General features: G+C 36.5%; 10 protein-coding genes, 4 long non-coding RNA genes and 5 pseudogenes across 24 annotated transcripts; 7 read left to right on the top strand and 12 right to left on the bottom strand.

Annotated features, from left to right (window-relative positions):
- Nucleotides 1-29,772: 29,772 nt before the first annotated feature.
- LOC148294007 (uncharacterized) lies at nt 29,773-32,496 on the bottom strand. Its single transcript, XR_015836772.1, has 3 exons — nt 32,298-32,496; nt 30,102-30,928; nt 29,773-30,026 (listed from the first exon to the last, which is right to left on the bottom strand). It is a non-coding gene; the product is annotated as an uncharacterized LOC148294007 (long non-coding RNA).
- A 219-nt stretch (nt 32,497-32,715) lies between these two features.
- Nucleotides 32,716-37,105, top strand: LOC110772909 (phosphoglycerate/bisphosphoglycerate mutase family protein). The gene is made up of 9 exons (XM_088255171.1): nt 32,716-33,252; nt 34,068-34,173; nt 34,289-34,505; nt 34,591-34,709; nt 34,981-35,079; nt 35,569-35,622; nt 35,713-35,811; nt 35,917-36,024; nt 36,441-37,105. Exons 1-9 carry the CDS (start codon nt 32,867-32,869, stop codon nt 36,819-36,821), a joined length of 1,569 nt encoding a protein of 522 aa, XP_088111297.1. The 5' UTR covers nt 32,716-32,866; the 3' UTR covers nt 36,822-37,105.
- An 8,041-nt stretch (nt 37,106-45,146) lies between these two features.
- On the top strand, nt 45,147-46,498 carry LOC110772912 (PPR containing protein). The gene is made up of 3 exons (XM_021977403.2): nt 45,147-45,399; nt 45,496-45,596; nt 46,298-46,498. The coding sequence occupies exons 1-3, from the start codon at nt 45,260-45,262 to the stop codon at nt 46,327-46,329; spliced, it is 273 nt and encodes a 90-aa protein (XP_021833095.1). The 5' UTR covers nt 45,147-45,259; the 3' UTR covers nt 46,330-46,498.
- An 8,584-nt stretch (nt 46,499-55,082) lies between these two features.
- On the top strand, nt 55,083-56,669 carry LOC110772911 (DUF868 family protein (DUF868)). Its single transcript, XM_088254250.1, has one exon. It carries the CDS (start codon nt 55,595-55,597, stop codon nt 56,498-56,500), a length of 906 nt encoding a protein of 301 aa, XP_088110376.1. The 5' UTR covers nt 55,083-55,594; the 3' UTR covers nt 56,501-56,669.
- Nucleotides 56,670-67,070: 10,401 nt separating this feature from the next.
- LOC148294006 (uncharacterized) lies at nt 67,071-68,295 on the top strand. The gene is made up of 2 exons (XM_088254685.1): nt 67,071-68,139; nt 68,291-68,295. The coding sequence occupies exons 1-2, from the start codon at nt 67,071-67,073 to the stop codon at nt 68,293-68,295; spliced, it is 1,074 nt and encodes a 357-aa protein (XP_088110811.1).
- Nucleotides 68,296-74,659: 6,364 nt separating this feature from the next.
- LOC110746684 (fructose-bisphosphate aldolase 1, cytoplasmic-like) lies at nt 74,660-79,287 on the top strand. The gene is made up of 3 exons (XM_021946924.2): nt 74,660-74,879; nt 75,293-76,352; nt 77,922-79,287. The coding sequence occupies exons 1-2, from the start codon at nt 74,852-74,854 to the stop codon at nt 76,339-76,341; spliced, it is 1,077 nt and encodes a 358-aa protein (XP_021802616.2). The 5' UTR covers nt 74,660-74,851; the 3' UTR covers nt 76,342-76,352; nt 77,922-79,287.
- On the bottom strand, nt 76,637-77,924 carry LOC110774273 (uncharacterized). The gene is made up of 2 exons (XM_021978809.2): nt 77,051-77,924; nt 76,637-76,938 (listed from the first exon to the last, which is right to left on the bottom strand). Exons 1-2 carry the CDS (start codon nt 77,730-77,732, stop codon nt 76,835-76,837), a joined length of 786 nt encoding a protein of 261 aa, XP_021834501.1. The 5' UTR covers nt 77,733-77,924; the 3' UTR covers nt 76,637-76,834.
- On the bottom strand, nt 78,528-79,276 carry LOC110774277 (Stress responsive A/B Barrel Domain-containing protein). The gene is made up of 2 exons (XM_021978813.2): nt 79,141-79,276; nt 78,528-78,951 (listed from the first exon to the last, which is right to left on the bottom strand). Exons 1-2 carry the CDS (start codon nt 79,257-79,259, stop codon nt 78,711-78,713), a joined length of 360 nt encoding a protein of 119 aa, XP_021834505.1. The 5' UTR covers nt 79,260-79,276; the 3' UTR covers nt 78,528-78,710.
- A 10,083-nt stretch (nt 79,288-89,370) lies between the features above and the next one.
- Nucleotides 89,371-92,613, bottom strand: LOC110774275 (beta-amyrin 28-monooxygenase-like). The gene is made up of 3 exons (XM_021978811.2): nt 91,390-92,613; nt 90,321-90,508; nt 89,371-89,856 (listed from the first exon to the last, which is right to left on the bottom strand). The coding sequence occupies exons 1-3, from the start codon at nt 92,420-92,422 to the stop codon at nt 89,545-89,547; spliced, it is 1,533 nt and encodes a 510-aa protein (XP_021834503.2). The 5' UTR covers nt 92,423-92,613; the 3' UTR covers nt 89,371-89,544.
- A 2,867-nt stretch (nt 92,614-95,480) lies between these two features.
- Nucleotides 95,481-95,912, top strand: LOC148294005 (uncharacterized). Its single transcript, XR_015836418.1, has 3 exons — nt 95,481-95,568; nt 95,671-95,721; nt 95,811-95,912. It is a non-coding gene; the product is annotated as an uncharacterized LOC148294005 (long non-coding RNA).
- A 1,380-nt stretch (nt 95,913-97,292) lies between these two features.
- LOC148294004 (type I inositol polyphosphate 5-phosphatase 10 pseudogene) lies at nt 97,293-98,674 on the bottom strand (annotated as a pseudogene).
- A 134-nt stretch (nt 98,675-98,808) lies between these two features.
- LOC110744357 (type I inositol polyphosphate 5-phosphatase 10 pseudogene) lies at nt 98,809-99,702 on the bottom strand (annotated as a pseudogene).
- A 2,589-nt stretch (nt 99,703-102,291) lies between these two features.
- On the bottom strand, nt 102,292-106,047 carry LOC110773769 (type I inositol polyphosphate 5-phosphatase 10 pseudogene; annotated as a pseudogene).
- A 968-nt stretch (nt 106,048-107,015) lies between these two features.
- LOC110773768 (type I inositol polyphosphate 5-phosphatase 10 pseudogene) lies at nt 107,016-110,613 on the bottom strand (annotated as a pseudogene).
- A 1,514-nt stretch (nt 110,614-112,127) lies between these two features.
- LOC110773774 (MLO-like protein 1) lies at nt 112,128-122,676 on the bottom strand. Of its 10 annotated transcripts, none has more exons than XM_088254922.1 (22): nt 122,087-122,216; nt 121,909-121,966; nt 121,640-121,791; nt 120,698-120,814; nt 120,505-120,562; nt 120,265-120,351; nt 119,800-119,874; nt 119,430-119,470; nt 118,497-118,706; nt 117,121-117,178; nt 116,877-117,016; nt 115,858-115,974; nt 115,647-115,707; nt 115,461-115,540; nt 115,038-115,091; nt 114,813-114,901; nt 114,388-114,437; nt 113,930-113,970; nt 113,204-113,413; nt 113,036-113,103; nt 112,795-112,855; nt 112,128-112,690 (listed from the first exon to the last, which is right to left on the bottom strand). In XM_088254922.1, exons 3-22 carry the CDS (start codon nt 121,676-121,678, stop codon nt 112,412-112,414), a joined length of 1,935 nt encoding a protein of 644 aa, XP_088111048.1. In that variant the 5' UTR covers nt 121,679-121,791; nt 121,909-121,966; nt 122,087-122,216; the 3' UTR covers nt 112,128-112,411. The 10 variants fall into 10 exon arrangements, with proteins under 10 accessions (XP_088111048.1, XP_088111045.1, XP_088111046.1 ...); XM_088254919.1 differs by lacking the exon at nt 122,087-122,216 and adding an exon at nt 122,333-122,676 and having other exon boundaries at nt 112,129-112,690; nt 115,017-115,091; XM_088254920.1 differs by having other exon boundaries at nt 112,129-112,690; nt 115,017-115,091; nt 122,075-122,216.
- Nucleotides 122,677-122,810: 134 nt separating this feature from the next.
- Nucleotides 122,811-124,141, top strand: LOC110744361 (uncharacterized). Its single transcript, XR_002524626.2, has 2 exons — nt 122,811-122,950; nt 123,202-124,141. It is a non-coding gene; the product is annotated as an uncharacterized LOC110744361 (long non-coding RNA).
- A 1,046-nt stretch (nt 124,142-125,187) lies between these two features.
- Nucleotides 125,188-131,857, bottom strand: IPT2 (tRNAisopentenyltransferase 2). The gene is made up of 10 exons (XM_021978293.2): nt 131,570-131,857; nt 131,388-131,467; nt 130,297-130,365; nt 128,665-128,737; nt 128,382-128,503; nt 127,531-127,605; nt 126,608-127,027; nt 125,969-126,044; nt 125,660-125,823; nt 125,188-125,507 (listed from the first exon to the last, which is right to left on the bottom strand). Exons 1-10 carry the CDS (start codon nt 131,796-131,798, stop codon nt 125,382-125,384), a joined length of 1,434 nt encoding a protein of 477 aa, XP_021833985.2. The 5' UTR covers nt 131,799-131,857; the 3' UTR covers nt 125,188-125,381.
- Nucleotides 131,858-134,347: 2,490 nt separating this feature from the next.
- LOC148294003 (two-component response regulator ARR17-like) lies at nt 134,348-136,003 on the bottom strand (annotated as a pseudogene). The gene is made up of 5 exons (XR_015836704.1): nt 135,665-136,003; nt 135,138-135,214; nt 134,917-134,994; nt 134,673-134,743; nt 134,348-134,528 (listed from the first exon to the last, which is right to left on the bottom strand). The product of XR_015836704.1 is annotated as a two-component response regulator ARR17-like (transcript).
- A 2,769-nt stretch (nt 136,004-138,772) lies between these two features.
- LOC148294002 (uncharacterized) lies at nt 138,773-141,233 on the bottom strand. The gene is made up of 4 exons (XR_015836786.1): nt 140,764-141,233; nt 140,401-140,578; nt 139,293-139,453; nt 138,773-138,925 (listed from the first exon to the last, which is right to left on the bottom strand). It is a non-coding gene; the product is annotated as an uncharacterized LOC148294002 (long non-coding RNA).
- Between the last annotated feature and the right edge of the window lie 2,066 nt (nt 141,234-143,299).

Here is a 143,299-nt window from a genome sequence, read left to right as displayed (position 1 = left end):
CGAAAATTAGAAGGGAAAAAATGAGTCTCTCCATTTTTGGATAGCGAGTTTTTGCATTGAGAAGAGCTTTTGATGTGTAGAATACTGGATGTTATGCCCCCAGCTCTTCTCGGATGAGAGTTGAGTTGACTACTAAGTTGGACACCGCCAAGCAAATGAATAAATCTTCTCTTGGTATGGGTTTTGATAGCATAGAAGGTGAAGTGAGGTAGGTCATCAAGTTTTGGAAAGCTACTTCGCACTCTTCATCCCACTTGTCTCTTTGTCATTTCTTCAAGGCTTTGAAGAATGACATACACTTGTCAGTGGATTTTGAAAGGAATCGGTTGAGAGCTGTTACTCTGCATGTTAGACTTTATCTCCTTCGTTGTGGCAGGTGACTTCATGTTGAAGATGACCTTGATTTGATTGGGATGTGCTTCGATGCCCCTTTGGGTGACTAAGTATCCCAAAAATCGGCCAGGTGAGACTCCAAATGTGCACTTGCTCGGGTTCAACTTCATGTACTACTTTTGAAGCAGCTGAATGCTTCAGCAAGATTCTTGATGTGATTTGCTCGTCGAGGAGCTTTGACCTAGCACGTCTTCTATGTAAACCTCCATAGTATTACCGATCTGCTCCTTGAAAATCTTGTTCATGAGCCTCTGGTATGTTGCTCCGGCGTTCTTCAGCCCAAAGGGCATGACTTTGTAGTAATACGTGCCTCTTTTAATTATGAAAGAAGTCTTTGCTTTATCGTCCTCATGCATCATGGTTTGATTGTAGCTAGAGTAAGAGTCCATGAAGCTTAGCAATTGATTATCAAAAATTGAATCTACAAGTGTTGAGGCCTAAAAAATCCACAGTTGGGCCCGAATAAATTCATGGCCCAGTACAACACCTTATTAAGAAAATATCCGACTGGGAGCACGCAAAAATTCGTCACACGCACTCGCACGAGCCATAATCCACGTGCCATGCCAAATAAATGACCAGTCATGCTAAGAATCGAGATGAGCTTATAAAATACCCTAGCTCTACGACCCCATGCTAATTATCCTGTCAAGCATCATGTCTCTCTTCAAGGACGATAAAATTAAAGCATGCCAAGCGGGAAATTATTATTTCACACCCAACCACGCTACTAGCCTAAGTGGGCCCAAGCCACTCAAATGCTCGGGGCTTGCTTGAGTGGGTTGTGGTATGGATGGTAATAAGTTGTCATGAGGCCTATTGATGGACTGCGAACTGGAGGTTCCGGGTCAGTTGAGAGCCTCGGAACTCAGGCCCATTTCTTAGGCCCAAAAATATGGATAAACACAAGAGAGAAAATATCCCAACTAAAAAGCCCAACCCAAATGGCCCACTAAAATTAACCAATATAGCCCAAAACTTGAGGAGATTAGCCCATTTGTTTGGTAGGTTGACTTGTCATCTTAGAAAGCCCATACAATTAGAAGTAAGAAGCAACAAAGGCTTCAGCATTTGGTTAAAAGACAAAGCCACGGAAGAGCTTGGAAGACCACATGTGCAGAGCCACTGGGAAGCTCCAGCACATAGAAAAGGGAACAAGTTTCAAGCAAAGACACCTAAAAGACCCAAGGATCTTGACGTGCAGACTGCTAGGAGGGAAATCACCCTTCGAACTAGCATGTATACCAATTTCTTTTCTTCATCAGATCTGGCCATGAAAGAAGGGAGGAAAGAAAGAAAAGGGGATGGCTGAGAATAGAAGTCCTCCACTGTGGCAGCCGCAGGAAGAGCATTGAGCTCCCAAAAGCTTGGCCAAAAAAGATTTCAGGCACGTCTTGTTAAGGTCGGTGTAGTCCACACACACTCTCTACTTGCCTTGGTCTTTCTTTGCTACTAATGTAACATGCCGACCCAAAATTAAGACTTTTTCCCTAATTAATTTAATTTAATTTAATTAAATCTGAAATTTCAATTTTACCCTTGAGGGTAGGAGAAAAAGGGGTCATTTTTATACGGGAAGAGTTTGGGGCATCGATTAGTATTTTTAGGTAGATCGTACTGAGACGAGTCCGTAGACACGTAGTGGGCTCGATTTGGAGTTGAAACGAAGAAGATACGATCTAAAAACCCTAAGTGGCACAATCGTAAATAATTTGAAATTTATTTTTATTAAAATTAAAAAAAAAACTCTCATTTCTCTCTCTCTCTCTCTCTCTCTCTCTCTCTCTCTCTCCCTCCCCCTCTGTGCCCCGATACCTCCCTCCACCCTCTGCACAATGCAGCCACCACCTCCGGCAACTAGCAGCTCCGACACCGGCACCAAACCCCTCAGCCTAGCCTCGCCGTCTTCCCCCGAGCTTGCGATGCCCGGAAACAGCCACCGACCTTGACAGAACTTTGAGTCGCTCGTTCTCCCTCGTTTCTCCACCAAATTGGACGAGTGAGGTACGGATTTTTGTCTACTCTTCGTGCTCTAGCTGCCTGTTGGGTAGGATTTGAACGATTTTGAGCGTTGATAGTTCGATTTTTGAATTTAGGTTTGGCCGGACTTCGGGTTGAATTTCCGGCCACTTCCGGCCACTTTTTGGCCCTAACCCATGAACAAAAGTGACTCCAAATTAGGTGTATTAGCTAGGGTAGGAGTCTTGAGTCGTGATTTTGAGATTTTCCGGCGAAGCGATATTGCTTTGGACACCCACTTGCTGCCAGCTTGTGTGGCGGCGCATGGGCACTGCAACAGAGGTGCATTTTGTCCCAATGCGATCCCCTGGTTGTCACGAGAGCGTAGGATTTTACGGATCTCAATTCGGATAACGTTTGAACCCCGAATGAATTTTACATATCGTGCGTTAATCCGGGTTCGATATGTTAGAACCGTTGGATCGCTTCCAATTTTTATATGTTGTTCCTTGTATTCTTAGGATCGTGTAGGATTTCGCGGATCGTGAATCGGAGCCCCGGATGTTCCGATTCAATAACTTAAAGTTTCTGTTTTACGTTAATCGTCCGACCGTGAGGTACTTGACTGCCCGGTTGACCGAGCGTCTTCCAAGATTATCCCAGCACTTGAAACCCTTAGTTGGACCTTAGGAACGTTTTGTTCCTCGTGCTTACCTGAGTTTGATTTTAATATCGTGCTCATATTCTGAAATAGGTAATCCGATTCCGCATACACAGCAGGCGGGACCTTCTCGGGGTCAAGCAGCGTGGGACTACTTGTGAGTGGACTTTGTTTTCAAATAAATAGCATGATTTTTATGATGAAATTTCTATGCATAAGAATTTAAGGGTTTATGGAAATTCACCTTATACTTTAAAGTGAAACTATTATTTTGGTAAGTATTTGGGATATATATATGGGTTTTGACATTTTAAGTATCTTGAGTATATACAAATGATATTTGAGAAATTGCTACCTATCTTTGTGGGTTATGTGTAGGAAGTACGGGGTTGTTGTTATGAGATGTGGAAAGATGTGAGTTTAGATTGTCGGTTTGAAGTGCTATAAGCACTACCCCGTGTACCTCCCCTTAAATTGTAACTTGATTATGGAAATGTGAGATACTTGGAAATGTCGGAACTTGGGGCATCCTTGACGGGATGTTGCTATAGACCCTTAATTGGGTGGCCTGCGCGCGTAGGATTGTTTACAGGCGTACGGGTCTTGATTCTTCGTTCGTACGTGCTGGGCTGAGAGTTAGTCCCCCAGTTGGACGGCTCGTCCCTAGCCACATAGTTCATTTGAGGGCTGTTACGTGTGGACTAGTCAACAATCCCTTGTTGGATTGTTTCCCCGGTACAATTAGAAGTGTCGTATACTTATATTATATCTCTTATATTATATATATATATATATATATATATATATATAGCTATGCATTTGTTCTTGTTTCTGAGCGAGGATACTTCCCCGCTCGTCGTGCCTTTGGGCACGTATTTCAAGAGTTTGATTTGAGTTTTATAAGAAAAGGTTTGGATGGGTTGAATTGTAAGTTTCACTATGGTTTCAGATTTAGCTCTGGTTTTGAGCATACATTATATGATTATGAATATGTTGGTTTTTAATGCATGGTTTTCTAAACGGTGGGGTTATTTTACTTTGATTTAAATGGAACTAAACTTTGTTTCGTCCACTCACAATTTTATGTTTTTCGCCCCACAGCCAGTAGTTGACTGGAAAGAGCAGCAGAGCTGTGTTGTGTGCTCTTGAATCGTGAGCTTCAGTACACCGAGCCTTCGTAGAGTTTCTATACTCTGTAAATTTGTTAAACTCTTTTTTTTTTTTTGTTGGTTTGTTGAATTCTGTTAGACATGTTTTGTTATTGCCCTGTTAGGATTTGATTTATGAGGCCGGAGGCCATGGTTTGTAAACACTATGCTTTGTGTAATGCATGCTGGCTGTTGGGTTGTAAATAACTGTGTTTTTGACAGGTTTGAAATTTGGGATTTGTTCATTTTACAGGGGAGACTCTGCCAAAATTTTGGTAGAAAGTCTCGGTTCGTAGAAAGTCTCGATTCATAGTAAGAGGGCCCGGCATCTGTGGGATGTCGGAATTTCAGACGGGATCCGTCACGGTTTCCGAGGAAATCCAGGGCGGGTCCTGTCAACTAAAACAATATTGGCCAGCCACTATGAGTATAAAACTTCTTTAATGAAGCCGGCAGCTAGGAGCTTGTCAATCTCGGCTTTGATGATGGCAACTCGCTTGGGAGTGAAGTTACGTCTCTTCTGCGCTACTGGTCTGATAGCTGGGTTGACATGAAGGTGATGACATATGATCTGTAGATCTATGCCTGACATGTTAGATAGTGACTAAGCAAACACGTCTTTGTTGTTCTTGAGGAAGGCTGTAAGCTCCACATTCACTTATGGGCTTAGGCGCGAGGAAATCCATGTTTTTCTTTTTGGCTTATCAGGATCAAGGGGTATTACTTTGACGTCCTCCTCGGGCTTCCATCCTTTTTCGGGGGAGACCTCCGGGAGGATTCCTCTTTGGTCATGATTCTTTAATTCCTATTGGGGAATCGCTATTCCCTTTCTGTTTTGGTGTACTCGACCGTTATGAACAAGATCTGCTTTCTCCACTGCTTGTTATGCTCAATTCAGATATGCATGATTTACAAGGACGAACTGCACTTGCTTGCCTTTCTTCAGCCCCTGAGCTGAGCATTTTCTCGCCATCGCTTAATCGCTGTTGATCTGGCTGACACCGCCCCCAAGGATCGGGTAGTGGATTTTCTAGTGCCTGGTAGAGGTAATGGCTTTGATCTTGCCAATCCCTGGTCTGCCAAGGATGCCATTGTAGGGGGAGACTTCGTTAATGATCATGAACGTCTGAGCGCTGATCAGTGGTGGGGAGTAGACATCAAGCTCTACCATTCCTATAGTGATTATGGTTGCTCCATTGAAGTCGGTCAGCGACCTGGTTGACTAGTTGATCTTGGCCTGTATTCCTATCTACTGGACCATTGAAAATTGTAGGATATTGGCTGCGTTGCCCTTATCTACATGAACTTGGTCGATCATGGCTTGCACAATTTAGATGCTTATGATGAGGGCATCATTGTGCGGCATATCAAGCCTACTTAAATCTTTCTTTTGGAAGCCAATCACGGGACCGTCTTCAATTGTTGGGCAGCTAGTTAAGACTTGGGAGATAACAATGGCATGTTTAATCTTCCTATTTTTTTCCTTGCTGGTCAGTCCGAATTTCTTGGAGTGAGGTAGGATCATGTTAATCTTTATGACCTTCTGTGGGGGCTCCTTGATGGCATCCCGATCCTCGATCTGCTGGATGGCTTTCTTAACCATGAACTCCGTGCAGTGACCTTCTCTTATGATCTTTTTGAGGTGCATCTTCCAAGATCGGTAGTTGGCTATGTCATGCCCATGTGTTCCATGGAAGGCGTAATACTTGTTGGTACTTCTCTTGTTAGGATCTCCCTTCAAATGTGGTGATCTCCTCAACCAGGGCTTATCCTTCACTTGGGCCAAAATTTGATGTATTGGGATGGTGAACTTCATATAGCCTTCATCTGCTGGTGCACCACCTTGGGATGGTGCCTTGCACTTTCCTCCATGTTTCTTACTGCTAGGCTTATCGCCCTTCTAACCTGCCTCCTTAGGTGGTTATTCGGCTTGCTTAGTAGACTTCTTTATGGCGATTCGATAGTCGTTCCAGAGCACGTAGTGTTCCGTAGTAAGGAAGACCTCTGCCAGAGTCTGATTGGGAGAGATAGTCAACTCATGATATAAGTCGTGCTCTGCCAGTAGACCCTTCTTGAAGGCAGAGGATGCGATTCGGTCATCGCATCCCACAATGTTGGCTTTCTCCGCTTTGAATATTTTTATGTAGTCCCAGAGGGACTCATCATGCTTCTTGCGCAGGTTGAATATGTGGTCGGCTTGTTTTTTGATCGTCCGGTAGGCAGTGTACTCCTTGGTGAAGACGAAAGCTAGCTTCTTGAAGTTGCTAATCAACCTAAATAGCAGGGTATGGAACCAATCCAAGGCTGCTTTTTGCAAGGTCATTGCAAACACCTTGCACATCAGTGCATCTTCGGCATTGTAGAGAATCATAAGACTTTTGAAGTGCTTTAGATGGCTCTCAGAATTGGAATCCCCTTTGAAGTGTGTGAAAGAAGGCGTTAAGAATCCCCTTCGATCTCCCCTAATCTTCGAGTTTTGAAGTCAGTCATTCATGAGCTTCTCAACATTTTCTACCTGTATGTTCTACGGTTCATGTCGATGTCCTCCATGATGTGGGTATCGCTGGTTTACCTCCTCGTTGTCTCTACGGAGTAGATCTCTTCAACTGTCCAGCCAACGCAGCATGTTGGTAGACTAAGCCTGCAAGAGACCCTCTGTAGCTTGTCGTCGTGAGTTGGTTCCTTAGGACAGAGCATGTGGGCATCATTCTTCTCGTACTTCATGGGGATGATCGTGAGGTTGATCTCCTTGGGGGCCTAATCTATTGTGAATGCTTCTTTGCGCGCCCATGCAAGCGTGAACATCGGATCGTGGGCCCAACCTTTCATTCATGTTGATCCTTGGACTTAATCTCGATTGGAGACTCGATCTACTTTGAGTGGGGCTCGCGAATGCTTGTTACATGCCAACGGGCTGAGCAAGCTCTTGTCATTCTCCTTGTTAGGTTGCTCTTGCTCGACCTGCATGGGACCTCTCGAACTGCCTGTGGGTGCATTTGTCCATCATTCTCTCTTCGCCTTGCAATACAAGGCCAAGGTCTCAGACCATGTCAATATGGTTGAGGAGCTGTCCAACCAACTTGTTTTGGTCATCCACTTTTTGAGCTAGCTGGTCAACTCTAAGATTGTGTGGAGCCCAATTTCACATGGGCTAGGATTTCGTTGGAGGTGTACATGGGAGCGTACGTTGAGCGCAGAGGCAAATGAGGGAATGAATGAAGTTGTTCCACAATGGAGCTTAAGTTGGCAGTGACGCTAAGATGGTTGTGAGCGGAAATCTCGAGATGGAGAGTGACAACACCGTCTTGGTGGAGAGCATCAAATCCCGCCGTGAGGCCGAGTGGGTGGCGGCTACTAGATCAGGCAGATCGTGGTAGCTAGGGGACCGTGAGGAGGCTCAACGGAGCGCATCGGGCATGTGTTCTCCGTCGCTGGTCCGAGTGGAGGCTCTAGGAGACTGCCATGCCCACCTAAACTAAGGGTGCAGGTATTGACAGTCCACCAGAATTCAAGATACGATCCCGAATATGCATGCTCAAGGTGTATTATGAGCACATACGTTCAAAGTTGGATATGTGCCAATAAGACACAGAACATATCCAAAAATAAATAATAGAAAATACATGATGCATATGAAAGTAGTAGAAGAGATGTAGAGAGAATCAAATTCTACTTGCGTGTCAAATGTGGAGGAATATCCTTTTACGGACATCCAATCTCACTAAACAAAACATTATAGCATTGAATATAAAAATACAAACTGAAAATTAATATATTAACCCCACAATAAATAAAGAGGAATTTGGTCAAAAGAATTAAAATTTAATTAAAAATTGAAAACAACAAAATTTGGAAAAACTTTTTAAGACCAAGTCCCCTTCAAGGTTTTCAAAATTTTACAATAACAAAAGTTAGTCTAAATATACATATGGGTAACATAATATTATGCAATATGTGTAGGTGCCTTTGAGGATCCTGAGTTAACAAAGCATTGGACTAGGCACCTTTGACCAAAATACAACATATCCCATACATAATAAATCATTGAGACTTGGATAAGCGTAATAACCGAATTTATAGCCTTGGTATGATCTTGATTCTCATTTGAGTTACTAGGGAACAGCCCAAAAATTTACATGATCGTAGACAAATAGAAAAGACATGGAATAACACTCAGTTGATTACAGTGTAGCACTATGAGTTGACAAGGAGACTTCTTCTTTAATCTTACAAGAAATTCAAAGCAACTGATCGATCCTATCGATGGAAATATCAAACTCTACAAATTAATATATGCTAATAGTAAATCTCGTGTTTTCTAATGGGGTATGGCTCAGGTCATTGAGCTCTTCCACCTCCATCCATGTGGGTAGAGGTTCGAACCCCAGGCACCTAAAGAATATTTGCACAAACCCCTTTCCCCAATCGGTTGGACAACAAAAAATAAATAAAAATATCGTGTTATAAATACCACCAAGAGAAAATAGTTCAAAGATGCGTATTTGTACTCATATAATATACAATAAAAAAAACAAAATACTGCATTATTGGACATGTTCAAATGTTACATGTTGTCGAGATTAAACGAGATTTAGACCTACCAAAAGGTTGTAGCTTTGGTATTTTATCAGTTTAAAAGATTCATAAGAGAACGAGTTCGTTATATAGCACCAACAAAGAAATTTCCGATGCATAGAACATCTCACATGAAGTGTTCATAATCGAGAATGATAAATTTACCACATTCGTCAACAAAATCGCTGACTACTTTTCTCACAGAATTAGGGTTACTAGCATAAAATTGGTCCTTTGAAAATGTCACATATCTTGCTCAAATAGATTTATTCTTTTACCTTAAGATGTCTGAGTATGAGCAAGTAAATTTAGTTTAATGTTTGCATATGGTGACCTAAAAACAAAAACAAAAACTTCAATCAATTATTAAAAAAAAGATTGCCAACACGTTGAACTCTTTAGAAATTGATTAAATAATGTTGTCCTTTATCACAATATGGCTAGATGAAGATTAGTATTATAAATATATTTATGTAAAAGAATAGGCATCCCTCTATAATGTTTTAAGTGCCATTTCTTGGTGTGTCCCTTTCTTGGTTATATGTTGTGCTTCGGAAGACTCATTTTAATTTACGACCACCACCTCTGCACTCCTTCACATTCTCACAACCTCTATTATAAGAGTTGGATGGTGGAGTCATGCACCGTTGTCCCCTGCATCCAAATGGTGATCATATCTTATTGTCCCATAACCGATATATTTTGCATTCGTCGTTTCACTGCAAATCGAGCACACCATGAGAGCAACAATGCAAAGTGTAAATGTCTTGGACATGGCCATTTGATCTTTAAAACAAATTACAAATGGCTCTAGACTTGGATAATGAGGACTATGAGAGGGAGAGGATTTTGGAGGAGATGAATCTTACGAGATTGAGAAACCTTCTATTTAATGTGATGTTCTTTGCTAATTTTAGGCAATTTTGCTAGGGATTAAAACTGAATTGTTATTTTTTGTTATTGCTGGTAGTATAACTTTAATTGAACTTATGGTTTAGAAGAGCCAAATTTAGAAATTCCATTCAACTTTCTTAATTTGGTTCTTTGGTAACTAGAATGAAGAGGTTCTACCCAGCTGCTTGCTGATCTACCTAAGAAAAATTCTTACACTGATTAGAAAAGTTAAATAAAAATATTTGATTTATTAGTTGGTCAAATGACTCAACATCAACACTACAAACCTGTACACATGGGCTTAACCAAGTTGGCTAGAGCGGATGTGCTCCTTACTTTGCACCCAAATTCAATCCCCCTCATCGTAGTTTATATTAAATTAAAGTAGATTATCGCTTATATAAAAACAAAAAACACATGACAGACCACCGTTGTCTATGCATGCCATGGTTTTGGATTGTCTTCCATGTCCACCAAATGAAGATAGTTAATGAATGAAGTTTTCGACAGAAAAAAAACACCGACATGATTGTTTCAATATTCAATCTGCTTCTTTTCAGCACAATTGCATGTATTCCATTTTCACATTTCGTCTATTTCTCTAGTGAAGTCGTCTAAACATAACACAATATTAATTATCTCAAATAACTAAACATTAATTCCTATAGATGTTTTATTTATTATTAACCCATGATGGTTAGGGGGTGGTTTCCATTTTGGGGCATCTTCAAAGGGAAGAGAAGTACCACTAGACCAAGTACTCGTTGGGGCTGCTTCTTGTTTATTAAGTAGAGAGCATTTATGCTCACCACTTTAACCCAATGTGTATCCTCACCAACTTTTCAACATTTGACATGTGTCCACGAACATAACCATTGTTTCGTAAATACAAAGCTGAAACTAGAGGAATCTTGTGTTATTAGAAATTAGTTTTCCTTTCCGTAAAACTAAATGTAAAAATATTTACACTATAGACAATGAGTTTACAAATTGGAAAGCTTGACCAATGAAATATAAAACTAATGCAACAAATAATTAATAAATTAAATGTATAATAAATTACGAGTAAGAAAGCAAGCTTGGTATATGGCATCAATGACGTTGTCCTAAAGCCTGCATAGCCTCCCTATGTGCAGGCAGTGGTGGTCCTAAGATTTTGGAGGCCCTAGACGAACTACCAAAATGTGGCCTTCTACTCTCTATGTATTATGCAGTTTTTTTTCGATAAGTTAAAAAAAATTATATGAACTCAAAGTTAGAATTGTAAGCTAAATAGAAACAAACAAAATGTAATTCACACAACAACTTTATAAAATGCATCAAAACATCACTCTTCTTGCATTTTTCGATGCCAAAGTTTCAATTAACTTCGCATAATCAATTTGTTCTACCATGTATTTTTCAACATAAAATATAAGCAATAGTCTTGTGGGTTTTTACCTTCTTTTTCTTCCTCGAAGATCTTTTCCTCTTGCAGTAGATATTCAATAATAAACTGCCTGGTTTTTTTTTTCTTGTGTTGAGTAGAGCAGATTTTCCTATCTAATGTATATGCTACTAGGTTAAACCCATTTAACTTTAAAAAAATTGGTACCTTATTAAGTTTCCACCTTTTGGTTTTAGATTAAGTTTCTACCTTTTGGTTTTAGAGTAAATAATTGGGCTTTTAAAAAAAAATAGTACTTGGGCTTAATATAACATTAATATAGTATAAATTTTAAAGTAACATACATATGTATATATAGAGGTTTATAAAAATTGGCAGCTCTTCCAATTTGGAGACCCTAGGCGACCGCCTTGTCCGCCTATACTAAGGGTGGAAGTACTGACGGTCTACAAGACTCCAAGATATAATCCCAAATATACACGCTCAGGGTGTGTTATGAGCACATACATTCAAAGTCGGATATATGCCTCTAAGACACAGTATCTGTCCAAAAATAATAGTAGAAAATACAGAATGTATATGAAAGTAGTAGAAGAGAAGTAAAGAGAATCAAACTCTAGTTGTGTGTCAAATGTGAAGGAGGAATAGACTTTTACAGACATCCAATCCCATTAAACAGAAAATTATAGCATTGAATATAAAAATACAAGCTGAAAATTAAGATATTATAACCCCACAATAAATAAAGAGGAATTTGGTCAAAATAATTAAAGTTTAATTAAAAATTGAAAACAATAAAATTTTGAAAATCTTTTTAATACCAAGTCGTTTTCAAAATTTTACAATAACAAAAGTTAGTCTAAATATATATATGGGTAACATAATACTACGCAATATGTGTAGGTGCCTTCCGGACTTGAACCTGCACTTAGTGAAGATAGTATTCATTTGGGGTCCTAAGTTAACAAAGCATTGGACTCGGTACCTGTGACCAAAATTCAACATAACCCACACATTATAATTGGTTGAGACTTGGATAAGCGAAATAATGGTATTTATAGCCTTTGTATGATCTTGATTCTCATTGAAGTTACTAGGGAATAGCCCAAAAATTTACATGATCGTAGACAGATAGAGATGATATGGAATAATACTCATTTGATTACAGTGTAGCACTATGAGCTGACGAAGGAGACTTCTTCTTTAATCTTACAAGAAATTCAAAGCAACTGATCGATCCTACTGATGGAAATATCAAGCTCTACAAATTAATATATGCTAAATGTAAATCTCATGTTTTCTAGTGGGGTATAGCTCAGGTCATTGAGCTCTTCCACCTCCATCCATGTGGGTAGAGGTTCGAACCCCATGCACCTAAGGAATATTTGTGCAAACTCCTTTTCCCCAATCAGTTGGACTAAAAAATAAATAAATAAAAATATCGTGTTATAAATACCACCAAGAGACAATAGTTCAAAGATTCGTATTTGTACTCATATAATATACAATAAAAAAACAAAATACTGCCTTATTGGACATGTTCAAATGTTACATGTTCTCAAGATTAAACGAGATTTAGACCTACCAAAAGGTTGTAGCTTTGATATTTTATCAGTTTAAAAGATTCATAAGAGAACGAGTTCGTTCTATAGCACCAACAAAGAAATTTCCGATGCATAGAACATCTCACATGAAGTGTTCATAATCGAGAATGATAAATATTTACCACATTCGTCAACAAAATCGCTGACTACTTTTCTCACAGAAGTAAGAGTTACTTGCATAAAATTGGTCCTTTGAAAATGTCGCGTATCTTGCTCAAATAGATTTATTCTTTTACCTTAAGATGTCTGAGTATAAGTAAGTAAATGTAGTTTAATGTTTGCATATGGTGACCTAAAAACAAAAACAACAAGATTGCCAACACGTTGAACTCTTTAGAAATTGATTAAATAATGTTGTTCTTTATTACATCATGTTCACAATATGGCTAGATGAAGATTAGTAAATATATTTATGTAAAAGAATAGGCATCCCTCTTTAGTCTTTGAAGCGCCATTTCTTGGTGTGTCCCCTTCATGGTTATATGTTGTGCTTCGGAAGACTCATTTTAATTTACGACCACCACCTCTGCACTCCTTCACATTCTCACAACCTCTATTATAAGATTTGGATGGTGGAGTCATGCACCGTTGTCCCCTGCATCCAAATGGTTGATCACGTCTTATTGTCCCATAACCGATATATTTTGCATTCGCCGTTTCACTGCAAATCGAGCACACCAAGAGAGCAACAATGCAAAGTGTAAAGGTCTTGGACATGGCCATTTGATCTTCAAAACAAATTACAAATGGCTCTAGTCTTGGATAATGAGGACTATGAGAGGGAGAGGATTTTGGAGGAGATGAATCTTACGAGATTGAGAAACCTTCTATTTAATGTGATGTTCTTTGCTAATTTTAGGCAATTTTGCTGGGGATTAAAACTGAATTGTTATTTTTTGTTATTGATTATTGGTATGGCTCAAAGAGACACGCTGGTAGTATAACTTTCATTGGACTTATGGTTTAGAAGAGCCAAATTTAGAAATTCTATTCAACTTTCTCAATTTGGTTCTTTAATTGGTAACTAGATTGAAGAGGTTCTACCCAGTTGCTTGCTGATCTACCTAAGAAAAATTCTTACACTGACCAGAAAAGTTAAATAAAAATATGGGCTTCTTAGATCTAGGTCCACAACGATTAGCTATCATTGGGTTTAGTCCTCGCGGTTTTAGTTTTAGATGCAGGTCCTTTTACATTTATTACTTTTTTGTTGTGTCAATTTTACCCTTTGAGGTAAATAAGGAAAACACATTGAAAATCTAAATTTAATACATTATTTCCTTGTAATTGAATTCCATAATTTAAATTTTGAATTCTTTCCTTCATAATATTCCTAATATATGGACAAAATACAATTTAATCAATACAAAGTAAAGACCCACAAATTATACCAATACAAGCACCCACATTAAATTATATACCTGACATACAAGTAAATAGTGTTATTATTAGTAACGAAAAATACTTAGTGATAAATCATGTTACCTATAAGTTAGGAACATAAATTAGAAAACTACCTATAAGTCAGATAAAAAAATAGAAAACTACCTATATGTCCGGTACATAAAAAAGATAAATGGTAAATCGTATGTTACCTATAACTTAGATTCATAAACAAAAAGGCAAAAAAGTGTGGTACCTATATCTCATGTATGTCAAAACACAAGTCAATTAATAACTTTTTTTTTCTTAAAGGAATATGTTACCTATAATTTAGATATATATATGAAGAAAAATATATCAAAAAATGTATTACGTACCTATGTCTCCGGTATACTATACATAAAAGAACAACTAAAAAGAACAAAATAACTGAACCTTATTAAAAGTTGAGCATATATTCAACATAGAATAATAATAATAAGATTACCTCATTAAGAGTTGTTGGATGAGGAAAGAAATATAATATTGGCTAATTATCTCATTAAGGTAAGTAATCTAAGATAATGGGCAAGGGTAAATTGGATAAGGAAAGAAATATAATATTGGCTAATTATCTCATTAAGGTAATCTAAGATAATGGGCAATATTGGAAAAAAAAAAAAAAAGATTTTAAATATATAAAATAAAAAGATTACATCAGACAATATTCAAAAAGGAATGTAATCCTATGTGGCACAAAAGTCAAAGGACTTGTATCAAAGTCACCAAATCCGAGGATTAAACCCAACTTCTAGATGAGAATTTGGATCTATATCAACTTTTCTATAAAAATATTTGATTTATTAGTTGGTCAAATGACTCAACATCAACACTACAAACCTGTACACATGGGCTTAACCAAGTTGGCTAGAGCGGATGTGCTCCCTACTTTGCACCCAAATTCAAATCCCCCTCCTCGTAGTTTTTATTAAATTAAAGTAGATTATCGCTTATATAAAAACAAAAAACACACGACAGACCACCGTTGACTATGCATGGCATGGTTTTGGATGGTCTTCCATGTCCACCAAATGAAGATATAGTTAATAAATGAAGTTTTCGACAAAAAAAAAAAAAAACGACGTGATTGTTTCAATATTCAATATGCTTCTTTTCAGCACAATTGCTTGTATTCCATTTTCACATTTTGTCTATTTCTCTAGTGAAGTCATCTAAACGTAACACAATATTAATTATCTCAAATAACTTAACATTAATTCTTGTTGATATTTTCTTTATTATTAACCCATGAGGGTTAGGGGGTGGTTTCGATTTTGGGGCATCTTCCAAGGGAAAAGAAGTGCCACTAGACCAAGTGCTCGTTGGGGTTGCCTCTTGTTTATTAAATAGGGAGCATTTATGCTCACCACTTTAACCCAATGTGTACACTCACCAACCTTCTCAACATTTGACACATGTCCACGAACATAACCTTTGTTCCATAAATACAAAGTTGAAACTAGAGGAATCTTGTGTTATTAGAAATTCGTTTTCCTTTCCATAAAACTAAATGTAAAAATATTTACACTATAGACAATAAATTTACAAATTGGAAAGCTTGACCAATGAAATATAAACTAATGCAACAAATAACTAATAAATTAAAGGCTTATTTATGTACACGCCCCCGTGCTTTTAAAGTTGTCTCAAATTACTATATGTGCTTTGAAACGTCTCAAAATACCCCCTGAACTTTTAAAAGCTGTCTCATGATCACATTACCCGTTCCGTAAAAAATAAAAGACGTTCTGTTACTTCATTTGGGCCCCACTTCTTTTCAATCAATTAACATTGGAGAATTAGGGTTATTCAAAATTTGGGTGAGATGGGGAAATTGGGACAAGGGGCTAGGGTTTATGAAAATCTGAGGTGGAGTTTGTCTCTATACAGGTTCCAATATCATTGTCTAACATGTGTTTGTTGTTTCAGCTTGGATCTACCTTTTTCAGGCAGCTGGGATGGTCCCCTTGTGGCTTCAAAGATGGGTGGGAAAGAGAAAGAACCACAACCTTAAAATGTCATTGCAATTGGGAGTCAGGATGGAACCATAACTGTCTGGACAACTGCAAGTCCCCGCCTCTCTTTGTAGTAGAGCAGTTCTTTACTCAAAGTGTTGTGGGTTTATGCTGGTATGGTTGCCATTTCCAGAAAAAATGATTTACGATTAGGTTGTCTGCATATTCTTTTTCATTTCGATATAGCTTTTTTTTTTGGTTTTTTTGTTGTTGGTGTTATTCTGTTCTCTAATGTTATTTTTCTTCTTATAGAAACAGGAGCCCTGATGGTTATTCACTTTTTGCATGTTCTTTGGATGGGTCAGTGGCTACTTTCCATTTTGAGGTGAAAGAGCTTGGCAATAGGTTAACTGATGCTGAACTGGATGAATTGAAGAGAAATCGTTATGGTGATGTTAGAGGTTGACAAGCAAATTTAGCAGAAAGCCCAACACAGTTATTGCTTGAAGCAGCCTCTGCTAAGCAAGCCCCAAGCAAAAAAGTGGTTCTAGATCAGCAAAACTAGATAGTTGTAAAACCTTTTGTTGATGCAAGGGTTGCAACAAAAACTTCTGTTGATGGTTTAAATAAGGCTTCATTGTCTACTAGAATTTCTAGTCCTGTGAAGCAGAGGGAATATAGACGGCCTGATCGTAGAAAGAGGATTATTCCAGAAGCTGTTGGGGTGCCTCTCCAGCAGGAAAATATATCTGTTGGGCCTCAGTCGCTCACACGCTCACCCAAATTCTGAATAACCCTAATTCTCCAATGTTAATTGATTGAAAAGAAGTGGGGCCCAAACAAAGTAACAGAACGTCTTTTATTTTTTACGGAACGGGTAATGTGAGAAACCTTTAAAAGTTCAGGGGGTATTTTGAGACGTTTCAAAGCACATGTGGTAATATGAGACAACTTTGAAAGCACAGGGGGCATGTACATAAATAAGCATAAATTAAATGTATAATAAATTACGAGTAAGAAAACAAGCTTGGTATATGGCGTCAATGACATTGTTATAAAGCCTGCGTAGCCTCCCTATGTGCAGGCAATGGAGGTCCTAAGGTTTTGGACGCCCTGGACGAACTACCAAAATGTGGCCTTCTACTCTGTATGTATATTTATGCGGTTTTTTTCAATTTGTTCTACCGTGTATTTTTCAACATAAAATATAAGCAATAGTCTTGTGGGTTTTTACCTTTGTTGAAGAAAAATATGTCCCTCCCAACATAATTTCACCACCACTAATTAAATAATGGGATTTTATTATTTTAGGTTCAACCCATTCGAGACGCAAGTCTCTTAATTACAACCCTTTGCTTCAAGGGAAAACCCTTTGATTTCATCATAAAGAAAACGAACGTGTGTGTTTGGTTTTGCGACTGCTCCCAAGTCCAACCTCAGGGTGCCTACGTATCCCTCGCGGGAATCAAGCCACTCATAGTTCAAAGAATTGCAATGAATGAATGACTCATTGCAAAGGAAAGATTTGTATGAATTTGATTGAGAAAGTGTTTGAGTGAATTTAGCTGAATAAACTAGGAATTCGATTTTGATGTGTGTTTGGGGTGAATTTGGTTAAAAAATGAACCTGGGATTCAATTGGATTTGAGATTTGGGCGGATGCATCTAGATTGAGGCTCTAGATTGCCTACGTACCCTTTCAAAAGAATCAAACCAACGTAGTTCGAACTTGATTTGGAAATTAATGGGTAAGTGTGGCCCACTAATTAAGAATTTGTGTCTTTGAGACAGTTTGGAGATTTTGAGATTTTCATAGGTAAATGTCCCATGAGAAAAATTGGAAATTAATGGGTAAGTGTGGCCCACTAATTGAGAATGTGTGTTTGTTGAGAATTGAAATTTGCATGGGTAGATGACCCATGGGAAAAGTTGGATGGCTTTGTACCATTTTTCTCATTGTCAATATCCAAGAAAAATAATGAGTAATTTTAATTATCCCATTGATTTTTCATAAAATTAACATTTGCACTTGGAAAAGTGTTTTGGCGAATTTGGTTAGAATAAACCAAGGACTCAAAATTGGTTGCGGTTGCGTTTATTGGTATGGTAGACTGCCTACATACCCTTGATGGGATCAAACCGGCGTAGTTTGAATTAATGGGTAAGTGTGGCCCATTAATTGAGAATTTGTGTCTTTGGGACAATTTGGAGATTTTCATAGGTAGATGACCTATGGGAAAAATTGGAAATTAATGGGTAAGTGTGGCCCAATAATTTAGAATTTGTGTCTTTGAGACAATTTGGGGATTTTCATAGGTAGATGACCTATGGGAAAAATTGGAAATTAATGGGTAAGTGTTGCCCCACTAATTGAGAATTTGTGTTTGAGATATTTGAATTTAATCTCATTGGAATTTTCATGGGTAGATGACCCATGAGAAATTTAGATGGTTTTGTACCATTTTTCTTGTTGTCAATGTCTAAGAAAAATAATTTTTCTTATTGTCAATGTCCAAGAAAAATAATGAGCAATTACGATTAACCCATTAATTTTCTAAAATTGACATTTGCGTTTGAACCTGACTATGGCTTTGAGGATTTTAAAATTGATCCATTAACCATATTATAGGCCATTTGGGCCTCTGTATGCTTAATGAGTGTTTATTTGATCACTCATTAAACACCTTGGGCTTTTGAGAAATAATGGGCAATTTTTGATAACCCAATAATCTGTTTCCAGGCCTTGACATTTTTCATCAGTTGGACCATGAGCAAAGAGTCCACATTAGAGAGACTTTGAAACCCAGCTGCCAGTTGAAGCCGGACTGATGTCTGTTTGCCCCAAAAGCTTTGAAAGACTGCAACTGGCTTCAGATAGAATTGGAGAAAGATCAAACAATAGGACCATGCGACGTGGCCCCACTACTTCCTTCCTTTTTTTTTTTCTTGACTTGCTGGCGGCAAGTGCCCATAGGGAGGCAATTCAATTGCCGTGAGACCCTTTTAGTTTTAAATACTTCATACAGAGGTCTTTACACGCCCTCCTTCTTTGATTTTGATTCCATGGTGGGTTCAGCACCATGTCCTCCTCAACAGATCTCCATGATTTGAGACATCCCCTGCATTTGGAAGCATTTATTCGGAGTTGCCTGTTGGAAATATGATGATTGAAATCATCATGGAAGACAATTCTTCCCCGTTGGTTGTGGACTGGATGTTTTGAAAACATCATTGGAATCATTTGAGCGGAGCCAAGCCTTGGAGAGATTCTTGACTTTGTTTATGATGATAGAAATCATCATAGCCAAGAATCTTTCTTTGGACTGATCAAAAGATGGGTGCAGATTGTGTACTTAGCAATACTTGAGCGTGAGCCATGCCTTGAGAGATCTCTGACTTTTTTTATGATGAAAGAAATCATCATAGCCAGGAGCATCGAAACTTGGAGATGTGAGCAAACAAGAAAACTAGGCCATGGAACTTAGATTTTACCTTGAGATGGCCCTTGTTTTCTCTAGTATACTTGCTGCCTTTCTTTTTCTTCCTGCGGCTGTTCTCCTTTCTCTTCCTTTCGTCCCTGCTTTCTTCGTCCCCTCTTTTAATCACCCGCATGAATCTTTTATAGGTCATGAGTTTTGAGGAGTTTGAGTTGAAGTGAATAGCCACTTCTCAGCTGGGATGCTTATCTTTCAGTGTTTGATACTTGGCAAACACTTACATTTTTTGATAAACTTGCAGGGAGGAATATTTCAATCCCATTCAAATACAAGTTTACGGCTGTCATTTTATTTTATTTTATTTTAAAAGGGTTGCCACCCCTTTTTTTTGTTGTGAAAAATTCACGCCCCACAGATGTAAAAATTATCGTTTCAACAACCTTCTTTTTCTTCGTCGAAGATCTTTTCCTCTTGCAGTAGATATTCAATAATAAACTGCTTTTTTATTTTTTTTTCCTTGTGTTGAGTTGAGCAGATTTTCCTATCTAACGTATATGCTACTAGGTTAACCTATTCAACTAGGTTAACTTATTAAACTAATTTAACTTTAAAAAAATTGGTCCCTTATTAAGTTTCGACCTTTTGATTTTAGAGTAAATAATTGGGCTTTAAAAAAAAATTGTACTTGGGCTTAATATAATATTAATATAGTATAATTTTTAAAGTAACATACATATGTATATATAGAGGTTTATAAAAATTGGCGGCCCTTCCAATTTGGAGGCCATAGGCAACCGCCTTGACCGCCTATACTGAAAGTTAGATATATGCCTCTGAGACGTAGAACTTGTCCAAAAATAGTAGTAGAGGAGATGTATATGAAATTAGTTGTTTTCTTATAAGTTAGTCTCCGGTTTTATTTCACATTTAAAAAATAAAAATAAAAAGGTAACATGGGACTGCATTAATTTTTTTTTTTAAAATCAACAATAAAAAAAAATGAATAAATGAATAAATATTAAAATAGACACACCACCCGCACACATCACACACTGCAATAAACCAAAGAGAACTGCATCAACTTCAAAGACAGAAATCACTTTTTCAAGACGCTTTCTGTTTCCACGGCAGGAGTGGCTGGCTTGGCACTTTGGACCTCCTCTCTTAGGTTTTCCCGCACTGCTTCTTGGGGCTCACCACTTGAGCTTCCAAAGATCACCCTCTTGGCTTTCGCAAAACTCAACTTGTGATCTCCTTTCTTGCGTTTACCTGGTCTCTCCAAGACTTCCAGCAGCTCTTACATGCAATGTTTCAATCCGGTTGCGCATCTCCTTAAACGCCTTTGCCTTCTCTTTCTTCAGTCTTCATATGACACTTAGACAATCTTCGACCAAACTTTGTTGTGTTTGCTATTGGGATCTTAGCACTTGCACTTCATGGGATTTCACAATTAGGCAATGATTCACACTTGCGGCTGACGCCACACTTTGCATGCTCAATACCATGACATCACTCACTACCTCGTTATCTTCTCTTGTTCCCAGCACACGCACATCCCATGGAGTCACTAACTCCTCGCAACTCTAATGGCAACATTGTTGTCTAGGAGTATTGAGTCGTTTATAGTAATCGGCCCTCTTGACGAACCAAAGTAGGGCATCCACATTATGCAACCTCTTGCCCCCATGTCTGAGTTGGCGGAGCTAGGTTCAGATCTAGAGAAAATGGGAAGGAAAATCCCACTCATCCAACCGCCAATCACATTTTGTCTTAAAATAAAAAAATTACAATAAAAAATAAAAAAATTCAATAAAAAAAAATAAAATGTGTGGGCTTCATTTAGGTTGGGCCTCATTGTGGTTTAGGCTTCAAATTGCGTAAATCAGTGTGGTTTTATCTTCAGTGGTTTACTGTTTTAGTGTGAGCGTTTGTTTGGTTTTTATAAATTTTTAATATTTTTGAAACTTTATTGTCTTTTTAATTATTGTACTTTGTGATATTTATTTGCTTTAGTACCTTTCATTTGCTTGTTTTTCTGTTTTATTTGAGTCTTGCTTTTCTTTTCTTTTTCCTTTTTAAGTCACTTTTCTGAACACATATGATGAGATTGTGATAAATGTTTACATGACCTTAATGAAAATTTGATTTAAGAAAAAAAAGAATTCACTTAATGGCATCGTTCTAGCCTAATATGTTTGAAACGTTCCATGGACTTGCCATGTGTTTCATAATTCTCCAATTGAAGGAAATGCATGACCCAAACAAATTGTATCAAGCATAAATTGGACTTGTGTAACCATATAAAGTGAGCTTTTGAGCCTTGTGCTTTAATTCATGAGTGTTATACACATACTCTTATTTTCTTGTCATCTTAGTTGTTGTTTGATCTCATTATTCATTGATTTGGTTGAGCACTTAAAAGTCATTCATTCTTATGCAATTTGATTACATGACATTTAAGAAATGATAAGGCCCTCTTTAGATTGTTTGTGCCTTTCAAGCTAACCTTATGCATGCTTAAGCATGATTTTCCATTGTTAACCCATTTGAGCCTACATGTAAGCCTTTTCTTTCATTTAACCAATTATATTTCCTCACCTTAGACTGAAAAATAAGTATTTACCTTTCCAGGGAACTCATGGGCTTTAATTTGGATGTGTTTTTCATCCTAAGTTTGGGAAGGGATGTTACATGAAAAAAAAAATTGAAGAAAAAAAGTTTGGGTTTGGTGTTATGTGGATTGTGAATTCTGTTAAATTTGCATAATTTGGTTTGCATTGCTATACATCATGGTGTATTCCGTATTTATATTGATAGTATCGCTACGTATTGTCCTTTTATTGCCTTATGGTTGCCATTATATTGTACTTTTATTGTAGTCATATTGCTATTGCAATGTAATTATGTATGTACGAAATGAAAGGGCCTAGAATGGTAACTCAAAATGGATCCCCAACATAAAAGTCCTTCCAATACAATTATTAGGCAGTTACCGTGATACTCCTACTACACCTTCTTTTGTGATTACAAATTTAGACGATGCATGGGGTAAATGTGGGGCAAATACAAGGTAAAGTGTCCTATGTGTTTGACTGGATATAGTTGTTGAAAGAGCATTAGGACTGCTAACCCCAACAGATTCCTCATATCATGACAAAAACACTCTTGAATTGATGCAATATGCCTAAGCCAGTCCAAAGCTAGACTCACGCGTCTGCCTGATCTATGCAAGCACTCTAAGTTTCCCAATCTCACCTTATTGATTCCATCATTTGGCCCAATAAAATCCACCACCTGGTTAGTAAGAACCGCCGCCACTCGAAACTTATTTGCTAAAGCCTTCAATGTCCCTAATATCTTGAAAAATATTTCAGACCGGTGTTTCAAATATGCGGGTGTTCTGACATACTGTGACCAGAACAATGCAGCAATGAAATCAATGACAATGAGCTTCACAGGTAACATGGTGTGATCAATGGCAATAAATGCTTGTATGTATTGAAGGACATGGATCAATTGTTATGCATCATGAACGCCATGAACATATACGTATTCCAATGGGTCTAGCCCTATTAAGTTGGGGTGTGATGCCTGATTTGCAATCGACCAAATGAGAAGCTGAATTATGTGAATATGTAGAGGGAGGAGCCCCTTAGTCTGCCATGTGAGGGTGGGAGCTGAGCTCGTACTGTTAGTTGGAGACAAATTTGCGTCTTCCCGGAACTGCTATCCCCTACCAATTCTGTTATGGAGTTGCAGGGTATCCCACAGCCCAAGCAGCCATCTAGTATTGGGCATTCGATGGATAATTTAGGGGTTGAAAGAGGAAGGAGCGTGAGGTTTTGTGGTGTTATTTTTTGTAATTTAAGGGGGAATGTGATGGTGCAAGGGATTACTTGTATATATAAAGTTCATATTGAAAGTGTGTAATGTAGGCCATATGTCCTTTAAAGGATGTATACGTCAATCAAATGGCAGGGTTTGATGTAGTACGTACTGCAATAGGATCCTATTGCTACTATATTGTGCTCTTATTGGTGTCATATTGCCATTATACACATGTGTATTGTGGGGTTATTGCAGCTATAATCGTTTGAATTGGACATGGGCAAAGGAAATTGTATACTCAAAAATACAAAAAGAGGCATCATAATTCCATCAAGTCCAATTTGGAAACTTACATAATACAAAAAGAGGCCACTATGATGTTTTCCTAGTTTCCTTCTGCATCCACTGTTTTTGCAAACTTGCGAAATAGTTTGAATCCAGTTTCCACTTGTTTTTGCTTCAACTGGGCAATTTCGTGAGATTCCTTGAATACCATAACTACAGTGGCAAGGACATTTATAATTTTTGCTTTCACACTCTTTATATGTAGGAGATGGATCTGGGTAGATAACGAGAGTGAATTGTGTGCTTTTTTATGACACCCCACCTAGCTTGGCCCTCCCAAATTTGTGAAATTATGTATGCATGGAGATTTTTCCAAAATATGGTATTGGCTCGACATTGCTACAGGCCATGGACCAAGTCTGCAATCAGTGAATTTGCTGACTTGGCTGGTGTTTCAATCTCCCCTCCTTCAATAATTGAAAGTGTTGGGTTTGGTGTGGGGTTAGGGTCCATGGGTTGGGTATTTATTGTGGGTTGGTGTCAGACTTAATTGGGGAAAACTGGGAGTCAATGTGATGTGAGTGAAATGAGTGGGGAAGGTAATGGCTGCAAGCAAGAGTTAATGTGATGGAATTTTCTACTTAATGCAGCTAGGTTGAAGTTAAATATAGGGAGCTATTAATGAGCAGGAGTAAATGAGATTGAGTAATTGCCGGGAGTGATTGGCGAGAGTTATTCGATGGTAGTTATTACATGTTGTTTGTGTAATTGCCTATACGACTATTTTCCTACTTTTGTAATTTGGAATTTCCCAATTTCCCAGTTTTCCCATTTTTTTAAATTTTAAAAATTTGCCCAATTTGGCAAAATTACCAATTTTTCCAATTTTTCAGTACAGTAATTTTCCTATTTACCAATTTTGCCATTTCAATTGATTTCCAATTTTTCTATTTGCCTAATTTCCTTTTTCCTATGTTCCAATTTCCTATTTGTCAATTTTTGTATTTTCCTAGTTTTTCAATTTTATTTGCAATGATTTGTATATGTTTTCCGGGCATATTGCGTTTTTATTGCATTACATATTGCTCCACTATTCATTTTATATTGTACTATTCTTGCTTTTGTATATGACTATTTTGTTGTTTTCCTTTTTCATCATTTGGAATTTCCCTATTTTCGTCCTTTTTCAAATTTTGTCATTTTCAATCTTTGTCTAATTTGCTTAAATTTGGAATTTGGCAATTTCCTAGTAAGGTATTTTTCAAATTTTGCAATTTTGCAATTTCGTTTTTTTTTTTTTTTTCAAATTTCCAAATTCCTTAGTTCCCTACTCCATTTTTTGCCATATCTATTGTGTGTTTATTGGCCTTACATTCGGCTGTTATATCCATGATTATTAATGTATTACAGTTGAAGATGTTTTCCTTTGATCCTATATAGTGAGTATCTATTGCGTTTATATTGCTGTTCGCCAACGTCTTTATTGTGTCTGTATTGTCGGTTTGTCTCGTTTGTAATGCCTGGATCTAGCTTTTTATTGCGTCATTAGTGCCTTTTTATTATGTACATCACTATTTTGTTATTATATGGCCGTTTGTTTGCGTCTTTATTGTGTATGTATTGTGGGTATGTCTCGTTTATATTGCCTTCATCTCGCTTTCTATTGCCTCTTTAGTGCCTTTCTATTACGTACATCACTATTTTGTTATTTTCGTTTTTCGACATTTGGAATTTCCCTATTTTCGTATGTTTAGAATTTGGCAATTTTCTAGTTAGGTTTTTCGAAATTTGCCTCAATTCCACAATTTCCAATTTCCCAGTAAGGGTTTTTTTAATTTTATTTTATTTTATCCCAATTTTATTGCCTTTATTCTAATGCTCTAGTTTACACCAAAGGAGTAATTGGTGTACAATGCAATCCCACCAAATTAATACCCCAACTACATACCCAATTTCCATTAGTATAGAGCTCTAACTAACTCCTTGAATAAAATATAAAATAGATAAGTTGCTATATATAAGAGAAACATAGGCACCTTGTTAACATCAGGTTTGGGAAAGCTAATCATTCTCAACTTACTCAAAGGCAAACATTCTCTAGTAAACCTGACCATGTTGTTGTTTACCGGTTTTGAGAAGTCAAAACTGCACCCTGAAACTAACGTTTTATTTTTTGCCGACTGGAGTTGTGAATTGTACCCACCAATAGTTGAAGATGTTAGACGTACGCCCTCCAAACGACCATGTAAGTTACCCGGGAGACCAGCCGTGGCATGTGCCGTTCCCATCTCCACCTCTGACTCCAAATCATGATCCCACTTCATATGAAAGTGAGGCTGAGAGCAATGATCCGCTTGACAGAATCTCAGAAGTGAAGCACGGGCTCCAATATTTGTCTAAGGCAATGGATTGGTGGGAGAGCAAATGTGATATTCATGGCCAAGTTATGGGAAACTTGGCCAACAAGTTGAACAAGAAATAAGTCAGAGCGCAGAGTTAGAGTTCCTTAAGTTAAATTGAAAGAGAAAAAGAAATATGTTGTCCAACAATTCACAAAATCTGAAGAATTTTACAATGAAATGGTTGAATGTTTCAACAACGGCTTCGAGATGTTCCAAGATTATACTTCGGTCGTCTCACCAGACTACAATTGGAGTAAAATTGATGTAGCTGGTGTCTGGCAAGAGCTGAATATTGGTGGAAAGGGAATGCCTCATAATAGCCTCGTGCATGCAGGAAAGAAGAAGATCAACGACATGGATCTTTTGATGGACCTCTAATAATTTGCATTTGGTAGGGTTTGTGCAGCTGGGTGAGGGTAAGTGCTGGTTCACTTCATTTTGTCGTGGGTGATGCCATGTGAATGTGCTGCCTTTGTTTTCCCTTCATGGTATTATTAGGGTTGGGTGGCAATTTCTTTGCAATGTATAAATTGAAGGTACTTTGAACTGGATGTGTGCGTATTGTATGTTTATTGGGCTCATATTGCCACCCTATAGTACGTATTTTGTGTCTGTATTGATGGTTTATTGTTATATGATATGCTGCTATTTAGAATTGCGTCAATTGTTTGTTTATTGTGCGATTGTAAACCTATATTGCCTATATATTGCATAACAACGACGGGCCACTTTTATACCTCCATAAAGAGAAACTATAGATCTATTTATATATCGAGCTCTATGAAATAGCTCAAGTAAACAATCTAAACAATAAGTATGCTAACGACGACGACAACTCCAAAAAAAAGCACAATTTCAAAACTAAATCAAAAGTACATCCCTAGTGGCATGGATTAGACGTACCGGAGAATTTCGTTATACAAATTTAAAATTGATGCATATTCCTACTACAAAATGAGTACAATTTATCTGATATGTCTACAAAATCGATACAATTTATCAACCATGTCTACAAAATTGATATAATTTATGTGCCATGTAAGGCAATTAGCCAATGCTACCTAATGTATGATATTACCTATCACCATGTACAACATGCCCATAAGTTGCTACACAAAACGACTAAAGCAAATAGCTCTATGAACCTGGATGGATCACCGTATAAAGCAGCTCCACTAGAGCTTCCATGTATGCATATTCATATAAAGAGAAAATTGTACATCCAAAATTTAAAATCTTAATTTAAGGAATTAATTGTATTAACCAATCATAATTAACATGAATACAGTTTGGGATGCTAGACACTCACAGTTCACAAAAACTGAAATAATTAAATTGACATTGAATTCCCAAGTGAGTAGTTAAGATTGAATTCAATTGAGAAACATTATCACATTTACCTCATACATACGCCTCCCCCCGCAAAGCCTTTATTGCAAGCTTCAATCGATAATAGGCAAACTTGGATGGGTCAATTATATCCAAAGAAATGCCGACACTGAGATACTCGATGAATTTGACTGTCATAATTCCGCATGAGGTATTATCCAGCCAATAAGTTGAGAAATTAGAATTGCACTTATTTACAACATCGATAAACTCCATTAAATTAACACAGCTTACTCATCACATTGTTGAGAAACATCTCCAATGCTGCAAATTATGAATGACTTAAATTTGGACATCTTAATCCCATTTTGCTTCACTTCTTCAGCCTCATAAATCTCATAAAAGCGCATTTGTAAAGCACCCGTGCAAGTGTATTACTAATAAGCTTAAGATATTTGACCAACTTGGCATTTGAGGTAAAAGCAATATAGGAGTCATACACAATCACAGTATGTCTCAGGAAGTCGATTTCTATTGCCAACCAATGGCACCCTTGAAGATTATACGGGACGTACACCTTTCGGACATTGGTCCATGGTTGCACATACCCATGTTGCCATGAACCGTGCACAAAGTGATGTGTCTTTCGTAGATAGATAGGTGGAAGGTCAATGATACGTTTCTTTGCAGGCCGTCTTACCGGCTCTAAAAATTGTTTGCAACAATTTTGAAGGCACATTACATAATTAGAAACTAATGGACCGAACATAAGCAACCACAATACTCCCACCAATGCAACCTGAGCAATGAATTTAACATGTACACATTCTTACCTGCAAACAATAATCTGCAGTTATCTAGTTGGTTCCAAACACCAAAGGATGAGAAAGTTGTCTTTTTCGTATTAAAAACGTTGCCATGTCATGGTGCTGAAAGTACAGGTAAATAATACCACCTCAATTTAATACAAATGTAGACAAAGTGAAGGTGAGAAAAGAATTGAATTATCCTAATAAAGTAGGGTGAAATTGTTACCTTGGAGCTAATCCATTATGTATCATCTATAAGTTTGTAAAAGAGTCTGGGCCAACTGAAGATGCTTCGAGTTGCACCTCCGCACTAAAATAGGCAAACTTCCAAGGGTTAATTTTGTAATCATTCAACAATTGAAACATTGTATAATATGATAAAGATAATACAAACACACACATGTATATTAAAGATAGCTATATATTCTTATTCTAGATGACTGCATACTACAAAAACATGTATATTGGTTTTCTAAGGTTAAAAATCAAAACCTTATATCGGTTTTCCAAGTGGTGCAAAACTCTATTAGTGCCTTGGCATCATCAATGGGCATGGGTTTTGTTGGATCAAAACATGGTGGGGTTGCGCCGGCATCCAAAACAATAATTTTCCTCTTTTTCCTCGGGGGATCGGTAAATTGACTCAACAATGTAGTTGCCAGCCGCTTATTTCTGCACCTTTTACCTTCCCCATCTTATATTTCAATTGTGGCTCTACCTTCCTTATTCACTTCATCACCAGCCATAGTAACATTGGTTATGATGGGAGGCTTCATCTGACCTCCTAACGCCGTAATGTTGCCCTTTTTCCAATCTTCTAACAAAGATAATAATTTTTTGCAAATACTCTGCACCCGTCGACATCTTCAGGAGTAGAAAGCTTCTCAGCTTCTTGCTGCAATTGTTTGTTAGGAATTGAAGTGTCCATTTCTGCCCCTTGGACTTGCATGGTTGCGAAGGCTTCGACTCCATCACGAGGGACTTGTGCTTCCATTTTAGCCAGTTATGTAGTCGGAGTAATATATTCATGTAAGGGCAACATGTTATTCTCGCCTCTTTCATTGATATGAAGACTACACACTTCTTCATGTCCTTCAACATGTTCATTCAACACACCATATCATTTTTTCAACTCTTCTATCTCCAGCTTAAAAGTGTTCCACTGAAGCAAGGGTCTTGTTGAAATCCTCCACAGCCTTTTTATTTTTTTCACACTCCTTATGTTTCAAAAACTCATTCTCTACCATCCCTTCCAAGTCAAACACTCTCTTCCTAAGCACTCGATTTGAAGTAGCTACCTATGCCAACTCATCCTTTGTGCTTTTTAACTCACGCTTCAAACTATGCAACTCAGTCGAAGAGAGTTTATCTTGCATACAATTATAATGCAACTGTTACAAAGCTTAGAAAATATAACACGAATATTGCCATTTTATTGCTATCGTATTGTCTATGTATTGACTATATATTGATTATATATCAGCACTATTAAGTTTATTATTACCTATATATTACAAAAACATGCTCATCTTAGAAGACAAGGGAAGGGTAGTTATTTCCTCAATTTTGCTCATCTTTTTCTTCAATGGAAGTGCTGGTATTTTCTTGGGCCTCATCTGCAAACAATTCAATAATGTCTTCATTGTTTTCATCATAGTCACCCAAAGCCCAATAAGGTTGTTGCTTCTCAATTAGAGTGGGACGAACAAGTTTCACATCAAATTCCAATTTAAACACAAAAAATACATATGAGTAAACTTATTAATTTTTCATATGCATAACATAAACATTACAAACTTAACTAACCTCAAAGTTTTCGAATACTTGACTCATTAGCTCGTGAAAACAAAATGCAATGTAATATACGGGGGATGTGGGCATTGTCTTCGTGCACAACAAAAATGCAGCCAATGTCGGGAACGCTTCAAAAGACCAAATCTATTTTGAACAATAAAACATCAATCAATGTAAACAAATTAAATTGAACTTAAACATTTATGGATACTTGCTCACCTGAAGTGCGAAGCCAAACCCTTTTATGTGATACTCTCTTGGTCTACCACTTGCTGTTGTTGTGTTTGATTTCTTTTCAGATTTTTTAGTTTTTGTAGTTTTTTGGGGCACTTTAACTTGATGGTAATCTGCAAAAGCTGCCCCCAAAAGTGATGCATTTGTCTTCGCATATGAAGCAGTGCCCCATGGATACTTTTCAAACTCTTCAAGGTCTTCTGCCAACTTCAAATACTACATGTCAATGTTGACATATTTTTTAGTATGCAACAGTACAAAAACAGCAAAATATAGAAATCCAAGATTGACTACATCCTCCTTATCAGGGCAGTTGTTGAAGTCTTTTTCTAGTTACAAAAGAGTCACACCTTTATTATTGCAAAAGTATTTCTTCTTCAATGAGCAGTTTTTGTTGGTCACAATCGGAATGAAAGGGGGTTTCCGAACCTTAGCCCCGTGATGAGGCAAAACTGTTGTGCCATGAATTGTATCAGCTTATTATCAACAATGAATTTTATCCCATTGACTTGTGTAACTGTCTTCAGATAAGCCTTTCTCAACAACAACCCATGGACAATTTGTGAAGTCCACTTAGGTCCTCAATCAGTAATAGATGACCAAAACAACTCCCCTGTAACCTTTGTAACTGTTGTGGACTCAATTTCGCCTTAATTGTACTTATGGCGGTCTTTGTATGGAAAAGAGACAACGCTTTTCCTTGCAACTTTTGATCTTCATCAATCATTGGCTTTACTTTAGAAACCATATTTCCCTTCACACCAACATTATACATTTGGATCATTACATACCAAAATTTGATACCTACATTACTGAAACGAATAATTTCAAGCCATTGAAATATATGTATATACATAATAACAAAGCAATAAACACACAATGCAAAGGTAGATCAAGGCAATAGGCACGAGATATATCAGTGATAATAGTACAATGGAGGTGCAATAGACACCTGATATGCAATACTTAAGTTGTATATTCACCAATGTGTGCCATGACAGAAAAAAAAAAATACAAATTCCTTCTACCTACCAAAAATTGTTGATCCCATTTCCTTCTCTTATATTTTCTCTCCTTAAGGCTTGCTAAAAAATGCTAGGAATCCCATTTGATACATCACCTCCATTTATAATGCTAACTATCAGACAATGTTTGGTTTATTGGATTAAACTTTGTAATGAAATGGGCATTCCCATCAATTGTCAATCCCCCAAAATGTGAAATAATACAAATTGCACTCTTTACCAAATTTCAATTTCTTATCTACTCTTGAACTCTCTCCACACTCCATTCTTATCTACATTCCATCTAGAAACTGAACACCACCCAAGTGTCAAAGGGATTTCATGCACCAGGGATCAACTTGATACAGGGTTTGGGGAAAAAAGCTAAAAGAACTAGCCCAACTGCATCAATGCCTCCTAAAATCTACTCATCACCATACTGATATACATCTATGTAACAAAAAGAGAACATATGAAATAAATACAAATGGAACATCGATCAAAAGAAAAATTATGGACTATGCCTGTATAGCAGCATAAATGGCTATATGTGTACAAACTAGAGATATCAAAAAGCTACTGCATCTGCAAAGCAAACTATAAAGATTCACGTGGCTAATGTAGAGACTATAAATGAACACCTACAATTTCCCTTTTTTGGATGAAAGAAAACAGTAAAGAAACATAGAACCCAATTGTATAAATCGCCAAAACCATTCAAACCACAATAAAACGGGAATAAAATCACAATAAACAGGCAATACAACATCAATACAATGGCAATACAACAGCAAAAAAACAGTAATACAATAGCAATACAACATGAATAACAATAGCAAAACAACAACAGTAAACAAGCAAATCTCAAATCAAATGCAAGAATCAATTGACAAAGAACAAACCCATCCATTGTTTCAAACAAGGAATCATCATAATCAGACAATACAAATCTACTACATCAAATGAAAAATCCCAAATCTCAAGATTCACATATCCAAAGCAATCTAAACCCATTTGGTAAAAACCCAGATGGATTAGCATGAAGATTCAAAACACTTAATCCAGATCAATCAAAATAAAACCAATTTCAGAGAAACCTACAGAGATTAAGAAAATAACCATCAAGACTAAATGCAGGAAACCAAAGTAATCAACAATGAGAGACCTAGAAGACAACCTTTTGGAGGTCGGCGATGGAGTTGAGCTTCGAGGTTGCAAGCACCTGGGACCTTAGGAGATTCGGAAGACAGGCCTAGAAGATGGGGTCAAGGGGGGATTTCACGATTCAGAAAAGAGAGATGAGAGGATGAGATGGGTTTCGCGGAGCGACTGACAGAGAGCGCTAGGAGAGGAAGAGAGAGAGAGAGAGAGAGAGAGATAAAATTAAGGAACAATGTTATGTGGGAAATAAGTGAACAATAAGTATATATTTATAAGTTGTATTTGCAAAATGTATGGATAAAAGTGGTATTTGCATATTAAGTTTGGATTGCGCCCTTAATTTTATTTCATATTTTCAAAAAGTAAAATAAAAAATAGCTGGTTCATACAAAGATATATAATAATGCCACGCGTCATTATATTACCATCTCCCTCCTTCCGTGGCGATGACCCACAGAAACAACGGTAACCATACAAAACGGCCGTTCAACTGATTTTTCCGAAACTCTTAGCGCCAAACAACCAAAACACAAAAAAAGGATCAGAAAACACACACAACAAAAAAAGGCTTCAAAATTCCAACTTATGATTTCCCTCACTCCCACTGCCTCTCTCGTTCTCCACACAAACTCTACCGCCTTCTTCGTCTTCCCAATTCGAACTCGCACGACGCCGCCGAGCCCTAGCAGCCCCTCCAGGATCCGATGCTCTGCGGGTTCGGGCGTGCAGGAGGTCCGCAAGTCCTCGGAGGAGAGAGAGCTGAGCTCCGAGCTCCACGCGTCGGTGCCGTTCCCGGCGGTGAAGGCCGCGAAGAGGGTGGTGCTGGTTAGGCACGGGCAGAGCACGTGGAACGAGGAAGGTAGGATCCAGGGGAGCTCCAATTTCTCTGTGCTCACCAAGAAAGGCGAGGCTCAGGCCGAGACTTCCCGGCTCATGCTCGTTGATGATTCTTTCGAAGTCTGCTTCACCAGGTTCGCTTCTGCGATTTCCCTTGGTAAATTCTTAAGAATTTTGACTTTCAAGCTACTTACTTATCTGAGGTTTGTTTTAATTAAATTAACTAATTAACTAATTAATCATTAATTATCTTGATAATTACTAAATGTTATGATTGGGGTGTTAGGTGTCAAATGGGCAAAAGTCTATGAAGTTATAATAAGTGTGCATCAGTGTTGTGTGAAGTGGAATTTTCAGTATGAAATTAGGTAATAACTTTTTCCATGATCATGAACCCAAAATCCAATTGAAAGATAGCATTTCCTGGGGCCTTGGCATATAGGAGGACAGTGTATGCATCACTTCCTCTTGCAACTTCTCCTGATTAAGGCTTGCTCATGTCCGGCCTTAACGAAAATAGATATCATACTAAACTAGAGTTGTCAAGCCAAATAGGCTGTATTGTTCAAAGGGCTTATCCCAGTTGTTCTAGTTTAGTGTATAAAATAACTGTTTTCGCATTGTTTTGTTTTTGTTTTCGAATCCCTGAAACTGCAACCTTCCGATTTGTATTGAATTCTATATGTTGTGGTCTCTCGTGGTGTGAGAGGCAACACCACCACAAGGGAGGGTCAGTGTTGCTGATAAAAATACAAAGTTTAATGGCCCGACATTCTCAAGCATTCCCACTAATCCATGTTTTAGCTTATACCAAATATATCACTCTGCCTAGAAAAATTCATGAAAGCATTTGCAAATTCTATTAGTTTAGTTTAAAGTTATTAACTGTCACTTATTAAGACATGTTCTTTTGCATTTCATTCCTGCCAAAATGCAATGCATGTTGCAGTCCCCTGACACGGTCAAAGAGAACAGCTGAAATTATATGGGGCACTCGCAAAGAGGAAATGCTTATGGACTCTGATTTGAGGGAAATCGACTTGTATGCATTTCAAGTGAGTTCCATTTGCTATGTTCCTTCCACATTTAATTTTTGAATTTTATCAGCACGAGTTAGACACAAAATGAGGTGGAGATAGCCTTATGATTGCTATACTATTCTGATTTTAGGGGCTCTTAAAGCATGAGGGAAAAGCAAAGTTTGGTGCAGCTTTTCATCAATGGCAGGTAGATGCCGCAAACTTTAATATTGATGGTCATTATCCAGTGAGAGAGTTATGGGCACGCGCTAGGAGCTGCTGGACCAGAATACTTTTGCATGAAAGCAGGTCGGTTCTTGTGGTTGCTCATAATGCTGTTAATCAGGCTCTTGTTGCAACAGCCATTGGTACTTTCCCTTTCTCTCTATTCTAATTTTTGCAGATGTACCTGAAATGTCTTCTGAACATAATTTTTTCCCTTTGAAAAATCAGGACTGGGAACTGAGTATTTTAGGACTTTAGTTCAGAGCAATTGTGGTGTAAGTGTGCTGGACTTCATGCCACGAGCTGAGGGTGGATCACCATATATTTGCCTCAATCGCCTGAACCAGGTATAGGGAATCTTCACGGAAAAAAAGAAGAAGATTACTTTCTCTATTATGTTATTTACTAGGGAATATACTGCTGGTTTGAGCCAGAAGAATCGAGATAAAACATCTCAAAAAAAATATATATATATATATATATATATCTCTCTCTCTCTCTCTCTCTCACTCTCTGTGTTGTTTAAGTTTATTTATGTGGTTCATGAAGGTTTTGTTGTTATGTAGGTTGTGTAATTGGATATGCTGTCCTCTAAATGGTATTGCATTATTAATGCAGACCCCAAGTTCACCTGTTGCTGCTGGAAGTTCAGGAGGAAGGAAAGCAAGCAACCGGATCATACTTGTTTGTCATGGATCCACACAGAGCAATGCAGAGGTATGAGGAGATAATTTGAAAGTTCCTTGTGAAATTTTTGTTTATATTATTCTCACTTCTTTCATCAATGGTTTGTTTGAGTATAATTTGGTTGGATTGTCAAGGAAAACCGTCAAGCTATGCATTCCTTTGATTCTCTTTGCAATTTTTGGGGAATTATGAGCTCTTGTTTGAGTTGTCTTCACTCTGGCTGGACTGGTGAACAATGAGGAAATAATAAGATCTATAATGCTCCTGAGTACTAACTTCACACGTCTAAATTGACAATTTTTGATTTGAACTAGTGCAAAATCAATAGTTCAGAACCTATAAAGAAACATATAGTAGCTCATATATGGGGGTTTATCATTTTGAGATGCACCATACCGAAATTCATGACTCTAGAATTTTCCTAGTTCAGATAATCATACAAATTTGTGCATTCTGAACAGTATCTGGAAATAGTTACAGATATTGTGTTTCTAAATTATCACCTTCAATGGATAACAGACTGGTTTTCCTTCGGCTGGTGATCAACCAATGGACATGCTTGGGATTATAAAGGTACAGCATATACTTTTTTATCTTTTCACATTTCCATATAAAATTGTCATATGATCTGAATTTGATGTTCTCTCGGCGGATACATTACAGTCCCAGAAAACTGCAGAGCTACTGCTTGATTTGAAAGTGAGTTCTATAGTTAGCAGTCCAAAGAAAGCTTGTGTTGAAACAGCAACTGTCATCTCCAAAGTAAGCTCATCCTTGATGTTCTCAACTCAGTATGTCAAATTGGAGATTAAATCCTCTGTATAAAAGAGTTTTTGCTCCAGAGTTAAGTGCTTAACGCAATTGTAGGTGCAAGAAGCTGCAGATTGCTTGGGTGTTGACTGTGTGCCACGCTATGTGGAGATGAAACAGATGGAGAACCTTGATGTTGAAGACATTCTTCAGCAGTCATCTGAGGCAAGACATCTAAAACTTGGCATACTTGAATTTCTGTTTCTTGTTTAAATCCCAGGGGTGTTGTAGGAAATTTAAAAATATTTTGGCATCTTATCAGCCTTGGCCAATCTTAATATCTTTGTCCTCTCATCAGTTTTTGGGGAATGAGGTCAACTAAAACAATGATATGTTTTGTTATTCTTCAATTTTGGCTTCAGTTCTCCGCAGTAACCTAAACCGAGCTGAACTGACATGGACAATTGTATGATCAGAACCCAACAGAATAAAAGAATAGACCACATAGCATCAAACATGCCTGTTGCCAACTCTTTCTTATTTAGTGTAAGAAAGTCCATAAGGCTAGTTAAACATGCTAGTCGAATAATTTTGTTTTTCAGCGTGCATGGTTACCCGTACTTTCTCGTCTCTTTCTGCAGGGTAAAACGGAGATTCCACCTCTTCGGCCTGGTTGGCTGAATGAATTTGAGGATAAAGCCACGGGAGCTGTGTGGGAGCAATCTGAGAAGGCCTGGCAGTCTCTGCTAAATGAAGTAGCTGATGAAGCTAAGCCAGAAAAAGTTGTTGTTGCAGTTGGTCATCCGGCATTGCACATAGCTTTGATGGGGCACTGCCTGAATTTGACAAAGGAATGGCTGGGATCATTTCATCTTGATGCAGGAAGCATCACTGTCATTGATTTTCCTGATGGTCCTAATGGCAGAGGCGTTATTCGGTGCATAAACTATACTGCTCATTTGGGGAGATGGTCAATCCCGATCACCAGATCAACACTGGAGGATGAAGAGTTTTCAATGTGAACATACGTAATCATAAAAGGAATTGAACTTGAGTATAAATTAGTTTAGCTCAAGAACTCTTTAAGTAAAACTGTATAGGTATCTTGTCCATCAACCCTAGCTCAAGTGACATTTCGGTGGGTGGAAAAGGGTAGAACTTGGGTGTAAACTTTAAACCTTGTAAGCCAAAAGCTGTATAGGTGCTCATGAGTTTATAAGTTCAACTGCCATGGAACTGAGACCAACCTTCTCTGCAACAAAAAGAAGATTGAAAATTGATTATGTAGAAAATATATTTCCTTGTATTTGATAGATTACACAAAGTCCCTATTTATGCTAGTACAGGATATCTACTTAAGGTAGGAAATAATATAGACATGAATACAATTCAATTTACAGCAGGAAAGGCTAATTGCTATGAGGAGATTGTGAAGTTGACTTCTGTGAAGAGCTTTGGTGAACAAGTCCGCAAGTTGGTCGACAGAAGGAATAAAGCAAACTTGATGACTTCCAAGAGCAACCTTTTCACGGACATAGTGATAGTCCAACTCAATGTGACGTGTGCGAGCATGGAAAACTGGATTGGCAACCATGTACGTGGTGCTGAGATTGTCACAAAAGAGTTGGACTGGGAACCGAAGACGCACACCCAATTCATGAAGAAGGGAGCATATCCAAGTGGTTTCGGCACAAGCATGATAGAGGGCACGATATTCCGACTCTGTACTAGAGCGCGAGACTGTGGGCTGTTTCTTGGAACACCATGAGATGAGGTTAGTTCCAAGAGTAATCACATATCCAGTGGTTGACCGACGAGAATCAGGGCACCCAGCCCAATCCGCATAAGAGCAGGCAGAGAGGCGAGCGGCTGCAGTTTGAGGAGTGAAGGTGAGGCCAAGGTCAATAATGCCCTTGATGTACCTAAGGATCCGTTTGGCGGCAACAAGGTGAGAGGTGCGAGGGGCACTCATGAACTGGGCCATAGTGTTGACGGCAAAGGATATGTCAGGGCGAGTAAGTGTGAGATACTGTAAACTGCCAACAAGCTCGCGATACTCGGTTGGGTTGGAGATGAGAGCACCATCTGAGACAGAAAGGAGAACCTTGGCAACCAATGGAGTAGATGCTAGTTTAGAGTTGAGAAGATTGGCTTTCTGTAAAAGATCATGTGCATATTTGAGTTGATTGATGTGGAAAGTACCATCCTTACGAAGAACCTGTAAACCCAAGAAATAGCTAAGCGGACCAAGGTCTTTGATGTCAAAGTGGCCACCTAAAAGAGAGATGAATTGTTGGAGATGAGTGGAATCACTGCCAGTTACCACGATGTTGTCGACATATAGAAGAAGAAAGATGGTATGGGATGCCTGTTGAAAAATAAATAATGAAGTGTCAGCTTGGCTCCATGTAAAACCTATAGAGAGAAGGAAAGTATTGATGCGATGGAACCAACCACGAGGTGCTTGTTTGAGGCCATAGAGTGCCTTGTGGAGCTTGCAAACATAAGAAGGACGAGTGGGATCAATGAAACCAGGGGGTTGAGCCATGTAGACATCTTCTTGAAGAAACCCATGGAGAAAGGCATTTTTGACGTCAAGTTGACGAAGGGACCAACCACGAGAAACTGCAAGACTGAGAACAATGCGAATGGTGGCAGGCTTGACAACAGGACTGAAGGTTTCATCATAGTCTATGCCCGGACGTTGATGAAAACCCTTGGCAACTAGACGAGCTTTGTAGCGTTCAATGGAGCCGTCAGAGTGACGCTTAATTCGAAAAACCCACTTGCACACAACCAAGTTCTGAGACGAAGAGGAAGGAACCAAAGACCATGTGTGATTTTTGAGGAGTGCATTGATCTCTTCAGTCATGGCGTCACGCCATTCAGGATGCTTAGTGGCCTGTGAAAAACAAGTAGGTTCAGTATGCTCAACAACAGTTAATAAGGCAAGGGGAATGGGATATTTGACAGTGCCGTCAGTATGAAGCTTGGGCTTTTGAATGCCATCCTGAAGACGGGTACGCATGCGTGGAACAGGGGCAGGAGATTGCGAAGCTGCTGGAACTTGGGGGTATGGAGCTGCTGGAACCGGGGGGTTCGTAGCTGTTGGAACTGGGAGGTTCGGAGTTGCTAGAACAGGGGCAGGCGCAAGCGGAGAAAGCTGTATGCGAGGGCGTCGGGAATAAGTTTGGAGCAATGGCTGGGATAAATCAGAAGAAGTGTCGTTGAGTGGACCATGACTTATGACTGCAGCAGCGGGAAAGGTGCGCACCAAGGAGGTACCGTGAGGTTGTGAGTCTGAGACAGGAGTGATCGATACAGGCCCAGGTGCGGAGGAGGGCAGAATTGGGTGGAATTCAATGTCCACATACTCTGAAGAAGATGATACCTGCAAATGCTCAAATGGAAAATGCATTTCGTTAAATAAAACATGGCGGGACGTGTAAACACGACCTGTGGAGGGATGTAAACAACGGTAACCTTTGTGGTGAGAACTGTATCCAAGGAAAACACATTCAAGGGTGTGGTTAGTGAGTTTATTTTCAGTATATGGTCCAAGGTAAGGGAAATAAGAACACCCAAACACTCGGAGATGAGAGTAGGAGGGAGGATGTTGGAAGAGACGATTGTATGGGGTGTCCCATTGAAGATTAGGAGTAGGTAAGAGGTTTATGAGATGGACAGCAGTGAGGGCAGCTTCGACCCAGAGATTGTGGGGAGTGTGACAAGTGGTAAGGAGGGTACGGATCATGGTGGCAATGTGTCTGTGTTTACTTTCAACTAGGCCATTTTGTTGGGGAGTGTGAGGACATGAGAAACGTTGATGGATGCCTAGTTGACTGCAAAGATCAGAGAAAGCATTATTGACATATTCAGTGCCATTGTCACTTTGAAGGATTTGCACAGTGGTGTGAAATTGATTTTTAACCATGGCAAGAAAGGTTTGAAAGTGAGAAAAGACCTCATTTTTATGGTGCATAGGATAGATCCAGGAGTAACGGGAAAAGTCATCTATAAACAAGACATAATGGCGATAACCAGTGACAGAAATGATCGGGGACATCCATACATCAGAGTGAATTAAATAAAAGGGAGATGGGGCAAATGTTTTATTACTAATAAAGGATAGTTTGGTGGATTTTCTAAGTGCACAATCCTTACAGAAAGCATGAGAAATTTTAGAGCCTAGAGATGGCGCTAAGTGAGAGAGCACAGGATGGGATGGATGGCCAAGGCAACGATGCCAAGCAGGAGAGTGCACGGTGGTATGGGCACGGGGGACAGTGGATGAGTGAGAGGAGAGGGAAAGTGGGTAAAGACCATCTTTAGAAGGGCCCTGAAAGAGTAACGAACCAGTACGTAAGTCATAGATTTGATAAAAGTCAGGAGTAAAGACAAAGAAAACTAAATTATCACGAGTAAAACGGGCAACAGAAAGAAGATTAGTACGAAGAGAGGGAAGACAAAAGACATTTTGAAGAGAAAATTTATGAGAACCTAAAGGAAGAGGAAGAGAGCCAGTATGAGAGATAGAGAGAGAATCTCGATTACCAAGAAATACAGAATTATTACCCTGATATGGCTGTTGATTTTGGACATTAGAAGAGCTACCAGTCATGTAATGAGTGGCACCTGTGTTAGGGTACCAAGTGGAGTCAGGTGGTTGCATGAATTGAGCCCCAGCAAAGGAAGGAAAGGATTCTGAGCCATTGTAGCGATGGGGACATGTTGCACTAGTATGTTGATTGGTATTGCAGGTGGTGCACCAAGCGGGTCCCAAGACACCAGGAGTTGAGTTGGGCCGGGCAAAGTGTTTGCTAGAGGCGGCAGATTGGGCCTAAGGAGGCTGAAAGGAAGGCCAGTTGCTTTGAGATCCAGAACTTGGTGAAAAAGGAGGCCACGGTTGATTAGGCCATTGGGGCTGCTAGGAGCCATTCCACGGGTTGCTCCAGGAAGATGAGAAGTTGTGCCAGCCACCATGGCCGCGACCGCGCCTGTTGCTAGAAGATCCACCACCACGGTGAGAAGGGAAGGAAGTTTGACCGGTGGTGTGGGAAGAAGATTGGGTGGCCATTAGCGCCGTGTTTTGATCAGGAGAGATTCTAGGAGCCTGTGCATCAAAAGCTAACAAACGAGCACGAAGATCAGCAAAGTCAGGAAGCGGAGGAAATTTGAGAATTGTCGTGACAAGCATTTTGTAATCAGGTCCTAAACCCCGAAGCACAGCAGTGACAAGTTCTTTTGGGGAGACAGGTTCATTGATGGCGGTCAGTGAATCGGCAAGGGACTTAGCATGACGAAGGTAAGCATCAATGGGTTGAGAGCTTTTTTGCAAATCCATAAGTTGAAAACGAAGAGCAGATTCGCTGGCCATACTGGATTGAGAGAAGTCGCGTTGGAGACATTCCCAGAGATCTTGGGCAGAGGTGCAACCAACGGTGAGAGAGAGAATAGACTCAGAGAGTGTACTGGTGATGTAGCTAACAATGAATTGGTCTTGTTGGTACCACTGAGCATGGGTGGGATTGGTTTGGGTAAGAGTGGCGGTGGTGGTTGTGGATGTTTCGGTGGAAGAAGTGGAGGTTTGGGCAGAAGGTTGTTTATGAGTGCCATTGATAAATTTCCAGAGGTCATGATCGACTGAAAAGGGTTTGAGTTGGCGGAGCCAAAGAAGATAGTTGGAGTCAGTAAGCTTGATAAAATGAGAAGAGTTTGGGCTAGGGAGGGAGATGGTGGATTCAGACGAAGCTATGAGGTGGACCTAGAGGAGGATTGGATCGAATAAGGGAGAGGGAGGAAACCCTAGGTTAGGCTGATACCATGTAGAAAATATATTTCCTTGTATTTGATAGATTACACAAAGTCCATATTTATGCTAGTCCAGAAAATAAGCATGTAACTTCATAAAAATACCCCAAAAACTTGGAAATCTTCTCTACTGTAATCCACTCTTGAGGAGAAGGACAATTACTAAAATTGGAATCAATCAACCCTAAATTAATAAATGCACGATGATAGAAAAGTGCACTATCAAGCATGGTATAAGTTGAGTTCCATCTAGTAGGGACATCTTGTCTCAATCCTCTCTTACTACCCACAATCCCTACTTGTGCAACACAATCATAGAATTTTTGTTTCCTCGCCTCGGATCCCTTTATATACTTGACACATTCCCGAATCTTTGTCACTGAAGAATCAATTTCTTTAAGTCCATCTTGGACTATCAAGTTTAAAATATGGGCACAACAACGCACATGAAAAAACTGACCACCCATCAACAAAAGAGATCTAAAGTTCAATTGATTCTTCAAAATTTCAACAAAAGCAGTATTTGCAGAAGCATTATCAAGAGTAATAGAAAACAACTTCTTCTCAATCCCCCACTCATTTAATAATGCATTGATTTTTTCAGATAATGCAACACCAGAATGTGGAGGAGGCATATGACAAAAGTTGATAATTCTTTTCTGTAATCTCCAATCTTTGTCAACAAAGTGGGCAGTAAGAGCAAGATAGCCATCAGTACATACAGAGGTCCATAAATCTGATGTTAAACAAATTCTTCCCTGAACTGAGCTTAACAAACTCTGAAGTTTTTGTCTTTCACTTTTAAACATCCTCAACACACATGCTTTAACAGTATTTCTACAAGGCAACTTAATATCCGGCGAGACATAAGCAAACAAAGCCCTAACTCCCTCATATTCAACAAAGCTAAAAGGCAAGTTATGTTTTATGATTGTCTCTATTAACAAGTTCCGAAATCTGATATGATCAAATTTAGGGGAACGCAATCCAGATGATGACATAAGTAACTGTTTCACATCACCATGTGATTTCTTTAGGCAGTTTTTAGCGTGATTCAACAAATTTCCAGTCCCACACCTACTATCACACACATAAACTATCTCACAATTTTTACATCTAGCACGCCTTTTTTTATCTTCTCCAAGAGGCAATAAATCAAATGTTTCCCAAGCAGAAGATCTCAATTTTCTCTTACCAATATTGATGCCTCTAGGCTTTTTGCTTCTTGGGCTTGACTCTTTATCTTCTACATCTGCAGTACTTGTATCCCCACCCATTGAAACATCAATAGACTCCTCATCTGTGAGTCTCATAGCTTCGGTACTCTCTGTAACATCCATAAGCTTCAAAAGAAAAAAAAAAGGACATAAATTCAATATCAATTATAGTAATGTAAAACTCACGGATGGAGTGTTTCAAGAATCAAAATAATAGCCTAGTGTGCAGCAAATCAATCATTATCATACCCATTGAATATCCAATAAACTATCTTTCAGCAACTATCTTTTGCTGTTTCCGTATGGATATTGTTTTACCTCTTTTCAAGTTGCAATTGTTTGGTTTTTTTAAGTAGCAAGTCTTCATCTAAACCAATAAATAAATCAAACAAAGAAAATAGGAAAGTATAAATTAATAGTGCAGCAAGTTGACAAAATAGGTAGAAGCCACTAAACTAGTAAAGGATTGGATTGATCGGTTGGTGTTTTATTATATTCCCCAATTTCTATGAATCAATGAATCTTAACCTGAGCCTACTTTGCTAAGAGAAAGACAGAGAAGGAAAAGACAGACGGCATAAAAGAAAGCAACTGTTTCCAACTCAATTTCATACCTTTTTTCGTTGGAGAAGAGGAAAGGTAGTTGATGTTGATCCTTGATCGTTTGGTTTGGATCTATGGAGAAAAAGAGAGAACTTTTTTTTTCTCTTGAGAGAAAGACAGAGAGCGGCGTGAGGAGGAGGAATAACAAAATTGAAGCTTCCTTTCAAGTTCAACCTAGGCTAGGTTAATTTTTTAACGAAAATTACAAAAATGCCCTTGCTCCTAACGGGTGTAACGGGTTCACCCGTTTTCGACCCAACACGACCCGTTAGCTTAACGGGTGGCTAACGGGTTCACCCGTTTTCAACCCGACCCATTAAGCTCAACCCAAATACTGATAATTTCGTGCGAATTCGTGTCGTGTTAACGGGTCGTGTGCAATATTGCCAGGTCTAAGGATATCTACTTAAGGTAGGAAATAATATAGACATAAATACAATTCAATTTACAGCAGGAAATTTGATTTACAGCAGGAAAGGCTAATTGCTAGGAGGAGATTGTGAAGTTGACTTTTGTGTAGGCTAGGAAAGGAAAGCTGCGTTCACAGATTATGTTCCATTTTGTGTTTGCACATCACTACTACAAAATAATTAGTTATAAATCAAGGGTGGCAATTTTCACACTACAATTTTGTGATATATAAAAAGAAATAAAAAAGAGACTAAAGCATAAAAATTAGTGGTGGGGGCGGTCCGGTTCAATCTGGTTTCCACCTCACATCAGAATAAGAACTAGTACTATTCAATCGGTGCAGTTCGATATGGTTTTGGTGAAAAAAAAAAAATTATGAAACTGATCGGTCCAGTTTAAACGAATTTTGGTGCGGTTTCTAGTTTTTCCAGTTTTGGACCGTATGTTTTTATTTATATATATATATATATTTCAAATTATTTTATTTTATAAAATCCAACTAAAATTTTATTTTTTAGGCTTAAAAATTCATAAATTACTCAATTTCATACAAAGAGAGATAATTGGGCCTAGAAAAGAGAGGTGCTATATTGTTGGGCTTGGGGAAATATTAGTTATGAGATTATAAATTTAGCATTGGACTTAAATATATTTTTTAAAAAATAAAATAAAATACATAGTCGGTCCGATTTGATTTTGTAAGGTGTGAAACCAACATTGAAACCAGTTTGAACCAGTCCGGTCCTGTTTGGAGCTGGTTTGTTGACTTTTAGTTAACATAATTTTCCTGATGTGGCTCGGTGTTCTGGTTTTCCGGTCTCAATGCCCACCCCTAATAAAAACAAAGGAAATGAGCGCAAATGTACAAAATGGGAGTGTGAAATTCCATAGTAAATCAAATAACCGCATGTACATTTCTTGCTTTTGTTACAAAGAATGGCTTAAAGAATGGGAAGAGGGGGGGAGGGGGAGGGCGGGGTGGGGTGAGGGGTTGTGTGTGTGTGGAAGGTTGCAATGAGTATGCAAGCCATTTGTAGCTTAAGTGGTTAAAAGTATTTACTTCTCACCCAGGATCTTAAATTTGATTTCCCCATCCGCAAATATCACTTGTATAAAGAAAAAAAAGCCTACGAGTTTCCAAAACATATTCCCCTTTGTTTACGAGGGTTTACGAACTAGGCCTCTTCTGTGACTTTGATGATCAAGCCCAATATATCTGGCCCGTCCACGTCGGTTGAAATTTCACTTAAAACCCACATAATATTGTGGGCACAAATATGATACGAGTTTATCCAACTAGCCCAATACGAAGCAGGAGTTGAAATTGAGCTCAGTATCTGTCACTGTGTGTCTGAAATGGGGGTTTTGCAGAGGTTTTAGGGTTTGGAAACGAAAGACACAGACTGAGAGAAAAGAAAATGTCAGCTTCGATCGCTGGAAGATCGACAATACTGCGTGCGTTTTGCAGAGCGACGACAACAAGAAGAGCAAGAATTTCAGCAACGCCATGCCCTTCGATTCAGTCCAATTTCATGCCTCGTCGCTCTCCTTCTTCAAGGTAGTTTCTGCTTCTTCTTCTTCTTCTTTAGCAGAGATGGTATATTTTAGAAAATGTTTATGAATGCGATAATCTTATCTATGAAAGACTTGACAGGCTGTTGCGACGAGAATTGAGCTCTCTTCAACCCCTCCACAGCGCCATTGCTTCTGCTTGCCTTATCTCCAAGCTCCCCGCCCTAGCCACCTCCTCCGAAGGTCTCCATTCTTCCTCATTGTCTCTTCATTTTCTGTTTATCCATCTTTACATCTTCCTCTCATTTTATGGGCTTATCGTTTGTTAATTATGATCTCCACCCATATAATTTTGCCTCTCTGGTTTCCTTAATTTCATTATAATTACCTAATGTAAATTGCTAATTAACAAGGTTAAAGTCTGAGCAAGGAAAATAGACAAGGTTAAATTTTGAACAATACAATAATCATGAATCAACACTTTTTACCCTTTGGCTGATCAAATTGTCTAAACTGGGTAAAGGTTAGGAGTAATTGGCTGATCAAATTTTCTAAACTGGGTAAAGGTTAGAAGATGTTAAATGTAAAGCGTTAAATGGCTACATCTCTCACAGAGGTGGGACCTACTTGCATAGGCGTGTCTTGGCTTTGTGAGAAATGTGGCCAGAAATGTCGTTGGTAAATCTGTTACAAATAGTTCAGTTCAGAAGTTTGAAAATTGGGCACTAATGTGAATAAGGAATTTAAGGGAAAAACTAAACATAAGCTAAAGTTTGAGGGAAAAATTTGTGGTTTATTCTACCAAGCATCAGTTGTATAACCAAAGGAAAAAAAATCAGATAGAAATGATACCTTATATATGTGCATAGATGTATGATGCAATTATTAGTTGTTATTGGGATTTACCTGATCGTTGTATGTTTTTCTCCCCCCTCTGGTGACAGGTAGATTTGTGAATTATCTCAGTCCTATCTAGGAGTGAATACTAGCAGAGATCCAGAGTTCGTCCTTTGCTCTTGAATTTGCTGATAAGTTTCTTTCGGAAGTCAGAATGCTTGTCTTTAAAGTTAACTGCTTAAACATGTTTGTTTTGAATTAAATAGCAATCTTTGGCATCTCATGAAAAATATTTCTACGTTGTTACATGATTAGTTCAATTTAACAGTCATGAATGAGATGATGTAATTTCACGTTAAATAATTTGTAGTAATGTCATGTTAGTTCAATTTTACATGACATCTCCTGAAATGTTCAACTTTGAAGTCATGTCATATTAGATATTTGTATCGAAGTAGTGAATAAAAGATGAGATCAGACACGTGACAATGGACAGTTTCTTTTGGGAAAAGAAATTACTAGAAGGGATCCTGATGGAATGCTAAAAGCTAGATCTGAATTGTTTTACTAAACAGGCACCAACATTATGCCCACAATTTTGAAATTTGTTATGATATTTCAGTCTAGGTGAATTAAATCTTGGTTCAGTTAACACGAGTGGTTAGTGTACAAGTTTGTTAGATACTTGTTAGCTAGCCTTAACAACCAAGGTCCTTAAAAATATTTTGGGAATCCATAGAGTCAGAATATTTGACTGGCTAGATCAAATTTGGAACTAGAAATAGAGCAAAAAGACATTGGTGGGTATGCAATTACATAAATTTGGTATTTTTGAGTCTTCTGACATGATAAATGATCTTTGTCTCCTTTTCATACAATTGATTTGTGTGAGAAATTTTAGAATGAGAGATCTCTCTGAAGGAGACCTATCTGTGTGCTTATTAGGCAGGTAAAGTTACGACTAATCGTGCAAAGCAAAATTTGGTTGAGAAACGATAGTCATTTTAGTTTGTTGGAGACAGTGTGGTGGGATACTAGTGCAACTCTGTTGAGCCGCTTTTAAACACAAAACAGAAGCGTTGCTTCAGAGTCAAAGAGCATTTTTTTTCTGGGCGTATTTTTTGTATCAAATTAGATTGACTTGTTTTTGGCTTGGATTGATATGGATGATCTTTTTCAGTTTCTAATACTAGTTTCAGAAATCAGAAACTTAGGTGATCCAAAAATCTTTTACATGGTATGTAGGCACATTAATTGGATTGGGTTTCAATACAGGTTTTATATGTTAGAAACTGATAATTCAACGTTTTAGTAGTATATGTATATAGCAACTGTTAGGTTTTATTTCATACGTTCAGTAGATGGTATGCTAAACTCTTACTTATTCTTGTAGCAAATCCTTGTTCCCCAGAATACTTTCTCATTGCCACCAAACTACCAACTAATTCCTGCTTAGCTGTTGCTTAGTGTTAACAAGTTGCTGACTCTGCCCATCAGTTTGCTAACATTCTTACTTCCTAAGCATTTGTTGTCTTCAGGGGTTTAACTTTTGGATATTTAGCTAGGAGGTTTGGAAAGTATCATCTTCCAGGACCTCAATCACCGCGATATTAGCCCTTCATTTTAACCATGCGGCGATCAAACATAGCTTCAAGCTACTCCTCTACCATAAATTCCTCCTTACACATTTGAAACAGGGAGTAACTTTGAAGCAGCCAGACCTGGCAAACGGGTTGTTTTTTTCGTTTTCTGGTCTTGTCTGACACAACCTGCTTTTTTACGGTGTTAACATGAACAACACTTATTATGCTAAAGTGTAGAAAAATCAAAACACGAACACGACCCGCGAGATTAACGGGTAACATGACACAGCCTGTTTCACCTGTTAAGAATTCTAACTACAGTATATTCTTTCTTTTCAACAAAAAACTTAAATAAAATGTATTTTACAAAATAAGCTCTTTATCCAAACATCCTACATAAGAAACACTTAAAGAAAATGTCCAAATTACATAGGCAATAGCTTAAAAATAAAATAAAATACAATAACTTCATTTCTTAACGGGTCACTAATGGATTCCACAGGTTAATACGAACATGACTCGCTTATCAACGACATGTTCGTTTATCAACGAGTCCACCCTTTATCCACACAATCCGTCAACGCTTAATTTGAACACTCAATTTTCGTTTGTGTGTTGTGTGTGCATGATTACATATCTATAACCAGAAAGATGCTTGCCTACAATGAATTGGATAGTGGGATTAGACCCCTCTCACAACCCCCTCATTACAGCATTTCCACTATAACCAGGGACCTTCAGTTTATAAGCCTTTTCTCACTTGTGCCAAAAACCTCAAAGGGCCTATAACACTGAAATAGACATAGGCAAGTCATGCATCCTATGGAAGACCCGTACATATGCATACATGGTGTGCAAAATTGTTCTCCAAATTGTATAAAAACAAATTCTCTATATTCTTATTGAGATATTTAGTCATATACCCATTCTTAGCACTAATAATATAGATAAACTCTACACCATTTAATTTCTATAAACAAACCAAAAAAAAAAAACCCCAAAAAAGTGACAGGTGGCCCTATTGAATTTAATTTTGATTATTAAATTACTTTGATGCCCTACTGACTGTTTTGGGCTTTTTTATGAGATTTTGGGGTTGGGTTTGTTTTAAGAAATTAATAGCAGTTTTGTAATTTAAAAGAAGTTAAAAGCCTTTTTGTTATGTTGTAAATGGGCTTTGGGTGTGTTTCTAAAGTCCATTTCATATATGATTTTTTTAATAATTTGTGCTCCTATATTGGGTATAATAGTGAATCTCCCATTTTTATTTTGACTGGAATGTGCATTAAACACCAAACATACAGTTAAAATGAAAAAAAAAAATGAAAAAAAAAAGAGCTTTCTTAGCACCATCTGAACATGAAAGATTTGTTTTTGCCAGAATTTAACATCTTGTCTAATATCTATAACCTTTCTGCAGACAGCACAGATTTGAACAAAAAACGCTTCTTCCCCCAAGAAATAGAAAGGCTTACTACAAATACTCCCTATAATTACGTTTGGTCTATCAACCCATCTACATTTTATATTTATGAAAAAAAACATATATTAATACCGAGCTATGTGCAGACAAATGTAGCCAATATTTTCTGACATATTAGTATTCTGATATGTAGGAGGAGGAATTGAATGGGAATTTTAAGTGTCATTTTCACGTGTTAATCTATCGTGTTTACAAGAAATTGGAGTTTCAACAACTTCCAAGAAGCCACAAACACATCAAGCTTTAATCGGTGCTTGCTTACATGCAATATCTTTGACTTCCCAGATACACTGCCATTATTTTTATTATAATGTTTATATATATATATATATATATATATATATATATATATATCAGTTATTCTCTATTTGGATGTTCATACGTTATTATCATACTATTAGCAAATGAAAAGAATTTATATATGACTATAGGTTGGAAGCCTAAGTTTTCACATGCCTTTATTTAATATATATATATCGACTATAGGTTGGAAGCCTAAGTTTTCATATGCCTTTATTTATTTAGCAAATGAGATGTCACATTATACTTTATGTTAATAAAATAATAATTGGCCAAAAATTGAACTAGCCCACTTGTGTGGTTGCGAAAAGACTGAAGAGAAAGAAGATTGAGAAGGGAATGAGAAGGATTTACATCCACTCTTTTTATTTTTGGAGCAAATGGCTTGTCATAATCACCAAGCAAATTGATATATATATATATAGGGCTAACAGTCTTGTTCGCAATCCGGAGGGGTCTTAATTTGTGCCGTCCAGATCAAACAATTGGTGCTGTCCATTTGTTGTACAGACTAATATAGTGGAGCCATCTTCTGGAAAATGTGATTATTTGATATACTTAATTAATCCCTAAACCACCTTCATTAATTGACATTTAGTCTTCCTCTATCACTATGGGCAAGTTCTTTTCCCTTGACTCCTAGCAACACGACAAACATATATATATATTGAAAAATATAAGTCACACATCGGAAACTTAACTAAATAAAATATAATATATAATGAGTGATTCCACTACTAATATGACTAAGACCTTTTGTGATAAAACTCCACACTTATTGGACTTTGTAGGTGGTTAAATTGGGGACAATATCAGTGTTATTAGTAATGAGCCGTTAGCCCGTCTCTCTAAATTTAACAATATATACACACGTCAAATCTTGATTATAGAAAATGGTTGTGATTATAGAAAATTGGGTAGTATTGCATACAATTTACAAAGCTGCCATATATATAGTTGACAACTGAAAACATTTCATTACTCAACCTTTTGTTTTACGTATTGATTTCAAGAAGCTGTTTTGGCATTGACCTTAGACATACTGTTGGTATGCCCAACAACCATTATCACGCCTTCAAGGATATGTCTGCAGTTGATGATATATACTCACAAAGAATATTTATTATATCTTAAATCATACACATCGGAGCATCTCCGTACCAATAACAAAATTTCAAATTTTATCCTACTTTTCGACTGAATAAAACATAAATTACAAGCCATTTGCATGGAATTTTTTTAGGGTGTACGTTGAATGTTTTGCACGTAACGAGCTATTAGTCTAATGATAATTATCTTCAATTTATTAAAAGAGACTCGCAGTTGGAATAATCCATTTCTCAATAATATAACATACACAATCTCACATAATAGACCTCACAGAAATTTGTTCGAAAGTGAAGCGCATTCAATGATCATGTACGAATCTATAAAACTGAAATAATTTTGCAGAGTCGTGTGTCTCTTGATGAAGTTGGAAACACGATTACTTCTCTTAAACAACCATTAATATGAAACGATCTCTAAACTGCTATCTTGTCGGTGTAGAGCTATCTGTCTCTCTGTCTTTTGTCCCTTTCTCATCACTTACACATGCGTTTTAAAAATTTATTTGCCATGATCATAAACCCAGCAAAACGACAACGTTCATTGAGATCAGCAGAATTTTGATAACAAATAAACAAATGGGCAAGCAAGTCCCAACTTTTTTTTCCTAAATTTATTAATTGTCTCTCATTCCTCAATACCCAACCTAGGCCTGCAACTTCCCTATAATATTCAAAACAGTTGAAGCTGACACTTTAACAAATTGCAAGTTGCCTTCCAATTTCCAAACAAGAATAATTTAGGGTTGAAGTTTTAAGCGAAGGTTAATCCATGACCTGGCCAAGTTGGTCTTCTTCCAATTTCCTCCATTGCCTAATTCCTTTGAACAAAACAAGTGGTCCACATTCAAAACTATATCTGCAGCTTTAGGCATCTGTCATGAGAAATAATATTCCAATGGTTGATCATGGAGAGACTTGTAAAAGTTTTTGTTATGTAAGGCCAAAAGAGAGAGATCCTTTTTCCTTTTTTTCTGAGACATCTGTTTTCCTTTTTCACCCAGCGGTGCTCACGCGTTGGCGGCCGCTGATTTAGGTGGTGTTGATATTTGAACTTAAAAAGCGGCATATTTTCTTCTAGTCTTTTAATGTGTGTTTGAAATAGATTAAAACCGTGAGAATCCTTTGTTTAACTTTTTTTATATTCAAAATTATGTCGGGTCTAATGAAAGGTGTCTCTATACTTAGTTAGAGCAGGTCTTTAAGCTTGACCTCGACTCACAAGGATCATGCATGCATAAATAAATGATCATGGCTTGGCCCCTTAAAATTGAGGAGGAGCGCATTCTCAAAACAAATGAGATTTTGACTCTTGTTAAATTCTAAAAGGAAAAAAAGATTCAAGGAATTCAAAAGGAAAAAAACATTAAAGAAATGTGACAAGTGTCAAAACTTCATTTGTTTTGAGGAGGAGCCTCCTCAATTTTAAGGAGCCAAACTGTTTTCATAAAATATTTTATCATTTGTACTTTTATTTGTTCATCAATAATAACTATCACTAATTCTATAAATAAATTAAAAAAAACTTCAATCTATCTTGGATTTAAAAGTTCCATGTTTAGGTTTATTTTAAATTGCTTTTTTTTAAATAAAAAAATTTAATTTCTTTTTAATGTTTATGATATCTGAAAAAGAAGTTCTCATTAACTGGAAGAACCAGAAAATTAAAAATCTGAAAGTAAGGACTTTATCATTTGTTGTCCATTCTTGGGATTTATCCTCGTAGCCGAAAGGTTAGGCTACCTAGGGTCTACATACATATATAATTAGTAAATCTAAAGTCTGTTTTGAGAAATTTACAGCTCCAAAGCTCACTACCCTAATACTTTTTCTTGGTCAGAATTCTCCACCATAATATACACTTTCAGTTAATTGCCTAACATACATGACGGCTGCGTTCTGAACATGCACAGCATTATCTTAACTGGTTTCTTTCTGTCTCTTTTTTTTTTCTTTTTTTCTTTTTTTCTCTCTATAAAGGGTTTTGAGTAAGTCTGCAATTCCAGGTAGCCTTTTTGGAAACTAAACCAAGTGAAGTCGTTCATAATCTTATTGATGCATGATATTAGTTAATGAATGACGGATCTACTCTATATAAATCTAAGCAATTAACATCTGCCTAACCAATTTGGTTGGCATGATTTTCCTTCCAAAGTTGCAATTCCAAGTTCATGATTCAAGACTATTTGCTGGAAATAATACAATAAGAAATTTTATTATTATTATTATTTTTGACATTCGGAGAGGAGAGAATCGAACTTGGAACATCTTCTAATGCAGAGCACAACCTGAATGATGAAATATGGGCCATGGTATTGAACATTGCTAGGAAAGAAAAAGTAAATATGCCAAAAGAATGTATTTGATGTGTTTGACAATAATTTTACAAACAGAAACTATAAAGTAAGCTTGTTACAGGAAAATTGGTACATAGTGAGGGGACGTTAATGGATATCAAGTACAAAGTTGGTTACAGGAAATTCGCATGACATTCCAATAATTTTCATGATCGGCTAGCAGATTCAGTCTTCTTTTCACAATATTCAATTCAAGCATGTGTGCTTAGCAATGATGAACATGCCCTGAGACCATAGCATCTGGGGTCCATAGCTCAAAAGTGTGTCACGCTTTTACCAAAAAATATTATTCTGCATTGTGAATTTGTAGAGAGTGCTATGTAATATGTTGTGTTATTAGATTGTCAATATGCATAACGTAATAACGTATTAATATTAAAGACAACAATATTTATATTCTCATTCTCAATACTCAACATCATTGTTTCACACCACTGGCAAATTCAACCATATTCCTAACTTGAAACAAAGACGTTAATTTCAAGAATGGTTTAGATTCCAATTGAAAACCATAGCTCTCTCTCTCCCAAAAAACACTCTAGAGCCTTTTTCACTTTGAGGGGGGAGGAAGCCACTGTTCTTCCTCCCCTCTCCCCTCCTCCCCTCTCCCCTTCTCCCTTTCTCCCTTTATCCCTTCTCCCTTCCTCCCTTCTCCTTTCCTCCCTCGTTTTCAGAGACAGAAGGTTCCTCTATTTGTCTTTGTTTTGTTATGATTTTCCTTCACTCATCACAAGTATATGTGTCTCGTTGTCAGATCTTCACCTTTGTTTCAGTGTCAAATCTCTAATGCCATCCTTTTTGGGGTTTCTTCATGTTTGGAATAAGTCATAGAAACTCTTTAGGTTTTCTGTCTAATTTTTGACCTATCATTTTATGAGAGTTCACCTCTTTTTTGTGAGAGATTTCCACCTCTTTTCTATGAGAGTTTTATTTGTATTGTTATGGCTTGATTTTTTCAAGCTTTATCACTTTTTGGTTGTTCTGAGTTTGCAATATTAGTTGGGATGCCTATGCTAGAGTTTCTTCGATCATGCGTGATCGTTAGTGCAAGAGTTCACATTGTCTTAATTTTGATGTCAGATTGCTCTGTTATTTTAATATCCGTTGTGGCTAGTGACTTTTTTTGTTGAATTATGAATGCAATCCCATAATTTCTCAACCCAAAAAAAAAAAAAAAAAAAAAGGTTTAGATTGATAGGCAAGATTCCTCTATGATATTAATAGATGTAATTAACACAATGATGATAACATCATAACCTAATAGCTACATAATTAATACCTGCATGTTCTAATCAAATGACCCATCTCTTTCTGCTTTTCCTTTCATTTATAAGCCTTAATTTCAAAGTCTAATCATAGCTAATCCATAGCAGTACTTAGGAAGGGACATAGGAGGAGCTGCTCACCCTTATCACCCATAAATAAGGGTTCATGTGATGGATGGGTTTCCCATTAACTTAATGTTCCTAATCCCTCTTCCCAACCAGCATCCACATGATATTCTGCATATATTAATGTAAATGTAATGCATAGAGCGGAGTTGATTAAAAAAGTCACAGGGGACCCTTTCCTTTGTTTAGTTTAAAAAAAATTGTCAATAAGAAATAGAAAAGAAAATAATAAAGGAAACTTTTAATTATAGGTGTGTTGGGAGCAGGAGTTGGTGGGTCTCCAGACTAAATTTATTTTGTGGGTCAACATTCACCATCATAATCATCCCACTGCATGCCCATATCATCTTTTGTAAAAAAAAAAAATTAAAAATGGAAAAAATAAACTGGGAAGTATATTCCCTCACATATATATCCACCAAGATATGATCAATTTCTGATCTCCAAAATTGACTGTCATTACCACTTGACTTTCTTTGTATACATACTGTTCAAACAAAAATGTTTTCATTGAAATAATTTATTTTAATTGTTGATGCTTTTCCAAATATCTCAAAGGTAATATTGATGCATAGTTGTCTACATAGTCATAATTGGTTGTGAGAAAATTGAAAAAGTAATTAATCTATAAATTAGGCAACATGAAAATCTAGTTACCTGTCTTTTGCCCTTTTTCTCATACATCTTATATTTAATTCACAAAACCCAATGTAAGGAATTAAAAGCAGCCATGATCCTGTCACAAATAGTGATGGTAGCAAGACCAGGTCCAACTCCTTTGTTAGCCTTTATTTTTCTTTTGATTTTTTTTATGTCTCATATGAACTGGCAAAGGAGATAAAGAAGGCAAGCATGAAGGTTTCTGTCTCAATCTTCCACCTCTTTCCCTTCTCATAAGATGCAGAATTTAAGGTGAGACAATGAAGAGAGAATCATATTAAATTCATATCCTTTCTTGCCTTCTCGTTCTCAACCTCTAAAACTTTCCCATTTAGAAAATCTGAAGAAACAAAAACAGTTCAAAAGCCTTCATATGATCTCATTCATTTCTTAGAAGAAGCCAAGCCAAAAACCAGACAGATCTATTTCTCCAAACCTTGTAGATCTCTCTCTCTCTCTCTCTCTCAAAAGTAGTGCCTGCTGCAGGTTTTTGTTTTTGCTCAGAGAATTATATTATTTACACAATGAGAGACAAAGTTTCTTGTTTTAGTGAAAATGCAGTAAATGTTTCTCATCCTTCATGTTCTAGCTATGCAAACACTGCTTGTGTTTCTCCAAAGTTATCTCCTTCTGTCCAAAATGCAGTCTCATGTGTCTACAAAATCACTCTCTCCACTAAAAAGCAGTTCTTGGTCACAGTCTCCTGGTGCAAAAACCACTATGCACAGGGCTTAACCATTAAGTTTGGTGATGATCCAACAGCATGCTTCAAATTGAACATGAATTCGCGTCTGTTCCGGAAGAAGAAAGGCACCAAAGTCCTCGAATCGGATAGTTCGAAGATGGAAATCTTTTGGGATCTGTCCAAAGCCAAGTATGATACTAGTGGTCCTGAACCAGTCGATGGTTTTTATATCCTGATCATGGTTGACTCAGAAATAGGCCTAATTCTAGGCGACATGGCTGAAGAAGCTGTAGCCAAGAAGTTCAAGACTAGTGCAACCCCTGTTGCTAAGGTTTCTTTGGTTTCAAGGCAAGAGCATTGTTCAGGAAATGACATTTATTCCACCAAGGCTCAATTCAGTGACACAGGCATTGTACATGACATTTTGATCAGATGCAGTGGAGAAAATGAGGGCTTAAAGCATCCGGTTTTATCAGTTTCCATCGACAAAAAGACGGTCATTCGCGTAAAGAGGCTGCAGTGGAATTTTAGAGGCAATCAGACAATTTTTTTAGATGGGTTGCTGGTTGATCTGATGTGGGATGTTCATAACTGGTTCTTCAATCCTTCATCAAGGTATGCAGTGTTCATGTTCAGAACAAGAAGTGGAATGGATAGCAGGCTGTGGTTGGAAGAGAAGTTGGTGCAGAAGGAGCGGGACAGAGTCGAATTCTCCTTGTTGATCTATGCCTGTAAGAGCTCATAATGAAATTTGGTCATTACATTTTTATTTTTTTAGGGATTAATTCTTGAAATTTATGCTTGTTATTACTATTTTTCTGAACTTCCTTTCAAAAGAGGAATAGATACTAATTCATTTTGATCATTTACAAGAAGAGAACATAAATCAACGTCTCAGGAATATGCTCTCTCTCTCTCTCTCTCTCTCTCAATAATAGTGCTGATCAATTTTGCAAATTAGAATATGGTATTGCAGAGTGTTAGCAAATGAGTTAGAATAGAGGGGTGACTGTAGAAGGTCCAAATAATTGGAAAGGCAAAGGAAAAAGATTCTAAGAGATATCAATTAAAATTTGATGAATGGGGAAGTGGGAATTTGGAGCATCAATTATAATTGCTTTTTTAGGCTTGTAAGGATCAAATCAAATAAAGTTGAGAATCCCCCCAATTATGTTCAGCCTCATTTGACAAGTACATCTTATAAAACACGGGGAAAAAAGTTGATTGATTGGAATATATTGTTTTGTAGGATTATGCAAGATTACTGCTTGCTTTTATTGTTCATTTAGAAGAAAAATTGCTAATGAGTGTCTACCCCAGTGTAAAACGTCATTTATTTGCACATGAGTCCTCTCAGGTTTGAAAATCCATAGCATCTTGATAATTTATTACCGAGAAACCCTCATTACCTTTTAGTTTAGAGTATCGCTTATATTTTAAAAAGAGCAAAATTAAAGGAAATTAATATCTCTTCTTTTCGAGATTTTATGAATGAAAACAAAAACAGGATCCTTTTTTCTAGTATTTAATTTTTAATTTATCATATCATACTTTCCCCACCTTGGCCTTGACTTGTCAGGGAAAATCCTACTGATCCTTTAGTTCAAGAAGCCAGCTCATTCACATGCTTATTTTTATTTTTTATTTTCCAAACATTCACATGCTTATTAACAAGCCAAGAAAAAGACTGATCTCCATCACGCTTGGCTTGATATAGATTGTGATTGTGAAGTAACCATTTTTTTTTGTGGTCTAAACCATGAGGTGGTCCTGGATGGGCCCCAACTATGGGTGGCACCTTTAAGCCTTAACCACAACCCAGACTAATCCACACTCACACCGGATCGGCCCGTAAGGGGTAAAGTGTTGGCCAAAGTGGTGTGAAGTAACCATTTGAGTTGGGCAAACAAAACAGTTCAACGACAAATCTTGTTTTTGTTTCTCAATGATTGACAACAACATTTCAATTAAAATTACTTATGATCTGTCTTAAAGCTTGACAAAACAAATATCCCAATAGGATTTAAAACAAATCCTCAAATGACTATTTGGTAATTGTTGTCTTCACTTTATTAGATGAGGTTTTGAGTTCAAATCTGGTGACGAAAGCACAAGAAACACACCTGATATAAAATTCAGACCAAAAGAAATACCAAAACAATAAGTAATGTAAGAATGGGGCAAGTCGATTTTGAAATGGTTACTAGGATAACACCAAAACTCCAAACGTATGCAAACAAAATATTCGGGTGGCGTCCCTTCATTTTAGACCCACAGCAAGCACAAATGCATGGTCCCCCTCTGTCTTAAAACCGTTGTTTGGTCCACTAGCGGAATCCAGTGATTGTATGCCTTCCCAAAGCACCATAAAAAGAGTCCTTCTTGGGGAAGATGACCTACAGTACAGACTATAGGCGATGGATTCTCTATATGAATTGTGATAGCATCAGTCACGTGTGAACGCGTGACAACAATGTCAGCCGCTAATTTCGACGAATTAGAGTAACATACCGCGGCTGACATTGTGTCATGCATTAGCTTAGCGCTATATTTAATTTTGCACCAAAAGGAAAATATGTAAAGTGTAGCGTACAAGTACAACAATACTACAGTCTAATACATCAGGAAAGAACCCAATAAAGTAATAAGCAGCCAGGCTGCCTAGCTAGATGGCAGGGTGTGTACGTGTGTATGTAGAATATTGGTGAGGGAGCTGCTTTTCATTGAATTCTAAAGCCAATCATGCTCTGACAAAGTTTGTAGTCCCTCATGATAAAGTTGCAATTGTATTCATGGAGAGCATCTCCAACATAAATTTGCAACTAAATTAAGGTTAATGTTGGGTCCTCTACAAAAACAAGAGTACTATACTACTTCAACTATTATGGTATCATCAATAAGAGTTTGAATCTAAAATCTCTTTCATCGTTAGGCTATTTCCAATACCAAAGGGGCTAAATTCAAATTTACACCTTTCAAAATACGAATATTCATGTATTGCCTGGTCTCAAACAGTTTTTTTTCCCAATTCTCCAGACTCAAATTTGGAATCTATAGCCTTATTAAATTGTTTAAAAATAATTTAACTCTAATGGGTCCACAAAACTGACTTTGCACATGGGGAAGTGGGTTGTGTGAGTGGGCTCCACAAAATTTCAGTTTAGACAAAATGTGGATTGCTATTCCACCCAAGATATTGACTGATATTTTGCCTAACCCTATACATGCGTTGGGGGCTCTATCTAGACTATATTGCCAAAATTTGACATTTGGCCCTCTCAATTGGAGATGGCCTAAGGGAATAAAAACATCACTAGATGAAGCACTAATTAATTTATAGACTAATGACATTTCACATCATCAAGGTTTTTGCAATGGATGAACTTGATTTCAAGATTTGGAAGAAACCCTCTCTCTCAGTCTCAGTTGAAAACTCGGAAAGGTTGAGTTCCTAATTTTTTTCCTTTTTTTTTTGTTCGATTTCATTGTCCAATCCTTGGGTATTGGAATGACCGCCTGGTAATAGGTGACAAGGTCTGAGTGCGAAATAATTTTTTTTTCTAGAAATGCCCTTCACGTGGACAATTTGGATTAGGTTGTCAAAATATGTGGTGGGTTCCGCATCTGCCACGCTAGCATTTAACGTTTGACCAGAAGGTCAATTTAACGGTTGGTGTAAATTGGTTAGATTTTGAAACGTTGGGTATCAAATTGATGAAATTGAAACCTCGGGGCCCATTTTGATACGCCCACTAAACCTCGGGGCCCATTTTGATACGCCCACTAAACCTCGATGGTGTGAAATGTCTTTAGTCCTTAATTTATTTACCGGCTTAAGTCACTCATGTTCAAAAACCAACTTAAGTCACTCTTATATGTTGTATTTACATGTTGAACTCGATTTACTGGGCACGAATTATACTCTGCCCTTAATAATAATAAATAATAAAAAAGGAGGTGGAATTGGCTGCATGTGTAGCCCACTATGTGGTAATCCCACTTCAGAATGAGCGTTGAAGAACATAACATCACACATTAAAAACTAGACAAAAATAAAATACAATATAAGGTACTCTACAATATATATAAGCGTGAGTGGATCAACTACTAATACCAGCTATGCATTTTGTGATAAAAGAAGAAATATTTTTCATTTTTAGCAAATCCAATTGCTGATTTGCATCAAAAGATTAAGGATATAAGAAGGGTTCTTCCGATAACAACTTTTAGATCATAATCAAAACCTTGTCATCTTCTCGTCCGATACATCATATTATTAATATTTTGGGCCATTAACGCACTTGAGCCGTCCATGAATTTTTGGGTATCAACAATTTTAATATTTTATTTTTATTATTTATCAAATTTAATATTTTGGCTTTTGCTAAAATGGACTTCAGTCATTTAATTTATACAGGCGACCCTGACTTTTAGATCAGCATTATGAGCTCCTCAAATTATAACGAGAGACAAGAGATGACTGCTTTCTTTATGGCCGGGAATAATAATATTGCACAAAGAAGAAAGACCAAAATGCTAAAAGATATATAATATATTATCGAGATAAATAATGTCTTATTGTAATTGCGTTTTATAATCACTTTCTATTACTCATGCATATTATTTGATGACATATATTTCTGTATTTCTACGATTATTCAAGTCTTTAGGCTACCCTTAGTTGAATTTTTTTTCCTTTAAATTGTTTTGTTAATGCATCATATGATTCTTTACAAAATTATTTGAGGATTTCTTTTCTTGATTTTCTAGCATTTAGATCAAGCGGATTTTCTATAAGTGATGAGTTTTAGCTTGATTTCATGTTAAACATATTAGTTAATTTCATGCTTTTTGACCTGAACATTATCAAAGAACAAAAAATCATTTCACCTAAACACAAGACAACAAATGCAACAAAAAAGGAACATAACACAATGCAACTAAATTGTCATCCCTAGCTACATATCTACAACCGAATAATTCACTGCAGTTATTTGTTGAAAATATTTTTAAAAACTCTGATTTTCATTGAGTTTGATCGTGATGAAGATCTGAAAATGTTATATTTCAGAATGACAAACTAGCAGCCCACCAAGTAGCGGAACCACTAATTATGTATTGTATTTAATTTTGTCGAGTTTCTGAAGTGGGACTTCATATCGTTCTATGCACCTCCTCACATAAGATCAACATAAAAACTAATGTCAATTTTCAAATATTATAATTTAAAACTATATTTGTTTTGAACTGTGATTTTGCCTCACGACCTAACTAACTACAAATATGATCCAGGAGCAAACTTTTCTGGAGTGTTGTATGAAAGCCAAAGTTTTCTCTTTGAGGACCACATTATTTTCGATTTCTTGCATGCGCCTTTTGCCTTGTGATTGACTTATTATTATTATTTAGGTGCATATAAAAAGATTTTACATGCAAATAAACACATATGAGATTCTGAGGCCATCTTCAGCCATGAGCCAAAGACCAAATATAGCCTTAAAATAATGCAAAACCTATCTCTAGCCATGGACGAGTTGGTCCAAGTGGAAGGGGCTTGGATCCTTTAAACAAGAGGTCCTGGGTTCGATCCCAGGCGCTTACGAATAGAGCAAACTTTGTTGGGAGAGGTCCCCGCTTTGCGCCCGACAGTACCTCGAGGGTTAGTCCCCGCAATCGCGTGGGGGATACCTTGGTTTTCACCAAAAAAAAAAAAAAATTTGCCAAATTTGGTGGGCCGCATTTGGCCTTTTGGCCCTTTAGCCCTTCAATCAGGCCAATTATAGCCCAACTTTGGCCTAGGTCAAATTTTTTGTGGGCCCCATGCATATGCTTTTTAAGAAGAGAAATTATCAAGTGTGAGCAAGAGCAAGAAACATCTCGTGCAAATGCATATCCAACTAAAGGCGCACTGACATCATCAATGACGTCAGCTAGCCGTTAGGATAATTTTTTTATTTTAAAATAGCCTTTTTAAATGTTATCAATGTATATGTGTCATATATGGAATATTGTCTCTAAATAGTAGTTTAATTAAATTAAAATAGAATGTATGAGTGTTGTACCATAGTTTTTCTCAAAATAATAAAATATGAAAGACCCTGAAATATAGTCTTGTATGGCAGGAGATGGAAAAATTTAGCCCTATATTATTCTTTAAAAATTTAATATTTTGGAAGGGTAAATTTATAGCCCTGAACTACATTTAGTCCTATAACTAGGGATGGCCTGAGTCCACACCTCCCAATCCCTTTTAATTATAGCTTCAAACACCCCACATCCTCCCCAAATAAAAAGGAGGAAAAAGAAATAAAAATATTGAAGAAATTTAAACCTAACGTCAATACCATTTTAAATCCACTAGCCGATAGTGTTTGATCTTGTGACCAAATTAATAACTCACTGCTGAAATGTAGTGGTCCATTCCCGTCTTCATATATTAATGTTAGATGGATCACATTTTCTACCTCAATGATATACTTCAGAAGAGTTTTTTCCCTTCTCAATTTTTTGTTATTAAAGTGACATATCGTGAATAACATGACAATATTTAAGTATTAAAGATAGATGAAGCTTTGAATAGAACTCAAAGTAACGAATAAAACACTACCACATCAATTGAAAACTCCAAACTTTAAAAAAAAAAATATATATATATATATATATATATTCGTAGCAATTTCATTAATGAAAGTGCAACACAAGATACTGAGAGAAAAAAAAAACACAAAGCCCCGCAAAAGGTTCTTGCAAACAATAAAATAAGATACAAATAATAAATACAACCACCGCAAGACAATAAGCAAAATAAATTCAACATCTTAATCAACCAACTCAACAAGAAATTGAAAGATATCATCACTATTTGATTAGCAGACTCAAGAATGAGTTCCAGCTATTGCGCATGTCGAATATCATTATGCGTTTACCAAATATTTCATTTCCCTGCGTCATCTTCTTGACCAATATATTTTTTTCAATCTTGCTCTTATTTCTCCTTTTAGTCTTTACCCACCATTTCTTCATCAAAACCTAATTGCCAACCGAATTTGACCCTACAATAACTGACTCATCTTGTCTCCGTTCATCTTAATTTGATTTTCTACAACTTCTATCACATCACAAGTCTATCTTCTACTACTTGAAATTCTTGATTAGTGGAGGCTCACCAACTCCAAATAAGTTGTACTCAGGTTGACAAAGAGCATCCCAGCTCGTGTGATTATAACAAGGGTATACTAGTGATTTACCCCCTAAACTTGTACCTAATTTTCAATTTGGCCCCTATCCTTTTCTTTTAGAAAATTAAGGACCTCAATTATTATTTTTAGTCAATTTCCCCCTTACCGTTAAATTCACTCACATTTCATCCAATTAGTGTTAAAAATGGTCATGTGCAAGGCATGTGACACTTAATTAATTATAAAAGAATATTATAAAACAATAAAGAAAAAAAAAAAAAAAAAAAAAAACATTTCCTAGCCCCATCTTGCTCCCACCAAACCCTAGCCTCCCCCACCGTCATCCCCTAGCCAACCCACCATACTCTCTCTCTCTCTCTCTCCCTCTCTCTCTCAACACAACAAGCACAAAATACTAGCAAGGATAGAGCGCCGATGGAGCGCCGAGAAGCGCCATGATTCGAGCACCCGAATTGGAGTTCGAATTGGAGGTGCTACAGTTGTTGCTGCTAGGGGTGGAAGGGGCCGTGGCAATGTTGTAAGTAGAGGGGGGTTGGAGGGGTGGCATGGGAAATGAGAGAGACCTCTGGTGGAGCAAGTGGTGGTCTTGAGGAGAGTAAGGGATTTGAGGATGGTTATTGTGGGGGTGGGGCTGAGGGTGAGGGTGGTATTGGAATTGGCGGTGGTGAAACGGTGCCATCTGGTGAGGGTACGAGTAAGGGCCAGAGGGCGGGGGGAAAGAGGCGGGTGGGATTGGGAACAAAGAGGAACTCAAATTAGGGTTAGGGTTTTGGTTTGAATTGTTCTGGGTTTGGGATTGGGGCGAGAGTGGCGTTGGGTTTATTGGTTTAAAGAATTTCTGCATGTCAAAGGGTTGAGGTTGCTGCAGGGGTGGTGAATTTGGATTCCCAGAAGAAGCCATGGGAGAACATCAGATCTTTATATCTCTCCGAAAGTGAATTGGAATTGCAGAATGGGATTCGATTTCCTTCTTCTTTTGGTTGTAAGAAAAGGGAAATGGATTTGAGAGAGAGAGAGATGGGAATTGGAAATTAGGGGATTTGCAGAGAGTGGGATCTGAATAGAGTGAATGAGCAAAGATGAGAGAGAGAGAGAGAGAGAGAGAGAGAGAGAGAGAGTTTCTGTTTTTAATTTTAATTTTAATTTTAATTTTTTCTTTAAAAATTCTGTTTTTAATTTTAATTTTAATTTTATATTTATTTTTAAAGTACAAAATGACCATTTTGCCCTCATTTTTAACGGCAAATTGGATGAAATGTTGTAGATTTAGACGGAGGGGGGAAATTGGCGAAAAAAAATAATTTCATATCCTTAATTTTCTAAAAAAAAAGGATAGAGGGTTAATTGAAAGCGAGGTACAAGTTCAGGGGGTATTTCACGAGTAAACCCTTATAACAATGTTGTGCTAACGGGGCCAATAGGAGTCTGTTATATGTCCAAATTATGCACCAATACCTTCGGTAGGATTATGCCCAATGGACCTCTATGTGTGGGACTTTAATTTAAAAGACCTTGGTGCAATTAGGAGTGGACCTATATTTGAACTGTAGATTATTATTGTATGGAATTTTTGTAGAAATGTCACTTGAACTTATACATGAGTTTCAATTTGTCACCTTAAAAAAAAATTTAAGCGCAATGTCACCTTAAGTTTTCAAAATCCATGATTTGTCACTTGATTTTAACATCATCCAATTTTTCATCCATTTTGAAGGGTATTTTAGTCTTTCCAATGTCTGAAGTAGTGTTGCTGTGAAACCCCATAATTTAAATATTTCATAAATTAAATAATTACAATTATTAATCTCCAAAAATTATATAATTAATAATATATATATATATATCAATTATATAGTAAGTTACGTAAGGATAGCTATTAACTAATAGCCATTCAAATGTTATTGCATGGTTTTATTCATTCCAGCACTATTCATCATTATTATTATATATACTTACTTTACAAAAACTATTAGAAAAACTTATATGCATACTAAGCATTTTTTTGCAAACTAACGTGTTGCTTGGTGGTGTCCTCAAAATCCATTAAGGCTTGAGGTGTAATAATAGTAGATTTCCTACATATAAAAACTTGTTAGGAGAGTGCTCACAAAACACTCTACCAAGCCAACGCAAAAGGCTTTGGGAGTCTAGGAACTTGTAGAATTATTATGTGGCACAATGTTAAAGCTTCAACCAAATCTTCTTTACCGACTCTAACTACTATAAATAGTCCTACATAATAGCTTTGGATCATAAGTTCTTCAAAGTTATAGTAGTCTCCTACAAAAAAAAAACGTAGACAAAAGAACTAAGTGTGGAGAGGTTTTGAAGAAGTTCAAAGTATTTGAGCTTACAACTGGGAGTTATACAATAGCTTTGGATTTGAGGTAGGGGTTCTTTCTTGGGGAGGTTTTGCATAAATTGATTTAATTAAATATTGTGAACACTATATTATGCTTGGTAATATTGTTTGATTATTATCCTTGATATTGAGTGTTTACATGATTGTCAATTATCATTATAATTTGATTAATATTGACATGTTCATATGTTGTCAGTGGTGTTTGGAATTTTTGGGTTGATAAATAAATTATGGGAATGAGGATAATGGGAAGAATCTTTTGTGTAGTTGAGTCTAACCATTGTAGGGACCAAGTTCAGGCGAGCCCATGTGCACAGTAGATTAGAAAATCGGCGGTATAATTGTCGATTGGGTGATTTGGGCTTGGAGATCAATGGTATGGACAAGATGACTAGCAAAAGGGGAATTATGGGATGATTGAAATGGGTGTTAGTTTATATAATGGGGCATTCGGAATCACAGTGGTAAAATGCATGGTATGGGACATGCAGATTTGCTTGCCCTATTGTATAGATTAACGGGTTGGGTAGAATTGAAGTTCCTTCATACATTGCATAAATTGTACATTAAAAATCTCACTAATCTTATAGGGCCCCTACTGAGCATGTAATGCTCACCCCTTAATGAATTTATTGCAGGTTCTGAATCTGAAGTTTAGTTGTGACAAGAAAACAAGAAGAAAGTGTTGCAGATAGTTTTAGATGTTTTGTTAAAAGTCTGTATTTTTATGTTATTTTGCTTGTAAAATCACAATGTAAATTACTCTGGTTTAAATAGAAGTTTTATGTTTAATTCTCATGTTTCTTGCTATTTAAATTTTAAGTTTTAGTTTTTCTTTTATCTCACACTCTCAATAATTAAGTAAATAAATTGGGGTGTGACAAGTTGGTATCAGAGCAATAGGTATACAATCCTATAGAATAGAAGTTATCATTTAAGTTATTTATTTTTTAGTTTAGAAATTAAGATTAAGAAATATAAAAACTTTTGAGTTTCTAATATACATTCATTTGTATTTTAGATACTGATATTTTGGTCATGACAGATCCTATGGAATCAATAGAAAGTGACAACACTTTTGGAGGTTTCCATTTATGCCCAGAAGGACTGTTACCATTAAACATAGAAAACTATAACAACAACCTGAGGCATGGCTCAAAATTTTGTATGAAAGAAAAGATAAGGAGTACTGCCATAAGGAGACATCGTTACCCTCTCTCAATGCAGCGACAAGTAGCGATGCATAGTATTTGGTCAAGGAGAGAATTCTGGGATGGTGCCTATGAGAACATACAGAATGACAATATTTATAATGCTGCAATAGTAGAACTTTTAGAGGAAAGTGGTAATCAGTGGCCACCATGTAATTACCAACCACAACGAGTCCCAAACCCTCCAAGTGATAATGAAGATTTTGCTCAGGAACCTACTCATGAGCCTACTTGGGAGCCTACTGAGTCAATTGGATCAATCACTAGGCCTATAGAGGTTCAGTCACCATCCGAAGTGATTATTATCAGTTCGGATGAAGAAAACTAGTACTGAAGAAGGAGAGTTGTATAAATGTTTATAGTTGCAGAAATAAAACCATCAGGTTATGTAAGATAAGTTTAAGTTTTTGTAAAATTGTGTGTGTTTTTGTAAAATTTTGTGAAATATAATAAATGAGTGTTTTGTTTATTCTTTCTCCTAAATTTATATTTTACTATTTTATAATATTTTTTTTAGATAATTTTTCTTTTTATTTATTTAAGATGGCTGAATCTGGAAATGAGTTCAATGGAAATGCTGGAGTAATCTTAGCAATTCAGGATATGGCTTCAGCAATTAGAGAAAATAGTAATCAAGATCGTCATCATGAAATTGAAGAAGATCGAGTTATGAGGATACAAGGACAATTTCGTAAGACGAAACCAACAATATTTAAAGGTGAACCAAATCCTATGGCAGCTGAAGAATGGTTGAGGCAAATTAAGAGAAAGATGGATAATCAAAGAATTCCTGAAGACATTAGAGTTGTTATTGCTTGTACCTATCTGGAAGGACAAGCATATCTTTGGTGGGAATCAATTCTGAGTATGCCAAATACTGAAATTACAACTTGGGAGGAATTCGAAAGTATTTTCTTGGAAAAATATTTTCCAAGTACTATGAAAGCAATGAAAGCAAGGGAGTTTGTTAACCTTGTCCAAGGCAACTTAACTGTTGATCAATATCAATCTAAGTTTGAAGAACTCATGCGTTTTGCACCATATATGATCCCTGATGATGCAACAAAAGCAAAACGATTTGAAGAAGGATTGAGACCGTCAATTTTGGAAAAGGTTGACATTTTGAAGTTAAGCAAGTATGCTGATGTGGTTGATAGAGCACATATAGCGGAGCAAAGACCTGAAACCAAGAGAACTTGGGATTCAAGTAGTGGGCAAATAAATAAACGGACAAGATTTAATACTCCTCAGTATCAATCACAAGAAAAGTTCGGACCACCACTATGTTATTACTGCAAACAAGTGGGACATGTAAAGAGATTTTGTCCACAGTTACAAAGGTATCAAGGACCTCATGTACAACAGACATTATATCGTCCTCCACATGTACCTTTTCGTGCTCCACCGTCACCTCAAAGTTATACTACTTTTCAACCTCAGTCTAATTGGGCAAGGCCAGTTACTAGCCAATCACCACAACGTCCAGGAGGACAATCTTCTCAATTTAGACCAAGGGCCCCTGCAATTGAAAGGAAATCTGGACAACTCACACAAGGAAGGGTTTACGTTATGGGAAATGTGACAGATCAAACTGAGCCTAAGACAATAGAAGGTATGTTTTTGGTATTCAACTCTTGGGCTAGAGTATTATTTGATTGTGGAGCTACACACTCTTTTATATCCACATCTTTTGCATCAATGCTTGAGTTAGAATCTGAAAATATGAAACCTTCTTTGTTAATTGGATCTCCTTTGGGTGGTAGTCTAGAAGTTGATAAAGTATGTAAATCTTGCATGATAGAGATGTCGGGCCATAGAATTGTTGTTGATTTGATGGTATTGGAAATGTTGGAATATGATATTATTTTAGGAATGGACTGGCTTACAAATTACCAAGTTACAATTGACTGTGGTAAAAAGAGAATTACCATCAATACTCACAAGGAAGAAACATTTAGTTTCCTTGTGAAAAAGGAAATCCAGAAATATGGTGTTGGAGATTATAAATATTTGAGTCAGATAGCTAGAATCGGAACTGAAGAAATAGAAAACTCTCCAATACAACTTATTCCTGTAGTAAAGGAATTCAGCAATGTTTTTCCAGAAGATTTGCATGGCTTACCTCCAGAACGTGAAGTAGAGTTTGCTATAGAAATATACCCAGGTACAACACCTATTTCTATACCTCCTCATCGCATGGCCCCAGCTGAACTAAAAGAACTTAAGGTACAACTCCAAGAATTACAAGCAAAAGGATATATCCGCCCTAGTACTTCACCATGGGGTGCACCTGCTCTCTTTGTGAAAAAGAAAGATCTAACTCTTCGAATGTGTATCGATTATCGTCAATTAAATAGGGTCACAATAAAGAACAAATATCCTTTGCCTAGAATTGACGATTTATTCGATCAATTAAGAGGTTCTCATTTCTTTTCAAAGATTGATCTTCGATCTGGTTACCATCAACTTCGAGTCAAAGCTGAAGATATACCCAAAACAGCTTTTCGGACCCGATATGGGCATTATGAATTTGTAGTCATGCCTTTTGGATTGACAAATGCACCAGCAGCATTTATGGATATGATGAACCGAATTTTCCGACCATATTTAGATCAGTTTGTCATCGTATTCATTGATGATATACTTATATATTCCAAGTCGCAAGAAGAACATGAGGAGCATTTGCGAATTGTTTTACAAACATTAAGGGAAAATCAACTGTATGCAAAGTTGAGTAAGTGTGAATTCTGGTTGAGACAAGTAAGATTTTTAGGACATGTAATTTCCAATGAAGGTATTTCAGTTGATTATTCCAAGGTAGAAGCAGTATTGAATTGGCGTCAACCAAAGAATATCTCGGAGATACGTAGCTTCCTTGGATTAGCTGGTTATTATAGGAGGTTTATAAAAGATTTTTCTCGAATAGCTGCACCAATGACCAAGCTGACCCAAAAGGGAGTGAAATTCTTATGGACCCAAGAATGTGAAAAGACATTCCAAGAATTGAAAACTCGATTGACTACTGCACCAATACTGATTATTCCTGAACGGGACATAGGGTATGTGGTTTACACTGATGCATCTAAACAAGGGTTAGGATGTGTTTTGATGCAATCTGACAAAGTAGTAGCTTATGCTTCTCGTCAATTGAAGAATCATGAAAGAAATTATCCAACACATGATTTGGAGTTAGCAGCAATTGTACATGCTTTAAAAACTTGGCGACATTATTTGTATGGTGAAAGATTTGAGCTTTACTCTGATCATAAAAGTTTGAAATATCTTTTCACTCAGAAAGAGCTTAACCTGAGACAAAGACGTTGGATGGAATACTTAGAAGATTATGATTTTGGTCTACATTATCATCCTGGAAAGGCTAATATAGTGGCGGATGCTCTAAGTAGAAATACACATGGATTTGTAGCAGGACTACAAATTCAGAAATGGAAGATGATGAGTTGTATTCAAGATTATGATTTACATGTGAATGTACATGAGTATGGTGCTTACCTTTATAACTTGGTAACAAGACCAACTTTGCTAGGAAAAGTTGTTGAAAAACAACAAGATGATGACACCTGTAAATCAATTCAAGAGCAAATTTTGGATGGAGATAAAACAGAAGGTTGGACCTTTCATGAAGAAAATGGTTTAAGGTATTTAGGTAAATTGTATGTACCTGAAATTCCAGAATTAAGGAATGAAATTCTTCATGAAGCTCATTACTCAGCATACACTATTCATCCAGGAAGTACAAAAATGTATCAGGATTTACGTCGTCAATTTTGGTGGAATGGTATGAAGAGAGATGTAGCAAATTTTGTATCAAAATGTCTGACTTGTCAACAAGTGAAAGCTGAACATCAGAAACCCGCTGGCCCTCTTCAGCCTTTGCCTGTTGCGCAATGGAAATGGGATCATATCACAATGGATTTTGTCACAGGTTTACCACGATCACCAAGAGGTAAAGATGCAATATGGGTTATTGTAGATCGTTTAACCAAGTCTGCACATTTTCTATCAGTTAAAAGGACAGATTCCACAGAAACTCTTGGGAAATTATATATTCGAGAGATAGTGAGATTACATGGAATTCCTATTTCTATTGTTTCTGATAGAGATTCAAAGTTTACTTCTCAGTTTTGGGGGACTTTGCAAAAAGCATTGGGAAGCCAATTGAATTTTAGTAGTGCATTTCATCCCCAAACTGATGGACAATCAGAAAGGACTATCCAGATCTTAGAAGATATGCTAAGAGCTTGTGTTTTGGATTTTCATGGAACTTGGGAAGATCATCTTGCTTTAGCAGAATTTGCTTATAACAACAGTTTTCAATCCAGTATCGGAATGGCACCATATGAAGCACTCTATGGTAGACCATGTAGATCACCTTTATGTTGGGCAGAAGCAAGTGAAACTGTTTTATTAGGACCTGATCTGGTACAAGAAACAACAGAAAAGATCAAAACTATTAAACAACGCTTGCTTACAGCTCAATGTAGGCAGAAGAATTATGCTGATAAAAGAACAAGGCCATTGAAGTTTAATATTGGAGATCATGTATTCCTTAAAGTTTCACCTCGAAAAGGAGTTAAAAGGTTTGGAAAGTCTGGAAAATTAGCCCCACGATTTATTGGACCTTTTGAAATACTACAACGGATTGGGGAAGTAGCTTACAAGTTAGCACTACCACCTCAACTTTCGAATGTTCATAATGTGTTTCACGTCTCTATGCTTCGAAAATATGAACCAGACCCAACGCATGTTTTAGATTGGGGAGAACTAAACATTGATGAGCAATTATCTTTTGAGGAAAGACCAATACGGATATTAGATCATAAAGAACAAGTGTTGCGGACGAAGACTATTCCACTGGTCAAAGTCCTTTGGTTACAGGGGGATACAGAAGAGGCGACATGGGAATTAGAAACTGAGATGAAAGGAAAATATCCAGAACTCTTTCTTTGATTCGGGTAAGTTTCAAAATTTCGAGGACGAAATTTCTTTTAAGGAGGATAGATTGTGAAACCCCATATTTTTAATATTTCATAAATTAAATAATTACAATTATTAATCTCCAAAAATTATATAATTAATAATATATATATATATATATATATATATATATATATATATATATCAATTATATAGTAAGTTACGTAAGGATAGCTATTAACTAATAGCCATTCAAATGTTATTGCATGGTTTTATTCATTCCAGCACTATTCATCATTATTATTATATATTGCAGGTTCTGAGCATGTAATGCTCACCCCTTAATGAATTTATTGCAGGTTCTGAATCTGAAGTTTAGTTGTAACAAGAAAACAAGAAGAAAGTGTTGCAGATAGTTTTAGATGTTTTGTTAAAAGTCTGTATTTTTATGTTATTTTGCTTGTAAAATCACAATGTAAATTACTCTGGTTTAAATAGAAGTTTTATGTTTAATTCTCATGTTTCTTGCTATTTAAATTTTAAGTTTTAGTTTTTCTTTTACCTCACACTCTCAATAATTAAGTAAATAAATTGGGGTGTGACAGTTGCAACCTTCCCAAATTTGGAGTTTGGGGATCTTGAAACAGAGTTTGAAAATTCTCTTCAAAATGTAACTAAAATACCCTTCAAAATGGATGGAAAATTGGATGATATTATAGTCAGGTGACAAATCATGAATTTTGGAAACTTAAGGTGACATTTCGCTTAAATTTTTTTTTAAGGTGACAAATTGAAACTGATGTATAAGTTCAGGTGACATTTCTACAAATATCCCTTATTGTATTATCTGATATAGGACCAAATAGCGGTTGACCTTGACATTTTGAGGGCCGTGAGAAACTTAAATTTGCGCCCTCACATAATCTAATACGAAAAATACTAAAAATAATAATTTGACGTAACTTAATGTCATAAAACAAATTTTTATAACTAAAATTCATAATCAATTAGCATTGAATGGCAATCACAATCAAATTCATAAAAGTTTTAATGTTTTTATTTAAGAAAGTTAAATATTAGTATGTTTGGTACAAAAATAAGCTTCTTACACCCCATAAGCTCCGTTGCTACCACCAATAACCAATATGTGTATGATAAAAAATAAAAAATTGTCAATGATCAATTGAAGAGTAGTTGCACACAAATGTCAATTAACAAATCATTAAGAAATTTCAACAAGTTATCCTCCAAACCATGCATAAATATTCTCCTTACCTTAACTAGCTAGATCCAATACATTGGGATTAGGCCCAATGGACCTCTAAGTATGGGGTTTTAACTTAAAAGGTGTTAGTGCAATTAGAAGTTAACTACCTATATTTGAATTGTAGATTATTATCTAATGTGGGAGTGGGACTTACACATCATAACTCGTATCGAGCCACCTACACCAACAAACAATACACACAAGACAAAGGCTACAAAGACTTTATAAAAGTGCAACACTTACAGAGCATTAGGTGGTAGGTATTGCATCTCAAATTGTAAGAGAAGTATATATATATGATGAGAGAATAACCCTAGGAACTTGAAAGTCTTTGATTATATACTCAGATTTAAGTCTATGAATCGATATCTGAAAAGCTTATAAAAATATGTAGAATTGTTGTGAAAGGCGTGAGTCAAAATAGTGTACAAGGCCCCCTTTTTATATATTACTTAGCGTCTAGCTTGTAAAAGAATATTTTTAAAACAAACAATATCCTTTGCATCTTTTTTATTTATTTATAAATTTTATAATACAAGTGATATTAGAGGATGATGGAGAATTCGAATTTAGGATTTCAGGTGCAAGGACCACTTGAGCTACCACCTCCTTGCATATCCTTTATATCTAATCCTAAGCAAAATAGGATTCACTTCATGATTTGCTTCAATCCAAATTCTCGTAGAAGTGAGTGATGTCAATTAGCTAGGACAATGAGCTGCCCCCTTACACCCAAGTTCGAGGCCTTATGCTTGTAGGTTAGATTAATTTAGAGTAGAGTGTCGCTTGTATCAATAATCCAAATTCTTGCACACAAAGTAATATTAGTTTAAAGTAATATTAATTCACAGTTCTTTTTGAAACTGAAACTTCAAATGGGCTCTTGATAAGACAAAACAAAATCAAGCCCAAAGCCACGAATTAAACTAAACTTGATAAGCACTTTAGCCCGCAAATATTAGGCCCAAACAAATTAAAGAACATAAAGAAGATGCATTTGCTAAAACTTTAGGTTTGATTTGAGTTTGACATAAATTGCTTTTGATAGATATACTATTTTTATTCTTAAGATATGATTTCACCATCTTCATCACCATCATTTTGTCATGACTATCACCACTATTGCCGCAACCACCATCACCTTCATCACCACCGCCACCCCTGCGTCACCACCACCCACCACCACTGCCACGACCAGAACTGCAACCGCCTTCAACCGCACCACCACCCCCATTGCCACCACCACTACCACCCCCACCATCACCATCACCTTCGCCACCGCCATCACCACCAACCACCACCACTGCCAACATCGCTGACGCCATCGCCACCACTTGACATGGTCATTATCACCACTCTCCTAACCACCATGAATGTCTTTACCATCTCTACTACCATCATCAACATCAAATTATATACTTCTTTAAAATCCATTATGAAAGTCAAATAAAATCCATAGAGTTCTAACTTCTTTAAAATCCATTAAAATCTTAATTGAATACACTCCCAAAACTTAAGCTGCTAAGTGAATTAATAAATTAAAGAACTTCCAGTTCAATGTGATAATAGAGTGTTAGAACATTCTCAATATAGTTTTGAACTTCAAGTTCATAATTTTAAATTATACTATCGCGATGGCTATGAACTTCAGGTTAAAACTTCAGATTCGAGTTTTAATAACTTTGCGTTCCATTATATTTTGGCTATGAACTTCAGCTTCATACAAGCTATCTACCGATTCTGTTACCGCCCATATCACTCCCATGAAGTCAGAACAGAGAGGAGCCCGATCCAAAATAAAAGGGTATGCCATAATTTTCTGTGATTTCCATCCATCCGTAAATATCTCCCAATGCTTCTTCTCGTATATACCACAACAAATGAAGAGACAAGGACAAAGAACAGTCAAAGAAACAACCTAAAGCGTTGCAATCTCTTCCGGCATCAACATCCACCACTGCATTCGTACGTCACTTGCATGGTCCTAGCCATCAGCCATTAACACTTTCTCTCGCAATTAAATCTTGAAATAGCCCAACCCCAGAGTTACTATCTTTCTGTTCTGCGCCTTCTGCTTCTCTATATCTTTCTCTTTCTCTCTCGACTAGAATACCAACGAGCCATGTCTTGCTTCAAGGGAAAGTATCATGGTACTTGCATTGCCTCTCGTTATCTCCCTCATTTTCCTTTTTTTTTTGTTTACATGGGTTTTGTTCTTTTCTTCTTCCTTCTCTGTCCAGTTCATTGTTGTTTTCTTCATTTTTAATTTAAAATTACTTTTAGTTACAAAGGTGGTGATCAGTAAGGTTATTAAATTCAATTATTTTGTTCATGATTAAGGAACGAAAATAAAAAATGTAATAACAAAAAGGCATACTGTGTTTGGTTTGATTTGTTTTGTACTTTTGTTTAATAATGATGGTGTTGTTTATTGATACTGGAAAATGCGGAAAATTCGATAATTTGGCATTCATATATTCCTTAAGATGTGGAGATCGGCATTTGCTTTTAATACCATAGCTTATTTAGGGAGACTATAAATAACATTGTTCATGTATTACAGATGAACTTGTAGCCAATGCTGCCTACATCGGTACCCCCGGGAAGGGAATCTTAGCCGCAGATGAATCAACTGGAACAATCGGCAAGCGTCTATCAAGTATAAATGTCGAGAACAATGAGTCCAACAGGCGAGCCCTGCGTGAGCTCCTCTTTTGCGCCCCGGGTGCTCTCCAATATCTCAGTGGTGTAATCCTCTATGAGGAAACTCTACACCAGAAAACAGTTGGTGGTAAACCCTTTGTTGATATCCTCAAGGAAGGAGGGGTCCTCCCTGGGATCAAAGTGGATATGGGCACTGTTGAGCTTGCTGGAACTAATGGTGAGACCACAACTCAGGGTCTTGACGGTCTTGCCCAGCGCTGCCAGCAGTACTATGAAGCTGGCGCCCGATTCGCTAAGTGGCGTGCTGTGCTCAAGATTGGCCCAAATGAGCCATCCCAACTTGCTATACATGAGAATGCCAATGGCTTGGCTCGCTATGCTGTCATTTGCCAGGAGAATGGCTTGGTACCAATTGTTGAGCCAGAGATACTGGTTGATGGATCTCATGACATTGACCGGTGCGCAGATGTGACCGAGCGTGTCCTCGCTGCTTGCTACAAAGCGCTGAATGAACACAATGCCATTCTCGAGGGTACTCTTTTGAAGCCAAACATGGTTACCCCTGGTTCAGATGCCAAGAAGGTTTCACCTGAGGTGGTGGCTTATCATACCGTAAGAGCATTGCAGCGAGCGGTTCCTCCAGCTGTTCCTGCCGTGGTGTTTCTTTCTGGTGGGCAGAGTGAGGAGGAAGCTACCCTCAACTTGAATGCTATGAATAAGCTAAATACCAAGAAACCCTGGTCACTTTCGTTCTCTTTTGGGCGGGCTCTGCAGCAAAGCACTCTGAAATCATGGGCTGGAAAGGATGAAAATGTGGAGAAGGCACGAGCTGCCTTCCTTGGTAGGTGCAAAGCTAATTCAGAAGCTACTTTGGGTACCTACAATGGGGATGCTGCATTGGGAGATGGTGCTTCGGAGAGTCTTCATGTGAAGGATTACAAGTACTAAAGATTTTGCAGGTAAATTTCTGTTTCCTGTATTGCCACTAGTTAGAAAATTAAGGGAGAGATGATCCTTGGTTTTTGTTCTTGGAATGTAACTGATTAAACTTCGGTAGTGTGTGTATCATCTCCATCTGATTGCGTCCTTGTAACTTTTTGCAAAGGTCACATTTTGCATTTCCAGGATTATGCTATTGAGTTTTGAATATAATTTTATTTTCTCTTATTTTCTGTCATTTCAAGTATTTCAAGTATAGCGCTGTCCTTGATCTTGATTAGGTTCATGTGAAACAGATTGTACCTTACAGAAAATCATAAACGCTGTAATTTTCTTTAAGATTCATTTTATTCTCAATTTCTGTTGAATTACAATTGATATCATGTTTCTCTATAATACATAATGCTGTCACAAGAAAAATCTAAAAGTAATAAGATCCTTTCAACAGCTACAAATAAAAGAAAAACAAGACCAATATAGTTTATGTCTTAATTTCCTTGCATCAAGGATTGTCTGCCAAAACCATTAGTGCTACAAGAGAAAGCAAAGAGACCAGGATGTTACCCAAAGCATTGATGGATCCAGCCTTTGATATGACTTTGTTTTCTGCAAAATCCATTGGAAACACCAAGTCTTACTAGTTTTGAAATAATTGATAGATCTCGTATACATATTTACATATAAACATATTCAGAGGTTATGAAATAGGGAAACTTACTGCACTCTTTAGGGTGGCATATGCACCTCAACCCAGCAGCACAATTGCCATTAGGCTTTTGACACTCGTCGCAGATATTGGGAATGTGGTCAGGGATGTCAAAAGAAACTCTTGTTCTCAACTTATGCGCTTCATAGCTCCCATCTAAAGATCTTCTATGCACCCTGCTGTAACATGAGCAATTCAAATCTCTTGGATGAAATCCCACGTCAAGCTTTGTGACATCATCAACTAGTAAGCAAGAAGAGGGTGCAAGTCCACATGCATGTAAGCAGGTGAAGTTTTGAAACAGTGGTGATGATGAAGGTATTTTGTTTGAGCAGTTGTAGAGTAAAAGTGAGTTGGAGGGGTTTAAGGGCGAGACATGGTGGAGTGAAGAAGAAGAAGAAGAAGAAGAAGCAGAAGGGTTGGAGATGATCAGACTTTTACATTTGTAGTTAGTGTAGGAGACTGGGAAGAGGCTGTTAGAGGTTCTATTACTATGGTATAGTTTCTGAGATTTGCAGATGACTGTTCGATTTAAACGGGATAATGCAGTTGAATTTGGATTTGAAAAGGGTGTTTGAATCTTGAATTTGTCACAAATGCTTGTTGAAGCATCTTGAGGAATTGAAGTTGCTAACGAGAAATTGAGTAGCAGAAGGAAAGGATGTAGGATGCAGAGTTTCTTGATTGTCTGCATTTTCAAATGAACTGCATTATTGGAGTTATTTTGTTTCCCACTAGAATTAAAAGGAAACAGAGAAGAACAAGATAACAGAGAATCAACTTTTAATCTGCTGAGGAATATTAGTGTGTTTTTTTTTCAATCTCTTGATGGCTTTTGTGGACTTTTGGCATCTTAACAGGGATATGTATTTTCCTTTTGCAGTTCCCCTTTTCTTTCCAGTGGCCCAGGGAATATGACTTTTCTCCACCCTTTAGATCCTGCTTGATCTCCTCCTTTCTATCCTTACTGTTGGTAAAGTTATATGATTCTGATGGATCATCACAGCTATATGTTTTGTCATCGTAAATTATGGCTCACAAATGAATATGAGCCATAACTTATGGTTTGCGGATAATTGTTGTACGTATTTGGAGTTTACCTTAAGATCTTGTATAAGATGAGGGCATGAACCGTAAAACTTTCACTAGTTCCCCAAAACAAAATGGCAACTTGATGAGCTTTCAGCAGGAAATTTATTTTTGCTAATGTTTTCTTCATTTGTTTTTTTTTTTCTCTTTCAAAATTTGAATCTGTTGCGCTCTCTCTCTCTCTGGACAAGATATAGTGGCAGACAAAATTGTTAACATGGGGCCTTTGAATTTTGATCATAGCAAGTAGTTGTTCTATTGCTTGAACCATCCACGACTGGAAGTCAAAAAGTACATATGCCTAACACCATTTGCCATATTTATATTAGTGAAGTGGATAGAAACCAAATCCCAGAAATTAAGCTACATGTCTTCAGGTCTTCATGTCTTCATGTCTTCATGAGAGGCAAAATGACCATAATATATTTCCACACAAGTTGAAAATTACATTCAAACTCATTGACTTATCCCATAATTAAACAGTAAGCAAACATTAATTAAGGAAAAAACACACAAGCAACAGCATACATCATATTCTGTTTTGATGGAGTCCATAGATTTGCAATTTTGAAGCACATCTAGATCATGCTGGCGATGCCTCTGGTGGTGCTTCTGGTGGTGCTGCCTTGGGTGGTGTCTTGACAAGAGTAGGTGGAAAATCAAGCAGCACAAGCTTTTCTATAACTGTTGAAAATACTGCTGAAAATTCTAGATGTTTAGGGTGGCTCTGAAACACAGCATAATCTTCCTTCTTGTCGAATGTCATCACGAAGACATGGGTAAATCCCTGCCTAAGCAGCTCTTGGCTTTCCAGATCCTGTCCCCTGAAACAGATTGTTTTGTCTAGTATGAGAGTATCAATTGGAAATGGGATGCCTGTTGGGGTCTAAAATTGTTTTCTAATGAACTATATCATGCGTAGAAATGTTCGCTAAAATGATAGTCTCGCAACATAACATATTAAATATAAAATATCTGACAAAAGAACATTATTATTCTAAAGAAACGCTTACCATTCGAAGGACTTAACAGCATCAATCTCAGCAACCAAATTCTCCAGCCCTTTCAGAATCTCATCCACAACCACATCTTCCTTGAACTTAACAATCACCAAGTGCTTGAACTCCCCCATATTATTATTTCCCAAATCAACAGCACTACCTATGAAGCAAAAATGAATGACCAAACCCCATAATTTATATCCACATTACATTATGCAATATTGTTTGTGTGTCAACCTCCACAGTCTTATCTGTCCTCTGTCACACACCCCATGACCCTGTTTGGAGGCAATCAATCAGAAAAGGCTGGCTTGGGGACCTCTCCTTTTCTTGGGACAACAATATCTATTGCCCAATATATTTTTCAAAGGTACATATGTTGATGGGGCTATAGACCCACTGCTCAGCTACATAGTTGCTCAACCACAGTAAAAATTTGTCCATAGCTTTTGTCCTAACTTTGCTTTTTCACATGAATATGATGGCTGGGGTCCTTTTTGCCTTTTTTTTTTTCTTCTTCTTTTTTTCTTTTTTTGAAATTTCAGGGCTTTAGGTTACCATCATTGAGTTTTTGATCTAATGTGATGAATATATTCTATAATGCAATTGTTGTTGCTGGACTTTTCTCCATGCCCTAGCCATGTGCTCCAGGTCCAGGGTATATTATTGGACCCTAATGCATGGATACACATCTTTAAGGAATCTTATAAAGGTGATAGAAAGTATATATATATACATATAAGTGCCAGGCCAAGGTGTGATGAATTCTGAGATCTATAATTTTTGGGAAATGAACTAGACGGTATTGTAGTGGAACATTTATAGCTACGGTGAAGAACAGCTTTTTACAACGCATAATTAGGCCGTCTGTAAATATGGTCTCTCTATCTAGTATTACTCTTTCACATTAGTCAAATGATTTTAAGAATAAATAAAAGCTCTAGTTTATATAATTCGAGTAATTAAGAATATTTGCATTAATTAAGTTGAGTGAGACTAAAATCCTTAATTTATCGCCATAACCTATCTTCCCGCGCAATCACTTATTTTACGAGTAATAATGTCTGTCCTCATTCATGACTTAGACATTTCTGACCCCATGGCGTGTATAAGGCATGATCATTATTATTTCAACAATGTCACTTTCATCTGATACCTGAAAAAAATAAACAAAGTCACTTTCAGAAACAAATTAGTCCCTCGGTAAATTTACTACCTACCCTATTACCTTGCTGTAAAAATGGGTAAAGCCACGGCATTTTTTCTAGTCACATTATACAATTTTGTTTTTTTTCCATAGAGTTAATTGTAGAAATAGGCTTTTTTTAGAAAGATCCAAAATGGAAATTAAAGGCACCCCCTCGTGCATGGAATAAAGCCTTACTATCATGCCTTTGCTTGCTCACAGGTCAAATTGCAGACTTTCTGCCCCACCGACACTGCTACCACCATAAGTTAACCTACTGCAGTCTACAACTACCCAAAGCATTAGCTCTAACTAGTATTCGGTTTCATTAGTGTTTTTCACATGCTAACTTTGAATGTCGGGAACCATAATGATTTCAAATTATAGATGCAATCTAATCTTAATGAAATTTGATGGATGCATAAAAAAGAGAGTTTTACCTGTGTTAGCAATGATAAATCTTAATTTATATACTGTATTACGAATAGTTATGGACAATTTTCAAATTACAACGAGAAAATAAGTTTTTTTTTTATATTTAATTTTAGTTCCTCGGTGTCGATGCTATTTAAAGAGTTATAAGTAGGGGTAGGCACAGGTTAATTGAATCAGTTTTGGTCCCAACCTGTAACCCAAGTCATACATAGTGATTTATGATTCTTGATCCAAAGAGCATCTTATTATTAGGTCAATCCAATCCTCTTATGATCGGGTTAGGTTTATCGGTTTGGGCTACATCCCTCATATATTTTTGGCTTATTTACTGCAGTGCCCCTTGAAACTTCGGTCAAATCTCACTTTACCCACCCCCCCTTCCTCCTTAAAGTTAAAGTAGCCTACTTAACCCCCTTGACAGTGATTTCGTGCTCCACTTTACCCCCTACAGTTATCTTCATTAATAACTATGTCAGTTTTGATGATGTGGCAGTGCTATTTTTGTCTTTTTATCAGAAATGATGATGTGTCATGTGAATGGCTCACTTTTTTAGTTTAAATTGAATTAAATATAAGAAATAATGTAATTACTTGTTTAATTAAAAATATATATAAATAAATAGAAAAATTAATAAATAAAAATAGGATTAACTACACTTTAGTACCCGGAGGTTTAGGGTCAGTATCGCAATGGGCTCCGAGATTTCAATTTCATCAATTTCATACCTAACGTATCCAAATATGACCAATTCAACCTGTCCGTTAGATTGACCGTCTGATCAAACGTTAAATGCTGATATGTCAACTGTGGGACCTACCACAGATCCTTACAGCCTAATACAACTAGTCCACATGAAGGGCATTTCAGAAAGAAAATTAAAGAATAAATTTTTTTAATATATATTTTTTCAAAACCAAAAACACATAAAACAAAATATCCCAGCAACTCTCCCTCCCCGAGCCACCCTTCGTTGACCTCCACAGGCCCTCCCCCAGCCACCCTTCCTTTTCCACCGCTTTTGCTTTCACTATAGTCCCAGAGTACCCCAAGCTCGGCGGCCATGGCCTCGCCTTCATAATCTCACCTTCAAAGGAGCTTCCTGGGTCTCTTCCAAGCCAATACCTTGGTATTCTCAACGCCACAGTCGTCGGCAACTTCTCAAACCACATCTTTGCTGTTGAATTTGACACTCTGCAAGACTTTGAATTTGGCGACATCAATGACAACCATGTTGGCATCGATATAAACAGCTTGGCCTCAAACAAATCAACTCCAGCTGGGTATTTCACTAGTCAAAATTCAACAAAACAAAGCCTCAATCTCAAAAGTGGTCACGTAATCTAGGCCTGGGTAGATTACGATTCAGTGAAAAACCAAGTAACTGTTAAGCTTTCCCCTAATTCTATCAAACCCACATCTCCAATTTTAACCTTCGATGTGGATCTCTCTCCAATTTTTCAAGATTTTATGTACGTTGGCTTCTCTGCCTCAACTGGGTTGCTAGCTAGCTCACACTATGTCTCTGGTTGGAGCTTCAAAAATGAATGGTGATGCCAAGTCTCTCTCTTTGGATGCTCTGCCTAAACTCCCTGGGCCCAAAAAAACACACACAGGTGTAATTGTGGGTGTTTCTGTTTCTGCAATTCTATCAAACCCAGGAAAAAAAAATTAAACCAAAAGAAGAAAACAAACAAGCAATCAATAGCAATAACCACCTTCTCGTCCTCATCCCCCCAATCCACTAGGGCCATACCCGACCCACTCTCTATTTCTCTCTTTCTCTTCCTCCCTCTCCCCCTCTCTTCGTCATCCCCATCCTCCTCCCTCTATTTCTCTCTTTCTGTGGCTCAGTTCAATTGAATTGGACAAATTAGGTTTTTTAGGTTCGGGTAATTATGGATTTGGAGCAACAACTTATAGGGCTTGTGAGTTATTTGGTTCTGATTGTGAGGTTGATCTTGTTTTGGATGTTTGATCATGTTTTGGGTTGGGGAGGGCTTGGGGTTGATTGGGGGAGGGGGGTCTGTGGAGGGTCGACGAAGGGTGGATGGGAGATGGAGATAGAGGGTTGCTAGAGCTAGAGATTTTTTTTTTGTATTTTTGTTTTAATTTTTTTTTTTACTTTCTAGAAATGCCCTTCATGTGGACTAGTTGGAATGGGTTGTCAGGGTCTGTGGTGGGTTCCACAGTTGACACATCAACATTTAACATTTGACCTGACGGTCAATCTAACAGACGAGATGAATTTGTCATATTTGGATACCTTAGATATGAAATTGATGAAATTGAAATCTCGGGGCCCATTTCGATACTGACCCTAAATCTCCGGGTACTAAAATGTAGTTTTCTTCTCTAGGCTTTAAAAATAACATAAAATATTTTAAAAAATAGTACCAAGATCAAGATGGTAGTAAATTAACAAAACAAATGAAAAACAAAAGATTAAAAGATTAAAAAACAAAACATAACTAAAAAATAAAATAAAATAAAAACATTAAAAAAATAGTGCAATCCCACCCTTTGTCCAGCAACCACCATATTCCTTACAGCACCACCCACACCAGCACACCCCCGCACCCCAGCCACAACCCACCAAACCATCACCAAGCCAACCACACTCCCCCCGCCCCCAATCATCTAAGCCCCGAGCCACAACCCACCAACCCAGCCACCAAACCATCACCTAAGCCATCCACACTCCCCTAACCCCCAATCATCTGAAACCGACACCATACACCCAGCTGCCCCCTGAACTTCCTCGACCCCAAAAGCCACCTCACCCTAAATCCCCACCCTAACGGAGAGAGAACCTCTGCAATTAGAAAAGTTTTTAATTTTTTAGTCGATTCCCTTAATTCCTCTATAGGAGAATGACGCCAATTGCAATGGATGCCAAATTCATGGTCATAATCTTTGGGGATTGGTGGGTATGGCTGGTGGGGGGTTGTGGGTGGGTATGGTTGGTGGTTGGTTTGGGTGGTTATGGATGATGGTGTGGTGGTTTGTTGCAGAGAGAGGAGAAAGGAGAAATGATGATGCCATTTTTGGGGATAGGGATCTTTGGCAAGAGTTGGATCTGGGTAGGTTTTTATTTTTTTATTTTTAATATTTTATTTATTTTTATTTTTAAAGCATAGAGAAGCAATATTTTTATTTATTAATTTTCCCATTTTTTAATTAAACAAGTAATTACATTATTTTATATTTAATTCAATTCAAACAAAAAAAGTGGGCTATTCCCATGACACATCATCACTTGTGGTAAAAAGACTAAAATAGTCATGCCACGTCATCAAAACTAACAGATTTATTAATTGAGACAATGGTGGAGGGTAAAGTGGAACACGAAATCGCGGTCAAGGGGGTTAAGTGGGCCACTTTAACTTTTGGAGGGTAAAGTGAGATTTGACCGAAGTTTCAGGGGACACTACAGTAAATAAGCCTATATTTTGTGCACAAATTTTTTTTCTCCAGTTAAAAGCATATTGAAAATGTAACTTGTTTGTACCATATCTGACCTACCACTCACACCGTGACACGTGGAAAGAGCACAACACTAAGGAAGACCTTATGACCCACATTGGCAAACCAAGTGGTATGGATCGGTAGGTACCTTCGGTACCCACGACCGATCCAGTGTCTAGCGTAGCCCTGTGACTCTGCTGGCCAGGTCAGTCCTACAAACGGCAGGTGCTTCCGACTCTATCCTCTAATTGGCCGTCCAAAACATACGTCCGGCATGCCTTGCCGATTTTGAGCTTTGAAAAGGGGATCTTGCGGGATAACCTCGAACCCCCGCTTGGATATTTGCTGGAACTCATGTCGACTTTAGAAGGCACTCTCACGAGTCCCACATCGAAACTAAGCACCAAGAGAATACCCAGAGCTCTCTATAAATAGGGCATCTTGCCCTAGACATAGGGTACGACTTTCGACTTGAGTCATATGCTCTTGCATATGTTAAACTATTTTCAAGATTATGGTTATTGAATATGGAACCAATTGGCTAATGTGGTTGGTTGGACTAGGTGCACTTCAATTTTTCTTCTCATAATTGAGTTAGTGAGACTCCACCTACACACCTACACAATATTTTATTAACTTTTTTTTGGGGGCGGGGGAGGCGGGGGTGGTCGGACCTCTGGTCCTATAGTGGCTCTGCCCTTGACAAGGGCATTTTGATAAGGCTAAACTAGTGATTTTTAATTAACTTTCAATTGATCCCTATCCATTTTTTCAAAAAATTAAGGATATAAATATTTTTTTTCTGCCAATTTACCCATGCCCTCTAAATCCTCAACATTTCATCCAATTTTCTGTTAAATAAAAAAATTGAAGCAAAAAGAGAATAAAAACGAATAAGAAAAACACTATCCCCCATAACCCATAGACGTAGACCCAATCGCGCCATCCACCTTATTTTTTTCTCCCCCATGACTTGACCACCCCCAGACCCAAGACCCATTTGCAATCCCCATCCCCTTTCGCCATTGATCCGTCATCCCATCTCCAACCATCCGATCAATCCCACCTCCAACTACCACCTACCACCTCCCCTTTCTAATCAATAACCTCTTAACTTATATCGAGTGCGGCAACTACCTCCAATCCCTTACCTCCCTCGACGTGAAACATGTCATTTTCAAACTCGCCGAGTCCGACTCACTCGAGAGAGGGCTGAGTCCACATCAGGTCCTATTGTGGTTCCGCCCTTGATATGATTTTTTTTTTGTTGAAATTTGCCCCATGCCATCTAAATCCTCCACATTTCATCTAATTTTATGTTAAATAAAAATGGAAGCAAGAGAGAATAAAAATTATATATAAAAAAACCTTATTCCCACCACCCATAGATATCATCTAATTTCATCTAATTATTTTTACATTTAAAATGACCAATTTGCCCTCATATTTAACTGCAAATTAGGGTAAATGTTAAGAATTTAGAAGACATGGGGCAAATTGGTGGAAAAAGAAGAAGTTAATATCTTTAATTTTCTCAAAAAAAGGATATGGATCAATGAAAATTAGGTACAAATTCATGGGCAAATCACGAGTTGTTTGTGTACTTGGAATTGGGTATGCCCCTTGAAGTGTTTACTAATTCTCTCATTCTCTCAAATCGAAATGAGAGTAAAGTCTATTAACATTGAAATATTTATTAACTTGCAAGAATCGGAATAGAAAACGTATATGATTACAAAAGTGTCCTTGTATTTTGTTAAACTAGTTAGGGATTAAAACTTTGAGATGCGAATATGGCATCTTAATCAAGACTAGTGGGAGAATATGTTGCATTATTGTATAGATAAGGATGAAACAAAGAGTGGCAAGTAACGTCCAATTAAGATTTTATAAAACCGTAATACCGGACACAAATTGGGGCCCCTTGTTTTCTCAAAATGGGTCTTCTGAAGATTCTCTGGGTGTATTTGTGTGGAAATCTATTGATTTGTCTCTAAAATTGACTAGGTATCGGCTTCTATAGAGGGAGAGAAAGATGACCGAGATGTGCACGTATCTACTGGCCCTTTGTCCGGCCCACCAAGATGAAGGTATCTAAGGCGCCTCATGACCAAGAGGTAAAGGTCATCCTAGGCATTCAAATGACTAAAAACAGTCATTTTCCTTCACTTGATTGCCTCTTTTGTGTCTCAACATCTTGGTCCCCATAGATGGAACTTGTTAGAGCCTAATTAGTGTTTATATATTTTGGGTGAGGATATAAACCTTTCTATTTGAATTTAATGAATTTTCAAATTTTAATAGCTAAAATTACTAAAATGTCCATGTAACGTCAGCAAATTACCGATTTTATTGACTAAATGGGGAACGTGAGGCCTAGAATGAAAGCATATAGGCGCACACAAATGACAAACATCAAATAAATTTTTAATTTGTTTAATTGTAAAACCATAGGAAATTACTTCCATTTCTTAGTGTTTAGTGGATCAAACTTCACTACTTAGGTATGTGACCGATAAAATTTGAAGCCCCATTGCCAGATTTTCTTCTATAAATTTATGTCTTTGATTTTGATGTGATGAGAAAACAAACCAGAGTAACTCGGATGATGATGAAAACAAACCAAAGACAAGGTAACGGAACAAGTAGTAGCTAGATTGGAACTACAAGTCATGCTCGAGATGTAACAATAGTAATCATAAATCACTCTTAGAGCACCTCCACCCCAAAAGGCAAGGGCAAGGCAAGATTTGACACTATTCATGTGAATAGTGGCAGCATTGCCTTTTTTGGTTCCACCCCAGAGGGTAAGGGTAAGGGCAAGAGCAAGGGCAAATACTATTCACTTTACTTTATTTTAAATTTTTTTTTATACTTAAACCATTAATTTTGATAAGCTTTTCGATTGCCACGTGTCACTATTTATTATAAAGTTACATTAAATTGAAAATGCAAGGAAAAAAAAATGATTATGGAAGAAAATATAAACAAATTGGAAATGCAAGAAAAAAAATTGAATATGCAAGAAAAAAAAAAGTTACATTAAATTGAATAGGCCATTTGTTTTTTTGATACAAATAGAAAGTAGTAGAAAAATGAGAGTGAAAAGTAAAAAATATTGGAAGGAGAAGAGTTTGTATGAAGATTTAGTATGGAAAATGAATAAAATTGTTAGGTATTTATAGGGAAAAAATCCAAAAATTTTTGGTATTTTTTTAAAATTTTTTTGAATTTTTTAAGCCAAAAAAATCAAGGGCGTCGGATTTTTGCAAAAAATTCGAGCGGAGAGTCTGGGAAGCGCCACATGTCGTCTTCCCGTTGGGGGCTGTAAAAAATTTTGATTTTCAGCTGCTGACATCAGCATGATGTCACGGCTGACGTCAATGACTTCGGGCAAGAGCCTAGTCCAGAATTGCCCTTGGGCTTGCCCGGGCTTCCTTTTGCGCGCTGAAGGTCCAACTCTGCGCTGCACTTGCTCTTAGTACCCGTTTGGGATTGCTTATTTGGAGTGATAATGAGGTTGAATATGATTTGCAACTCTCCTAGTTTTGTTTGGGAGTTTTCAATCCACAAGCTGTGAGTCGGATCAGTTTTGCTCATAATGGGGTTGAATATGATTTGCAAAATTGGTCGGGCCAGTCTTCAAATAAAAGTTGGGCCAAGACCAATTTTGTCTGGTCATTTTGAAATACTTCGAATCAACTTGGGGTAGCAGAGCCTGAAGCCCAGAACATTAATAGGCATCAGAATATCAACTAGTGTTGAGGTTTTCACCCCAAACATTATTATTATTATTTTCACTTTTGTATTCAAAGTGCATATTAGACTAATATTATCCTGTAACAATATGGGCTTAGAGTATCCATAATGGTTCTCTAAACTCCATTCTTAGAAAAATTTTACTGAGGAATTGAAAAAATACAACTGCAACTATAGAAAGTATGATTGGAGTTGAAATTTTATAAGGAGTTCCTAAGATAACTTTTCAGTGTTTTTAGCTATAAAAAATAGAGAGCATGATTGTGGATGCACTTAGCTGTCTAGAGTGGATGTGCTTCCTATTCTGTACCCAAGTTCTAATTCCCCTCCCCATAGTTTAGATTCTATTAAAGTAGAATATCGTTTGTATAAATATACCCTTGGAACATCCACAATGGGCTCACTAAACCATCTCCTTAGACAAATTTTAGGGAGGAATTGGAAAAATACAACTCCAAACATTCTCCCTATCCACCTCTTAAAATAGGGAGACCTCTAGGAGCTCCTAAATCTGAGGAGAGAGAAATGACTCATAGTGGCTCCCTATAATTTAACGCTGCTTTATTTAATTAGTATTTCAAACCTTTAATTAATGCTAACTATTTTTATATTATTTTTTTAATAGAAATGGGACAATTAAAAAAGAGTTATAGCATTTATGACTCTGTAAATTAGAGAGCATTATTGGAGTTTAAATTTTATACAGAGCTCCTAAAATAACTTAATTTTATATGTTTTAAACTAAAATTTAACTAAAGAATAGAGAGCTTGATTGTGGATACTCTTATATTGAGGGACACCCTTTAGGGTCCTCTGCGGATTTTTTCCTACAATTCAAATATCTACTCTTCAAGTCTTCATTCATAGATCATCCTTACAAAAACTCATGCAAATTAAAAATCATTAAGGCATCTAATTGAGACAAAAAAAAAAAAAATACACAAACATGGTACTTCAAGACAAGACTATAATAACAACCATATAATTAATTGGTCAAATGGTTTTAAATTCAAGTGATTTCAGAGATGACTTTTGAGATAATATCTAAAAACTAGACAGTTCGAATCATTGAAATACAATGTGTGGTGGGCTCACAATCACAAGGGTGTCCCTCAACTAAAGCTCTCTGTATATCAGTCATATTCTATTGAGAAATCCCTAAAATATGAAGGACACTCATATAGGGTCCTCTACAAATTTTTTTAATCATATTATTACTACAATGACAAACAAAAGAGAAGATTGCTTACTCAAATTGTGATTAGTTCATCTATTTTTTTTATTAGATCGGTTGGTTAATTTGTTTTTCTTGGTTGATTGTCCAATCTTTTATTAAACTAGATTCAAAATTATGGTTGAAGTCGAGTCTTAAGACCCGATCTTGTAAATTCTCTAAAGAAACTTCAACTGTTCTTTTATTGCAAAACTATAAGAAATTGTACAGATTTGTATAGCGTAGTGTATTCGCTGTTATAAGAGATGTACACACACATAATAGCAAAACCAAATACAATCGCATCGATCAATACATATATAATATTCATAGGTTCATCCATCCATGAATTCGCCGTTAGTTGGACTGTGATTTATTGTGAGGAAAAACCCGAATTGGAAGACCTTTGGTAGGAACAAGCGCCGGGTCCCACACGAATTTCTCGTCAGGAAAAACCTTCTCCCATCTGTATCTGGTGACAACGTTGTGCATGAACACCAACATTTGGAGTCGAGAATATTCTTTGCCTGGACACATCCTAGGTCCTCCTCCAAAAGGAACAAATGAGTAAGGAGGTGGTCCTTGTCCCTCAAACCTCGACGGATCAAACTTTTCTGGATCTGGGAAGTACTCTGGGTTTTTATGTGTCGAATGCACGTTCCAGTTCAGCTGCATCCATCCATCCATGTATACATACATATACAAATTAAATCAAATAAGCCAATCATTCAGTCTAATATCTGTCGCCTAGCTAGTATAGTCAATATGTTGCTAATATACTATCATCGACACTTTGCCAGTTTGATTCAAATTTTATTAGTTGAGTTTGAATCTAAATCAATAAATTATAGCGATTATGGTATCAGAAATACGACCACCTGGTCTAATCCGTCCATCTTAATTTTATAGTTTGGGTGAATAATGATGTTAAAATCTTCCACTTATTGGGTATATAGTATCAATAAGTATCCACTTATATAACAAGGGAATGACGTGACAATATTCCAGTGCCACGATATTATTACTTTGTGAGTTCTTAGTGTCACTAAAAGACAATTATATTGTACGTCATTCCTTTTGGAGTGTAAATAACGAGATTCCTTAAATTATAAATGAAATATATTTTGGGTTACCTTCATTCCTTTTGGAATCAGATGTCCTTCATAGACGAAGTCAGAAATGGCTTCCCTAAAAGTCCCGGAATTTGGTGGCAACAATCGCATAACTTCACATGCCACGCTCCATGAATATTTCATCTTTTGTATATCCGCCCAGTTCAACAGCTCTCCTGCTGCTTTTGATTCTGCAATCTGCCTTTGCTCTGTTTCAGTTTCATTATCCACCCACAAATTAGTCCTTAATTTATTAGTTACAAAACACATAATTAATCAAGGATTTGATTGACAAGAACTTCATTCAAGTACGTAAACTATTATATTAGTTGAAATACTTGCAATAATGTGTTTATTTATATAAATATTTATTAATCTTGGAATTGGCCCTAAGACAGCTACCAAATCTCGATAGTCAAAAGATTCTCTCAAAAGAAAAGGATCGATCAAAGAAAATAGGGTTAGTCTAATATGATCCATCACATTAAATATCATCATATGATAACTAAAACAAATTTATAGTTGACTACCTAACCAATAATTATACCAAAAAATAATTATTGTGATTGCCCTTTGTGATTAGTTTTGTATTGACACTTTGTGGCTAGTGACTTTTTCGGCTGAATTATGAAAGCAATCCTAGAATTTCTCAAAGAAAAAAACCAACAATTATATCAACCAACAACTCGAAACTAAATTCTTTATTTACAATTATATCAACCAACAACTATAACCTTATCATTATAGACAATTAACTAGGGAACTAGGGATAAATATACCATAAACCTCAATTAATTAATATTTTAAAAATGCACCGGCTGGACAAGTGGCCATGTTAACCACATGCTACACTTCATGTGTTTGTGACTTCAAATTTAATTAGAGAAATAACTCATCTAATATTTACAACTCAAGTTAACACTTACACTATTCATGGTCGTAAATATAAGTATGACTTAGATCATGATCATCATTGAGGGATCAATACATGACTATGACTAATCTATGAGCACGACTTATAATTAGATCTTGATCTTCATCAATTAGCAGTTAATTAAAATCCATAAGAATGAATGATTTTATAGGTTACCTCTAAGGACGGCATCATAGACATGAGGAAGCTCTGCTAGATACATGACAATGGTAGCCAACGTGCTGCTGAAATTGTCATAGCCACTAACTATAACGCCGTACAACTTGCTGGCAATCTCCGAGTCGCTCAGCCCTTGCCCGTCGCTACTTGTGTTCATGATCAAGCTGGACAAAATATCTAAACCATCAACATCTTCGTCCACCTTACGAGTGGAAAGATGTATCCTCCTTTGAGTGACAATATTCTTAATTTCTTCCCTGAGTTGCCTGGACCCTCGAATCGCGCGGTTAAACTGCGTGCCGGGCAGATCGATTGGCAATGAAATGAACCATGAAGACAAATCCTTCATTAGGTTTTCTAGTTTGGTAAATACTTGTTGATCCTCTGTGTCTAACATGAGCCTGCATGCCATTGTGAAAGCATACTTCTTTGCAAGCGGGTGAGCCTTGATCACTTGATCATCATCTTTTCCATCTTCCCAGTACATATCCAGATGTTTTTTGGTGAAAGTGTCCATGGTCCCAACATACTTTTGGAGACCTGCAGGCTTGAGATATGGAGCCATAGTATTGCGAAATCGCGTGGACTCTTCGGTGATGAATGCTTTTGCTTTCTGGTCAGGAGCAGAGTTGGCAAATATGAGCTTGTCCAAGTGAGGCGGCCACCACGACTTGACCAGCTTCTTCTCGTTCGAAAACAGGAACTTGTTTCCGGCGGCAGTGCAGAGCACGGCCATGTCTTCGAACAGCAACGATGTCTTGAAGACCTTGCAATTCGCAGAGGAGGAGGAGGAAGAGTTCTTGTACTTGTTCCTCCTGTCTGCTATGAACTTTTCTGGGACACCCTTTTTTCCTGTCCTTAGATACTCGAGGGTTTCACCTATGATTGGCCAGCCTGTGCTTCCCGGTGGGAGTTTATGCTGATCAAGTCGTTCATTTTTCGTGCTGTTGACACGAATCTTAAAAATGTAGTAGTAGAGAGGTACACACACAAGCACAGAACTAATTAGGATCTTGAGCAGCTCCTCCATTATGCTTGATCTACTTAATTATATTTGGATCCTTATTTATAATGAAGGATGGACATTAGAAAGCAATTAGCTCTAATTAAGCAAGTTTCAAGCTCCAAGGAAATCGTGAGTTTGATTTTGTAAGGAGTGAGAGAGCTACATTTCGAATTTTCAGCCCAACCCTTTTACTTATAGCTAGCATAGCACACTTTGCGTTGTACTAACCTCCGTTTTAAATTATAGAAAATTTGAACTAGCAATATTACCTAGACTTTTGGCCCTCTGTGATGTCCACCAACCTTTATTTTAAAATTTTTGACTTAAAAGGAGATTACCACATACTTCCCTCCTATTGTAAGTAGGAACTCCTACGTTCTTGTCAATGGCAGTTTGACATGTGTGCATGAGTTTTTCTTTTTGTTCTTTTGATTAATTATTTTTACAGATATGTCAAACCGTGATTTGTATGAATCCCAAGGGAAAGAGGTAAACAATATCCTTTCCACATATATGACCTAGACTTTCAGTATTTGCCACTCACTGTTTTTTTTTTTTTTTTGTGGTTCAAATGTGTGCTACTTACTATGTGAACGAAAAAAATAAAATTATGATAAAGAATCATGATTAATTTGTTTATAGAAGTATAAAATCACCACCGAGAGATATTAGTATATATGTGTTGTGTTTAAATATGGATGTTGTTAAACGAAATCTAAAATTAATTGAGTACACCATATGATTTAAGTACACTCTAATATTCTATTTAACTACCAAAAATACCCCTAGTACACCCTAATATATTGTATCAAATAACACCAAACTCATTCAAGAGCCGAACACTATTAGACCACCAAACCCACCTTATTATGATTAAGGTCTAATTGGTCAAAATGTCAAGGATGAATACTGTTCAATGAACATCATATCATTAAAATTTGTCAGTGTGCTTTTCCTGACCTTTGATATTATTGGTCAACTTAAATATTTTATATTCTTATTGATTTCTTTGTTTCACTAGGATACCTAAGAATAATCCTTTGAAAATTCTATTGAGATCGTCGCATTTGATTTTTGACCATACTTTTCAAGTGGTCCTTCTTGATGTTTATTGAGTGGGAGGTTTGAATGGATTAAACGGCCTGCAAAACTCTGCAATGGTATTGTCTAAGGTTTTGGAAGTAGAGTTTTGTGCTTACGTTTTGATTATGGTTTGAATATGGTGAATATGGTGTAATTATTAAACTTACATTTGTTTCATTCAGTACATATATATTGGTCATTTTATATTAGGATAAATTAATAATTCAATAAATAGTTTGATAGTAAGGAATACCTAGTTAATTTTAAGATTCGTTTAACAGCAACCTTAAATATTTAATTTACATCACACCAAAAGGAAAATGTATTCTATGGCTGTCTTGTTTGACCTGGCTTTCATTTGCTGTATTTCTTTGACGTAAGTATGGAGTCTCGTCATATGTGCAGCTAGCTTATTTCCATACAAGATAAAATAAAAAATAAAAAAGAAGAAGAATAAATACACGTGCCATATAATAAAGTCATTTTTCGTAGGTGGTCAACATCCAACAAAGCTTGGCTGCGCCCATAAATGTGGAAAGTTAGACTAAGGGGGTGTATTCAATTAGAATTTTAAAAGATTATTTTGGGATAAATAAGTCTTGTGGTATTCAATTAAGACTTTTAAATAATCTAAACAAGTCTTGTGGTATTCAATCAGGACTATTAGGATTTTTTAAAGAGGGTGTCCAAATCTAGTGGTATTCAATCAAGACTTTAAAAAAGTAATAAAAAGTCTTTTGGTATTAAAAAACTTGCTAATTTCGAAGGATTTTTTTTAAATAGGGAATTTGTGTGACTTTTTAGTGGGAGGTATAAATACCAAACCCTATAAAAAAATCCCACCCTAACCCATCAGACTTTTCACGTGAGATTTTTTTTTGTCTGCTAGAGAAGACGAACAGCTCTTCAACAAGGTATTGCTTCCTTCTCGTGCTATGTCTTCTTGCGTTTATTGTCTATATATTTGTTATATGCCATGTTTGTATATGATCTGTGTCTATGGCCCTTCGTGGGTTTGTTGCTATCTTTTCCATGCTTCGTGGGTCTGTTGCTATCTTTTCCATGCTTCCTAGAAACAATTGTTGCTACCTATTGCATGAACAAAACAGGTCTGGTCCAATATAGTAGAATTCGTATTTCTTCAATGACTTTATAATAGCACTCAAGAATGACCAGACCAAGACAGTAGTTTGATACTCTCATCGTCAAATACATGAGTTTCTAGGAAATCAGTATTTTCCAATTCGAAGATTAACCCCCACAAGGATTGCCAACATATGTTAGTATTTTCAGTTCAACAGTAACATATGCTTATTATTGTAGCAGACCAACAAGATTGTCTTTTATTTTTATTTCGAGTTTTAGGGGGGTGTATTTTATCATCCTTCATCCAGACCAACATATGCTTATTATTGTAGCAACTAGTTGAAATTCATATGCTTATTATTGTTGTAGTGATTAGTTTCTGGACAATTAGAAATAAATTGAAAACAATAGTTTTCGTTTAGGAATATAACACCCGACATACACATGGACAATTAGAAAGAAAATAGAAAATAGAAAACATGAGTGAAATTCTTTTCTTTTCTTTTCTTGTTTGGTATGATATGTATTCTTGTGAAATAACTAATAAATTTCTTACATATGTTGTAGTAGTAATTTAATGGGGGATTCACAACAAGGAAATAACAAAGGAAAGGGCAAAGAGAAAGAGAACTATGAATCTTGGACCATGGACGATAACAATGAGTTGTTGCACCTCTTGGTGGATGCTATCAATAGTGGATTGCGTGATGCTAATGGGTCACTTAACAAGAAAAATGTAGAAAGACTGATACTTCCTCGTCTTAATGCGAAAATTACGTTCCCAAAAACTTATAATAATTACTTGAGCCGAATGAAGTGGTTTAAGAAGCAATATAACAAGATGTCTACGCTTATGCGTAACAACTCTGGCTTTGGGTGGGACCCAATTGCAAAGACGTTCACTGCTAGTGATGCTTATGCGTAACAACTCTGGCTTTGGGTGGGACCCAATTGCAAAGACGTTCACTGCTAGTGATGAAGTATGGAAAGATTACTTGAAGGTGAGCTTAGTTCATAATCTTTTAAATATATTAATAGCTTACTAGTTTAGTACAATATATTATTTGCAATATATTAATAATGAATAATTTGTTCTTTGCTAGTCCCACCCAAGTCTAATAAGGGAAAGCACAAGGTTTTACCCTGATTTCAAGGTATGTGATAATTATCTAATTATAATAATATTGTTATTATAATATGTATTTTTCATAATATGGTTATTGTGATATATGAATAATTTTAGGATTGCATCGGAGCTATTGATGGTACACATATTCTGGCAATGGTGAGGGGACGAGATGTAAGCAGTTATCGTAATCGTCATGGAAAGATATCACAAAATGTATTAGCAGCTTGTAATTTTGATTTGGAATTCATGTACGTTCTTAGCCGGTGGGAGGGTTCAGCTCATGATTCAAAGCTACTAAATAATGTATGTTTTGGAACTCTTGATTTTGGACTTGAGTGTTAAGAAAGAATTGAAGTGAAACTGAGGGATATAGACTCAAACTCTTGAGCATTATATATCACAATATTCTTCAAACAAGTTGGGGATAGAACAAGTTGTTGACTTTGGAAGTACACTAAGTCAAGTCCGCCGCCAGCTTATGAAATGGGGTGAGGTGGAGGTTAATATGATCTCATCTTTTATTTCTTGTCCTTTTCATGTACACTAAGTCAAGGAGTACTGACTATTCTGTTTCTTAAAAGTCATGAAGAAAACGACATGCAATAAATTCCATCTTTGCAACTTGCAAGGCAAGACTACTCTATTTTGAAGAAAACGACATGCAATAAATTTCATCTTTGCAACTTGCAAGGCAAGACTACTCTGTTTCTTAAAAGTCATGAAGAAAACGACATGCAATAAATTTCATCTTTTTATGTAAGGATGAGCAGAAAATCCAATCTCATTAGTTAGCATCATACAAATAAAAAATCCATGTGGTCCTTCCCAATCTTATAAATTCTTATGATATAAATCTTTAAAATCCAAACATAAAAAATCCTGAATATAAAAAATCTTTAAAAAAGTCCTTCCAACTCATTATGTTCCTAAATAGTCTTTTAAAATCCACTGGACTTATTTATCCATAAATAGTCTTTTAAAATCTCAATTGAATACACCCCCCTAAAACTTGGCCTCATAAAGACAAGTCCAAGAAAACAAGTCTAACAATATAGATAGACTTGTCTTCTTTTTGCATAATAAGTTTCATACTTACACGAAAACTCCTTGAATTTTTTTTTAATATTTTTTTATTTGCATAATCTCATATTGATTGTTTTGGTAATTATCTAGCATTTTAACATGTAAACCGTCCATATTCCTAGATCCAATGGAGAGATGGGAAAAAGATTTCAATCTTATTATGTGAAGTGAAAATCAAGTATAGGCATTTGCACGCTCTAATACATACCGAAGTAAAAAAATAGAATATTTGACTAACAAATACGTTTATCCGATATTTTGAACGCGGGACCTATGAAATGTAATTCATCTCCTCTAATAAGCAAAACTGGGCATTTCTTCAACCCCACGGCAATATTTAGAACTTTAGAACCAATTAAAAGTGTGACCTAGGATTCAGTTTCTCCTTCTGAAATGCTCTAAAAACTCTTTAAATTTAATATTTATATTAGGGCTAGGTAATTCATTCTTCAATTCATCCTCATTGACATTATCCACAACAAATGTTGCATAAAATTGCTCGTGGTCAGACAATTAAGACTCTTCGTGTGTGTAAGAAAGTTGTTAATCTCATTTCCATGTCATAGTATTTTATTACACCTAGTTGGGTTTCCACTGTTCTTTTTGGATGTTTTTATCTCTCCAAAGTACATGTCTTTGTTATAAAAATATTTGTACATAGATACAAAGTAGATTTTTCCCTATTTCCATCCATTGAATACTCATTATACTTATCTTTTAATCTTGGGTTGCTATTTGTTAAGAAGTGCATCCCAATCATTGTTTCCAAAAGCTTTCGAGTTTCGGAATAGCTCAAAGCAATGTTGTAATTTAAGTCCCCTAACCATATGATCATATCATGTCCTATAATTTTATTCAACATCATGTGATGAGTTGTTTTGAAAATCTTAGGAAATTGAGTGCTCTTAAATATCTCTAACACATCCAAATTTCTCTCATGCTCGTCCCCCTCTTTCCAACCAGATGCCAAGTGACTGCATACAAAGCAAAAGTTTTTCTTATGGAATAAATACTTAATGAAATACAACCCTTGTTTTCAAGGCGTCCCATGATCCCACCACTTACGCAAGAGATTCTTAAGTGGCTAACAAATTGTATATATTGCTTCCTCGCTCAAATGGTAACAAAAATTCGCACCATTTCCTTACTAGCTATAAGGTTGTACTTAAAATGGTTGCTAGTAGACGCCATTAAAATTTTCAATGTATAAAAAATATTTGATCCATTTTCATTTGGTTCAAAATTGCAGTTGCAACTCTTCAACCTCATTTTACTCTTTGTTCTTAAAGTTTTAGTGAAATTTTTAGGGGAAAGCTTTAAGGAAAAAAGTGAACCATCGGTTTTGCTTCTTGAAGGCATGTCTGGTGATTTATTCAAAGACTGATTGATTAAAGCAAGCCATTTTGTTGCAAGTTCATTATCTTGTGGAACTAGCACATTTCCCGCATTTAAATAGATAATTTTCTGAAAACCCAAGACATATATGTCTTATTCATTGTTAACCTGAAGAAAATCGTACATATTTAGATAAGTACGAGGAGATTTCCCTCCTACATTCCATGTTGTTACATAAAAAAAAAATGGTGTGTTCTACAAGCACGAATACGCCAATTTAGTCGTGTACTCCTTAGCATATATGCGGTTAGATACAAAATGAGAGAAAGAATTGCAACTGTCTCACAATATAAGAATATGTACAAACCATTTCGTTCCTTTGTTAACTTATAAAGATATGGGAAAAAGATTGTAATCTTATTGTGTGAAGAAAAAGTCAAGCATATGCATTTGTACACTTCAATACATGTTGGAGTCAACAAATAGACTATTTGACTAACGAATACGCTTATCCGTCATTTCAGACACAGGACCTAATGTACCATTTGTTGGAGAACCATTTACACCTTTGTAATGCAAAGAGCTATGCATCATGAAATGTAATTCATCTCATCTAATAAGCAAAACTGGGCATTTCTTTAACCCCGCGGCAATAGTTAGAACTTTAGAACCAATTAAAAGTGCGACATAGGATTCAGTTTCTCCTTTTGAAATGCTCTAAAAACTCATCAAATTTAATATTTATATTAGAGCTAGGTAGTTCATTCTTCAATTCATTCTCATTGACATTATCCATAACAAATGTTGCATAAACTTGCTCGTGGTCAGACAATTAAGACTCTCCGCGTGTGTAAGAAAGTTGTTAATCTCATTTCCATGTCATAGTATTTTATCACACCAAGTTGGGTTTCCTCTGTTCTTTTTGGATGTTTTTATCTCTCCAAAGTACATGTCTTTCTTATAAAAATATTTGTACATATGTGCAAAGTAGATTTTTCCCTATCTTCATCCATTGAATACTCATTATACTTATCTTTTAATCTTGGGTTGGTATTTGTTAAGAAGTGCATCCCAATCATTGTTTCCAAAAGCTTTCGGGTTTCGGAATAGCTCAAAGCAATATTGTAATTTAAGTCCCCTAACCATATGATCATATCATGTCCTATAATTTTATTCAACATCATGTGATGAGTTGTTTTGAAAATCTTAGGAAATTGAGTGCTCTTAAATATCTCTAACACATCCAAATTTCTCTCATGCTCGTCCCCCTCTTTCCAACCAGATGCCAAGTGACTGCATACAAAGCAAAAGTTTTTCTTATGGAATAAAAACTTAATGAAATACAACCCTTGTTTTCAAGGCATTTCATGATCCCACCACTTACGCAAGAGATTTTTAAGTGGCTAACAAATTGTATATATTACTTCCTCGCTCAAATGGTAACAAAAATTCGCACCATTTCCTTACTAGCTATAAGGTTTTACTTAAAATGGTTGCTAGTGAACACCATTAAAATTTTCGATGTATAAAAAACATTTGATCCACTTTCATCTGGTTCAAAACTGCAGTTGCAACTCTTCAACCTCATTTCACTCTTTGTTCTTAAAGTTTTAGTGAAATTTTTAGAGAAAAGCTTTAAGGAAAATAGTGAACCATCGGCTTTGCTTCTTGAAAAACTGTCTGGAGATTTGTTCAAAGACTAATTGATTAAAGCAAGTCATTTTGTTGCAAGTTCATTATCTTGTGGAACTAGCATATTTCCCGCATTTAAATAGATAATTTCTGTCTGCCGCGCAAATATCACGGCCTGGAGTTCTGGGCCGAGGGGATGTGCGTTAACACGCGGTTTCCTGCTTTTGGGTGCGGTGCGGTTGTGCGCGGGCGTGCCAGCACGGTCTACCGTGCGTCGATGTGTTGATGAGTGTTGGATGAATAAGTGGTGCGCCTGTTTGAACTCGTCTTCCTAATCAAACGATTGTAGCCGAGAGAGGAACTGGTCTCGGCTGTTAGGTTCACGGCCTGAACTACAAGGCCGTTGAGTGATGGTGTTGGTGGTGGGTTTTGGGCGGTGCTCCGGCGCGCTGCTCAGGGAGCGGCGGTCGTGTGATATATGGGGTGAATGAACGAACAACAAGGATGGTGCTCCGGCGCCTTGAAAATCAAGGGTCGTATGATATATTGATGAATGGATTTTCCTTACAATCTAACACTACTCCTAGGAAAGCAAGTAAAGATATTGAAAGTGCATTACAGGAAAAAATAAGTTGCTCCGTGGGAGGCTTTGTTTTGGTGTTGAACCCTTTGAATGTAGCTCGAGTCTTGTATTTATAGGAAGAGTCCCTGGATGAGTAATCGAGGCTGAATTTACGCATAGTGGAGTCTGATTAGCGCAAGTGGGTGTCCAATCGACATTTGGGATCGTGAAGTATGGTGGTGTGACCCCAGAAATCCCGGTGAATCTCGGCCGCCGCTCTTGATCGTGGGTTCTGAGCTTCTGGCCGTTGAGACGCATTTATGGCCTGGATAGCTGTTGAGCCAATATCTCAGGCTGTCAGAATTTTTGTGAGAATGTCCACATCTAATCACTCTGATCCTCATCACCAAATCCTGACTTCAGTCACTTCCCACCTTCCCTCATGCATTAAATGCTTCTTTGTGGCCAATGGGTTTGCTGCATTAAACAGGCACTACTTCATTAAATGAAGCTTGGGACCCTGCTGTCACGTGATGATTTGCCTTTAATGCCTTGACTGTGATTTTGTTCGGCCTCGGCCTCGGCCTGCGCTTGAGGCCGAGATGATCATGCCTTAACATTTCTTCTTTTATCTTTAGGAAGGCGAAGTACCCTGGCGAAACACTGCGTTTCAGTTTTTACGAACAAGTGCCAGGGCCGAGAGAAGGGGCTCCTTCGGCCAGCTTATGGCCGTGATTTATCAGGCACAAACAATTTCTTGAAAACCCAAGACATATATGTCTTATTCATTGTTAACCTGAAGAAAATCGTCCATATTTAGGTAAGTACGAGGAGATTTCCCTCCTACATTCCATGTTGCTACTAAAAAAAAAAGGTGTGTTCTGCAAGCACGAATACTCCAATTTAGTCGCGTACGCCGTAGCATATATGCGGTTGGATACAAAATAAGAGAAAGAATTGCAATTGTCTCACAATACAAGAATATGTATAAACCATTTTGTTCTTTTGTTAACTTGTAAAGATATGGAAAAAAGATTGCAATCTTATTGTGTAAAGTAAAAGTCAAGCATAGGCATTTGTACGCTTCAATATATGTTGGAGTCAACAAATAGACTATTTGACTATCGGATACGTTTATTCGTCATTTCAAACATAGGACCTAATGTACCACTTGTTGGAGAACCATTTACACCTTTGTAATACAAAGAGTTATGCATCATGAAATGTACTTCATCTCATCTAATTAGCAAAATTGGGTATTTTTTCAACCTGGCGGCGATAGTTAGCACTTTAGAACCTATTAAAAGTGCCACATAGGATTCAGTTTCTCCTTTTGAAATGCTATAAAAACTATTCAAATTTAATATTTACATTAGGGCTAGGTACGTAGCTCATTTTTCAATTCATTCTCATTGACAATGTTGGCATTAAAAACTGAACAGATGGAGATGAGTGCAACTTACAAGTGGGATGGACGATCGAGAGATCGATTGGATGTTGGATGCCGATTCTTCCTGTCCTTGGATGCCGATCCTGAATAGAAAGAATTCGAGACTCGTAAGGTCTATGGAATCGGTGTGGAACCAGCCTAAGACCCTCCGATGCCGAAATAAGTTTGTTGTTTTAAGAGCTCTTGCTGTTGACCATATAGAAGTATAAAAGTCAAGCTGAAAAGTCTTACCCCTGTATTGTAGTGGAGGGGCCTATTTATAGAGGACATTTAGTATGCTTTTAGTGCTCATTTTCGATGTGGGACTCGTGGGAGGGCCTTCTGAGGTCGACACGAGTCTTTAGATATTTTGGGCGGGTACTTCGAGGTTGATTCTCTACAATCGGTAGGGGATGCCGATTGTAGACGAGTTGGGCTCGTAGTGGCTGTTCGCAGCTTTGGGACAATGCCATCGGTGGCCGATGCCGATTGTCCGAGGCCTTGGGTGCTTGGGCGAATTTATAAGATCCACGTGTCGTTGTACGAGTGGAGGGTCAGATATGGTACAAACAGACAACATCCACAATAAATGTTGCATAAACTTGTTCGTGGTCAGACAATTGGGACTCTCCGCGTGTGTAAGAAAGTTATTAATCTCATTTTCATGCCATAGTATTCTATCACACCAAGATGGGTTTCCTCTACTCCTTTTGGAAGTTTTCATCTCTCCAAAGTACATGTTTTTGTTATTAAAATATTTGTACATAGATGCAAAGTAGATTTTTTCCTATTTCCATATATTGAATACTCATTATGCTTATCTTTTCATCTTGTGTTGGTGTTTGTTAATAAGTTCATTCCCACTCCTAAAAAAAGGCTCAAAAGAGACTGAGGGTTATCAGTCTCTTTTACCTTCGTTAGGGACTGAAAACAGTGCCTATTGTAGTATTAGGGACTGATGTATATCAGTATCTTTTAAAGGGGTCCTCTATTGATATTATATCACTGATTATAAATCTCCGTGCCTAATTGTTGCAATGGGTCCCATATTTTTGTAATGCCCAATACACGTTAAAGTATTCTATTAATGAAATACATCCGTGCCTAATGCATTCCCTAGGCACTGAAGATCAGTGCCTACTAACTTCTCTAGTAGAAAAAAAATAAAAATTGACGCCGTTTGTCTCGTGCATAGACGCCGTTTTTCACTCCTGAGCAAGTGATTTATACAAATAAAAGAATTGAAACACAAATTTCATACATTAGCGATTACTTGTGCTACATTTCTGGGACACTTACAATAACGAGAAACTACGAGAAATTTATAATTCCAACTTTGATTACAGAGGAAATTACTTGCAAATGAATGATCCTTCTTACTCCGTAATGATATTGCATTCTCCTATCCTTTCCCTTCTCTGCATTCCCTACAGAGTGAGCCCTCTTTTTACCTGCTAACCAGTGAAATCATCAATCAAGCCACTCCAGAAAGTGACAAACAAGGCAAACAAATTGTGCAAGTGCAAATATAACAATAGTTTTTAATTTTCATGAGTCATACCTGAAGCAATTTGATGACTGCCTAACTGTGATTCATACTGGAAAAAAGAAATAAATAGTAATTAGAATGAAGTACAACAACCACATAATTACATAGCCTCAAAATACAACCAACCAACCAACTTGAAGCAAATACTTAAATTTCAGGATTCTAACAGTGTGCAAGACCATATAGATACCCGCATTTCCTACCTAGAGTGCAAGACTCCCAAATTTTAGGTAAACTGAATTTTGAGTAGTGATAACAATTATTTGTTGATATATAATATGTACATATTTTTAAAAAAATTCAAATTTTATTGACATATCATCACAGGCAAAGGAAGTCAACCGACGAAAATTGGAAGAAGAACTGAGATTAGAAGAGGTACAAATAGTTGAGGAAGCTGCATTGTCACTTGTAGGGAAGGAGAAAGCAAAGTGCAGGGCCGCCATGGAGGCAGCAGAAGCAGCTCAAAGGATTGCTGAATTGGAAACACAAAAAAGGAGAAATGTAGAATTGAAAGCCCTTAGAGAAGATGAACACAGGAAGACGGCGCTAGAATCAAACGCATATGACCTCAGGTACAGGAAATACACAATTGAGGAGATTGAAACTGCAACAAATGATTTCTCAATGGGTTATAAAAGATTGGGGAAGGAGGCTATAACTTACATTTAACATTTCACAACTATATGATAAAACGGGCAATCCCAATGTATGAAACAGAGTAAATCGTTTAACATTTAGCCATGATAGTACACATACTCAGTTCATCAATTCAATCAAAAATCAATCTTACCACACATCGAAATCATAATTTCAATGCGAAAAAGTACTCTATTAGCCATGATAGTATATAAGAATTAAATTCATAAATTTTCTTTAAAAAAAATTACTAAAGTTTGAAGATGTCTGGTTCATAACCATAATGAAATTTTTAATAGAACACATACGCAGTTATTCAATTCAATCAAAAATCAATCCTACCACATATCCAAATCATAATTTCAATGAAAAAACCAACTCTATACACATACTATTCTCCTCTGTTTTTCCCTCTCCATCAGTCATCAACATCATTAGAAGTCATCATAGTAAGAAAAGAACACATAGACTGTCTGCTGTTGACAAAGATGCTCTCTTTCCTTTCCAAATCAAATCCACCGTTACAAAATCAATAAACACATTATGTACAATCTGAACCCAACATTACTCACCCACCCATCCAATAATAAGAATCAAAAAGATTGAAAAAGGGAAAAAAAAATGTGGGGAAATGAGAGAAAAACACATGTTGAATCCAAGCATAATAATGACTCAATTTGCTTAATTTTCCTTTCAATTCCAAACAGGCCCTTCAAATCACTTGACGATTCGCAATTCAAGGACAAACAAACAAATGGTTAGTAAGTATGCCTGCGTAATCAAATATTCACAAATACAAATCAAAATATAAGATACAAAATTAATTACTCTGTTTTTTCTGAATCATCAAAATTAATTACTCTGTTTTTTTCTTGCACCCTAACCCTAAACCCAACCTCATTTTCGATCTGTTAGATCAAAGCACAGAAAAACATTGTTTGAGAGAGAGAGATGGACCTGGAACATTGTTTGAGAGAGAGAGATGGACCTGGAGTCCTGGAGCTTGGTAGTGGACTTCTTTTTGACCCCGAGAACGATGATGTCGGTGCCACGTACGCCGACAGCGGCGTTACCCTTGCGCACATCTTTTAGATAGAGATCGATTTTCGAATCAAAAGAGAAGAAGGCAAGGAAACAGGTGAACAATGGAAGCGGATGGAAAGAAGAAGGCAACGAAGGGGGTGAACGATGGAAATGAAAACTGAAGGCTTGGGCAAATGGTTCTGCAAAAATGTCGAACATTCCATATGTAGGCATCGAAGGAGAGAAGGACAAAACCGTAATTTCACTGTGCTGATGGGAAAAATGAGTGTGCAAAACAGTAAAAAGAGAGGGAGACAAACGTCATTTCACTATTGCCAATGAACAGTCTAGAAACAGTGCTCGGGATTCAGTTTTAGTATATATATAATTTTGTCACTGTTTTTTATATCCGTGCCTAATGGGAACATTCATTTTCCCATATACGGCAGTATTGATGTCCATTAATTTAAAATACAATACAGATGCTAATAACAATAGGGACTGTTTTGTGTCTCTAATATTGCAATAGGAATGGTTTTGTGTCCCTTGATGTTTATAGGAACGGTTTAATAAAATTTCGTGCCAAATAGCTGTTTTTAGGGACTCTTTGTCTATCAGTCTCTAAAAAAGGGTCCCTATTGCCCAAATTTCTAGTAGTGTCCAGTCATTGTTTCTAAAAGCTTTCGGGTTTCAGAATAGCTCAAAGCAATGTTGTAATTTAAGTCCCCTAACCATATGACCATATCATGCCCTATAATTTTATTCCACATCATGCGATGAGTTGTTTTGAAAATCTTAGGAAATTGAGTGCTCTTAAATGTCTCTAACACATCCAAATTTATCCCAAGCCTGTCCCCCTCTCTCTACCCAAATGCCAAGTGACTGTATACAAAGCAAAAGTTTGTCTTATGGAATAAAAACTTAAAGAAATACAATCCTTGTTTCCATGGCATCCCATAATCCCACGACTTATGCAAGAGATTCTTAAGTGGCTAACAAATTGTATATACTACTTCCTCGCCCAAATGGTAACAAAAATTTGCACCATTTGCTTACTAGCTATAAGGTTGTACTTAAAATGGTTCATAGTAGACGCCATTAAAATTTTCGATATATCAAAACATTTGATCCATTTTCATCTGGTTCAAAATTGCAGCTGCAACTCTTCAACCTCATTTTGCTCTTTATTATTAAAGTCTTATTGAACTTTTTAGGGGAAAACTTTGAGGAAAATAGTGAACCATCGGCTTTGCTCCTTGAAGACGTGTGGTGATTTGTTCAAGAACTGATTGATTAAAGCCAGCCGTTTTGTTGCAAGTTCATTATCCTGTGGAACTAGCACATTTCCAGCATTTAAATAGATAATTTCCTAAAAACCTAAGACATATACGTCTTATTCATTGTTACCCTAAAGAAAATCGTCCATATTTAAGCAAGTACGAGGAGATTTCCCTCCTACATTCCATGTTGCTACAAAAAAACATGGTGTGTTTTGCAAGCACGAATACACCAATTTAATCGCGTACCCCGTAGCATATACGAGGCTAGATACAATATGAGCGAAAGAATTGCAACTGTCTCACAAGACAAGAATATATACAAACCTTTTTTTTTCTTTTGTTAACTTATGAAGATATGGGAAAAATATTGCAATCTTATTATGTGAAGTAAAAGTCAAGCATAGGCATTTGTACGCTCCAATACATGTCGGAGTCAATAGATAGACTATTTTTCTAACGGATACGTTTATCTGACATTTCGAACAGGGGACCTAATGTACCACTTGTTGGAAAACCATTTACACATTTGTAATACAAAGAGTTATGCATCATGGAATGTACTTCATCTCATCTAATTAGTAAAACTGGGTATTTCTTTAACTCGAGGGTGATAGTTAGCACTTTAGAACCTATTAAAAGTGCCACATAAGATTCAGTTTCTCCTTTTGAAATGCTCTAAAAACTCTTCAAATTTAATATTTATATTAGGGCTAGGTAGTTCATTCTTCAATTCATTCTCATTGATAACATTCACAACAAATGTTGCATAAACTTGTTCGTGAGAAAATCAGGACTCGCCGCGTGTATAAGAAAGTTGTTAATCTCATTTCCATGCCATAGTATTTTATCACACCAAGATGGGTTTCCTTTGTTCTTTTTGGATGTTTTTATCTCTCCAAAGTACATGTCTTTTTGTTAAAATATTTGTACATAGGTGCAAAGTAGATTATTCCCTATTTTCGTCCATTGAATACTCATTATGCTTATCTTTTAATCTTGTGTTGGTGTTTGTTAAGAAGTTCATCCCAGTCATTGTTTCCAAAAGCTTTCGGGTTTCGGAATACCTCAAAACAATATTGTAATTTAAGTCCCCTAACCATATGACCATAGCATGTCCTAGAATTTTATTCCACATCATGCGATGAGTTGTTTTGAAAATCTTAGGAAATTGAGTGCTCTTATATATCTCTAACACATCCAAATTTCTCCTGAGCTCGTCCCTCTCTTTCTAACAAGATGGCCAAGTGACTGCATACAAAGCAAAAGTTTGTCTTATGGAATAAAAACTTAAAGAAATACAACCCTTGTTTCCAAGGCATCCCATAATCCCACAACTTATGCAAGAGATTCTTAAGTGGCTAACAAATTGTATATACTACTTACTCACCCAAATGGTACAATCAAAAACATTTGATCCATTTTCATCTGGTTCAAAACTTAAGGTGCAACTCTTCAACCTCATTTTGCTCTTTGTTCTTAAAGTCTTAGTGAACTTTTTAGGGGAAAGCTTCAAGGAAAATAGTGAACCATTGCCTCTAATTTTTGAAGACTTGTTTGGTGATTTTATTCTAGGACTGATTGATTAAAGCAAGCCATTTTGTTGCAAGTTCTTTATCTTGTGGAACTAGCACATTTTTAGCATTTAAATAGACAATTTTTTGAAAACCCAAGACATATATATTTGCTTTGTTGTGCGGAAACACTCCAAGACCTTGGAGTTGATGGACTTTGTGATGGCACACACACAAACCCCTTGAGAATAAAACACATACATCAAAGAGAGAAAATAAACACACACAAGAACACAAAGATTTGTAGAGGTTTGGCCTCGTGCCTATGTCCTCTTGGTGATCTACCTGAGAAATTCACTAATATTTAAGAACAACTTTGGTTACAATCAAGAATCCCTTTAGCTCTCACAAGAACCCTAGCTCTCTTTTCTCTCACATTTGCTCAAATCCTTTGATGCCCTTGTAAACACTCAAGAATTCACCCTTGAATTATGTCTTGTGTTTCTCCCTTGAAAATTCACTCTTGAATTCTCCTCTCTTCTTATTCTTCTGAAACCCTAGCACTAAATTGCCTATTTATAGACCATAGTACTTTAGTACACTTGTATTAGGAGTAGAAGACTTAAAACCTAGTCAAACTAGACAAAAACTTGCCTAAAACCCACTGAAAGCCCAAAATGCGTCAACTGGAAAAACACGGCGCAACCGGTCATTTTGGCACAGTGACTTCTTTCTTCGCGAACGTTGCTCTTGGCCACGAACCGACTGGTCGCTTAATCAATGCAACCGGTCACCTAGTGATATAGCTTCCTCTCGATTTCTTCTTTTCCTTCCTGTTGCTCCTTCTTGCAACGCCTTGGATTCCTTCTTCCTTCCACGCATCAATGGTGAGCCAAAACACAACAATCTCCACCTTGGCGAACCATCAATCACCTATGAACAATTGTTCATCAAAGCACCCATCAAACCTTCCTGCTTCATGCTCCCCAAGCACTTCGAAACGTAATTGAATCTTTTTTGTCCATAAATCCAAAACTTGGGGACGGGTTGGTGAATTCCTAAGCCATGAACCTTGCTTGTGATGAAGGCTCCACCTCAAGTAGAACCTCTTTTTGAGTTTGTTGTTGATACTTATCTTCTTCAACCTTTGTGTCAAGCTCCATCTGCCTTGGAGTCCCTTCCATGACCATCTTGGTAAGAAGTAACTTTTCGGTTGCCACCGACCTAACAACATTCTCCCCATCATCCCTTGTCTTAACTTTACCCTTGTGGACCTTGTCCTCCGACTCTGCCACTTCTACATCTTTGAAATCAAGCACCCTTGATGATGAACTTTTAATCACACAACCCTAATTAACCTTTCATGCCCAACTAGTCTTGAGTGAACTCGTAGCTTAATTCCGTTGCACCAGCTCCTTGACAGTAAGATCCCTTGCCCGTTGGTACAAAGCGCCTCCGTGGTAGAATTTTTTGTTCCACCTGCTATTGTACCCCCCCAAAAGCTTTGATAAACGTTGTTAGGTTGAATCTCCCCCCTCATAATCACCATCGAACCTTGTGTGACTAAGAGTTTCCCTTCTTTGGCCTTGTACGAATACCCTTATCTATTTAGAGTGCCAAGGGAAATAAGATTCCTTCTTAGTTCCGGTACATGTCTCACCTCACTAAGGCTCCTAACAACACCATCATGCATCTTTATCTTCACTGTTCCCACACCCAAAACTTCACAACTCGTTTTTTCTCTCAACGAAATCTTATTACCCTTCCTTTCTTCATATGTATCTGGGGAATTATTTGATTCTTGCCTTAATTAGGATTTGATTTAAATCAAATCCCTAATTACACCAACCTCGCCAAATAAGGGAAGAATAATTTCTTTCCATTTGTGGAATTATTCTTCTGAAACCCTAGCCTCAGAGGCTCCTATAAATAGATGGCTACGTACAAGGGTTGAGGTATGTCTAAAATCCTATCTGAAACTTTGCAGAAATTCCCTCTCACAAACCCAAGCCTCCAAAACTCTTTCTCTCTCACATAAGGCTCTGATCACCACACACGACTCTGGCCACCCGGTTCTCTCCACGAGAGCTCCGTACCCTTTTAGTTATTGTTTCTCTACGAATCAATCGAACTAACTTAGGCATTGGAGGGCCTTTGGCCAACACCCCCTGGATGTAGTCCTCTTATTCCAATCTATTTTGCAGGGAGAAAGAGACGACGAAAAAGGAAGGGGAATCAATCGATCGAATATTCTTGTGGGACTAAAATCACTCCCATAGTATCAAACTCCTTCATATTAGAACACACATGAAACGAACAATCGGAATCTAGAATCCAAACTGAAGTAGAACTCCTACTCGAAGAATTCGTTAAGACTTCCCCGTTACGCTCCTCTTAGCAACCGGTCGTTTTGGCACAGTGACTTCTTTCTCCGCGAACTTTGCTCTCGGCCATGAACCGACTGGTCGCTTGATCAATGTGACCAGTCGCCTAGTGCTGCAACTTCCTCGAGACTTCTTCTTCTCCTTCCTGTTGCTCCTTCTTGCAACGCCTTGGATTCCTTCTTCCTTCCACGCATCAATGGTGAGCCAAAACACAACATAATTCATTGTTAACCTGAAGAAAATCGTCCATATTTAGGCTAGTGCGAGGAGATTTCCCTCCTACATTCCATGTTGCTACAAAAACTTGAAAAGACTGAACATATTGACTAGCATACATTTGAAGCTCTGTGCCACTTATAGATTGAGTGTCAAGTGCTGGATTGGACTATGGTTCATGGAAATTAGATGAGCAACTTCCTTCTCTCTCCTTCATGCTGAAAATCTTAAGAATAAAAGACTTATTTTTCACGTCTTGATTCCCCACAATCATTTTTGAAACTACTAATTGTGGATGCAAATTTCCTCCCACAGGAATATTCGATTGACAGATTCCTTCGTCTTCTCCGCCTCTCTTTCTCCCTGCAAAATAGAACAAATGAGAGGACCACCCGGGGGGTGTTGGCCAAAGGCCCTCCGATGCCTAAGTCAGTTCAATCGATCTATAGAGAAACGATAGCTAAAATAGGGTACGTGAATATGCATGTGTGGTGAAAACCGGGTGGCCAGAGCCTTGTGTAAAAGGGAGAGAGAGAGAGAGGCGGCTAGGGTTTGTGAGAAATAATTTCTGCAGAGATTTGGTAGTAATTTTAGACGTACCTCAACCCTTGTGTGTGGCCATCCTTTTATAGAGGTCTTGGGAGCTAGGGTTTCAGAGGAATAATTCCGTAGATGGAAGGGAATTATTCCTCCCCAATTTGGCGAGATTTGATTAGCTAATTAGGGATTTGATTTATTAGGGATATAAATCAAATCCCTAATTGTGGTAATCAATCAAATCAATACCTAATTTAATTAGGTAACTCCTCCTTTAATTGAGAATATTCGTAGGAATCAAATCAATCCTCAACCTAATTAGGTAACATTCTATTTAATTGGGTAATCCCCAATTAAATTGAATAATTCCCAATTAGGTCAAATAATCCCCAAATTGAAGGAATTATTTGACCTAGGGTTATGAATTAATTCGGTTCCCACACTAATGTTTCATCAATTAGGTTCACAAACCTTGTGATTAGGACAATCTAAATCCATGTTCTCTTTGATTACTTTCCAATTATGGAATTAAGCAATCTGATATTAGTCTTTTGAAGCCTTGCTCTAAAGTCCCGCCAGGGATTCGGAACATCAAGTAATGTTGAAGTTGTTCAGAGTACTAATTTGTAATCGAATGCATATCTAACAAAAATGTTAACTAGGACTATTTTGATATTAAAGAGCTGTATAGTTGTACCAAAATAAAACGGAAGATATTCATAATAGATATACTAAACCGAAGAATATACACATTACGCAAAGTACCAAAATAACAAAACAACAGTTGATTGGATTAAGTTGTATCAACATGCCAGAAATTAAGTAAAGTTAAAAGTGCACACGCTTGTTCCCTTTATTGGAATCCTTTAGAATAGCCTTCTTTCTGAATGGCCAATAATGACCTAGGGAAGACCCAAATCACCAGAATCTCATAACTCAAACAAGAAAGTTACCATATTTTGTGACAAAATACTTATTCTGTGCACTGCATCCCTAGCTAGCAGTATTAAACTGCGCCAGAGAAATAGGGAGATGAAAAACATTCGTAACCTCTCCGGTTAAAGCATCACCAAGGGGAACGCAACTGCGTTGTGAAGTCCTCTTTATTTGAACACCCACCTGCAGCCACTTTCTCATCCAGCAAACAAGCATCTTTCATTTTGATATATAGAGCATGACAATGTTCTGTCCTAAATAGAACTATACTAAAGCAGAGGCACCATACGTATATAAGCAATATAGATAGCTATAGATTTCTGCACTTGTTTATTATTCAAAAGCATCATTCATATACAGATCACTTCATATATATTCTATAAAAATTAGGTACAAAGGTCTCTCTTCTCTGATTATATTTAATAAACAGTGCAGATATCGATATAAAAAATCAACTTAATTACACGAAAAAAGTATAGATGAAAGTTCAAGACTACATAGAACAATTGAGCTTCTCGAGGTTTCCTTCCACTTGCTTATAGGCAGTGTTTCATTCTACATTGAACTTCATTTTGTTGAAGTTTTACTACTAACAATCACTATGGGTTTGAGCGCGAGGGTGAGGTTTCAAAAGGTACCTCAAAATGAAAACTTTCATATTCATCCCTCGGTGGCAATTCAGGCACAATTTCTCCTGCAGACTCATTATTTCGTACTTCAGCGAATTGAACTGCCACAGAAGCCTGATTGGGATCTACTTGGCTAGAACCACTAGCAGCTTCTCTCAATGCCCTTCGCTTTGCTGCCACCCGAACCCACTTAGCAAGGGCTGGACCTATTTTTTCGTCAAAAATTGCCGGCTTCGCATGAGCTCCCATCTTCATTACAAGTAACCATAAACATCTCAGTCTAACATCTTTCAAAGGAAGCATAACAAACAGGGAATGCAATTGCATTAATTCTTTATAATCCTGCATCTCACCTGTGTGACAATTGCGTACAATGGTAAGGTGCTGTAACTGCAGAGGAACTGAATGAATGCTCTGTTTACATAGGCATTCAGAATAAGAACAAGATTGAAAAATAAATAAATAACATATCAGATTTTTGAAACTACGCACAAATAATATATATGAACAAAATAATCCAGTGAGTACGCAATTCTATTTATATATATATATATATATATATATATATATATTTATATATGAACAAGGTTTTACCCGATCACAAGTCTTGGGATGATATAATCAACTTTCCCCATCATGCAGGAATGAAATTTATATTGAAACTGCAACACATTGAGCCACCATTTATGAAAAATATGTACCGCAACCATATTGTTCTGGATAAAAAGTCACTAGTAGGTAATGTTTAGGTCATAGTCGTACCAATGTCCAGAAGAAAAATGCCAGTTGAAAAGAATTTTGGAACAAGATTATATGAATCAGAAAGAGAAGCAGATCGGGCCTCTGGAACCAAAAGTGATCATCTGAAGGTTGAACAACCAAGTCCCATTCAATTATATTGCATCTTTCAGCAACCTCATGACCCAATTGCATAATTACATGCTCCAACTTAGTGCCAACAGCAAGAAAAAGCTGTAAGAAAGAAATCACCATAAATATTGAGTACCCTATCCTAGAGGTTCCCTGGTTTAGTCTGCAGATATGCGGAGACAAATGCACAATTTCATGGATCACTGGCCATGAATGAGATTCACGATTACACACCAGAGAAGCAAATTCTAAGGCATTCATTTAAAAGAAATAAATATAATCATAAAGTGATAATGGAGAGAAAAGAACCTCATGCATGGTGGAGCTTCTATTATACATGGCCATACCAAACAACTAAAAAAATTCTAAGACAATCATCACTTACATATATATAGCAAGGAATGACAACATACTCAATATTGTTCTGGTTTTTTCAATGGGAAAACTGGTTTAACTTCCCTTTCTCAATAAGGACTGATGTTGAGATTTTTAAGAACGCTCGTATCACATATATGATATTCATACATGCAATTCCTAGTCATAAATGTTGTAATATCCAAAAATGTGATCAAGACAAAACCATTTCTGCATCAGAACTATAAATTTCGACACACTTACAATGAGGGGAATAAATGAGATCCAGAAATAGGCATGCCAACCTGCATACAAACATCAGAAGTTTTGAGAATGATCTTCATGCAGCAGGTCAAAATTGCAAATGAAGATTATGGCATATCTTTATGGTGGATTATGTTTAAACTCTAAATCCAATAACTTCTGATTCTTGTCAACAAAACATCAATCTCACTTTCAAATGCCTTAATTGACGCATCAAGTGATTCAGAACTCGAGACCTCTACCCTAAAATATCAATCTCTGTTTGAGGTCCAGAGATCGGGCGTCTTATGGAAGGAAAATGAGTTGTACAAATTCCTTATCAATAAATTCATGTGCATTCAAAACATGATAGCACAACAGTGTAACTTTATAAGAGCTTAATTGAATTTTACTGAGAGCAAACAAAAACAGTGTAGTCATTATGAACCCAGAATTTAAACCAAAATGTAAAAGCTTACCCCAGACGTTCAGAAACAAGGAGATGACCACATAGAACCAAAGATACCAACTGCAAATGATTAAGTAGTAGTGTGATTTATTAACAGAGGGAACATTCCATAGACATCATTTTGAGATTTCATTAATGCAACGGCTTATAATTAAATAGGAAATTAGTTGAAAGTATAGACTTTCTATGCCTGTGCTTAATGAAATTTTATGTGATGGATGAGAAAGAGTAAGGCAGTAAGGGCGGCCCTGCCAATGAGGCTCCAGCCGTCACAGAGTTTTGGATTTATCCCCATTTTAGCAGAGACACTGTTTTTTGTTTCAAACATGCAACCTCTTGTGACTTATCCTCAAAGAGTGAGGCAGTGAGCTAACTACGAAATAGAAGCAACTAATGAAAATTAAGGGCATGATGTAATCTTAACTTATAACTAACCTTATTCCAACGACTCTCTTAAAATCTGCTTCAAGGACACGGATCATGTAATTGTAGAAATTAAACTTTGAATTTCTGCTGAAATGGGCCTACAGAAGAATTACCTTAAATCTTGAAACAGGAATTATGTATAGCAAGGGAGGAAAGAAGAGTCAGAATTAAATAAAAGGTATGATAGAAAATCTAAAAGTTAACAAAACTTACATCGATGAAGCCTAGCCTTACCATCATATAATCTGCTTTTGTCACAGACCTAAAGAATTGCTTGAAAAATGCCAGCTGAAAAAAGGAGGATCACTTTAAGACATTGGATATGCAACATTGCTTATTAGACATTGGATAGAAAGGGATTTTTCATCAGCTGTTTGATACATCAATTATCGATCAGGAAAGGTTCCTTACAATGCATACTATACTTTGGTCTCTAACTACTTGTTTCATCAGGTTTTGATATTATGATCCACAATTGTCACTGTCTCAGAAACTATAAGAATTCTATACTGAAATATGACTAAATGGTAAACAAAACAAAGAAAAGGAAGCATCTGCCATATTGCCCTGCGATGAGATTGATAAAGTACTTAAAGAGTGTTTTAGGTTCTTTTAGTTGAGTTTTAAAGTTTGATGGCCAAAGATGTTACGACTCACCAACCAACTTAGAAAAGCTGGATTGTTTCCACCACGACCCCGGATAAAAAGATGGGCGTGTGTTGATTGCCTTCTCCGAACTGCACACATAATAGGAAAAGCACTGATGAAGCAATTACAAGTTGGCGATGAAAGAAAAGCTTGGCACTTGATAATGATATGAACTTACGAAAAATGTAATATTACCTTCTTCTGAATAGTACACATTTTCTGCGACAGAGTCCTCCCAATGTTTCCATTCACGAATCTACTTCAATAATGAAAAGATGAAAAGGCAAATATAAAAAAGAAATAAGAAAAGTAAAGAATTTTAAAGCACAGAAAATCATGACATTATATATAATTAGTCAATTAGACAAACAAGAACAGCAAAAGGTAATAAATATGAGAAAGTTACCCTTGCCCTTGCAAAAAGAATGGTTAGGATAGAGAAAGTCGCATGCACGGTAGCTAGCACAAAGATGAACATCTGAAGATGCTGCCAAGCAGTGGCGGTTAGCAATGGGACCTTCCCCTGGAAAACAAATTAGATTAAAGGAGAAAATATATCAGATTCCCTGGTTCTTGGTGTGTGACCACCCGTTGGAAGCACGATATTTCAAGTGCAAGAATGAAGCAAGGGCCATCCATTCAAGACTGGATACCACTTGATTGAATATGTACAGGTACCACAGTGGTGGCCTCCCCCTTCCCACTGTTTGACATCCAGGTTCGAAACCCCAAGGGGTTTCTGTCCTCCCAATGTAACCAAAATATATATATGTACTACCTGGTGATGTAATGAAATCCCAAAATTCTTTGAGAACAACTTGAAGCACATACAAACAAACCCCCATTTACTAACACACAAGAAATAGAAAAATATTTGTATCCCACCTTAAAATTAGTAATCCAATACCGTCAAATGAGGAAATTGATCAACTATAGGGGGTAGTTGATCAAATTTCAATTCGTTACTCCCCCTATTCTTAAGTTCCCTAATTCCTTATTAGTTCCCTCATTCCAATTAACTAAACATGTCATTGATGTATTGTTTATCTTCTTGTAATTCGATTTACGAGGTTTACCCTTTAAGATTCAATTCTATCTTAAAGACAGTAGTTTTAACATTACTCTTTGTATCTATAAAAATGACAACACTCCCCTATTAGTTGGAATCATTCATTGTACCTGTGAGTGTTATAGAATATTCAGTTTGGAGTGTGCAAAAGTCACTAGTGTTAAATAATTATTGAGTAATGAAGTTCCCTTTGATATGGTAAGATAAAAATCCATGTACTAAAAACCTTGAACTTATAAATAAAACTATGTACTTTTAGAAGACAACATTAAAAATGTATCAATGAATAAATAAATATATGAAAAGATTATTTTAAAAGGTAATGAAAGAGACAAAAATTAATGATAAAGAAGTACCTCTGAACAGTCGCCCTTGGAGAGAGGACCTCGTTTCTTACAAGGCAGCCAATGACTGGCCTGTTTCTCCGTTATGCAGATTTTGCCTAAACGATCTTGAAACACTGACAGCAGCAGAGCTATAATCCCCAAAATCAACTCTGCACAATGTTAAATATATACCGGCGGTGATATATAAATATGTCCACGGAGCTTCAAATATTCAATATCGATCAATTTGGTCAGTGGATGGAGGAAGAAGGACCTTGTTTAATCTTATGCAACGCCTCAAACACATGTTCGTGGGTCTTTTTCTTCAGATACTGCATGCAAACAACTGATTATAAATCAATTAATCTCTCTCTCACCCACACAAATATATGCATGACTGGTGAGATGAGAACTGGGATATATGTATGTGGATATGCATGCCTTGTCAGTGTAGTAAAGGATTCTCTCAACAGCTAGAGAGATGAACACTACGACACAAGACACCGCAGCCACCACCCATGTCGGGGTGTACTCTAACGTTGTTTCTCCTTCTGCCATGAATGAACAAGATGATCTATCTTATGTTTCTGTTGTGTCTCCTCCAAACACATATTAACTGGTTTCTTGGTCCCTATATACTCCATCCATTTACATTGCGGAGACTCCTAAAAGAATTTCTTTTTCTTTTTCTTTTTCTTTTTCTTTTTTGTACATGTAGGACAATGTTGCTCATTTCGTGGGGGTTTCACTGCGCTTGCTATGTCCCAAATTGGTCTTAAATTAGGAATATAGGAGGTGGAAACAAGGAATAGGGTTGACTTGCTGACATGTATTCAGCAATAGAGTACTTCTATAGTTTCTGATTATATGTGAATATATAAAGTTGGCATCTGGATGAAAAATATTACAAGAAAGAGGAGATGAATGTTCAAAACTACGTGGAACAAGTGATCTTCTCGAGGTTTCCTTCCACTTTCTGCATGTACATCAAAAGGCTGAACCTCTTTCTGTTGGAAGTTTTGCTACTTAATTAATCACTTTGGGGTTGAGTGAGACGGTGAGATTTTTCATTTTGGTGACCTCACTGGCGGTCAGGCTCAATTTCTCCTGTGGTGCCAACTTCCACTGACGACTCATTAACTGTCACACAAGCCTCTTTGGGATCTACATGTTCTTCAAATATGGCCTTCTTGAATGAACTTCCCATCTTCACCATTGCCACCAAAAGATAGAAATCTCATTCTAAAATCTGGAAAAGGATAACAAGAAAAGGAATGCAATTGCAGCAGTTCTATATAATCCTGCAAACCTCACCTGTGTGACGATTGCGTACAGCAGGAAGGTACTGTAACTGCAGACGAACTGAATGAATGCTCTGAGAATGGATATTGGCATTCAGGAAGAAAAGGGAAAAAGGTACATACAAGATTTATGAAACTGTGTTGGGACACACATAAAAACACACATATGAACATGATTTTACCCAATAATGAGTCTTGGGATAATATAACCGACTTTCCCCATTATGCAGGAATCAAATTAATATTGATACTGCAAGAGATTGAGCCACCAAATATCATAAATCTACCACTACCATTTTGATATGGATTAAAAATTAATTAGTGGGCAATTTTTAGAATCCATTCTCACCCATAACCAGAAGAAATATGCCAGTCGAAAAGAATTTTGGAACAAGATGATACGTATCAGGAAGAGAATCAGTCTGGGCCTGTGGAACCAAAACTGATCATCTGAAGGTTGAACAACCAAGTCCCCTTCGATTGCAATGTGCTTCTTAGCAACCTCATTGGCCAATTGAGTAATAACATGCTCCAACTTAGTGCCAATAGCAAGTAATAGCTGTAGGAAAGAAATCACCATAAACATTAAGTTCCCTATCCTTAGGTTCCTTGGTTTAGTCTATATATTTGTGGAGAAAACGCACAAAATTTTGGATGACTGGAAGACAAGACAAATGAGCAAAAATAGACCTCATGCATCAAGTGGCTTCAATTATACATCACTACTATGAAGAATGAGCACATGCTAAAACAGATACAATCAGATGTGTCAACCCATCAATAATAGCCTTTCCCATGTCTTCCCTGTCTCATGCTCTGTAACCCAAATTAACAGAAAGTGCCAAGAATGACTTGCTGAATATCGTTCTGGTTTTCCTTCATGTGAAAACTAGTTTAACTACTCTTCCCCATCACTTATAAGGAGTGATGTGACTTTCTTCATTTGATATGTGCATGTGTGTGTGTGTGTGTGTGTGTGTGTGTTAATGTTGAACCTAAAAGACAAGTAAGGCTCAATGATCACTTAGGTAAAACACTTATTAATGACATTCATTTATAGTTGAGTAATTATATAGAGAATCATATCAGTGGTTTTATCTTTTTGTAATTATGATATGTGTAGTTGATTAATTATGCAAACATTTGAAGTCAAATAAAGTTCATACACAAAAAAGGCATTAAAAAGCATTTTGAGTTTTAGAGCACATATCGCATCATACATCAACATTGTAATAAAGAAAAAATCAGCACTGCATTAGAAGCATAAATTTGGAAAACTTACAATTAAGGGAATGAAAGCTATCCAAAAATAGGAATGCCAACCTGCATATAAAGATAATTAAGTGTCGGTAACGACCTTCGTGCAACAGACTAAAAATGCAAGTGAAGATTATGGCAAGTCTATATGCTGGGTTCCTGTTAAATGCCAATTCCATCAACTTCGGATTCTTGTCAATAAAGACCTCTACCATAAATATCTATTTCACTTTTGGGCAAGGAGATGGGGTATCTTATGGAAGGAAAATGAACTGTACTTAATTCTTTGGTAGACCCATCTATGTGGAAGAAAAATTTATAATAGAATTACAGGAAAAGAAGAAACAGAATTAAAGAAAACATATGATAGGAAATCTAAAAATTAAAATACTTACCTGAACAAAGCCATGTCGCATTGTCAAATAATCTGCTTGGCTCACAGACCCATAAAATTGTTTGAAAAATGCAAACTGAAAAATGAGGAGCCATGAGATAACGGATCAAAATGTGCGATATTGCTTATAACACATTGCATAGGTAGGCTTTTGAAATTAGTGTTTGATATATCAATTATTGATAAGGAAAGGTCCTTACAGAGCATAGTATATTTTCCTTCAATTAGTTTGTTTATCAGATTTTGATATTATGATCCACATTTGTCAGAATCTCAGAAACTCTTAAGAATTCTTGTCACTGAAATATAAAAGTGATATAGAAGAAAAATTATCTGTAATGTTTCACTGTGTTAAGATTGATGAAATACTTTAAGAGTTTTAGTTACTTTAGTTAAGTTTTAAACTTTATCTACCAGGAAGATGGAGTAACTTGATGCAAAAAGATATTATGACTCACCAACCAACCTATGAAATCTGAGTTCCTTCCAAAACCCAGAACGCGACTCCTGATAAAAACAAGATCATGGATGGTGATGAACTTCCTTTCCAAAACTGCGTACATAATATTTTAGCAATAAAAAAATATTTTAGAAAAAAGCACTCACCACTCAATCAGAGTTGGCTGTGAAAGAAAAACAAAAGAATTGAAGCACTTGAGATATGAAGCTATGATACTATGAAGAATGTAATTGTTAACAGCATTACCTTCTTCTGGATGGTAATCACTTTTGATAGAATCCTCCCAACGTTTCCATTGACTCATCTACTCCATTGAAAGCATAGAAAAGAAATTTTTTTAAAAAATTAATAAAATACAAATTTGTAAGCACAGAGAAACTTGATGGCATATAGAATTAATCAATTAGACAGACAAGAAGAGTAAAAGATGAGAAGTTACCTTTGCCTTTGCAAAAAGAATGGTTAGAACACAGAAAGTTGCATGCACCGCAGCTAGCATAAAGATGAAGATATGAAGATGATGCCATGCAATGGCGGATAACAATGGGACCTTCCCCTGGAAAATAGATTGGATAAAAGGATAATATATCAGTTTTCCTATTTCTTAGGTGCGTGATCACCCTTTGATAGCATGATATGTCCAAAGAAAGAATGAAGCAAGGGGCATCTATAAGCCATTTAAGACGTAAAATAACTCGATTGGATATGTACTACTTAGTGACGCAATCAAATGCCAACATTATTTGAGAGCAAGCGAGCACACACAAACACACACAGGAAAATTACCCTAACAATTTATAATTAAAGGCTTTCTTTAGGCAGGCATCTACTCCCATTTTCCTTTTTCTTTTTCTCCTTCTTTTATCAAACCAATGAATTTGAAAAGAAAAAAAATCATGCCAAGTTACTCTGAAGTGCTCTCTCTGCCCAAAAATGTGGAGGGTTCAAAAGGATTGTTAACAAAAACTAATTGATTAAAGAAAATGACATAAGAATCTCCAAGTTCTCTTGTAAGGAATATCCTCAGGTGAAAATGTCTTGAAACCTCCCTATTGCAATACCTAAACTTTCCCAGGCAACTAGCTAATCTTCTTCCAAACGTCAGGTGATACCTGCTGAACTGCCCTCTATGGCAGTTCATTTTATGGTAATTTCAAGAGAAAGGGATGATGAGAAGATTTCATTTTTTGCACACAAGTCATACAATGCACTAGTGGCTGCTGCTAAGATCAATGTTGGTTTAATGGGTACCAATATCACCTTGATCCATCCATGAAACTAATCATAAATTCATAACTAGATCGAAAAGCACCCACTTTTAGTTGCAAATGGGATATTGGCAATATGTATAATCAATAAAAAGAAAAAGGGAAAAAAGTACATCTGAACAGTAGTGAGGAGCAGTAGAACTAGTACTCATGTCTTTTTTCTTACAAGGCAACCATTGGCTGGCCTGTTTCTCTGTTATGCAGATTTTTCCTAAACGGTCTTGGAACGTCGTCAGCAGCAGTGCTATAAGCCCCTAAAGCAATTCTGCAAGGTGAATGTACATCATCATCTAGTTGATAATAATTCATTAATACGCATATATCTTCAACAGAAGGGTAGGCCTCAAATATTCACTATCAGTTGGATCAGTGGAGGGAGGACCTTGTTTGATCTTCTGCAAGGCCTCAAAGACAGGTTTCTGGGTTGTTTTTTTGAGATACTGCAAACATTTAATCATTTTATTTATGAAAAAACCATCATTGCATTTGCAGATATGAAGTATATATGATATGATTCTATATAGCATTGATCAGTTGCCAAAACATACACAGTAACTTACTGGAGGATCCATATAAGGCCGAGTGAAGGCCATTGCCCCCACTCAACCTTCTTTCTACCCATTGAATTGACCCAAGAAGCTGCTCGATAAAATGCCTCAAAGAAGCTGCTCGATAAAATGCTTCAAAGAAGCTGAGGCAAGCGCAAGCAACCAAAATTTACTTAGCTTCTTCATCTCAACCCACCAAAAAAAACAATTCCTAGATAAATATATATGCATGAAATGAGATGAGAAATTAATGCATGCCTTGTCGGTGTAGTAAAGGACTCTCTAGACGGCTAGAGAGATGAGCACTACGACACTGCACACCGCAGCCACCACCCATGTCGGCGTGTACTCCAAGGTTGTTTCTCCCTCCGCCATGAAAGAACAAGATGATGATCTCTCTGTCTTCCAAAGACAGGTTCCAGCTGGGTTGACTTGTTGACTTGGTTTCTCGCTCTTGGTTAATTATGAACAATGTTAATAGGATATAACGTTGCTCGTTTTGTATCAACGTCCAAATTTTCCTCCGTTCATACTGGATAGAGGTTGACATGAGGAACAACAGGCGGGCCTTTGGGTTGACTTGTTGACTCTTTGCAGTCACGGTGTTATTTCTGGTTAAGGAAAGAAACTAAACTGGAGCTATGTCCCGACTTAAAAAATGGTTTCCCCAAAAACACCAACATATCTTATAAGCCCAGCCCAAACTTTAAAAAGGTAAAAGCAAACCCTAAGTCCCATATCTTCTCCCTCTTGGCTATATGCGGCATCAGCTACTTCTCTCTCTTGGCTTCGTACTCTCCTCTTATCCTGGGTTGGACGGCAGCAACATCTTCTTCTCTTTGGCAGTAGCTTCACCTCTCCTCTTGTCCACAACAAGTATTCTTCTTATTCCTTAAACCCTATATCTTTAATTTTAATTTTAATTAAAAATTGAGTATTTTAGGGTTTAATTATGAATGAATTATAATTTTGGAATTTTGTTAAAATTAATTAGGGCTTTGATTTTAGGAATTTTGTTGAGATGTTTGATTTGTTGTTGATATTGTTGAGATGTTTGATTTGGTATTATTGAGATGTTATTATGAGAATTTGTTTGATTTTTTGTTGTTATGTTTGATTATTTATAGGCTATCTTTTATTATGTCGGACCACAATCGGAACCCCAAGAGAGCAAAGAATTTGTTGTCTTTTTATAAGAAAAAGAATGATGGGTCATCATCCAGTAAAATTCCTTCTGGCACTTCTTTATCTACTGAGCAAAATCTTCATGACTCTCCCATTGTCGAGCCTCAAGTTAAAAGAGTTGAATCTCAAAAATTTGATGATGATCAAGATTTTAATATCAATTATCTTGAACGTGATCCAGGATTACGTCGTCTAATATGCAAATATCCGGTCAATGAACAAAATAATGTGCGAAAAGCATATATTCTTTTAGGACCATGTCAACCCGAGTTAGAAGATTATCCAAGCCACTTAGAAGGGCAGAACTTTGGTCGATTTAATAAAAAGTGGTTCGACCAATTCACTTGGCTTGAGTATTCAGTTGCTAAGGATAAGGTATTTTGTTTTCCGTGCTTCCTTTTTGACAGGAATCAGACACATCCAACATTTATTATTCATGGGTATCAAAGTTGGAAGAGAATTGGTGGGAGTCAATGTGCATTTCAACATCATGTAGGCAAGCTAAATTCACCGCATCATCTTGCTATGCAAAAGTGGATTAGCTTAAAAAACTCATCTTTTCATATTGAAAATTACTTTGGTAGAAAACCCTTTGATTAATAGGTTGACTCTTCATGTTTCTACTACAACAATGAAACGAGTTTTTTTCTTAAAATAGTTACTTCGAAGCGCCGTAGCTGATGAATTTCTTGCTGATTGCGAGATCCTCCACATTGAAAGTGAGTTCACTAATAATATGGATAATGCAGCCATAATTGGGGAATTTAAGACTTCTAAGCTCCCACAATGTAAATTTTTTATTTATTTAAATAGTATTGTTTTGTTTTGCATTACATTTACTTGTGGTTTTTGTTTTAATTTTTTTTTTTTTTTTAAAGCTTTTATTTATGTATAAAGATACATTTGAGAGTAAGGCTCATTACGTACCCCTGACTATGTGTATCTTTTTATGTTTATTAATGAAATTCACTCATAAAGTTTAGTATGTAAGTTTCGCCCACCCGACTTTCTAATCCTAGATCCACCGCTGCGTTGAGACCAAAACTAATGCTTCAAAGTTGGCATGGTTGGTCTTGAGTTTAAGTTCAGAGCTAAGGCCTAAATTATGTTCCTCTATAGACAAAGTAACCACCGACTGCAGCAGCTTTCTCTGTTTAAATTTAATAAGCATAAAGTCCACTCAAATATTTTGGTTATAACCATTTCAGTTTTCAGTTTTTGTTTGGTAACAAATTTTAGATTTCAGAAAAAACTGAAAATTTGTTTAAAAGTAATTTGCTAACTGATTTCAGTTTTAAAAGAAAAAACAAAAAATGAAATGATTATCAAATGAACCCTAATATTTTTCTATGCAATGGTTTCACAAATTCCTTTCCAATTAAAAAGATTGAACTTTTTTTTAGATAGATTCTCAAAACATCAGACCAAAAATCTCCTTTTTTATACATACACATCAATTACAACAATTAGAATTTTCAAAGAAAATTTTAACAACCCCGAATCAACCAGACCAAAAATATCCTTTTTTATACACATCAGTTCAGACCTCAAAATCTATTTTTCTTTTTCTTTTTTCCTATATACCATCCTGCTCTGGCCCAGGACCGGCCTTATGGTTGGCATGCATTAGCCATAATCTGACAACACTTACCAGAATAATAAAAGTTTTAGTAATCGTTAGTTATCTGTTTTTTGGTTGACTCAACATAACATCAAGAAATTTCTAATCCTTTTCTTCAGAATTACAAAAGCTAAAAAAATTAGTCAGGTTTAAAAAAAATTTCTAATTTTCCAGAATGAAAAAAACTTCTGTTCTCAAAACTTCTCTTCGACCAAAAAAAAAAAAAAAAACAAGCATCTGCAAATTTTTCCAGCTCGAAACATGTTTTTTGGGACAATTTTATGTTGAACAGTTGAAACAACCCACAGGAAATACAAACCATTACATTGCATTGATAGTTTCTAATGTTGCACCGGCACAGTAGAGCGAATTACAAACCGGTACATCCCAGCTAAAATATACGCCTTCTTTTTTCTTTTATAGTCCTTAAAAAGTCAAAAAACAGGGTTATACTAGAATGAAAACTGAAGATCTCTAACTGCTGTCTCTATGTTGAGGCGGCTACTGCTGCTCCATTGAGAAAAATCCTTGAGACTTTTTAAGCCGAGACATTCGTTTGCGATGGCCACGGCCCTGCTTGTGTTGTTCCCACTCGTGTGCTCCCCTGAGGATCTTGTCACCACAGGCCTAGCAATGGAAAAGTCATTTGCATACCAACTTAGCCAAACTCAACTGAACCACCAGTATACAAGCACAACCAACAATAAAAAAAACAAAAATGAGGGATAGAGAATTTAACGAACAGATACTGTGCCACTCGGAATTCAACCATTCCTAACCTTGCATGTATACTGAGTCCATAAGTCCCTCTGAATCACATTCATCCCACTGCTGTTTGAGGTATCCAAGTCAGGCACCGAACTTGCATTCCAATTAAGGAAAGATCTAATCATGTCCACTGCAGGTCCAACCACTTCTGCAGCCCATGTATCATCTGATTTGCCTACAATATGGTTTAAAAGGGCAGAAAATGTTTAGTTGATAAGTTCATACAAGAGCAATATTAGGCTCCAGCCCCACTGAACAACATAGAAACAACAAACAAACAAAAAATAGCAGGACAAAGAAAAGGCCCCAAGAAGCCATACATAATATGAATTTCGTTGCATCAAGGAAATGTATGTTCCATCCAAACAATGCCTCCAGTCGGTTTATCCTTCGTTTCTGTGGAACAACAAATTACATTATAAGCATTCTCACTTTTGTTTCATGAACTGATTAACATTGTAAGACTTACAATTATTCACAATATCTTCTCTTTAAAATAACATAAATATATTTTATTTTTTTTAATTTTAAAAAAAACTTAGGTTAGTGACTATCAGGTAGCCACTAGGTTCCATAAAAAGTTTGGGAGATCAAAGGAATTTAACAAAGAGGAAAGACTTTTGAAGTGCAAGAGATAACTTATACCTCCAAAGATCTAGAATTGGTTTGTTAAAACACTGAAAATATCAAGGGCATCATGTTCATTAAACATATAAATCTTTGAAATATTGAAGGATTTCCGTAGATGAATAACGGCAGAAAAGGTGCTCAAATAAACAAGGTTTGTTCATAAATTGGGAGTACTTGTACCGAAAAAGTAGAACGGCCAGAAGTTAAGAAAGTTTGGCAGTGGAATGTTATCTACGGTGTAAACATCTCCATTGAAAAGTAAGAAAAGAATTTCAACAGATATTCATACATGAAAAACTCGGGTAAAATATGTGACAAATTCAATTTACCTGACGACGAACTAGTCTTCGGGTGTTCATTTTCATTTTATCAATAGCTTCGTTTAACGCAATTTTGGGTTGGCTGTCACTGAAGGACTTAAGGATTACCCTCATGTTCTCCTTCAGTATCTTATCAGGCAGGCCTACTGACTTCAAGGACATCGACTCATCTATCAAATTATGTGCTTCATCATTGGCTTCAGTAATGTAAGCTCTCAAAAAAAATTCAAATTCCCGAACCCCAATGGCCTGCCTCAGACCTCGAGTATAATCTGCATTCCGAGTGAAAATTTCATAGACTTCATTAAGCAAACCAGCATCAATCATGCAATCTACTCTTTGTTCCACAAATTGGTCCAGCACAGGGAGAGAAGCATCCACGCATATAAAACAGCAATTGTATCTGAAATTATCAACTCGACCCCAGTTCTGCCAAGCCGCATGCAAGATTAAAGATCATGTTGGCTTCATCTTATTAATATTATTATCAATATTAGTATATTGGCAATGTAAGGAGGTCCAATCTCAATGTTCACGAGAGCAATTATATTGCACCTTTAAGATTGGGAAGAGTATGAATCAAGAAAAATCAGAAAATTAATATATGAGCAACCAGGAATTTGGAGTTATATAAGCAAGTCCTGTTGCAATTCAAACTTTGACAGTGAACACATTGGTTTAAACAAAATGAAGGACAACAGAAATGGTGCATTATGCTCAAGCTAGAATTACGTCATAAACGACATGTCAAAATCCAAGGAAAAACATAGTAAATGGCCTGTACAAAATCAAACATAGCTTCTCTAGGAAGGACACAGAAGGTTCAGTTTGACAGTGAAACGCAGATATATCACATTAATACAGACTAAAATTTGCATACAGACTAGAATATCACAGAATATACTAAGAATAGGAAAAGGAAGATTACACACTTCAGCAGCCTTTCCCTGGAGAAGTTGGCTAGGGAGAACACCATGATGAGCATACAGACTAAGGTACTGACTAATCTGCAAAAGATTCAACCACATATAAGATGTGCCACTGAAATACACCTGCCTGCTACAACGCATCAGGTGTACCATACTTACAAATGAACAGCACATAAAAGCTAGTAGAAAATTTTGCAACTCATTACATCAAACACAGGACTCCTAAATAACCATTTAGGACAACAAAAATTCTGAATTACTGAGTGACAACTCGCTTAAGGGCACAATTCAAAAAATTTATTAAACGAAAAGGACTACTCCACTCCACGCTGATTATCTACTGAAGGGTCAAATCTTTTGTAACCTTTACCCAAAAGTATCAATTTGAGAGAAAAAGAATCTAAGAAAACACTTATAAAGTTCTTGACTTGTAACACAGTGATTGCTTCAAAAGACAATCTAAATTGAAGGCATCACTACTTCCCTATTTGATCACCTATTCAATAACTTCCACATATGAAGAGAAAGTTGGCAATTGGAACCACCCTAAAGGCACACGATGTTAAATCTAAAATTAGACTATCGTACCATGCATAATGTCCGTACAACATTTTCTGCCTATATATAATATTGACATGCACAATATATGGTCCAAAAATCGGGGAAACCTAGATAACCTCAAGGCAACCCCATATTCACGATCACTGATTGCTTAATGGCTCTAGCAGAAACATTAAATTGAGTGTCCTATTTGCTAGACTGCGGCATATCCTTAGAAACCAGAAAAGGGTCAAACACACAAATCACTATTTACATACAACTAGAGGACAGTACATAATAATTCAGAAACCTACTTTTCTATGGTTATTTGGATGGATTCTGTTTGCTGCAATTGGATCAATGCCTTTAAGATGGTCATAATTATAACTGGAACTGTCTACTTCAGCAACCAGGTCAGCCTGTGGTTGTCCATCTCCTGGGAGAATAAATAAATAAAAAGGCAGTGTGAGTGTGTTTCTTTTATCCGAATAAATCATGTACTTAGAAAAAGTAAAAAATAAATAAATATGTGAAAATGAAATATTCTTAATTATGAAAAAGTAAAGTGAAGTTTGAAGTATAAAAGTAGCTATTCACCTGGTTGATCACCTATATAGCTTTCATCCATATCTTCTACTGTGTCGTCTAGAAGGAATGGACTAACAAGAGCCTAGAGTAGTAAGAGGAAAACACCAAAACAAAAAACAAAAAAACCAGAATAAGTGAGCTGGCAAACATATAAGTTAAATCGAAAAAAGCTCTGTTGATTTTTCTAAAATTCCATGTCATCACTAAGATTTGCCCAACATGAAATCACCACACACACATATAGGTAACAACACCCTTCTATTCATGAGGAAAAGAAAGTAGTCAGTGCTTAAGCCCCGTTGGTTCCTGAAAAGCAATCACTTTCAGTTTTCATTTTCACTGACAACTAAAACAAGGCACTTTTCCTTTTGAAAAAAATACTAGTCACTTTTGGAAAACCTTTTGGAACCCTTATCAAGAGAGAGCTCCTGGCTTATTTTGGGAAGCAAGCTACCAACAAGTACCTGGACTTGATCAAGAGGATGCACCAGCTCAAAGACAAAGACATGGCCACCGTAAATACTTCGTGCATGGCCTTGACTGGGACATCACCATCAAAACCCTGAGAACTGTGTTCAGAAAATATGGAAAGATTGAGGTTCCCATGGCCATCACTAATAAGATTTCAAGCAAGTCCAAGGGTAGAGTTTTAACTTTGGGTTGAAGAAATGACCGTCTTGTGCTTTTTGTGAAAGTAGAAGTATGGAGTCCTATATAAGAGTTAGGACTATGTTTCGTCTGGTTTTTATCCAACCGGTTAAGTTCTGAAGGACTTTGTTTTGGTTTTGGTAAACATTTTCACAAATCAAAGTTGAGAAAGCCAAAATTGAAATTTACCGAAACATTCAGCGATATATTGTGAGAATATGATATATGTATTACAAGTTCTAAAACTCTTAATTGCCATAATACAGTATACTGGAACCCTTAATTTATATTAGACTCTTAATTGCATACAATTCTAACATTATCGAGAAAAGAATACTGACATTTTTTAATATTTCAAAACTTGAAAAACAGACAGATTACCAATTGGTCTGGTAATCATTGAAGTTGTTTTTCAAAACCCAAATTTTGTCTTTGTAATTGATAACCATTTCCAAAAGGCAAAAAGTTCGTTTTGGTTTGAATGCCAAAAGCTAAATTAAACCAATCACAAATTTGTTTGTTTTGGTTTATTCTACCAATTAACAGTTTTTTAAAGAATTTCAGAAACTGAAAACGAAAAAAATTTTGCTTGATCAATACAATTTTCAAATGCCTTAGCTTTCTAAAAGAAAACACTCTTCTGGATAATGAAAAATGTTCACTCCACAAACCAAATGAGGCCTTAGGTTCTAAGCATTGGATCAATACAATTTTCAAAGGCCTAAGAATAATTCTAGGGTATACAATTGGTGTTTTAAAAAATAAGACATAACCTTCAGATAGAGCCAGCACATCACCATACTCTAGATTCAAGAATACGCACAAAGAGATGGCTTCAATCATGTTTTGGGCCAACCCACCATAAATATTTTACAAACTAACAAAAGTTGAAAGTCATCCAGAGCATGATCCATCAACTATAAAATCATAAAAAATAATAAAATAATATGAAATTTATCTACTACCGAATGACAGAATGAAACGGGCTTCTACCTGGATATAGTAATTTGTGCCCCCAACTATGACTGGCAAGCAGTTGCGAGACAAGATGTCGTTGATGAGCTGAAAACCCATATGCTGAGTCAATTTCAAAAATACACAGACTGCAATATTGATGAAGATTTGCAACGTGAAAATAGAAGGAAAAGAGAGTGGAATGAAACAGAAAATATAAGACGGTACAAAGAATGCTCAAATGCAATCAAACATGTTTTCAAACACTAAAACTCTACATCTGCAGTTGTTTCCATAGAGAGAAGCTGACTACAGTCCGATCTGATCCATATCCTAGGACAGAAAATAAAGTCTTGGAAATAGAAATTAACTGTTTGCTAAGTCAAAGAAAATGGACATCGTGAACTTCATTGACCTAAAATCACTATACTAGCAAACAGCACCGGATTGCCTCTAATAACATTGAATTTGACTGGACAGGATTCCAATGATGTTGGTGTAAGATTGGACTACACCAGATAGGGTCTAATTACATTTCACATTAGTATTTGTGATTTCACTTTTATAAAGATTGATGATTAAGACATAATCTTCATTAATTTATCAATAGCAGACAGATTAACCAACTGAAAATTTACTCAACAATGTAAACAAAACCAACACCATGTTGCTTCACAAAGCCTTAGGAAAGAATTCAACTAGGATGGGTGACTTTCGATAAAGTAGCCGTCACAGCCCAGGTAGAAGGAGCTATTACCCTCACAGCTATGAAAAAAATTCAACTCTTGCCTCACCTCCCCGGGTCTTAGGCCCCTCACCAATAATTTTCTAGAGAAGTCTCAAACATTAGACTAATACCAAGAATGTCTAACCTGCAGCTACAAGAATTTGGCAAATGCCTCGAGTTCAATACAAAAATCAATATTATACCAACCATTATCTTCCAGATTTCAGAAATTGGTCAGAGTGAAAAACGTAAAGGGCTCCAAAGTGTAGCAATTTATTACATATAAGAGCATGTGAATTGTTGGGTACCTATACTGTACATACATGAAACAACAACCCAAAAACAAAAAACAAAAACAAAAAAACCCAATATAAATACTAAAAACAGAAATGGGATTACTTACAGGAATGGCTAAGTCCCTGAACTCTTTAACTGTGAACTCCACGTTTGGGCTTACAGACCCAAGAAGATGATGAGGCACTCCTACATTAAGCAACCAACCCATTTGCACAATCAAAACTTACAATTTAATTTAACTTTCTTTAAAAATAAAAAAGAAAGGAAGGATGGGAAGAAAGTAAGGACCTTTTTGTTCATGCAGTGGAACCTTGTTGGTGAGAACATCCAGACCATTGTAGACCTGCATAGAATCAGCGTTGATGACCTCGATGGGGAAGTGGGACGCCAAATCAATGGCCAGCTTGGACTTCCCTGAGCCTGTGGGTCCCATTATCACCACCACCTTCGGCTTCTCTTCATTGGGTCCAGGGTTTTGGGTTCTCTGCGTTTCAATGGAAGCAACGCCTCTCTCCATCTCTCCCTTTTCTCTCTGTCTGCGTTTCAAGGTATAAAAATTAGTTAGAGGATACTGAATATGGACTTTGAATTTTCTATATGAACATAGGTTTTGGGCCCAATAGCGTTCTCGTCTACTCGAGCCTGTTTCATTGAATTCAATAAGGATCTCCCCAGGAGTCATTCTATAGTGAGGGCCTTAGATATGGTAAGTAAGGTCCTATCTTTCTATGATCAAATTGGTTAGTTATTGGATTAAATTGGTTAGTCTGATTCAATGATTAAAAGATAAAACCTCACCTAAAGGCGCTATATAATATCCTCACTATAGAATTGTTGATCTCGCCAGTCCCTAATGGTAATAATGGGCTTTTAAATGAGTCCTTAACTTTGGTGGTTAGAACCCCATTTAGGTGAACTTTTATAGTGATGATACAAAATATGGACCCATCATGTGGACTTTCATATTAGCCACAAAATTATTTTATTAAATTTAAGTGAAGTTACTATTTAGATAAATAATGTGGTTAATATGAAAGTTCATATCTATGGTCCATATATGGCACTTTCCTCACCAATGAATGACTCCCCCATTTAGAACCCAAAGGGGCTCTAAACATTTTTCATTGGTTTACGAGCTAATTTTTTTTTGTTAACTAATTTTATGTTCATGTTATGCTAGTTCTCTTTATGATCATTTTAACTTTAAAAAAATTAACATTTGGACAAGATTCCTAAAACATTTTATTTCATAACATTAACGAAAAACACACATAACTTTGTCATGCCGTAATGAAGGTATATTCGTCTCTATGTCTGTTCAGCCGCATCTCAACTACTTTGTCAGATCCTAACGAGGCCCACATTCATGGGGTGTTCGGTGGTCAATACGAAATGATAGATCCAACTAAACACTATACTTTGCCCAAAAAACTAGCCACCATACCCTCTGCATTGATGTGATTGAGCACATATGGACCAAATATGAAGCCGATAATTCAGCATTCTCGTTTCCAAATTCCATATTGTCTTTTTAGTATTTAAATAACTAATAAATAATTTTGTGTGTGGAAATTTTGAGCAAATTGAAGAGGAGCGGTCAAATTGTTTGGATGGTGTGAATTTTTTTTTTAAATTGGGTGATTATTTATACAAAAAATTGGGTTTTAAAAAAAAAGGAAGTTATTGGTTTAAAAAAAAGGCAAATTTGCCGTTCGAATTTCCACGTCTAAAAAAAATAAAACACAAGTTGAGGTTGTTAATTTGTTAACAGTTTTGTTAATACTTTGTATTAACAGTTTATAGTATGAGTCTGTCTTACCAAAAGTACTTTTTTTTTTTTTTTTTAACACTATTGAACATTTTGTTTGGTTTTGCCCCTCAAGGAATTGTAGTGTTTCCATTCCAATGCTTGGGTGTCATAGACAAACAACGTGTGGTGGCCGTCATCTGTTATTAGTATGAATACCTTTGAAGCTTTTCCAATGCATTCTAGGAGTTTTATAAAATATTCATCAAATGTTCTTGTGGGCATGTTACCTATCAGATACCTCTACAAGATTAATAGCTTCAGCATTAGAAAGAATGTGAAAAGATGAATACTTTGGCATATAATTAACAGTGTACTTCTATGACATGGTATGAACAGTGTACTTCTATGGTATAGTATGAACAATGTACTTCTATGGCATAATATAAACAGTGTACTTCTATGGCATAGTATGAACAATGTACTTCTATAACGAAAACCTGTGGTTTTGAAAGGTTTTACCTTCCTTTTTTGCTTGAAATTTTTCTTCTTTCTGTGTTGAATGCTTTTGAATGTTGCTTCTCTGTATTTTTCGTGGTTTTGTAGGTGGAGGTGGTACGTGTTGTGGTGGTTTTTGAAAAAAATATGAAGCTTGGTGGTTATGGAGTTTTCGGTTTGCATAGGTCCTATGGAGTGGAAGGGTCATGGGGATATACGAGTAATGAAGAGCCCCTCCTTTGTTTTTGCGAATTTGTTTTATTTTAATAAATTGCTTGGATTTTTTTTAAAATTTGGGTTGGGCTTGTTTTGGGTTTTTTTTTTTAGTTTTTTGTATTTGGCTTCTTTTAAGTTAATCTGTAGCAATCACGTAATTTATAGGAACTTCTACACTCATTTCTTATGTAGTAAATGAGTTTTGGGTGTGTTTATAAAGTGCATTTCATGTGGGGTTTTTTTTATAATTTGAGCCCCTATTTTGGGTATAATAGTGAAGCTCAAAAAAAAAAAAAAAAAACCAAAACCCAATATAAATACTAAAAACAGAAATGGGACAATGGAGAGAAAGCTGCAAGACAACGGCCTAACAGAGGAATGAAAACTCTTACCAGAAGTAGCAAAATAGGAGCAAGGCACAATATCTCCTTAAACTTCTCTATTGTAAGAAAACTAATCATAATAGGATTCGAAGAAAAGAGATTAACAATGATCACTCTTTTAATGTAATTTTCCTTTTGAACCAAAAAGGGAACAAAAGAAGTTAACAATGATTACATTGCATAAAACAAGTTTGAAGTATTGATAGCTAGCTAGGTATTACTTTAAGCCTTTCCTACACATTCTTTTCTTGTATAAATCTTGTCTCTATAATCATCTTCCTACACAAATTAGCCCTTCATCACTACTGTTTCGGCATTCGACGTCAAATGGCATCTCAATTTCTTAACATCCGATAGCCGGAGAGGCTTCAGCAAGAACTCCTCAGCTCCTTCCTCAAGGCACCTATTCAGGCCAATAAATGTGAGGGATCAGTAATTAAACTGCTAATTAATTTCATCATTTAAGAAAGAAAGAAAAAATAAGAGAAATTTAGAATGGACGAGGGACAAAATATATAAATTGGTAGTTGAAGTGCAAGTTGCTTACTTCTCAATTCTGGTGGGTATGTTCTCAGATGAAACAACAATTACTGGTATCTGCTTCACTTTTGGCGATTCCTGTTTAGAGGGAGAGATAATTGGCAGGGTTAGATTAATTAGATTAATTAGTCAACTATAATGGCATACCAAATAGTTATCTCATGAATTTCATGTTTCACATGGCATGTTAAATGTTCAAGTCATGATTAAATGAGTGACCAGTTTAGGGTTCAATCAAGAGTTAACATTACCTTAATTTTTTTTAGAAGCTCATACCCTGTCATTCCCGGCATACAGTAATCCGTGATTATCATGTTTACATTTGAAACCTGCAAAGACATAGATGCACATTGAATTTCCGACCGTTTATCACGTGACAGTGTGACGATTACACCCAAATATTTTCAAATAAAAAATATAATAATAAAGGCGGATGAGGTTGACAAAATCTGCTTATGGTCAATTGACTTACGGTGTTGCTAAAGTTTTGTTGCCCGTCTGCCAGGCCCAAGAGTTCCAATGCTCCATGTGCGTTCTCTGCTGTGGTCACTGCCATAACAGGAACCCCAATATTATTACTAAAATTTATACCATAATTATATATAATGGGTAAATAAATTTTCTGTTTCTCTAAAATATATATATATATATATATATATATATGTTAAACGATATGGCAAAGATCAAGATCATAGAATTAGCAAAATACCAACAAGGGATAGCTAGCTCCCTATTGACCGACGCCCCTCGTATTAAACCATACTAGTTTGGTGGTGCTAAAGCTTCCTCTATTTTCTTTTAAAGCTGACCGATATTCTTACGAGTTCACTTAAATTATATCACAGATATACAATCATTACCACTAAATCTAAAATCCAACATATGTTATTTATAATTTTAACGAATTTGTAACACCACGTTACAGCCACCAATTAATTTTTCAAAGGAAAAGAGATAGATTAGTAAAAAATAAGAAAAAGAGAGAGATTATAAGTATACCTTTGCAAGCAGAGTGGGTGAGTAACCTTTCAATGATTTTGCGGTCCAGAAAACTATCATCAACAGCCAAAACATGTGGTACTTTATCACCACTGTCCAACCCCATTGATGCAGCAGCAGCAGAAGAAGAAGAAGGAGAAGCAGAAACAGCAGCCATTCTCAATTAAATCTCTCGAAACCCAAACAAATTAAGCCACGAAATAACAACACAACGCTATAGCAGAGAACAAAGGTTGTGTGGTGAATATATAACCAAACAAGGCATACAAAATCAGGGAAAAATCAGAGAAAGATCAAATTGTCACAGATATTTTGTCATGTTTTTAGGTGTTTGTTGTGATATATTTATATTATATTATATGATATGATATGATATGATATAATGTGTGTTTTTACATGAACATCTCCGGAAGGAAGAATATAGGGCCTCCTTTCAGATTCACTGCTTATTAGAGATTTTGATAATCCACTCCAGCTCATCAAGATTTCGTGTTCGTCTAATTCATTGATAAATCGTAAACTTCTGGGATTATGTATCCTTAATTGTATCATCATATATACTAAGCAAAGAAAGCGATCGTGATTAATTCCTAGTACGCAGATCAATAAAAATCTACAAGATACTGAAATATATAGTATCTCATAAATCCTAGTATCCCACGAGCCAGGAAATACCAAAATTAGAGGGCAAGCAAGGGAAAAAATCGGCTAACAAAAAAAAAAGGAGAAAAGAAAAAGCAATTTGTAACTATGTACATTCTATTTAATCGAATAAAGGACATGGAAATTAGGCAATCTTTTAAGAACAATTGGCTGGTACAAACACGCAAATTAGGTATTTGCTATTGAAATTTACATGTACTAAACTCTGATTTTTTTACCATTGACAAAAAATAAACTGATTTTTTACCATTTTATTAGGAAAATATTTAATAAAAAAAGGTTATCATATACCTGATGGCAACGGCGGAACTACCCTTGGGCTCCCAAGGCAAAATTTTGAAATTGTATTTTAATTATACCACATGAGCAGTAAAAAAAAAGTGTCAAATGTCACCAAATGTCACCAAATAATGGTAACTGTTGCCACTCTATTTTGTAGTGGAGTCATGACCGTGGGATTTGGGATAATGAGCCACTGCGTGGTTTGTTTAAGATTTCATTGTCTCCAATTTTAACTTTTCTTTAAAAGATATTAACCTTTTTTTTTCCTTTGAATGATGCTTAATGCTTTCTAACACTCATAAATTAAGATTTTTAATGCTTTGTTATTCTCAACTGCGTGGTTTGAATGCTTTCTAACACTCATATAATTGTTTTTTTTTGTTGTCAAAGCTGTTTCTTTTGTACTACAGTTTCTACTCATATGCATCTTCAATTTTGAGATATATCAAATTAATAAAATTTAGCCCACTCATTTGGAAATTCCTGATTTCACCCTTGGATGGACTCTTCATTTAGACGGAAGGGTGTGGATGATAATGGCAAAACCCTACCCAATCCGACTCGTTCCATTTCTATCTCTAAAGTATTGAGCTTAAATAAACAAGAAAAGAAAGGATTTATTTGATAAGGTTTCTAAAATGTGCAAAATAAACTTACTTCGCTAGATAAAACTGAAACAATATTGAGGATAAACAATTCCTGATTTAGCCTTTTTTTTTTGCATGGGTCATCTTTGAAAGAGAACTTAAAAAATAAATCATTCTAATGATTACATTCGTCGTGATGTTGTTACCCCATTCATGTTATACATGTGAATATATTTATTCATATTATTATACCGTAAGTCCATGACATATCAACCTCATTGTTCACCCATATTATAATTTGTGGATTACTAATACCACGTGGTGGTGTGACCGTAACACTAAAAAATTTATCTTAATACAAATTAGAAATGAGGTGGCCTTATTTTCCTTAAAACAAGGACATCCTAATCCTAGCCTATCGACCAATTTAGGGTTTAGGGATGATGTGTGGACATTTTCCGATTGTTGAAATACATCATTGGGTAGCCATAGTGATAGGGATGATGTGTAGACTTTTCTTATAATAAAGAATTCTTTAACATGGAAAAACTCTCTCTATTTATACTTTTAGTTTATTTACTAGCTAGTTCATTCAACCTTGCGAAAAATGAAATAAAAATATTATCATGAAAGATGAAGTTATAAACCGTAGGTACGTCTTGATAATAAATAAATAAAGCTAAAACAATTGTGGTATGTTTTGGATGACCAAACATCTTCCAATCTAGATGATGTTTATAGGGTTCTTATTGTTCCACACTGCTTATTCCATTCGATCATTCCTTTTAGTCAGTTCATGACTTTTCTTCAAGATTGAAATGTGAAGAACAAGGTCCTGTTTGGTGGGCTGGACTGGATGGAAAATTTTCAATTAAAATGGACATGGGTCCAGTCTATTGTTTGGTGGGCTTAATTGTATCACACACTAGCTATGACTTAAACGATAAATACTAACGTTATTTTTTAATTCAATATGATTGTCCATCTCTATAAAAAATAATATAAAAAATAGTTAGCATTAATTAAAAGTTGGGAGCTTTTGTAATATACCCAAAATAGGAGCTGAAATGATAAGAAAACCCTACATGGAATGCACTTTAGAAACATACCCAAAAACCATTTACTACATACAAAATGAGTGTTGAATTTCCTATAAATTACATGACTGCCACTAACTAACTTAAAAGAAGCCCAATACAAAAAACACAAAAAAAAACCCAAAACAAGCCCAACCCAAATTTTTTTTAAAAAACAAACTTAAGTATGAAAAAAAAAACACGAAAACCAAGGGCATGTCTCCACTACCCTTCCTTTTCCACCAAATCTGTACAAACCATGTCATTGTTAATACCATGTCATAGAAGTACATTGTTAATACCATGTCATACAGGTACATTGTTAATATCATTTCATAGAAAAACATTGCTAATACCATTTCATACAAAAAGAAAAAACATTGTTAATACCATTTCATACCAAAAAAAACATTGTTAATACCATTTCATACAAAAAAACATTGTTAATACCATTTCATACATAAAAACATTGTTAATACCATTTCATACATAAAAACATTGTTAATACCATTTCATACAAAAAATACTGTTAATAACATTTCATACAAAAAACCCAAAAAGGCCCAGCAAGACATCTGATATCCTTTCCAGACACCACCTCCAATTGTCTACAGTTTCACCAGGTACAATCGCAAAGGCAAAAGGAAATACATCTATAAGAAAAAAAGTACACTGTTAATACTGTGTCATAGAACTATATTCCTAGTAAAAATCACATCCTGCGTATGATAAACTTCAAGTGCACAGCTATATATAGAGAAAAATATAAAGCATGCTTTGTTACTGAAAATCTGTTAATACTATCTCATAGAAGTACACTGTTAATACTATGTCATAGAAATCAATTCAGTTGCAGGGTATGAACAGTATAACAACTGTTCATACCACTTACTGGAAGTTAACAACTACATCATTTCATTTGCATAATAGGTACAATAAAAGTTTACAACTTCATACCACTCAAAATCAACTACATCATTTCATTTGCATAATTGATTGATCATTCATCACTCCACATACCATAAACATTGAATCGGAGTGGCTCCCACACATACTTCTCATGATCATTGTGCTTGGTTGTAACAATGACCTTATCTGCAACAAGATAAGCACCAGCAGCCAAGGCTTCCATTAATTCCTTGGTGCCACCCTTGCAATGGTACCAAGGTTGTTCACCAAATCTAACAACAAGAAATAAGAACAAAATAATTAAGCACAATAGAATAATTGGAACAACACAGATAACAATCATAAGCACAAAGCGCATAACTGATAAGGTGAAATAGTATATAGAATTTGAATAGTCTGCTATTTCACTACAAACTACAAGGATAATATGAAAGCATTCACTCTCCGTGTCAAAATTTCAATAGATATATGCTGAACCAATAAGAGAATAACATAGATTTTCTAAATTGAACTAAGAAATCCATATTCATATTCATAATTCGAATGACCACCAAAGATTTAAGACACTATGGTCAGATATAATATATGCTGACTTAAATAAGGGGAATATATATCGATAGAGAAAGAGACGGAGAAAGTATGCGTATATGATAATGCAAATTACATCATTGCTATGTCAGCTTCTCATTTATGACAAACGTTTGTTGTAGATATGGAAGACTATGAAATATGAAACTAGCATATGTGTGAAATATGGAGATAATCAAGCAGAGCAAACATATCCTCAACCAGTTAGAAAATTAGGAATAGTAAGGTTCAAGCCATCACATACAAGGCACCACAAACGGAAAGGTAATATTGTGTTTGTAAGTACATTGAGAGAACAAGTCAGACAATATGAAAGCCCTCTAGTGGAATATATATATATATATGTAAAATTCAAACTTCCAGGATATCATACCGAAAATAGTCAATTTGATCATCCAAGAAATTAATATAGGTCTTTGTAGTCATCAAATAAGTTCATGTGTATAACAAATTCTAGAAACTTATTGCTTCAAATGAGAAATTGTTTTGGTTTCAAAACGCAGAAAACAATTCCTTATAGCTAAATCTTACAGCCAGAGATAGAGAAAAAGAGATAGAGAAATTGTTTTTATATATCCATTTTCCACATTTAAACCAGAGATAGAGAAAAAGAGAAAACACAAGCTGTAACCTCCGTTACCACCACCGCTGCTTCCACAAGACTGGGCCTCGTTGATGGTGATGTTACGACCGTCGAGGTTCTGGTCGTTCATGCCTTCGATCGCGTCCCTCATGGCCTTCTCGTTGCTGAAGGTGATGAAGCCGAAGCTGAAGCCCCTGGATCTCCCGGTCTCACGGTCGTTGATGATCTGGAAACACAAAAAGAAACCAAATCTAATCAGATCCGTCCATCAAAACCAAAACGCTGGAGTATAATCAAACAAATACACAATAATAAACAAAAATGAAAAGAGGAATCGATCGATCTTCAATCTTTGGGAGAGAAAGATCAAGTAACATAGAGAAAAAGAAGATCAAGTCGCAGAGAGAGAACCTGCGTCAAACGGCCCTTCAATTCGATGATCTCACCGAACGGAGAAAAGGCCCTCTCCAGCGCATCATTGTCGGTGGTCCAGGCGAGCCTTCAGACGAAGCTTAGAATGATGAGGTTGAACAAAAACTGAGCTGGAAGAACAAAAATTGAAAATTGGGGTTGAAGATGAAGATGAGAGACTGGAGGTCGTGAAATGAGTTCTCATCTGGTGTTGATTAGAACTCCTATTTTATGTTAAAAGGGTAATAAAAGTATTTCATCTTAATAATTAAATTAAAAAATATACAGCTGTCGATTTTTGGGTTTATTTTGGATGTGTTTATATACATTAAATAGTATAGGGTATTTTTATAGTTTTATGTCTAGGAATGGGTATTTCACTAAATTTCTATTAAAAGTTTAAACTATGCACAAAACAAAGCAACATTAAATTATAGGCAACCACTAAGAGCATCCACAATGGGCTCTCTAAATCCCCTGAGACAAATTTTAGGGAGGCATTGTAAAAATGCAACTCCAACCATGCTCCCTATCCACCTCCTAAAATAGGGAGTCCTCTAGGAGCTCCTAAATGTGAAAAGAGAGAAAGGACTCCTAGTGGCTCCCTATAATTTAATGCTGCCTTATTTAATGAGTATTTCAAACCTTTATTTAATGCTAACTATTTTTTTATTTATTTATTAATAGAGATGGACCAATCAAAAAAGAGTTATAGCATTTATGACTCTCCAAATTAGGGAGTATGGTTGGAATTGAAATTTTTTAGAGAGCTCCTAAAATAGCTTTCTTATATTTTTAGCTAAATTTTAGCTAAGAAATAGAGAGCATCGTTGTGGATGCTCTAAGAGTCCTTTCTCTCTCTTCAGATAGAGGTCTCCCTATTTTAGGAGCTCCTAGAGGTCTTCCTATTTTAGGAGGTGGATAGGGAGTATGGTTGGAGTTGTATTTTTCCAATTCCTCCCTAAAATTTGTCTAAAGAGGTGGTTTAGGGAGCCCATTGTGGATGCTCTTATATATCCCCACTCCCCACCCATAACAATCAAATTCAATTGAAAAGGTAATATAAAGACAATCGAACTTATTATTGATTCAAGATAGAAGCAAATACATGATGGTTGGTTGGTGCTCATTCTTCATCTCACTCAAGTACCACAAACAAAAAATGACTTTTTAGTTGAGAATTCAGCACACTTGAATCAAGACGATGCAATTAGTTAGGGTTCCATTTAAAGCAAATGTCGTATTGTTTGGAATCAAAGTTAAACCTACATGTAGTGGCGGACCTATAGAGGCGTAGTTGCACCTCCCCTTGCCGGAAAATCCTCTGGAGAGGCTGGAATATGCACCTCCCCTTGTCAGAAAATCATTTGGAGAGGTTGGAATCTACTTTTGCTGGTGCCCACCACGTTTTTGACTAAATGCCTCCACATAGAGATAAACAGAGAGATAGAGAAAACCCAAAATGATTTTGAATTGGAATTTAAGGGGCCGTTCGATAACAATTTCAAGGCCCCACTTTCATTTTCTACCAAAAACACGTTCGGTATGTTTTCATTTTCACTAGAATTCATTTTCTAAAAACAAATTCAAACTCATGTACAAAAATTGAAAACACAAATTATCGTTTTCATTTTCATTTTCTACCCAGTGTATTGGTCTGATTTTTCTTTTAAATTTTTTTTTTTAATTTGTATTTTTTTTTCCTTTCAATTTTCAGTTTTTTCATTCCACTTCATTATTTTATTTTGCTACACTAGTGTACATTAATTTTATGATAAAACCATCATATATTATTAAATTTCATATTTATTTTAAACTAAAGACAATATAATTTTATTATCTAGGGTTTTCTAAAATTAGAATTTTTTTTATATTATTTTAATTATACATTATTATTCTCAAATTATACATTTTTCATTGTTTGTAATAATTTTAGCCTTTAAAATATCATAATTTAAAAATATATATTTTGTTAGGACATAAATTAGCAAAAAATAACTCACATATTATTATTCTCAAATTGTCCTACCATACACATTTTCACTATTTTTATTTTCTGAATATGTTTTCCAATTAATCTAGCAGACACATTTTCGAATCTTGAAAATGCAAATTAGTTTTCTCGTTTTCATTCTCAAAAAATATTCTTAGAAAACATTCTTCGAAAACGTTACTGAACAGGCCCTTTTCAGTTGTGGTTGGTTTCTTGTGTGTTTTGACTCAAAACTATGACAAGGGTGTTAAGCTATTGTGCGCCTCCCGAAGAAGACGATCTCTGAGTGTTGTTAGTGACCTAATAAACTCTACGCACCATTTTGTCCATAGCCTCCTTTTATTTGACAGTTTATTTAGTGTTTGGTTGTACAAAACAACTCTCATCAGCTGGGTTTTATGATAATGACTAGATTTTAAAATAAAAAATTTCCTATTGGCCAACACAATAGAAAGATTAGCCCGTAAACAAAACCGTTTTAACCCATACCAGCATATATATAATATAACTAATTTGTTAATTTAATTATAATTTATATAAAAT

Source organism: Prunus avium, chromosome 6, assembly GCF_965620075.1.
Source record: "Prunus avium chromosome 6, drPruAviu1.hap1.1, whole genome shotgun sequence".
In the NCBI taxonomy this organism is placed as follows: Eukaryota; Viridiplantae; Streptophyta; class Magnoliopsida; order Rosales; family Rosaceae; genus Prunus; species Prunus avium.
This window is presented reverse-complemented; position numbering and strand designations above follow the sequence as displayed.

What these genes read in the sequence shown, in the direction of transcription:
- LOC110772909 (XM_088255171.1), top strand. Translation starts at nt 32,867, where the DNA reads ATGATTTCCCTCACTCCCACTGCCTCTCTCGTTCTCCACACAAACTCT. An exon ending in TTCGAAGTCTGCTTCACCAG is followed by an intron (nt 33,253 to 34,067) that starts GTTCGCTTCTGC and finishes TGCATGTTGCAG; the next exon opens with TCCCCTGACACGGTCAAAGA. An exon ending in ACATGCTTGGGATTATAAAG is followed by an intron (nt 35,623 to 35,712) that starts GTACAGCATATA and finishes GATACATTACAG; the next exon opens with TCCCAGAAAACTGCAGAGCT.
- LOC110772912 (XM_021977403.2), top strand. Translation starts at nt 45,260, where the DNA reads ATGTCAGCTTCGATCGCTGGAAGATCGACAATACTGCGTGCGTTTTGC. An exon ending in CGTCGCTCTCCTTCTTCAAG is followed by an intron (nt 45,400 to 45,495) that starts GTAGTTTCTGCT and finishes AAGACTTGACAG; the next exon opens with GCTGTTGCGACGAGAATTGA. An exon ending in CCTAGCCACCTCCTCCGAAG is followed by an intron (nt 45,597 to 46,297) that starts GTCTCCATTCTT and finishes CTCTGGTGACAG; the next exon opens with GTAGATTTGTGAATTATCTC.
- LOC110772911 (XM_088254250.1), top strand. Translation starts at nt 55,595, where the DNA reads ATGAGAGACAAAGTTTCTTGTTTTAGTGAAAATGCAGTAAATGTTTCT.
- LOC148294006 (XM_088254685.1), top strand. Translation starts at nt 67,071, where the DNA reads ATGGCTGAATCTGGAAATGAGTTCAATGGAAATGCTGGAGTAATCTTA.
- LOC110746684 (XM_021946924.2), top strand. Translation starts at nt 74,852, where the DNA reads ATGTCTTGCTTCAAGGGAAAGTATCATG. An exon ending in CTTCAAGGGAAAGTATCATG is followed by an intron (nt 74,880 to 75,292) that starts GTACTTGCATTG and finishes CATGTATTACAG; the next exon opens with ATGAACTTGTAGCCAATGCT.
- LOC110774273 (XM_021978809.2), bottom strand. Translation starts at nt 77,732, where the DNA reads ATGCAGACAATCAAGAAACTCTGCATCCTACATCCTTTCCTTCTGCTA. An exon ending in ATGCCACCCTAAAGAGTGCA is followed by an intron (nt 76,939 to 77,050) that starts GTAAGTTTCCCT and finishes TGGATTTTGCAG; the next exon opens with AAAACAAAGTCATATCAAAG.
- LOC110774277 (XM_021978813.2), bottom strand. Translation starts at nt 79,259, where the DNA reads ATGGGGGAGTTCAAGCACTTGGTGATTGTTAAGTTCAAGGAAGATGTG. An exon ending in GCTGTTAAGTCCTTCGAATG is followed by an intron (nt 78,952 to 79,140) that starts GTAAGCGTTTCT and finishes AATCTGTTTCAG; the next exon opens with GGGACAGGATCTGGAAAGCC.
- LOC110774275 (XM_021978811.2), bottom strand. Translation starts at nt 92,422, where the DNA reads ATGGAGGAGCTGCTCAAGATCCTAATTAGTTCTGTGCTTGTGTGTGTA. An exon ending in CTATGATGCCGTCCTTAGAG is followed by an intron (nt 90,509 to 91,389) that starts GTAACCTATAAA and finishes AAACTGAAACAG; the next exon opens with AGCAAAGGCAGATTGCAGAA. An exon ending in TGATTCCAAAAGGAATGAAG is followed by an intron (nt 89,857 to 90,320) that starts GTAACCCAAAAT and finishes GGATGGATGCAG; the next exon opens with CTGAACTGGAACGTGCATTC.
- LOC110773774 (XM_088254919.1), bottom strand. Translation starts at nt 121,678, where the DNA reads ATGAGTACTAGTTCTACTGCTCCTCACTACTGTTCAGAT. An exon ending in CTCCTCACTACTGTTCAGAT is followed by an intron (nt 120,815 to 121,639) that starts GTACTTTTTTCC and finishes TCTATTTTCCAG; the next exon opens with GGGAAGGTCCCATTGTTATC. An exon ending in TTCTTTTTGCAAGGGCAAGG is followed by an intron (nt 115,708 to 115,857) that starts GTAACTTTCTCA and finishes TTATTGAAGTAG; the next exon opens with ATTCGTGAATGGAAACATTG.
- IPT2 (XM_021978293.2), bottom strand. Translation starts at nt 131,798, where the DNA reads ATGGAGAGAGGCGTTGCTTCCATTGAAACGCAGAGAACCCAAAACCCT. An exon ending in ATCCAAATAACCATAGAAAA is followed by an intron (nt 127,606 to 128,381) that starts GTAGGTTTCTGA and finishes AATCTTTTGCAG; the next exon opens with ATTAGTCAGTACCTTAGTCT. An exon ending in GAAGACTAGTTCGTCGTCAG is followed by an intron (nt 126,045 to 126,607) that starts GTAAATTGAATT and finishes GTTGTTCCACAG; the next exon opens with AAACGAAGGATAAACCGACT.